At 33.1% G+C, this 144,162-nt stretch overlaps 11 protein-coding genes across 15 annotated transcripts in view; 6 read left to right on the plus strand and 5 right to left on the minus strand.

Annotated features, from left to right (window-relative positions):
- The window catches only part of LOC144566527 (protein NRT1/ PTR FAMILY 4.4-like), a 2,464-nt gene extending 868 nt beyond the window's left edge, over positions 1-1,596 (plus strand). The window contains exons 3-5 of the mRNA XM_078316564.1: positions 1-249; positions 541-671; positions 800-1,596. The exon at positions 1-249 is cut by the window's left edge and continues 195 nt beyond it. Coding sequence (XP_078172690.1) covers positions 1-249; positions 541-671; positions 800-1,589 — 1,170 coding nt within the window. The 3' untranslated portion in view covers positions 1,590-1,596. The remainder of the gene's footprint in view (positions 250-540; positions 672-799) is intronic.
- Positions 1,597-11,283: 9,687 nt separating this feature from the next.
- On the minus strand, positions 11,284-14,428 carry LOC144565969 (protein NRT1/ PTR FAMILY 4.3-like). The gene is made up of 5 exons (XM_078315823.1): positions 14,262-14,428; positions 13,690-13,904; positions 12,734-13,177; positions 12,343-12,464; positions 11,284-12,166 (listed from the first exon to the last, which is right to left on the minus strand). The coding sequence occupies exons 1-5, from the start codon at positions 14,341-14,343 to the stop codon at positions 11,377-11,379; spliced, it is 1,653 nt and encodes a 550-aa protein (XP_078171949.1). The 5' UTR covers positions 14,344-14,428; the 3' UTR covers positions 11,284-11,376.
- An 8,737-nt stretch (positions 14,429-23,165) lies between these two features.
- On the minus strand, positions 23,166-25,161 carry LOC144566644 (protein NRT1/ PTR FAMILY 4.3-like). The gene is made up of 3 exons (XM_078316682.1): positions 24,706-25,161; positions 24,128-24,249; positions 23,166-23,955 (listed from the first exon to the last, which is right to left on the minus strand). The coding sequence occupies exons 1-3, from the start codon at positions 25,159-25,161 to the stop codon at positions 23,166-23,168; spliced, it is 1,368 nt and encodes a 455-aa protein (XP_078172808.1).
- An 11,630-nt stretch (positions 25,162-36,791) lies between these two features.
- On the plus strand, positions 36,792-41,459 carry LOC144566471 (inositol transporter 1-like). Its single transcript, XM_078316496.1, has 7 exons — positions 36,792-37,109; positions 37,712-37,822; positions 38,503-38,573; positions 39,370-39,705; positions 39,855-39,962; positions 40,052-40,237; positions 40,642-41,459. Exons 1-7 carry the CDS (start codon positions 36,875-36,877, stop codon positions 41,320-41,322), a joined length of 1,728 nt encoding a protein of 575 aa, XP_078172622.1. The 5' UTR covers positions 36,792-36,874; the 3' UTR covers positions 41,323-41,459.
- A 1,506-nt stretch (positions 41,460-42,965) lies between these two features.
- LOC144566473 (phosphoglycolate phosphatase 1A, chloroplastic-like) lies at positions 42,966-46,038 on the plus strand. The gene is made up of 11 exons (XM_078316499.1): positions 42,966-43,465; positions 43,558-43,625; positions 43,934-44,026; positions 44,107-44,178; positions 44,544-44,615; positions 44,702-44,761; positions 44,869-44,921; positions 45,069-45,166; positions 45,381-45,480; positions 45,590-45,693; positions 45,821-46,038. The coding sequence occupies exons 1-11, from the start codon at positions 43,222-43,224 to the stop codon at positions 45,925-45,927; spliced, it is 1,071 nt and encodes a 356-aa protein (XP_078172625.1). The 5' UTR covers positions 42,966-43,221; the 3' UTR covers positions 45,928-46,038.
- A 394-nt stretch (positions 46,039-46,432) lies between these two features.
- On the minus strand, positions 46,433-49,419 carry LOC144566472 (uncharacterized). Its single transcript, XM_078316498.1, has 2 exons — positions 49,294-49,419; positions 46,433-48,547 (listed from the first exon to the last, which is right to left on the minus strand). Exon 2 carries the CDS (start codon positions 48,471-48,473, stop codon positions 46,578-46,580), a length of 1,896 nt encoding a protein of 631 aa, XP_078172624.1. The 5' UTR covers positions 48,474-48,547; positions 49,294-49,419; the 3' UTR covers positions 46,433-46,577.
- Positions 49,420-58,236: 8,817 nt separating this feature from the next.
- On the plus strand, positions 58,237-64,267 carry LOC144566474 (CMP-sialic acid transporter 4-like). 2 transcript variants are annotated; one of them, XM_078316501.1, is made up of 16 exons: positions 58,237-58,580; positions 59,541-59,785; positions 60,394-60,510; positions 60,778-60,834; positions 60,941-61,018; positions 61,256-61,300; positions 61,413-61,472; positions 62,018-62,140; positions 62,540-62,617; positions 62,708-62,777; positions 62,884-62,991; positions 63,205-63,338; positions 63,419-63,498; positions 63,625-63,670; positions 63,783-63,856; positions 63,949-64,267. In XM_078316501.1, the coding sequence occupies exons 2-15, from the start codon at positions 59,615-59,617 to the stop codon at positions 63,828-63,830; spliced, it is 1,215 nt and encodes a 404-aa protein (XP_078172627.1). In that variant the 5' UTR covers positions 58,237-58,580; positions 59,541-59,614; the 3' UTR covers positions 63,831-63,856; positions 63,949-64,267. The 2 variants fall into 2 exon arrangements, with proteins under 2 accessions (XP_078172627.1, XP_078172626.1); XM_078316500.1 differs by having other exon boundaries at positions 58,455-58,589; positions 59,549-59,785.
- Positions 64,268-76,630: 12,363 nt separating this feature from the next.
- On the plus strand, positions 76,631-97,666 carry LOC144566475 (ribonuclease 1-like). Of its 4 annotated transcripts, XR_013515199.1 has the most exons (5): positions 76,631-76,805; positions 77,078-77,242; positions 78,681-78,873; positions 79,365-79,734; positions 97,521-97,666. XR_013515199.1 is itself a non-coding variant. In XM_078316502.1 (4 exons), exons 1-4 carry the CDS (start codon positions 76,692-76,694, stop codon positions 79,679-79,681), a joined length of 789 nt encoding a protein of 262 aa, XP_078172628.1. In that variant the 5' UTR covers positions 76,631-76,691; the 3' UTR covers positions 79,682-79,875. The 4 variants fall into 4 exon arrangements, 3 of the variants coding, with proteins under 3 accessions (XP_078172628.1, XP_078172630.1, XP_078172629.1); XM_078316502.1 differs by lacking the exon at positions 97,521-97,666 and having other exon boundaries at positions 79,365-79,875; XM_078316504.1 differs by lacking the exons at positions 77,078-77,242; positions 78,681-78,873; positions 79,365-79,734 and adding exons at positions 95,659-95,823; positions 96,450-96,642 and having other exon boundaries at positions 76,635-76,805; positions 97,194-97,666.
- Positions 97,667-101,735: 4,069 nt separating this feature from the next.
- On the plus strand, positions 101,736-106,165 carry LOC144566476 (ribonuclease 1-like). Its single transcript, XM_078316505.1, has 4 exons — positions 101,736-101,924; positions 102,256-102,423; positions 104,922-105,114; positions 105,647-106,165. Exons 1-4 carry the CDS (start codon positions 101,811-101,813, stop codon positions 105,955-105,957), a joined length of 786 nt encoding a protein of 261 aa, XP_078172631.1. The 5' UTR covers positions 101,736-101,810; the 3' UTR covers positions 105,958-106,165.
- A 557-nt stretch (positions 106,166-106,722) lies between these two features.
- LOC144566646 (putative protein kinase At2g41970) lies at positions 106,723-112,124 on the minus strand. The gene is made up of 6 exons (XM_078316684.1): positions 112,053-112,124; positions 111,407-111,533; positions 110,358-110,634; positions 110,132-110,258; positions 109,879-109,965; positions 106,723-106,827 (listed from the first exon to the last, which is right to left on the minus strand). The coding sequence occupies exons 1-6, from the start codon at positions 112,122-112,124 to the stop codon at positions 106,723-106,725; spliced, it is 795 nt and encodes a 264-aa protein (XP_078172810.1).
- Positions 112,125-121,708: 9,584 nt separating this feature from the next.
- On the minus strand, positions 121,709-123,978 carry LOC144566375 (protein FLOWERING LOCUS T-like). Its single transcript, XM_078316393.1, has 4 exons — positions 123,676-123,978; positions 123,059-123,120; positions 122,887-122,927; positions 121,709-122,380 (listed from the first exon to the last, which is right to left on the minus strand). Exons 1-4 carry the CDS (start codon positions 123,970-123,972, stop codon positions 122,151-122,153), a joined length of 630 nt encoding a protein of 209 aa, XP_078172519.1. The 5' UTR covers positions 123,973-123,978; the 3' UTR covers positions 121,709-122,150.
- Between the last annotated feature and the right edge of the window lie 20,184 nt (positions 123,979-144,162).

Consider the following 144,162-nt stretch of genomic DNA (forward strand, 5'->3'; position numbering starts at 1 on the left):
TTCGATTCTGACGATCCATCAGAGTCAAAGCTCAGAATAAGGTTCTTTGACTTTGCAGCCATGGCAACTTGCTTTGGAGCATTTCTTGGTTTAGTACTCGTGGTATGGGTTCAGATTTTCAAGGGCTGGGATTTGGGACTAGGTGTGTGCGCACTGTTTATTCTGGCCGGGCTGATAGTAGCAGCCGTTGGATTTCCCGTCTACCGCAACAAAAGGCCTTGTGGCAGTCCATTGACTCGTATAGTGCAGGTACCTATTTTGTAATGCATGACATCAATTAGACACATCTAGCATGATATTTCATGTATTTTCTCTTTTGAATTTTAGTTTTTTCTCTCTCTTTGTTTTTTTTTTTTTACTCGTATAGTGCAGGTACCGTAATTTGGATAAAGCGTTCTGTATTGTGTATATATATAATCATATCTTTGTTCTTGAACGAAAACTGTATCCATTTTACAAAATGAAAGTGCTAAATTATTATTGTATATTTTAATAAGCAATTTATGTCAACCTGACAAAAAGTACTGTTTTGAATTTTAGGTTTTCGTGGTGGCGTTGAAAAAGAGAAAAATTCATGTGTCGCCTGAGAATTTAGAAGATCCTCAAATTATTAAGGACTTGAGAGATGATATAACAAGTTTAGAAGTGCTTCCTCGCACAAAAGATCTTAGGTAAATTTTTTATTTTCAAGGACAGTCTTTTACTCAAAATTTTCAAGGACAAAGTAAAATCACTTGTATGTCCTCTTTACTATATATTTTGCTGATATTCACAATTAATCCTAAAAATTTCTTTGCAGGTTTCTCGATAAAGCGTCAATGTACACAGGTGACACTGACGCTTGGTCGTACTGCGACATTTCTCAAGTCGAGGAGGCAAAAATCTTTGTAAAGATGCTCCCAATATTCTTCAGCTCAATTTTTTGTTTCTTGCCTTTTTCCTTCTTCTTCACACTAACTGCACCGGCAGCCTCCACTATGAACACAAAACTAATGGGCGTCAAAATTGCTCCTGCATCACTCTACGCAGTTGCAGTAGTCATTCAATTTGTTGTACTTGTAATTTACAACCGTTTTATTGTACCGATAATGCAAAGGTATACAAGCAACAAATACTACAGTACCACATCACCTTTGGTACGTGCCGGTGTAGGTTTTGTATTTGCCATGCTTGGTACCGGTGTGGCGGCATTAGTAGAGAGGAAAAGGAGGATGGCAGAGGATCCAAAGGATTTATCTTTTATTTGGTCATTACCGCAATTTATTTGTGTCGGTCTCATGGAAATACTTTCATTTGTCGGGCTAATGGAGTTCTTCAGCAATCAATTGCCAGTGCAGTTGAAATCTCTAAGCTCATCAATGGTGTTTTGTATTGTCGGCATGGCTATCTGGCTTGATGGTGCACTTGTCGCCGTCATAGGCAGAGTTACAAGACATGGAGATAAGGATAATGGATGGTTGGATGGCATGGGTTTTGAGTCTACTAGACTTGATCTCTTCTATGCGTTCTCAACTGCTCTTGAATTTCTCTGTTTTTTTATTTTTGTATTTTGTGCAAGGAGATACTTATTAAGGCAAAGGTCTCAGTAACTATAGATTTGATACCGCATAGAGAGTGTATATAATAGGAATAACATGTTTGTATCTGTATTTTTTTGTCGGTATAATTAACCGTCGAGTATTTGGTCAATGGAAGACTTATTGTTTAACAACAAAAAAACAAATAACAAATAAATGCAAACAAGAAAACAATGATGAAAATTGGCCTTAAATTATTTCCTCAAATTTGAGAGGGGTTCGAATTTACGAAAGGCAATTTTGAGGAAATAATTTAAGGCCATTTCCTGTACATAACTCGGGTGAACTGGGTAATCTCAAACCATGCATGATGATAAAAGTGATGCACGTATATTTTCAATTCATACAACAATGATAAAGTTGGCAAACAAGACACTGAAAGAAGTAGAAAGTTCACATATTTACGATACATATGAAGTTATAAACCAATAAGAAAATTAGTTTGCGCACAAAATATGAGAACCAATAAATTAATAGTGATACGGGCTATCTGGGGATAGTGGGCCGTATGCTAAAATGGGCTTAGATTAGGCTTGTCCTGCTTGGAATCGCAGGTCGAGTAGTGGTTGTGCTTGGGAGATCTGAGGACGATCTCTGATCTCGGAAGTCGCAGGGGGCTTCGGAGACTGAGGGAAGATCTCGAAAATGATTTAACTCTAACATGTCTCATTCCCGAGATGATTGTGTGTGTGTAAGCTGTAGCAGCTTCAAGTTCGCCCTTTTCCTGTAGAAGGAAAGTCCTTATATAGTATGACCTACGTACCGCCTTACCCCTACCAGAGTAAGCCAGAACATGGGTTAGTTATAAGGTCATGTGATCGTGGCCACGTATGATCGTGTAATCGTGGCTGTATGGGCAGCGGCGAGATTGATAGCCGACGTGGCTGCCAGTTATAAGCAGTTATTGACTCAAGGGCGACTTTGGACTTTATGTCCTGAGATGTAGGCTATCTTGACCATAGCTGAGCCGGTTTATTATGGGCCTCAATCATGGACTTTGCATTGTGTCCCGGGTTGGCCTCGCAGAACGAGATCCTAATCCCAGCCTTGTTCATGGTCCAGATTGAGGCTATGAGGGCCTTGGGAACACGGGCTTATCAAATAGTTTTCTCTAGAACATATATATTGGTTTTAAGTCCAAGTTCGTTTTCTTCAAGATCCATATAATTGGGGCAATTTGGATTTTATTTTTATCAGCACTCTTTGGATTTAATTATTTTTTCTATCAATATATACAAATTATGTGGATCAACATGAATGTTGTGATAGGATGATAAGCAGTTATCTCTTGATTAGTTTCCACATCACCAATATTCAACTCAGATCGATAACATGATTAAATTAATTACAATGAATTGTGCAGGCTTTGGGTAAGTAATGGCATATATAATAGAAAATTGTTTGGTCAAAGCAATTGATGATAAGCACATAAGATTTTTCTAGGTGATTTTTATTTTATTAGAGTAATTCTAATATACGACAAACTTTAATGTACATATGTTTGATATTCTTAAAAAATAAATTCAAAATTTTAAAATTTAATATGATGTTTTATTATTAATGAAATAGTGAGTGTATTAAATTTAATTTATTTTGATAGTAACTTGGCATTCCATCCAATAATTTTAAATTTATACTGTCCAACTTAAATAATTAATTACACATCTATTATTTTAAGAATCGGCATTTGGTCGATCTAGTGGGTAAATGGCAATATCTTTCATGTGGAAGATCGTGGGTTTGAAGTCCAGTTAGAGAGTTCTTTATAGTTATTAATTGAAATTTAAAAGTATAGACCTCAATCTTTCTGTCTAAAAAAATAAAAAATAAAAAATCTATCCAATTGAGTTCAAATGACAAATCTAAACCGTTGGAACTAATATACTTCACGGGTGATGCATTTGCAATCTTTTATTTATTACAATAGATTATTGAATAGCTAATTAATATAAGGTAAATTAGCGTTTTTAAAGAAAATAATAATATATATAATTTAGGGCCCTTAGATGTTATTTCAAGTAATAATAGATGACGAAAACAAACATGGCGGCCCACAAAAGCCGCATATTGTAATTAAGGGACCAAAAGCATTGTTATTTAAAAAGGCTGCCAGCTAGAGACTATCAATTTAGAAATTGGAGCAAGTCAACTTATATTTGCTATATTTGTTTTTACTAGCTAAGTGTCCGTCCGTTGCAACGGGATTGAAATATTATTTTGATTACTTTCTTTAGATGTGATTAATATTTATTTGATTTTGTCATAATGTATTAATTAATAATGAGAGAAACAAAAATCAATAAATTGTTAATAGATGAAAACACAAACAACCACATCAAACAGGCCACGGAAGATCCGGGAATGTATCCTCTGAGATATCTCAACTTTTGCGTAACTTTTGCGTATCCGGTGAGATATTCCAACTTTTGCGTGACGCGTGTCCGGTGCCTATTCGAGGTGATGTAGAGGGTCAGTATTATGTGTGTTTTGAGATTCGTGCGGAGCGTATTTAAATGGTTGGGATTTTCCATTATGTCACGCTAAGTTTGAGATATCTCAGAGGATACGAATTCGTGGAGAGAAGGAAAACGCGTCGAGTGCGTGGAAAGAAGGGAAAACGCATGGAGAATTAACTGCAATTACTATGCGGCGTTTCATGTAATGGATATGGTTTTAATTAAATTTAGATTTTTACACGCTTGACAACATTAAACAGATGTATAAAATCAGAACTATTTATTAAAGACTGAGATTAAGATCTATTTTGATGAGTGGCTGAGATTTATACAATCAACGGCTCAGATTTTCTCTAGACAAATAGAGGATTGGGTTCTAAAAAAATTAGCATGCTATTTAGTTGGGAGGATATGAAAGTCTTGTACTATATACGTACGTCCTATTTTGTTCCTTCTGGCATGATCTTGGATCTGTTAGTCAATTGATGTTTTGTCGTCATTTGGAAAGTAAAATAATATTGAAATATACAATTAACCAAATCCATGTGGGCTTCCAGGAAAGAGACATGACAAAGTCAACGAGAACTCAGTATCACCAAATGATCTGCAAATTAATTAATGGTGCCAATCTGGCGATATGACTAGTGTATTGTGACTGTAGCGAACTGTGTTTTAATGTATTGTGTTTAAATGTATTTGGAGCAAAATCGTGCCGTTAGATGAACATAATATGTTTAACGGTACGGTCCAATTTAGTACAACTTATTAATTGAACCTGTCGTGCCGGTACTTATACATATTGTGCTTTTTTTTTTTTTTTTTTATATTTAGCTAATTTATTATTTTAAAATGTGTGCTAATCTCCAAAAAAAACTAGAAAAATTTCCAGAAAATCAGAAATAAATTCAATTACATTTATATTAACGTAAGTTTCATTTTTTTAAAGATATATTTTTTTTTTGATGGTTAGTTGGCAAATGCTAAACTAATAAATATATTTATAAAAGAGTTGATTACATATCTAGCACTATACACGGTATTTTGCCCTGTTTTCCTCCCCCTGACCCTCTTCTCTCATTAACTATTTGTCAAAATTTGCTTGTAACATTATACTATAGGTGCTTCCATGCCCTCTATCCCTGACCCCTCTGCTATCTAAGCTCATTTTACAAAATTTAAGAAAGTTGTGTCCAATCATTAACTTCTAGTGATGCGCTCGCAATGACCAAACCAGGTGGTCTTCTCTTGTCTGTAAAAATCCTCTTGTTTCTTTCCCGCCAAATACCCCATGCCCCTGCCGCCCATGCCGTATCCCACGAGCGCTTTGCCTGTCCATGTAGTGAGGATCTGATGCATAGCCAAATATCAGCCAACATCATGTCTCGATGAGGCCTATATTTATAGTATATTTGTTTTGGTATAATTTGAGAAAACATTTGTTAGTAAAGAAATTTAAAATTCTGAAAATGCATGCCTTAAAAAATATAAAATAATTAAATTCAAGTTTTAGTTTTAGTAAATATAATTTTTATTTCACTGTATTTTCTCTTGATGCACGAATTTTATTCACTTTTTCATTTTTTTTCCCATTTAGAAAAAATCTTATTAACTGTTCAAACATCTCTCAAAATTTGCTAACTCGAATTTTTCCCTCCTTTTTAATATCTATGTCTAGACGTGCTATGTCAGAACTTAAACCTGCCGTATCATATCTGTGTTTAGACATGCTATATTTAGCAGTGCAGATTTCAATTATAGAATTTGAATACAACACAGTTAAGAACACATACATATACATCTTGACAGTTGACACAGCACTTTTAACAAGGCATGCCATGTCTTTAGCCGTACATGGTACATATATATCGGCACGTATGCCCGACATGCCGTGGTTTTGCAATACACTAAATGTGACTAGTGTGCGACTCGACATACACACGTGTATTTATATATATATACTCAAACATATTAGTTGAAATTAACACTTTTGTTCCGAGTTTATGATGTTGATCAGTAAGAATATTTGGTAGATTTCCTTTTTAAATAAGTTTATCTCAGCCCTTAAAGTCCAAATTAAGGGCTTTTGTTACGCTGTCAGTTCGTTATTGTATTGTTTTTGTCGCAATCAGGCGCAAAAATGGGAACGCCCTGGAATCTTCGTATATAATAACTTATCATAAGTCAATGTTAAGCCACGGAAGAAACACTGGGATGATTTGGTATTATCACATACTCACGTGGCTGAATGTACATCAGTCGTACATGCCTCATATAATAATACTAATTTTCTGAAAATTGCACTCAGCACTCTACAAATTAATATTGCTAATAAAATATATATATAAGGACAATATTTTATCGTTATCATATAACTGCTATTGTTATTATAATAAACTGAATTGGTTTGGCTCTTCTTTATTTTTCCTAAATGGTGGTTTACTGGTTTATATAACTTCAGAACTAGATAATATATTGTTCTCTTCAACGCTGATTAATTTGAGACGCTTTCATAGTAATTTTGTGCTATTGTGATATTTTAGCCCTTCATTATTGTTCTTTTTAGTTTAGCACTAGTTTGAGAATCAAATATTTTTATGCCTAGCTAGTTGTTTGATAGTTAACCTAGCTTGCACACCAATTCATGTGACTGGCCTAAATCCGTACTCCTATAATCTGAATATTGAATAACTAATTATTTTACTGTTTTTTTTCCGATTAGAGTCCGTTCAAAAGTCTTTTGCATTAAAATTTCCAGCTGTTGGCTCTTTTGTCAACAATTGTCCATGTTCATCGTTAGTTCAAGAAGCATATATTATTTAACTAACATAATTAAGCAATAATACATGTAAGCTTACTTAATTTTCTATTATTATTGGATATTACATGTTAGGTTAATTTGGATGTTTGGGGACCAAATTTTACATTTTTTGGAATTTTTTTACTATTTCTTTAGATTTATTGAAAATCGCTGTTTTCAGCAAATCTGGACCATAAAAAAACAGCGATTTTCAATAAATCTAAAGAAATAGTAAAAAAATTCCAAAAAATATAAAATTTGGTCCCCAAACACATATTAATATGGAGAACAAGATGGACGGTTCGGATCGACCGTTAGAATTTTGAAAAGTCAAAATCCAAGGCGTTGCATGGAGGGGCTCTATGCTATGCATAGCATGCTAGCATATTCCTATATATATATATATATATTGGGTCTTGAAAGCACATCATTAAATTGTAGGAGAAAATGGGGGGAATGGGAGGGTAGGACAAATAACTGTTTAATTTTATACGCTTATAACTAGGTCTGCTAAACGAGCCGGGTCAGCTCATGGGCTTTGAGCTAGGCTCTTGAATGTGCTGAATTGAGCTGGGTTCAATTCGAGTTGAGTCCAAACTCAGCTCGAACTCGAAATATAACATCCTTTTCCTAATCGATCCGATCTGAGCCGGGCCGTCCATTGAGTCGAACCATCGCTTCGTTTCTTTTCCTTCGCTTTCCTTCGCTTCGTCGCTCTCTCGCTCGGTTGCTCTCCAGTTTCCATCTCCTCTCTCACTCCGTAGCTCTCCAATTTCCATCTTCTTGGAAGCACATGGGCAAGGACAAGCCGGAGGTCGTACAACCGTACATTCGTGTACTCACGAGTCACAACTCATCATAACTTCTTTCTTTGACTTCTTCGATACAAAGGAACAGATATATATAAGATTCAGATTTTTTTTATTTAGAAATAAAAATATGCAAATTTTACAAATTACTCTACTTTCCTAAATTTTCAAACAAAATATCCCTTCTCTAAAATAATTAACAAAATATCCTTATGGATCCCCATTTCTCTCTTCTTCTCCCTCTCTCTCCTCCTCCCTCCTATTTACTCTCATAAAATTTTAGCACTTTCTCTCTTATTGAACTTTAATGAGCGCATAATAGACAACAAATATTTTATAAACATGCAACAAATTTTCAATTAAATAATTAATATATATTATCAAATATATGTTTTTTTTAATTAGGCAACAACCAATGCCAATCAAGATAAAAATATATAAATTGCAAATCATAAATTACTATACCAACAAAATAAAAGAATACAAAACATAAAACATGATTATAAATTGTAAATTATAAATTTAACGATTTATGTAACCTTCTATGTCCAATATTGTATGAGTTGTCAAAATTCCTGCAATAAAAAAAATACAAAAGTAATAAAATAAAGTGAACAACCTTACATTAAAAAAAAGTAATCAAGTAGCAGTTTAGGTGGTGACATATCGGGGTCAAAAATAGAAGCCGATATTCTCGCTTCAAATGTTTCTTCCACCGATTCACGATGAGGAGATGTCATTTTTTAAACCTATTCCAAAAAATAAAAACAGAACTAAAAACAGAAATTAAAAAATAGAAATTAAAAAAACAGAAATTAAAAAAACAGAAATTAAAACAGAAATTAAAACAGAAATTAATAAACAGAATTTAAAAAACAGAAATAAAACAGAATTTTAAAAATAGAAATTAAAAAACAGAATTTAAAAAACAGAAATAAAAACAGAATTTTAAAAACAGAAATTAAAAAACAGAATTTAAAAAACAGAAATTGAAAAATATAATTTAAAAAACAGAAATTATAAACAGAAAAATAAATCTAATCTATTTAAAAACAAATCTAACATTTTCAAAAATAAATCTAACCTATTCAAAATAAATCTTACATTCTCAAAAATAAATCTAATCTATTTAAAAATAAATCTAACATTTTCAAAAATAAATCTAACCTATTCAAAATAAATCTAACATGTTTAAAAATAAATCTAACATATTTTTTTAACCTATTAAAAATAAATCCGAATTTGAAAAATAAATTCTAACCTATTCAAAACAAATCTAATTACTTCACATATTCACAAAAATAATTCTAACACATTTTTTAACCTAATAAAAATAAATCCGAATTTGAAAAATAAAATCTAACATATTCAAAACAAATCTAATTACTTCACATATTCACAAAAATAATTCTAACACATTTTTTTAACCTAATAAAAATAAATCCGAATTTGAAAAATAAAATCTAACATATTCAAAACAAATCTAATTACTTCACATATTCAAAAAAATAATTCTAACACATTTTTTTAACCTATTAAAAATAAATCCGAATTTCAAAAATAAAATCTAACATATTCAAAACAAATCTAATTACTTCACATATTCAAAAAAATAAATCTAACATATTTTTTTAACCTATTAAAAATAAATTCGAATTTCAAAAATAAAATCTAACATATTCAAAACAAATATTACTTCACATCTAACAAATCTAACATAAACTAAATAAATCTAACATATTCAATAAATCTAACAAATCTAACATAAAATAAATCTAACAAATCTAATTACTTTACAAATCTAACATAAAACAAAGCTAACAAATCTAATTACTTAACAAATTTAACAAATCTAACAAATCTAATTACTTAACATTCAATAAATCTAACTTAAACTAAATTTACTCTACAAAAATAAATTAATTTAACATGAAATAAATGTAACCAATTTCGCGGATAAATCTTGCGGGAGATGTCGAACTTCGTAATTTCGATACCTTCGTAATTCCGTTTGCGGATTTGTAGAATGAATTAAATTTACAACTATATTTTTTTTAAACAATAAATTTAAAAATTGAGAATAATAAAATTTGAGAATTGAGATTGAGAGAATGAGAGATTGAGAGATTGAGAGATTGAGAGAATGAGAAAATTAGAGTGAATTTTTTGAGAGGAAGAGGGATGTATTTAAAGAAAATATTGGAGGGGGAATAAAATTTGAAATTAAAAAAAAAAGGGATGGGACGGATTGGGCCTGGCCAGTCCGGGTTTGACTTGACCGGTCCGGGCCCTGGTGAGTTGAACTGGGTGGGGGGTGGGAAGGGAAATTTGAAAAAAAATCAAATTAAAAAAAAGAGGGTAAACGGATAGGGTATGGGTACCTCGGGTAAACCGGGATGGGTAAACGGGTAGGGTACGGGTGGCGGGTACAATGGGCTGGTACGAGTATTGGCGGGTACGGGTATGGGCGGGTTTTTTTTTCAAAAAAGGTGGGTCTGGCCCGTCTCATACCCGTACCCATGTACCTGTTTACCTGTTTATATCTGGCCTTGGGTATGAGTACCCCGGGCAGCGGATACGGGCAGACCAAGTTTGAGTAACCCATTACAAATTTTAGCAAACCACTGGTCTAGTAGTTTATGTTTAGCCATTTCTCTCACCCATTGACTTTCTATTATGCAGCAAATAAAAAGTACTGTTTGTACTTTGTAGTGTAAGATAATATAAATCATGAGATCCGACAGATCCACCGAGATATTCATCGTAGATTCCAAATCGATATGTGCATATGCAGTTGATTTCACAAAACCTGTCACACAGGTATGATAATTATTTTCATTTTGATGTGAGAATGTGTGGTTTTTGTGTTTGAGTTGAAATACAGTCACACCGAGAGCTCTCCATGTTTACGATATTGGCACGATTTGATCTATTTTTCAAAAATTCTTCTAAGGTTTTTTTACAAGTAGAACATAGTTTTTATTTCTAAACAAAAAAAATTCAATCAATATATCATCAAATTCTCAAAAATTGAAATCAGCCAAATTTTAATAAAACTTTTTTTTTAACTTGATTTTAGAAAGTACGTAGAAGATGATTTTTTTTTTTAAAAAAAAAATTACAGAGAATGATAATTCTGAAAATTAAAAAAAATTGAACCAAGAAACTATTTGAATATTTTAATTCTGTGTGTTTTCTTTAAATTTTAACCTCTCAATAATAAATTATTTTTTCTTAATAATTTTAGTTTACGATATTAGGTCATTTTATATTTTGAAAAAAAAAATTTCTTGACGGACCACCATAAATAAATTTGAAATGTTGTCGATATTAAGAGTTAGCTTGCTATTCTACTACTTAATTGATTTATTAGATTAGCAGTTGCTTCGAACTTTCAATTAGCAGTTAATCTCGCCATTTCATCAATTAATAAGAGATGGCAAAACCTAGACCGTCCAATTGGCCTCTTGCAATGATGCACGCCTAAAAATTAGCGCACGCAGTTAAAAAGAGTACTAGTATGGCTTTGCTCCTTGATCACTCAAGGCATTCATACTCCACTTCCAAACTAATATTATTATATTCAGAATAAGTATTTACATTATTGCCAAATAATATTGATATATAGGAAGTTAGTCAAGTTACAATTACATCTAATAATTAAATTATGTGCATGCCATTTACAAAAGTTTCAATTATGTTATCAAAAGTATAGTCAGAGGTCATCAAAGAGATCTTCATTGAGACCTCAGCCCCTGCAAGTATTTTCTTGCCCAAAAGGCAAAATTCAACAAACAAACAAATTCAAGAACAGCTAGCATGCCATAAAAAAGATCAAGCCTCGTGGTATCAAATGTCATTCCATCCAACCACCCTCTTCCATCATTTCCGATTCTGGTAACTCTACTTACGACTGCAACAATCGCTCCATCCAACCATATTGATAGACCTACAATGCAGAACACCATAGAAGAGCCTAGAGATCTAATTCTCTCTGGCAGCTGATTGCTGAAGAACTCCATTAACCCGATAAATGATGTAACTTCCATGAGACCAACAAAAATAAATTGCGGTAGCATCCAAAGAAAAGATAAATCTTTAGGATCTGCTGCCATCCTTCTCTTTCTTTCAACCAATGCAGCAACAATCGTGGCAATCATTGCAAATACAAAGCCTACTCCAGCACGTACCAAGTGAGTAGTAACGGTGCTGTACTTGTTACTGGTACATCTTCCTACTAATGGTGTGATTAGACGGTTATATAGTACAAGGACAATCCATTGAATTAATACTGGCACAGCATAGAGGGCTGCCGGCGCTATCCTGACACCGCCAAGATAAGTATTCATAGTAGAAGCTACCGGAGCAGTAAGGGTGAAGAATAGAGCGAAAGGAAAGTAACAAAATACAGCGCTGAAGAGTATCGGTAACATCTTTAGGAAAGATTTAGTCTCCTCCACTTGAGAAATGGTGCAGTAGGACCATGAATTTGTATCACCAGTGTATATCAATGCTTTATCAAGAAATCTAAATGATAAAGATATGTATCTTGTTAAATGTCAACCATTTCGATTTGTGGACTTATCATGAATACATATATATCAGTTGCAAACTTGCAATTTGACATTTCTCTTTTGTGGTTCTACAAATGACAACTCATATATATGTATATATATATAAAATATTATATATATGTTTGTTACCTTAGATCTTTTGTCCCAGAAAGCATTTCTGCATCACTGGCATCTGCTACAGGAATCTCAGGATCTTCGATGTTCTTCTCAGGCATTACAATCTTTCTCTTCTTGAATGCCACCACAATGACCTAAACAAATTAAGATACTACTTTAGTTCATTTCCCAACTACAACTAATTTATCTATGATATATATGCAGCTATTCAAATGGATTTCCTTTGGAGGACTTACTATTATTTTTGGCTTATATAATTGTATTACTAGCTAGTCTATTAATAGTCAAATCATAGGATCATAAACATACACAAAACAAATTAATCAAACAATCACTTAAGGTTCTAATTTTTCTTAGAAAACAAATAAACATACAGAAATTGTACATACTGCTATAAATATACCTGTAAAATTCGAGTCAGCGGACTTCCACCGGGTAATCTATAGCGATAAAAAGGTGTTCCAGTGGCTCCAATAATCAACCCAGACAGAATAAACAATGCACATACACCTAGACCCAGATTCCACCCCTTAAAACTCTGAACCCACACCACAAGTACCAGTCCAACAGTCGCTCCAAAACAAGTTCCGAATGCAGCAAAGTCAAAGAACCTAATTTTTTGCTTCATCTGAGGCGGGTCATTGGTGTCAAACTGGTCACTGCCAAATGCAGGTGTAGAAGAGCGCATGAAGCCTTCACCAAATGCCACCATGAAGAGGCCAAGGTAAAGCAGCAAGGTTTTCCAACCTTGGAGCGACTCACAGTCTGCGTTAGGGTTTTGTTTTGTGTTGCAGTCAGGGGGGTGGAGCGAGGAGTGGTGCGCTTGGAATGCAAGTAATCCATATCCCTGTGCGTACATGTGATGGATATTATTAATTAGAAAAGTAACACTTGACAATCATAAAGTTTAATTTAGTATAAAATCAAGCGGTCAAAATTAGAAGATTTATAAATTAATTTTAATGCATTAATTTTTTGAATGTCTTTTGACCACTTGCTCTATACAAAACTATTTTAAAATTTGTGTATGTAGACGTATCACTCGTAAAGTAGAATTATTTTAACGGTTTGGATTCGTTCTTTGAAGTTAATTAGATATATTTTAGAATTAAGTTCACAAAGATGCTTAGTGAACATAGGAGCACCCTAGTTCTACTCAAAATATGTGTACAACATTTAAATCAGCTAACAGAAATTTTAGCTAGAAATCTCAAGTCTAGTTAATGGAGTAGTTGATGTAAATCGTAGATAAATGTCTCAATTTCAAATGTTTTTTTTTTCCTAGCTAATATTTAGTTTCGTGCACGTGGTACTAGAACAATTTGGATGATATGTCATAAAGATACGTAGAAAGTTTACCAGGATCTCAAATGGACCAAAGAAAAATATCGCTTTGAATCTGCCAATGTAAGAATCTGCGACAAATGCTCCCAAAATGGATAATATCCACGTGGCACCACCAAAATTCGTGCTGAGAATCACGCTGCGTGCGATGGTCATGTTGTGAGTTGAACGAAAAAATCCGACCAGATTGGTGTTTGCTGCATTTATGCTGCTCCTAACTATCACCAACACTGCATCAATGCATATGTAAAATTAATTAATATATTGAAAATGCTTACGTTGTCACTTATCATAATCATATGAAAGTTTACTATAAATGAGAAATATTTACTTTAGTATACATACAAGCAATGGTAATGGTTTGCTTAGTTAGTGATGAGCTTTAAACTTCAAGAAATATTTCGAATATTATTTTTCAACAAAACTTCGTCGTTTTGATTTCAAATTTTATATTAATTTTCTTTTATTCGGAAAAATTGTGGCATCAATTTTTATGTAGCCAAAATACAATCAAAGACAATGCACAACCGATGCACATATATTTTCACTTCCACAAGTTGAAATACAATATCAGTAGGGGTGCTTACAGTAGAGAAATAGAGTTGCTCTGACCCCTCCATGCCTCTTTGGATTTACTTGGTTTCCTCTCCAATCGACCATTGTCTCCATTCTCTCTCTCGGTCTCTCTCACTCTCTTTATTTCAAGATCTCGCGGAAAAATGTATAACAGCTTAATAGCAGTTGCTATGCTTTTTCTCTCTCTATTTTCCTGCGTTTGATTTGAGTAACTTTGCGCCTAATGGGCTTGCTTATATAGAGAGGAGGTGGTGCATAAAAGTCCAAGTTAATTTTTTTTTATAGCTCCCGTATTTGTCGCTTTTGAATCTTCTCACGAAGATGGTGCACTCAGATTGCGTTAACTACGCAATTTTTTATGGATATGCAGAGTAGATCAACATGTGGATGTCGTGATAGGATGATAAGCAGCCCTGTCTAGATTAACTCCATATCACCAATGTTCAACTCAAATTAAATACAGGACTAAATTAATCATGAAAACAGTATTTAATGAACGAAAGAAAAACTAACAGACATTTTTTTGAAGGTTTTGGATAAGAACTGGAATAATAAATAATTGTTTATTTGGTCAAAGCAGTTGATGATTCGATCATCGTAAATTTTTCTAAGTGATGTTTTATATGAATATGCAATTGCGCATGATTTGAATGGCTATTTGAATTTTCCTTTTCTTGACTAATGAAATAGGATTTTGGTTCTTTTGTGACCCAATTTTTTACCTCATGTTTTTAAATATTTGGATTATTTTGGATTATATAAGTCTTCTATCAATTTAGTTTTTCTTTTTCTCAAGATTTAGTTGCATATTAATATATCTGAGTATATTTACCCAATGGGTATCAACAGAACTCCTTATCCAGCAACTTGACCCATACCTCGTTTATTACGGAAATATATATGAGAACTTTCATATCGTTAGCTTATCAGATAAGAAAATGAAAATAAAATATTTCATTAGTTAATCAGGTTAAAATAATTGATAATACAAAATCATTTATGATATTTTTTTTTAATAATGACAACAAAATTGTTTTAAGCAATTGAGTTTCTATTCTATTATTTATTTATTAAGTTGATGATATTTATTGAAAAAAGATTTGTCGTTATAATACTAATTACCAATTAAAAAGATATTTATTCAACATTCATTTACTTTTTAAAGTTTTCTGATTCTTCTACAAATCTCTCATAAAAAATATGGATATTGAATGCCTCTTAAGTATCATATATTCGATGTTCTAGTACTAATTAAATATTGTAGCTAACTTTTTTTTTTTTTTTTACGATGATATAATTGAATGATCTACACTGAAATTTATAGTCAAAATGTTAATTTGTATACATTAGGGTCAACAATGAAAGATGGTGATGTTTTAAGTAATATTTCTGTAATTGTTTGATATACACAACCTAAAGAGGCATGACGAGGACAAACATGGCGGCCCACAAAACCAACCTATATTGTGCTTTTAATTAACGAACAGAAAAAAAACATTATTCAAAGGCTGGAAATCTGTCAATCCGAAATATTGGCTGCGAAATAATAGAGATCGATCACAGAAAGTCAACATATTCGATCTGTATTTATATAAAAAGGATGTATAGTACTATATTCTATATAAGTACGGCCTCTTTTTGTCTTCTGGCATCTTGGATCTGTTGGTCAATTTAATGTTTGCTTCTGTTAGAAAGTATATAATAACGATAAGATACATATACTTATAATAAAATGCATGTGGGGTGCGAGGAAAGTGAGTCGTGAGAAAAAAAGTCAAAACTTAAAACTCTTAAAAAATTGGAGACCTAGAGCTTCCATTAAACACAAATTTTAAAAACTATAATTTGAGGGAAGGAGAGACCCATCAACAAACTGAAGAAATACAGGAGGATCCGGAAAAGGCTTACGTTAGAGCTTCCATCAAATTCAATTCCATATGATATTTAATCGATTCGAGCTCAATCCATCTTGATATATAAATAAAAACTCCAAAAAATATTTTCCAAACTAAATCTGATCTTGAAGTCAAGCTAATGACACGTCCATTTATCATCTTTATATATAGTGGCAAATTAAATCTGACTAGATTGAGAAGACTGTCAAACTGAAATAATTTGAAACCCAGCCTAGCTAGCTATGTGAAGATCATTAATGATTCAAATTCAAGATAATCTGCATCTGACCTAATTAATCTGATTAAAACCTAATTCAATTACCTGATTAATTAATTGCCACCTCTACTTTTTATTTTTTTTAAAGTACAGGACAAACAAGTCACTTGAATGTAGTTAAGCGGTTGATTTATATATAAATTAATAGATGAGACATACAGCCGAAATATGTGGATCTCAGTTGTCAAGGGCTTTTGTTGTCACTTGTTTATACTTTTGTTGTGACGATCAGGACTAGAAAAATACGCCTACTAGAACCTTCTATGATAAGTACGTAGTAAGTCAACGTAAAGCCACGCAAGCAACACTTGGAAGATCTGGTAAAGGCACATGGCTGAATATATATACATGCCGGATATAATAAACACAAAATTGGTACATCAGTAGAAATTGCACTATATATGTTTTAATTTTATTTGCTAATAATAAAAATAAAATTGGTAAACAAAGTACAAATCCATTTCTCTCCAAATCATTTCAGAAAGAAAACATGAAAATATTCTGCTATACCGTGACTATAAGGTTCCACATAATAGTTCGGTCCGAATCGTTTTTCATTGTTGTTATCTTTATGGTTTAATTCAAGTTTCAACCCCGTTTTAAAACTCTTTTGCAGTAAATTTTGTTATTATAAACCCTTCATTTATATCGTCCATTAGATTTGTCCCTAGCACCTTTTTTCAAGCAATCTTTTTTATTTGGATTTTGACCACCCTTCAGCATTTCTACTTATAGAATGCTTATATATTCATTTTTTTGTTGTTTTATTTTTAGCAGATATTTCTCTCCTCTTAATTGTTTAACACAATCTTGAATTTTCCCTTATAAATGTATATATTAATGTGAAAACTATACAGTTATTGTGTAGATTGATGAATCAAAATATATATATGTGCATTATTATAAACACCTGATCGAGCTTGCAAGTATAAACACATTTTATTTTAGCATAAACTTCAGTTATATATGTTAAAATATTCATCTATTTAATATGTATAAGCACATAACTATTTACTATATACACATGTTATGTTTGTCAAACATAAACATCTACTTTTTAGGTTTCACTTGGCGATGGATGGGTGGAGAGGGAGAACAAGTAGACCATACGAGCACGTCCTCTGTAACCCCACCGCGCTTACGGCTCTATCCCCCACTCAAGCCAACTTGCACTTGCCCGCCCTTCCTTCTCACACCTCGCGACAAACTGACAATACTCCTCATAAAATTCTCTCCTTTCCGAGAGGGGAGACTGAGTACTTGACAATAGAAAAGAGAAATGACTCTAAGGAACAACGCTTCTCTTTGAACTCTTTTTTCATTAGTTGTCAAAGTCCAGTGCCTTCTGTCCGATGGCACCTTGCTTCGACCTGAGCTATGCAACAACGAGATCGCCTTTGCTTAGCATAAACGTTCGTTTATGTAGTATAAAAGTATGTATTTTCAATATAAAGACATGCAGGGGCGGACCCAGGATTTTCGTCAGAGGGGTACAAAAAAATATCGAATCGGGTTTAAATAGCTTATCGGATTTAAACACATTAACTAATTGAGTACTCGATAAAAAAAATAATGTTTTGAGTTATAATTAATATTACAAATCATAATTCAAGAAATTTATTTTGATTTGAACACTAAATTTAACCTGAATTACAAATCAAACATCCAGAGGGGAGCAAAAAAAAATTCAGAAAGGAACAAAATCGATCAGTACCAATAGATTATCACTAAAACTCAAAATTCAAGGGGACAGCTACCCCCCCTCCCCTGTGCTACAGTAGGTCCACCCCTGAAGACATGTTTGTTATAATAAATTGTCCTCTTATAACGAATTTATTATATATAAATTCAAAATCTAACGAGTATTCTTACAATCCAACTACTACAGATTTATATTCTCAAGGAGAAAGGGGTTATAGCGGTTTTGTTGTATATTACAAGTCAGCTACGTACGTACACTGCATTATGGTATGTTGAATTAGTTGTACAATGGATTATGTATCCTTTGCAGATTTTGTCACCTCTCTTATTCTGTAAAACCTCTTAAAAGCATTTACAGTTGTATGTATCTTTTTATAATTTGGGTTAAATTAGTCATTTCAAAATTGGCACATTTTTAATTAATTTTTTTTCTGATAAAATAAGTGATAAAAACTGATGCTTAGATAAATATATATTTAATAAAACTAAATGGTTTTAAACTTCTTAGCCATGTCACCTATACTATCAATAATTCAATGTGCTTCGTTGAACTTCATATTTATTTATCGGAGGGTTCATGTTATCTACTTTTCACTCATTTAAAAATATGTTTGATATGTCTAAGGTGTAATAAATATAAATTTCTAAGCCAATATGATAGATTTTAGAGAGTTGAGTTCACAAAAAGATTTGAAGAACTTAAGAACACACTCTACTCATTTTTAAAGTGATACACTCTTTATATTTTATTTTTAAAAATAAAAATTGAAGATTAAGTTACCCAACTATTTAATATTCACAAAAAATTTCTCTAATCTAAATTTCAAACTAGTGACCTTCTATAAAGAAGGCATTGCCTTTCCTACCAGACCAAAAAATAATTCTCTCTTTAAATTTGTGATTATCATGCAAAGATTTTCATGTTGTTAATTAGTTCTATATTTATTATACAGAGTTTGAATATGTTTCGAAGAAAATATTTATTGTTTCAAATTTGTTACATTAATAATTAAAAAATTATATCATTTTAATTCAATATTGTTTCCGAAACTTTTTTTTTTTAAAGCCGACATATAATAGAAGGATATAATAGAAGGAAATAAATCTGCTGCGATCCTACAGGATCGCAGGGTTCCTGCGATTCTAATCTCAGCCGTTTATATTTTTTGAGATTCGTGCATAAAAACTATCTATTTTTAAGATTTCCACACTTTAATAAATGAAGGGTTTGAAATTGAAATCGTAGGACCTGCGATTCTGTACCCATAATATATAGAAAGGTCGAATTTTTTTTTCTTGCGTTAGTTTAATTGGTTTGCAACCCCGAAGAGTTTCTCTTTTTAATATTAAGTTAACATTTATCGTACGGGATAAGTGATTACTGAATTAATTACCACAAAGCGACAAACTAGAATATAAAATAATATCAGAGAAATCATTTTTCCATTTCTCTTAGTAGATTAATGTTCCCCATGTGCGTATATTAATGGAGAACTGGAATATGCTATTTAGGCTCGGACAGTTCCTCTTCTTAAGCTTTGTTTGGTATTATTGATTGTTTTTTTTTAAACATTTTTGTTTTGACAAAGTAGACAAGCTCAAATAACTCAGATTCATTTATAAACTTCGTCGACTTTGGTTGTAAGTAAAATTCCCGTAGGCATTCATACATAAACTTTTCTAAATCTTAAAAGGCTAGGTAAACATCTTTTCACTCATAGAATTAATATATAATGTCTAAGATGTATATATATATAATATATAATTGATGTCGACTTACCCTAAGAAAAAAGATATATAATTTGTCTTAATTATTAAACCAAATATTCTCACACGAATTGTAAGGGAATATTATATTTATTAGATGAATGCGCATATGCACGATTTCTTCCTATAAAATGAGCAAAATTAGAGTGTGATGTGCTCACCAAGAGATGTTGATGAGCACACCTTCAAAAGACTATCAGATTGACTTAGAATTATGAATCAAAACCGTTGGAATCCATGTATTTCGTGAGTAATGCATGTACATGCAAAAATTTTGAAGTTTCGAATTTATTTAGTGTATGATCAAGCGGTCAAAATAATGAACATTTTATAAATTGTTTTGTAAATTGTTTTATGTATTTATTTTTCATCATATTTTTTACCACTTGACCATGTTCTAAATGAATTCAAAACTTTAAAAAAATTGCATGTACATCCATCATTCATGAAGAACATGAATTTCAACGGTTTAAATTCGTAGTTGGAAGTCAATCCGATAGCTTTTTAAAGATGTGTATGTTCACTAACCGCTCTTGATGAGTACATCACACCCTAATTTTTCTCCTATAAAACAATAAATTGTTAGACAAATGTTGAGTAGAATTACGTTAACATTTCTTGTTTAATTTGAGAGTACTAGTTTGCTATCGTTCTTCTTGTTATATAAACTGAATCTTGCATCTTCCTCATGTTTTTTTAGGATCTTGTCGTTCTGGACCGTAAATTATTGATAGACTTGAAATTTTGACCAAAAAAAATCGATATAGATGTACAGACATATATAAAAATTTGATAAATTTGAAAATCATTTAGTAGTATAGTCTATCATTTTTACAAAAATGAAACTTTAATTTTTTTTAACCGCTCTTTCCAAATGAGACCAATCAATCTTCAAATTGCACCAACATAATCCATCATTTCTTTATTTATTTTTATTTGATAATAATTTGATCGGGTATCACGTACGGTTATCAAAAAAGTTTGTTGTTGATATATAATATAACACATCTCTTTAGATATAGATATTTTAAACAAAAAAAGATAAAATTGTAGGTGTTGATTTAGATATAGATCTAAATTTAGGTATAGATTGTACAAATTAATATAATCTAGATCTTAGTATGCACAACTAATAATTTTGATATCTTCATAATATATTTATGTAATTCGTGTAACACGTGCACACTATATATATATATAATCTAAATTCATGTCTACGCCATTCTATATTTTGCATACTAACTTTAATTGAACTAAACATACCCTCGCTGGATTTTTCGAATAGTAAATATATTATGTCTACAGTACTATAAATTGTAGGGGTTAAAGTCCTAAGTCCTACGTCATTGATCTCGAATCACTGGTCTTATATGATCTAAAGTCTATAATACTACCCCTCAATAATATTTTATAGGTTATGATTTTGATACATGAATCACTAACTTTCATGCGCTCTTATCCAAAATCAGTTCTTCAGATACATTCCACTCCTTTAAGTCATTTCTTACTGCTTCCTCCTAAGTTAATATTGGCCGACAACTTCCTCTTTTTGTATTTTTGATACAGGTTATAATTTCAGTGCGCACCGTTATCTTGAGATGTCTCCTTTGAAAATGCTCAAACCATCTCAAGCGATGTTGAACGAGCTTCTCTTCAGTGCTATTCCAAATCTGTCTCCTCAATACAATTGCGAGGATCAATTTTTCCTGTAGAACCAGAGTTATATCCGTTGATTCATTGTCTGGAGGCACACATCCCCACCCACACATTACATACCAGCAAATTAAAACCTCCACTTAGTCTTTATTACAATCTGATTCTTGATTATTCAATTTAGACTTTAAAGACCACGCCAGTAAGCAATTAACTGGGCTGGATTTGGGTTTGTGCCATCTGCAAGCCCATCAGGCTAGCAAATCAAACTCTTATGGCCTGGTTAATTAAATTTGTAATATGTGTTAAAATCAGCTGGTCTGGATATGCAATAGGAAACCAAGGCCCATCCTTGATAGCCGATTTCAGTAAACCCATAACCAGATCTCTGGAGGGCTGGGGAACCCTTTTTTGTAGCGTGTCGCTAAGAAAACTCTCCGAAAAGGGCTCGAGAACCCTTTGCATTAATAATTTTTATAAAAAAAAAAAATTATGGTTTAAACCGTCTATTTTCATTGGTCCCCTTGAGACTTTAAACATTACGATGAAAAGCATATATAGAGTAGAACTAGGGTGTTTCTCACCAAGTCTCATTGTGAATTTAACTTTAAAATTTTGATTTCAAATGACGAATTTGAAATCCATCTAACTTATGAGTGATGCATCTATATGCAAAAAATTAAAACTTTCGAATTAATTTTGTATAGAGTCAAGTGGTCAACAAATATTCAAAAAATGAATGCATTAAAATTAATTTATAAAGTTTCTAATTTTGACCGCTTGACTTTATACTAAATTAATTTGAAAGTTAATTTTTTTTGTATATAGATGCATCACTTATAAAGTAGACGAGTTTCAACAATTCAGATTTATCATTTAAAGTCAATTCGATAGGTTTTAAAGTTGAGTTCACAATGAGGTTTGTTGAACTTAGGAACACACTAATTCTACTTCATATATAGTCTAACAAAACTTAAAACATACCAGTTAGCAATTCTGCAAGCAGTTCCTTCGAACCCTGCTTCTCTAGAGAATATTGTATGTTCTTTTTCCTTCATAATGTCCAACCAATAGACTTGTATTCTTTGTTCTGTGATTTTGCTAACCTTTAATTTGCCAATTTATCCACCATGCCTATAATTTCATTTTTTTCTTGTATCCCATTACAATATGAAATTTGAAGTGAGCAACAAATATTGAGCAAAGGGGCAAAGTCAGACAAGATGATCTACTATCTCAACCAATTTGAAGAGCATAGAATATATGATGAATTTAGTCTCCAGCTTCTCCTAATTACTAGATTGTCTTTAGTAAGAAATCTATTTAGGAGGGCCACACAAAAACTTTTAACCTTAAATTAATGTAGGTTTAAACTTCCATAACACTCTCTGGAAATGAACTCTCTATGCCCTGTATATATAACTATGCTATATGTGCGCTTTTGACGGATAAATTCACATTGGTACTCCACTACTTCCAAACGAATATTAATATACAAAGAATTAAGTATATATTATTGGTAGGATGTTACAAATAAATCTCGTAAAAAATTATGTGCATTTATAAAAGTTGAACTATATCAATTTTCAAAATTATGTTCAGAGGTCATCAAAGAGAGATCTTCATTGAGACCTCTGTCCCTGCAAGTATTTTCTTGCCCAAAAGGCAAAATTTAACAAAGCAACAAATTCAAGCACAGATAGCATGCCATAAAAGAGATCAAGCCTAGTGGTATCAAATGTCATTCCATCCAACCACCCTCTTCCATCATTTCCACTTCTTGTAACTCTACTTACGACTGCAACAATCGCTCCGTCCAGCCATACTGATAGACCTACAATGCAGAACACCATAGAAGAGCTAAGAGATTTAATTCTCTCTGGCAGCTGATTGCTGAAAAACTCCATTAACCCCACAAATGATGTAACTTCCATGAGACCAACAAGAATAAATTGCGGTAGCATCCAAAGAAAAGATAAATCTTTGGGGTCTGTTGCCATCCTCCTCTTTCTTTCAACCAATGCAGCAACAATCGTGGCAATCATTGCAAAAACAAAGCCTACTCCAGCACGTACCAAGTGAATAGTAATGGTGTTGTACTTGTTACTGGTACATCTTCCTACTAATGGTGTGATTAGACGGTTATATAGTACAAGGACAATCCACTGAATTAATACTGGCACAGCATAGAGGGCTGCTGGTGCTATCCTGACACCGCCGAGATGAGTATTCATAGTGGCAGCTACAGGGGCTGTAAGAGTGAAGAATAGAGCGAAAGGAAAGTAACAGAATACAGCGCTAAAGAGTATCGGTAACATCTTTAGGAAAGATTTAGTCTCCTCCACTTGAGAAATGGTGCAGTAGGACCATGCATTTGTGTCACCAGTGTATATCGATGCTTTATCGAGAAATCTGCATGATAAATATATGTATCTTGTCAAATATCAACCATTTCGTTTTGTGGACATAATTACAACAAATACATATATATGAGTTGCAATTTGACATTTCTTTTGTGTTTCTAGAAATGACAACTTAAATGTTAACTCATATACATATTTATAAAGATTATTATTTTTGTTACCTCAGGTCTTTTGTCCGAGAAAGCATTTCTGCATCACTGGCATCTGCTGCAGGAAGCTCAGGATCTTCGATGCTCTTCTCAGGCATTACAATCTTCCTCTTCTTGAATGCCACAATAATGACCTAAACAAATTAAGATAATATTTTAGTTAATTTGCCAACTACAAGTCTACAATTAACGTAGATATGATACTATTTTAGTTAATGCCACAATAGATGCTGCTATTCCAATGGACTTCTTTTGGACTTCTATTATTTTTGGCTTATACAATTGTATTACTAGTCTATTTGTCAAAGCATAGGATCATAAATTACTCTCTTTTAGTCATTAATTAATTAATTCTTACTATATTACCAATACTTTATTATCCACCAGCCGCTAAGTGAGATGAAGTATTGAAGTGTCAAACTCTCAATCAATCTCTAGCTATTATAGCAAACTAAGAACTATCTTATAATTTTATACTCTCCAATTAGTCGTTTTGCACGTATATACTGACATCAAACGATCACATAACATTCTATTTTTTCTTTGAAAACAATCATAAAGAAATTGTGTACATACTGCTATAAAAATACCTGTATAATTCGAGTCAGCGGACTTCCAACGGGTAATCTATAGCGATAAAAAGGAGTTCCGGTGGCTCCAACAATCAATCCAGACAGAATAAACAATGCACATACACCTAGACCCAGATTCCACCCCTTAAAACTCTGAACCCACACCACAAGTACCAGTCCAACAGTTGCTCCAAAACAAGTACCAAAGGCAGCGATGTCAAAAAACCTAATTTTTTGCTTCATCTGAGGTGCATCATTGGTGTCAAACTGGTCGCTGCCAAATGCGGGTGTAGAAGAGCGCATGAAGCCTTCACCAAATGCCACCATGAAGAGGCCGAGGTAAAGCAACGAGGTTTTCCAGCCTTGGAGCGACTCACAGTGTGCGTTAGGGTTTTGTTTTATGTTGCAGTGAGGAGGGTGGAGCGAGGAGTGGTGCACTTGGAATGCAAGTATTCCATATCCCTGTTTGTACATGTGGTGGATATGGTCAATTAGAAAATGAACACAATTGAAAATCATGTACATGATGTATGCTTAAATTAATTTCTCAGTTCATTGAAAGAGATGAAAGTTGTCCTTCCATAATGATGTAAAGTATGTGCACAACATTAATTTAAAGCAGCTAACTGAAGTTTTAGCTGAAACGTCTCAATTTCATGTATGTTTTTTTTCGTAATTATTTAGTTTCGTGCGCGTGGTACCACAACAATTTTGAAGATATTTCATAAAGATATGCAGGAAGATTACCAGGATTTCAAATGGACCAAAGAAAAATATTGCTTTGAATCTGCCAATGTAAGAATCTGCGACAAATGCTCCCAAAATGGATAATATCCACGTGGTACCACCAAAATTCGTGCTGAGAATCACGCTGCGTGCAATGGTCATGTTGTGTGTTGAACGAAAAAATCCGACCAGATTTGTGTTTGCCGCATTAATGCTGCTCCTCACTATCACCAACACTGCATGAATGCATATGTAAAATTAATTAATATATTGAACAAGCTTATGTTGTTACGTTTAATAGGAACCGAATCTCCTGCCTACCTGTTGGCAGGAAAATCTTTTAGTATACAAGCAAGTTTTAAACATCCAAAAAATTTACTATGAGATATTACGCTTAGTATACAAGCAATGGTACATAATGTTGAGCTAGTTAGTCATGAGCTTTAAACTTCCATAAGATTTCGAATATTGATTATTTTTCAACATAACTTTTTATTGAAGAAAAATTTATACATAAATTCGTCATTTTGGTTTACAAAATACAATCAAAGACAATGCAGGCTGCATGTCACAAGAGATGCACGCATATATTTTCACATCCACGAGTTGAAATACAATATCAGTAAATTAATGTGCATATATATATATATATGTACGTAGGGGTGCTTACAGTAGAGAAATAGAGTTGCTCTGACTCCTCCATGCCTCTTTGGATTTACTTGGTTTCCTCTCCAATCGACCATTGTCTCCATATTCTCTCACTCTCTCTTTCTCTATAGATCTCGTGGAATAATATATATGTATATATATAACAATTTGGTAGCGCAGCTCTATGTTTGTCTCGCTTTTCCCAAATGGGCTTGCTTATATAGACAAGAGGTATTGGCGCATATAAGTCAAAGTTAAATTTTTCAAGCTCCGTTTTTGGCGATATTGAATCTTCTCACGAAGATGGTGCACTAAGATTGCGCTCACTATGCAATTTTTTATAGATATGCAGAGTATATCAACATGTGGATATCGTGATAGGATGATAAGCAGCCGTGTCTAGAATAACTCCACATCACCAATATTCAACTCAAATGAAATAACGGGACTAAATTAATTATGAAAACAGTGATCAATAGAAAGAAATTGCTAACAGAAATTTTTTAAAGCTTTGGATAAGAACTGGCATATATAATATATTGTAATTTTTTCCAGGTGATATTTTATATGAATATGCAATTGCGCATGATTTATATGGCTATTTGAATTTGAATTTTCTGACCAAATTTTGGACCTCATGTTTTCAAATTTGGGTTCTTTTGGATCATGCAAGTCTTCCATCCATTAATTTTTCTTTTTCTCAACGATTAATCTAGTTGCAAATATAGTAGTTAGGTCGGAGAGTATATTCACCCAATGGGTATCAACAAATTAAAACTCCTTTGTCCAGTAGGTTGATCCATACCTATTTTATAACGGGAATTAATAAAAGAACTTTCTTTTCATCAGAAAAAAAATGGAAATAAAATATTTCGTTAGTTAATTGGGTTAGAGTAATTGATAGATACAAGATTATTTATGATATTTTTGTAATGAGGAGGGTTTATTCAAATAACTCCATTTCTTGTGTCTCAATCATGCATCGATTTTTAGAATTATAATAACTAAAAATGTAAAGCTTAAATGTCAAAATAAAACTATTATATATGATCAATATCATTTTCTCTATACACACATCAAATATCATGACATTTCAATTTTGTTTTAATTAGTATAAAGAGCTTGCAAATTTACACCGATGTAGATAAATTAATTAAGGACATTAATTTTTCAAATTATTGATTTATATAAAATCAAAATCGACAAGTGACATTTTTTGTGTGAATGTAAAGAAAATAATATGGATCGCATCTAATGGTTTCATTTGGCATATAAATTTTAGAATTTTTGTTATTAGAAAATTGAGAAGTGGAGGCATGGAGGCACAAAAAATAAAGGTATTTGAACCCTCCTCTTTTGTAACAATCATTTAATATATATATATATATATATATAGTTTCTTATAACTGCAAAATTCATTTATTCAAATATCTATTATATTATTTAATTATATAGTCGATGATATTTTTTCAAATTAGTGATATTTATTGAAAATATATGTGGTCCTAATTCTAATTAGAAAAATGATATTTATTCAACATTCATTTATTATATTTTTCAGGTTTAATTGTTTAATGATACTACAGAGCTAGCATAAAAAAAAACATGTATATTGAATGCCTCTCAATTATAAGAATCATATATTAGATGTTCTAGTGCTTATTAACTGTAGCCAAGTGTTTTTATTTTTTCTATTTTGTCGATGATAATTGAATGCTAACTAATTTGGTATACACTGAAATTTTTAGTGCAAATGTGAATTTTTAAACATTAATTAGGGTCAACGATGAGAGATGGTGACATGCTAAAAGTAAGATTTCTGTAATTGTTTGATATACATGCACAACCTAAACTAGACATGATGAGGAAATTAAATATGCATGGCGGCCCACATAAACATTATTTAAATGCTGAGAGGAAATTAAATATTTGATCAATCCGAAACAATGGCTGCAAATTGTTATAGAAGTCAATATATTATTTGTCTTTATATAAAATGGGATGTATAGTACTACTATATATATATATATACGTACGGCATGTTTTGTCTTCTGGCGTGCTATTGAATCTGTTGGTCAATTTAATGTTTGCTTCAGTTAGAATATAACAATCAGATCGATACATATTACATACACTTAATCAAATGCATGCATGTGGGCTGCGAGGAAAGAGAACTCGTATGAAAAAGTCAGAACTTTATCTCTTTGAAACAATTGGAGGCAGTAGAACTTCCATTATTAATGAGATCTAGTTATTAAGGAGAGATTGGCCCCTTCATCAACGGAGGGGATAATTAAGAGGAGGCAAGACTTTAGTCGACGAGAGAGCGTATCAGTTCATCGCCAGAGATCAGAGAGAGGAGAGAGGAGAGAAGGGTGTCGGCGAAGTCAAGAGAGGAAGGGAGAATAAATATTAGACTTATTACAAGAATCTGCTATTGGCAAGTATAAAAGTTTTTAGTGTTTATATTGTTATGGATAATTTTGTCGGTAATAATGATCCTTAAATAGTAATTTTTGTCCGTTCGCTCAAAATTTTAACTGAAACGGTTTAATTAAGTTAGATCAGCAAAAGAAGTAAAGATAAATGAAAACTTAAACAATTCAAAATTGAAGTCTTGAGGTTCAATTTGTAATTTGGGACAATTTCAAATTAAAAAATATACTCAAAAATGGTTAATTCAAAATCCGACCCAACCTGATTAGATTTGAAACCAAATAATATTTTGAAGTCAAACCAATATCTAAGCCGACATGATCCTCAATGCAACACATCCAACCTGATTTATTGCTACATCTATTACAAACGAGTCAGTTGAATGTAATTAAGCTTTCTCAATTAACAAATTCCGATTTTCTTTCGGTAATTAGAAAATATGTGCAGTTGATTTGTGAGGCATACAGCCAAATAAATTGATCTCAGTTCTCAAGGGCTTTTGTAGGTTTGTTGTCACTTGTGTGATATCGATCAGGACTTTAAAAAAAAATCTAGAACCTTCCTGTGATACCTTTTAAGTCAACGTAAAGCCACGCAAGCTACACTTGGTATATGCACATGGCTGAATGAGTGAATGTTCATGCCTAATATAATAAAAAAAAAAATTGGTATATCCGTAGAAATTGCACTATATATAATATATGATTGCTAATATAATTAAAACAAATTAAATTGGTATTACAAAATACTGATCTATTCCTATCCAAATCATTCAGACTCTCAGATAAAATGAGTAATAAAATGAAAATTGATGGTTAGATAATATCTATATACTCCATAAAAGTGGTTGTGTTTCAAACTTTTTTAATCTATGTTAACTTATATTATCAGTTGTTCGATTTGCTTTTTTATTGTTATTTTAATTATGGTATTTTTATAATAATGATAACCATAACTTAAATCAAATTTGCACAAAAAATCAAAGGCTTAACTCAAGTATAAATTAAATGCCATAGTTAATTACTAACATACATCACATAATTAAGATATATAGTCTAATATAGTGGCTAAGAGTTAATTCGGTGCTCAATATATCCATAGAACCTGGGTTCGAATCACAAGCAAAATATTTGGGAATTCAAGTTTTGGGACATATTAGAGACTGTTTCGGCCAATCAATATATTACAATAATCAAATACGTCTTGATATATCTGATATCGATCGGGAGTGTATCGGACGTGTATCAGATACGTATCTGATACGGATACGAAACCATATATAAAGTATCGGGTTAACATATATAGCTAAAATGTAATGAAAATTTTGAAGTGATACACTCTTTTATGATTCCTCTCTAGAAACTTTCATGTAGCTAATTGTGTTTTTTGTTATTATATAGTCTTGTGTTTTGAAAAAAAAAAACTTATTTGTTTTAAATGTTGGAATCTTATTGTTACACATAAACAATTCAATTCTATATGTCACTATTGATCTACCTATGCCAAAATGGTCATCATGCAAAATTCATCAATTCTTAGGGAGCAGACGCAATACCTGACTCCATTAGCGTATTTATGCAAAGCTTCTCTCAAAAGCGGTTGATGAACTTGTAAGACAGCGGCAAGAAAAACTTCGTGCCGATGTAGAGGTTGAAGCGTCGGCGGCCTCCTTAGTGGTAGGATAAAGCCTTCCAAAGCTACAAGACCGCCCTTGTGAGATCGTGTTCACAATTTTTTAATGATCTCACATCTCTATTCTTTAATGGGGAGAAGTAGAGAAGGCTACAGAATTGACTAGATGACGGCTAGAAAATTCTGCAACTTTTCGTATATTCTTGTGCTTTGGGGACCAACCTATTTATAGAGATGTAGAGTCGGCATATTGCCACCCTAACTCTAAACCAATTTTCAGCCACATGCCAACTTAAAAAAACGTGCATAAAAAAATGTGCATCTGCATCAAAATCCGTGCAGCAGCTGAAAATTTGGTTTCCTTAATTGCAAATTTCAGAATCAGTCCATCAATGATTTAATTTTTGCCTAAATTGTTCTACACATTTGTGGACCACATCCTAATGAATATATTGATTGTCTATTTTCTTATTTGATCACTTTAATTGACAATCATATATGACAGTAAACAATGCATAATTAGATTACATATATGCTCAATGTTGGCATTAAATCCAACGAGGTTGGCAATAAATCCAACATTAAATTTATTAATAATTGTTATATTATTTTATAATTTAATATTTCAAACATTTTTTTAGACGAAGTTAAAAGAAATCTCTAATTATATATAATAATGATTGAAATGATCGATACTGATGCTGTGATACATAGGAATAGAAGATTTCTTTTCCCTGGCCTTTGCATTAGTTTAATTGGTTTGTCCCCAGAAAGTTTCTCTATATGCCCTCCTCATATTAATATTACTCCTTGACAGTTACCTTGCACCTCTTAATTACCTACCTTCCACGAAGCACATCTTCATTACCTCATTGATGATAAGTGTGATTACTAAATTATACCACAAAGCGAATTAAATTAACAGGCGACGACAAACTAGAAGAAAAATAAATAATAATAGAAAATAGAGAGAGATCATTTCTATATTTATCTAATTAGTAAATTAATGTTCCCCATGTGCGTATAATGGAGAAGGGGAATATATTCTATTTAGGCTCTGAACATTAATTCCTCTTCTTTCTCTTTTAAGCTTTTTGTTGTGTCAAGGATCGAAGTATGATGAACTTCCTCTTTAGCACAAATCTCGCTGATCAATTGTCTTACGTGTCATCATTTTTCCACCAATTAATTTCAATCTCCGTTGAGAATTCAGTTGTTATACTAGAACAACTCTACAAACAATAATCAAATAATAACTAACAAATAATCAAATAATAACTAACGATATCTTTATTTAACTATGCATGCAAGAATTGAAGTAATCAGGTATTTTACAGCTTACTAATTAGTTATTATATATGTAATTTATGTTGTTTCAGCGCGTGTCTACTGCAAGTATAAAAAAATTAGTATTATTTTGGTAAGAAAAAATTACACATCTGCATTTGTTAAAAATAATAAAAAAGTTGAAGGCTGATCTTAGTCATTCATCATCGATCAAGCAGCCTAGAATCAATCAAGAATAAAATATATGTTCTGTTGTTATTTTTAGAAATATGTATAAAGTATGAATAGTATATACCATAAATAGGAATAGTAACGTTGGTACAGTAACAGGTACATAATATAGCCGTTAGAAGTTGTAGTATAAATATAGAATAGGACTTGTGTAAAAAAAAAGTTTTTCAATAACAAAAAAACAGATCAATATTAATACAAAATATTCATAACTCTCTCTGTCTCATACTTCCGCTAAAATCAACATGGTATCAGAGCCTTGCTTTAAGGCCTCAGAATAGTTCAATCAACAAATTGTTGCGATTGAGATCGTGACACCAACATGGCAGAGGCGATGAACAGCACCATCAAGGTACGATCGTCACGCTTAACCGTCACGCTGCTCAACAATCGTAACTTTCAATCATGGGCCAGAGCTGAGATCTATATGAGAATGTCATGGGCGAAGCAGAAATACCCATATCAGAAAAAGAAAAAAGGAGAGAGATGGCTGCAGCACCGAGACCCGATAACCCAATAACTCAATAACCCAATAAACCACCATAGTACCAGTAAGAACTGGTATTCACGAAATAATCAATACCGCAGAGCCAATATCAGATTCATACCAACAAAAATGCCAAAAAAGGCTATTCATCCCAGCAAAAACCAACGAGCAAATACCAGAAAAAAAAATGAAAAACCCCCTCAAAGATCTGTTTTGATCAGATTAATACCAGAAAACAAACCGAAAATAGCACCAAATCGCATCTGTTCCTATAAGATATCAATAACCAATACCCATACTGGTACCTGTTCTTATCAGGTCCAAGAGGAAAACCCAACAAAATTCCAAGATCTGATTTTATCTGATTTATACCAGAAATTTCAGAAAAAGAACAGTGTTGTTTCAGCCAATACCAGCAAAACCTGGTACAAAAAACCAGAAAAGAAATCCATAAAAAACCAGTGACCAAAAATTTATCAAAATCCCTCCTTTCATATCAAATACCGAAAAAACAGCCATATCAGCAAAAATGAGAAAAGACAGCACCAATAAAAGCCAAAGCCACAAAAATACCACACCAACCTCACACAACCGATAGTGTCGAAGTCTTGAGAAGAGCCGAAAGTTCTAGTTGGCCTCAACTCGAACCTTGATGCGGTGAGGTCACAAATTCTCTCTCAGCCGTATTCTCTATGATTCAATAAGAAGAGTCACGATGCTGCGTTATGAATGGTCCACAAGTCCTCGGAGGCAAGGGACACGAGCAACTTTGCTCCCGTCAAAACCTAGCTCTAAAATTGAAATAAAAAAGTGCATAGATTGCAAAAAAGAAGGGCATATAGTTGACCGGCGTTGGTTCCTCTATTCCCATCTCCGACCAAAGAGAGAGATGGCAGCGGAGAAGGGAGGAGGAAGGTGGAATCGGACCGAAGAAAAGAGGAACGGGGAGAAGAAGAAAGGGAAAAGGTGAATTCTCTCCATTCGGTCAGGAAAATGGAGGTATCCATTTAAGGCTCCTTTAGTGGGTCAAACGGGTCCAGTGAAGGTGATCCAATACGCTTAATGTTCATGAGAATCCCCATGTGGTACTCTAAAACCAATATTTAAATTCATATTGTGTAGCCTTTAAGTTTATGTAAAAAAAAAAAAATGATTCCCCGTTAGACCTAATCTGAATAATAAAGAAATCATATATATAGCTGTGCACCAATCAATAGAAAAATTTAAAAACTTTCCGAATATATTTCTGAAAATGTTCAAAATATTTTTATAGAACCATCTACAACAAATTTGCTTTCTATTAAAAAATTAGTACAATTCGAATTTGATTGCAATGCAAATTTTTCATTAAAAAAAAAAAAAAAACATGTTTTGATAAATTTCAACATTTTAATTATAAAAGTTCAAAACTTACTTTTCGGCATTTTTAAAAGCTTGACTCTTTTCAATTGTATGTTGACATATTGAACGGTATAAAATTGTTTCGCAAATTTCTAAAATTTGAAACATTTCCAAGTTATTATATCTAAGTTCTAATTATTTATTTTTGTAAATCAAAATTTAAAATTAATACTCTCTCAAATTTAATGCATAAATTAATACACAGAGTTTTCTTACAGTGAATTGTTTTTTTTGAAAAAATATGAGAGAAATATAGCACAAGACTTTTGGACATCCTTTCAATAAAATATTTAAAATCTTCTAACTTTCCTATAACAATTGTATTAATTATGTTTGTCAATTTACCAGAAAACCCAATTCAGTGCACAAATTTAATATACATGGACTTGTAAAATTTAATTCATGAATTTTGAAAAAATTATTTTTATCTGGTGACCATAACAATTTAATTCATGGATGTTTATCTAGAGTCGAAAAATCACCAAAACAAAACCCAAAAAAAGGGGTCAGTAATAACCCCAAAAAGGGGTGTTTGGGGTGGCTGGCTCAATAAGATAACTCAAAAATACGGTATCTTTTTTTAATATAATTAAAATTTTCTTACATGATAAATTAATAATTGATAATTGATAGTGGTGACAAAATATTTTTTATAATCTAGACATAACAAAAATGACAAAATCAATAAGTTAACACAGGAATTTAAATTTGGCACCTTGACTTTATATTAATTTAGATACAAAGATCGGGTTACTGCGATTGTTTGAATTTTTAATTGTAGGATTGAAGAAATGCGAAGAACATCAAGGGTGATGCAACCATCTTCAAGACTTAGAGACGATGCAATCCGTTCGTGCATGAAAAATATGCAAGCCAAAATCGAAACTCCACAATATGCGAAGTGAGGAGCAACTTGCCAATATCCACATCAAAGAATTGGACCCGAGTCCATTCAAAAATATCACAAGCAAGCTAGGATTGTACAACATATACATTCCTAGCTTGAGGGGGAGTGTTAAAAATAATAAAAAAGTTGAAGGCTGATCTTAGTCATTCATCATCGATCAAGCAGCCTAGAATCAATCAAGAATAAAATATATGTTCTGTTGTTATTTTTAGAAATATGTATAAAGTATGAATAGTATATACCATAAATAGGAATAGTAACGTTGGTAGAGTAACAGGTACATAATATAGCCGTTAGAAGTTGTAGTATAAATATAGAATAGGACTTGTGTAAAAAAAAAGTTTTTCAATAACAAAAAAACAGATCAATATTAATACAAAATATTCATAACTCTCTCTGTCTCATACTTCCGCTAAAATCAACAGCATTGTTGAATTACTATGAGTCTCTTCAAGTTTGGTGAACTCCTCATAATCCATGTTACCATCTGAATGCATGAAGAAAAACAAAGAGATAAAACAGTGACGTTCTCCAACTAATGAAATATCCGTTGTACCAGCAAAACAACTGGCAAGATCATTTTCTTAAATCGCAAAAAATGTAAAAATGCATAAAGTTAGAACAAATTATAGTCAGGCATATTGAATTTATCTTTTAATGAAATTTCATACCCGGTGTCCTCTGCACTTGAAATGTAGCTCCAGATGCTCAACATCAGTAAACCTATTAAGGAAAGTAGCCATAGCGAGACAAGGGAGAGAGGGGGCAAACTTAAATTGGATTTAAGGGCAGAAGTTCAAAAGACGCGCATAGCGAGGGGGCGATTAGTACAAGAAATCAATTTTGAACAGGCTTGGTTGAAAAAACGAGAACAAAGACTACACAGTTTAAAAGTATAAATCTATGTTTGAAGATTGGTGATAACCATACACGGCCTTTAACTAACTAATTGTGTACAATTATATTCTAGCATACACGGTTTAGTATTATCAAACTGTGTATAAAAGTTAGTGACTTTCGTACACAGTTCGGTACTATTGGACTGTGTGGATATCTGTGAGCTTTTTGCGTAAGCGCCTCCTTCCATTACACCCTTCCATTACACACTGTTAATGTGGAAAATTTTTGTATCCGTGTATGACCGCGTTTTCTGTACTAGTGATAATCTATCATTTCTTTATCTTTTACGGCCTGTTTATTTTGATAATTGTTTGATTGGGTATTGCGGTTAACAAAAAAAATCGTGGTCGATAAAAACTCGTCTATTTAGATATAGATATAAAAAAGGAAGATATGATGTAGGTGTTGATATAGATATAGATCTAATTAATTTAGGTATAGATTTGACAATATTTCTAGATCTTGGTATGCACAACTAATCATTTTGATATCTTCATAATATATTTTCTTTTGTTTAATTCGTGTAACAACATTATATTCTAAATTCATGTTTACACTATTATATATTGTGCATACTAACTTAATTTAATTGAACTCAAAAATACGATCGGTGGTTTTTCATTTTTCGTGATTTAAAGTTGCTTCTTACCTATTAACCCCATTTGATCTACATGAATAATTAAAAAAATCATATTATTTTCCAAACCAAAAACTCAATATTAAATTATCCCGTAGAACCAGACGTATATCCATTACTTACGAGCAAATTATATTACTTCAACTTATTCTTTATTATAATTAATTTGATTCATAAATATTCGCTTTGGACTTTAGAGAGCCCGCCGAAAAATTAATTCAGACAAAATTGGGTTGTGCCATCTCTAAGCCCATCAGGCCCACAAATCAAACTCTGGGCGTAGTTAATTAGTTTTGTAATCTGCGTTATAATTGGATATACAAATAGGAAACTAACCAACCAAGGGTCTAAGGCCCATCTTGAAATTCAACTTGTACAGGCCGATTTTAGTAGACCCATGACCAGATCTCTGGAGGGCTGATAACCCTTTTTTTTGTGGCGGGTCACTGACAGAAAACCAAACTCTCCATGCTGCAGTCTTAACCTACGAGTCCAAGAATCTGTGGTTCTTCACACAGAAAGTTAAAAAGGAATGGACACTCCTAATCGCAAGAAAGGACGAGATGCATCTATCTATAATATGTCGACAAATCCCTGGATTGCAGTTGTAGTTTTGAACAGAGACTCCAGTTATTCGTATCAAAAGTTTAAATAGCGTTTATCAAATAATATGAGTTTTTTGTGTGGATTATCCTAACCGTTCAAATATATTCCGCACGAATCTCAAAGCACAAATAATACTGCCCCCCGGCCCCCTGCGCTGTCCCCGAATATGCACCGGCTATGAGATATCTCAGAGGATACGCACTCAATCCAAAAGTCGTGTGCGAAATCTATTTCTCTTTCTTTTCTTCTCAGTCCCTCCCTCTCTCTCGGAACAGTAGAATTGTAGAAAATGTTGATAAGCAGAGTGATCTCTCACTCACAGTTGCCCCCTTTCACCTATTCATCTTGTCTTTCTTCTTCAGAAACCATAACCTCCTCTTTTCTTACAAGAAACCAAGTAACTTACACAAGGAGTTTGCTCATGCCATCCATTCTGACAGCTCGCTCTGCTGGAAGAAACTTAAACAATCCTGATGGGAATGGGATGTGTGATTCAGCCGAAAATTTCAAATTAGATGGCAGTGGTATGATATATCAGTTAGTTATACTAATTTTATGGTCAGTTTGGCCTTTGTTTGCAAATAAACCTTGTTACATATACGATTCCCATTGTGCATGAGAATTTGTATGGCTTTCTTTAATATTGAAGATGTGGCTGATTGTAATGATTCTTTATTGTAGTATGGTACGTTCGTACCAGTAGGCAATTGATGATAATAAGGAATTGTACCAGATTTTAGTGGGCATTAGCATGAGTCTTCCCTGATAACAAACAATGATGTGCTGATGATGTAGATATGTTTCTCACCTCTCTTACGGCAAAAAATCTTAGCTGATGGCATGTGGCTTGTTATTCAGGAAGGGTTCTCAGGGTTTTGTAATTAGTTGTCTTTCAGCTGTGTAATAATTCTGGTTTAATGTAATCTTTTCTGTTGCTAATAGAAAAAGGGAGCCATGTTGACTGCACATTTTCAAAAAGAAAATTATTGTATGCTTTATTTTGGGTGTTTTGTTTTGGGGGATTGGGTCGGTAAAACAACAATACATAAGAAAATTTTGAAAGAAATTTGGGCTAATTTGAGAAAAAATATGACAATAAACAAGTCGATGATGCTGAGAAGTTCAGGTCTGTTGAAGGCCTCTTCTAAGAGAGAGATGTCTTTCTGGAGCAATAAGTATGTGCTTGGCCTTACAATGACAGCTGGAATTGGTGGACTGCTCTTTGGCTATGATACTGGTACATAGTTACTTTATCTCTTTGTTTTATTCTTTGTTTTTCTTTTTCTTTCTTGGTCTATTTCTCTGTAATTGATTTAATAATATTTAGCTCCCTTTTAAAAATACTGGCCGCAGCTGTATCCTTCTATTTTTTTTCTTGTTTGGTAACTTGTTATTATTATTCAATAATTAAACACAATTTTTTTTTCTTCGGTGATTCATGTATTCTTCTTAGTGTGTTTGGTGCTTAATGGGATTAATCAATTACTTTAGAACCTTCGACATCAAGTTCAAGCCAAAAGCAAAATAGTCAATGTAGTGTACTGGTACAAGGTAGAATAGTATGTCTCAGTCAAGTCTCTTTTAATTCTGCATTTGGACAGAATAATGGTACCTCTTTAGGAAGTTTGGCACGAAGAGTTGTTAAATTTGCTTTAGCAATTATTTTGCTTCAAGATCTTAATTTTTCTTTTCAAATCAGTGCATAAAAGTTCTCCTATAAACTCCTTAGGGCTTTTTTGTTTACTTCTATTAGAAAGCGTTAAGAGTCATTCGTACTTTTTATGTCTCCGATCTCAATGTTTCATATCTTGTGAATAACCGTGGCTAGTACCTCTTATGAAAATTTAATCCATTTGTCCCTCCTAATTTTGCCTAACTAAAAAGAAAAATGAACTGAGTTGGTACCTATTTCATTAGGTGTGATATCAGGAGCGCTTCTATACATTCGAGACGATTTTAAAGCAGTCAATGATAATTCAGTGCTTCAGGTACACAGTATCCTAAACCTCTTCATCTGATTTGCTTTGACTAACTTATGATTTTAAATTACACTGCTTGGGAAATACTAAAATTACTTAACATGAAAAACCCCACAAGAAAAAATTTGAAGCATCCCTTGTGTTATAGTATAACATAAGAAATTTCCTGTATGCCCTTGACAAAATTATTTTCCTTGCACCTTGAACTCAATTTTGTTCAAAATAAGTGTAAAATACCTTCTGTTCTCTGTACATATTCTTTCAAGTATGATTAAAATAACTGGTAATTAAGTTGTGTATAACAAAAGATTATTGGATGAGGATCTGACTTCAAGGATATTTCGTACATTTTCTAAGGCTACCGGATATTACTTAATTTGCAACGGCATATGAGATAGATCTTTATTAGGGTACTAATCAAATTTTTAATATTACTAAGGAATGATATTTTGTATTCCCTGAAAATTTACATAACTGTTAACAAAATTAAAACTGAAATTTTAGACAGATAATTACTACTTAGTCTCATAAAAGGGCAACCCTATCCAAACCTGTAGCCAGGAATGAATTACAACAGCTATATATATTAGTGATTTAATTTCCATACCAGTTAAGAATGTAAGTTTAACCCTAACACATTTTTTTGTGAAAAAGATTATGGAATCGTTTTATACGTACACAGAATTTTTTTTTTTTTTTGGGTCTAACAACACTACCATATCAAAAAAAAAAATAGAACATGAACCTGAAACTGAAACTGAAAATAAATAGATCAATATTATCACCATTTCATCTCATTCTTCAGGAAACGATTGTGAGCATGGCAGTGGTTGGTGCCATCATTGGTGCCGCTGCTGGTGGGTGGATCAATGATGTGCACGGGCGAAAGAAGGCCACACTTCTAGCAGACATAGTTTTCATTATTGGATCGCTTGTCATGTGCATGGCACCGGATCCCTATATTTTGATCTTGGGACGGCTTTTTGTAGGCCTTGGAGTCGGTATTGCATCGGTCACTGCACCGGTTTATATTGCTGAGGCAGCGCCATCAGAGATCAGAGGTGCGTTGGTCGCAACCAACGTATTGATGATTACTGGAGGACAGTTTCTTTCATATCTTGTGAATCTTGCTTTTACTGAGGTAATTTGTGAATTACATACAGTAGGTTCTCAAATTGAATTTTTTTTAGATTTCATATATGGGAATATCCTGGGATCTTCTATCAGAGTTAGGTAAAATTTCTTGATTAATTTTGTGACATGAATCAATGATTATTTGTCATGAGTTAGGTTCCTGGTACATGGCGATGGATGCTTGGAGTGGCAGCCATACCAGCAGTTGTACAGTTTGTTCTCATGATGTTTCTACCCGAGTCACCTCGATGGCTTTACATGAAAGTAATTTCATTGTTTTCTAACAATATTTTGAAATCATCCCTGTTTCTCACTTTCAATTGATTATATGCTTATTTATTTTTTTCTTGTAGAATAAGAAATCAAAGGCAATAACAGTGCTCGAGAAAATATATGACTTAGATCGGCTGCAAGAGGAGATAGACCAGCTTGCGGCTGCTTCCAGGCAAGTTTCCCAGTCTGGCAAATCTGTTAGTTACTTGGATGTATTTAAGTCGAAAGAAATACGGCTTGCATTCTTCACTGGGGCTGGACTTCAGGTATAAGAATTAAATTAAAAACTGAAACAGTTTATTCAGGTGAAAGAATTTAGCATAGCCTGCTATATCTTGGGATCTGTATTCGTATGACTTGTGGTTATAACAGACTACTAAGACTTTGATTTTGATTTTGATTTTGCACATTTCATTTCGGAAATGAACGGCTAGACTCATGAATATGTGAAAACATTTAGTTTGCTTTGTGTTTTTGGTCAATCAAACCCTTTTTTTTTTTTTAAATTTTAGTGAACATACTTCTATGACAGATACTTTCTATTTTAATTATTTCTTGAAATTGTTACTTTTAACAACTAAAATCTCTCCTCTCCAGTAATCATGGAAGTTTCTTGGGACCCAAAAAGGAGGAGAAATGATTATGACTACTTTTTTTATAATTTCTGCAGGCATTTCAGCAATTCACAGGAATAAACACAGTTATGTACTACTGCCCGACCATCGTACAGATGGCTGGTTTTTCCTCTAAGAAGCTCGCTCTTCTCCTCTCACTAATCATCGCTGCCATGAATGCAATTGGCACTGTCATTGGCATCCTTCTCATTGACCGATGCGGCCGCCGTCTCCTGGCCCTCACGTCCCTCTCAGGCGTCTTTGCCTCTCTTCTCATACTCGCATATGCCTTCTACCTCCAATCCTCCAACCTCCATGCACTAACTACAAGTGCAACATTAGGTTCTGGAGCCGGTTGGTTCGCTGTGGCCGGTCTGGCATTGTACATTGCATTCTTCTCTCCGGGAATGGGACCCGTGCCCTGGACAGTCAATTCTGAGATATACCCCGAGGCGTACCGCGGTGCTTGTGGCGGCATGTCAGCAACGGTGAATTGGGTTTCTAATTTTATAGTGACACAGATGTTTCTGTCTGTAGTAGAGTTGGTTGGGACCAGTACAACATTTCTGATTATTTCTGGGATTACAGTGCTGGCCTTCGTGTTTGTTTTGTTTTTCGTGCCAGAGACAAAGGGGCTTACATTTGAGCAGGTCGAAAGGATGTGGAAGGGGCGTGCCTGGGGAAATGGGCTGGCTTCCGGCAGTGGCCGACAGAACATTATAGGAAATGAGACTTGAGCATGATTTAAAAGTCTTCCAATGGATCGAGTACTTGCTGTCGATTTTTGGAAATACTGAACTTTTGCCAGATTTAACTGTTCAAACTTCAAAAGCTGGATTCTTTTGATTCATATACTTAATTAAGAAATTGTAAATACAGTTTTCTACATGTATTCACGTTATTATAAACTGATCTGCGTCTGTTGCCATATTTGACTGCTTTTCAGAAAGTTAATATATAATGGAGGCATTAAGAAATCACAAATTTAGAGGAGCGGTATGAGCCTTCGTCTCTTTATAGGAAGAGATGCAGGTTTAGTTGACAAAAATAACATCTAAGAAATGAGTAGAACTAGGGTTATTCTAAGTTCACTATCCTTCTTTGTGAACTCAACTCTAAAAGTCTAAAACACATCGGGTTAACTGACGAATTTGAACTGTTGAAATTCGTCTACTTACGAGTGATTTATTTATATGCAAAGATTTTAAAATTTTGAATTAATCTTGTACAAAATCAAGTAGTCAACTAACATTCAAAAATGAAAACATTAAAATTAATTTATAGACATTTTAATGTTGATCACTTGATTTTATACTAAATTAATTCAAAATTTATAAATTTTGCATGTAGATAAATCACTCGTAAGATATACAGATTTCAACAGTTTAAATTTGTCGTTTAAAGTCAATATGATAAATTTTAGAGTTGAGTTTACAAAGAAAGTTGGTGAACTTAGAACACTAGTTCTAGGAATGCGTATCCTCTGCATTAACTCAAAAGAGAATCTTTTGAGTTAATGAATTTCAAACAGAGCCAATCCGACTCATGTCTATAACATAGGGATCCTTTAATATTAGTGCAAATCTAATTTACATGAATCTTAAAACAAATTGGATAATCAAGATGTATCAAATCAAAAACTCAAAAGATTCCTAATCTTTTGAGTTAATGCAGAGGATACGAATTCTAGTTCTACTCCTATAGGTCTAACTAACGTTCAGTATTTCCAAAGATATGGACCTACCCAACATGAAAATCCAATAAAGGCCCATGAGCTTTCATGCTCATTATTTGTTATTATTTAAAATGATTATCAACAGTTCTTCCGATAGTGTCGGAAGAAGAGCCTATGAGGAGAAATTCAATGTCTTGTGGGTGCGTCTGAGCAAACCAGAATGTGTACCGGATCATTGAGAATTTTTGGTGTCTATCCTGGCTTTTAAAAATCTTTAACAATAATATCTTAGATCTAACCAACTTGACAATTTTATATTTAATTTATGAATGCACTCATTCGATAGTTTTGACTAAGTTTATACATTTATACAACTACAAAATGCTAAAAAAAAAAAAAAAAAATTTTCAAGTACAAGAAAAGCAGATGTATGGCTCTTAACTTGCTAGTTTTGCGTTCAGTTTGCTTGTAAATTTTTTTTTTAATTAAAAAGCTCCAGTACAACTCAGTATCTTTTAAATTTTATTCATACAACTCAGTCTCCACTTCAGTTTACTTGTATTTTTACTTTAAAAAAATTCAGCATTCTTTAGTTGTTTTGATGTGTATGAATTTAGTATTCTAAGAAAATAAAAGGGTACGTGACCTGCTACACAGACATATCTACGCCTGCCTTAGATAACCCAGAATAGAGAAAAGGGAAATAGGAATCACTGGAGCCACACCTTTGCAACAAATTTCAAGCACAAAGCTACCCAACTACTCTATCCGTCCATTTTCCAATCCATCCATCCACTTTTGTGCACACAAATAGGAAATGAAATAAATAAAAGTAGAAAAAGAGGAAAAAAAAATAGAAAAGATAAAAGAATGCGCAAACGCTTCCTTCATTAACTAAATAAAACATAGAGCTACTTAGAAGCTATTTTTGTTTATTCTCTTCTCTCACCTTGAAAGAAAGATGCTAACCAGCAGAGTGATCTCTCACTCATTCTTCCCTCTCTCCCCTGCTTCCTCTTCTACCTCTTCATCCTGTCTTTCTTCTTTAAAGACTATACTCTCCCCATTTCTTACCAAAACCCAAGTGTCATACACCAGGAATTCACGCATGGCTTCCAGTCTGACAGCCCGGGCTTCGGCAAGGAAATTAGAGAATGCTAATGAGCTGATTGATTCAGTTGAAACATTCATATTTGATTGTGATGGTGCGATTTATCAATAGTTCATGGTATTAATGATCCATTCTGTTTTTGTCATTTTGGCATTTCATCGAACACATACGGTGCAATCTATGTAGGTGTTATATGGAAAGGCGACAAGTTGATTGAGGGGGTACCTGAAACGCTAGACATGCTGAGATCAAAAGTATTGTCTGCTATTTTAAAAAAAAGATTTTTTTTTTTTTTTCTTTATGACATGTTAGATGTATTATTGTTTTTTCAGTAAAGCACACAGATAAAATTTAATAAAAAAAAAATCAAATTATTACCAATGTTTTATAATCACAATTTTCTAGACAGAGAATTACCCAACAAAGAGGCAAATTAAGCTGAACAAAAGGGTACATTTAAAAAAGTCCCAAACTATATCAATATTTAAAAATGTCCAAGAAGTATTTAAGTGTAAATTTTCATTAAGATTCTAATTTCATTATAAACTTCATAACATTTTAGGGAAAGAGACTTGTTTTTGTTACAAACAACTCGACAAAATCAAGGAAACAATATGGAAAGAAATTTGAGACACTCGGCCTAAGTGTTAAAGAGGTATGCTAGTTCTTCACAATTATATTATTCTTCCCTAATGTCTTCCCTGTTGACATAGAATATTTCAATTGATTTGGCAGGAGGAGATATTTGCCTCATCTTTTGCTGCAGCTGCCTATTTGCAGTCCATTGACTTCCCAAAGGACAAAAAGGTAATTTGGAAAATAAAAATCGAAACATGCAACATTGCTGGTTTGCATCTATATTCTATTGCCTTTTGACTCAAAATTGAATATTCAACAATAAATTTGTTGTCAATAAGTCAAAGTAAGCCACCAATATAAATCACTGGAATCTGCAAAGTAAATCCAAAGAGTTGGTAACTTCTTAACTTCGGTACTGCTACGAAATAGCATCTATACCTAGTAATTAGCTTTTTTTTGTTTCAATTTATTTTTTCAAATTTTAGATGACAGTTTTTGGTATCTACTATGGTAGCTAGACCATGGAGAAATTCATTGATTTCTGTCAAAACCAGATACGCTCTGATTCAGAAAAAAATGCTGTATCTTGTTAGGTTTATGTCATAGGTGAAGATGGAATTCTAAAGGAACTGGAGTTGGCTGGATTTCAGTATCTCGGTGGCCCAGTATGTTTCTTAAAGAAAAAATTAAATAAAAGAATGCGCTTACTCTTTGTTAACTGATGTGCTAAGGTTAATTGTTATTTTATTAGACAGATGGTGACAAGAAAATAGAGCTGAAACCAGGTTTTCTGATGGAGCATGATCATAACGTATGGCTTTCTGCTCTTTAGCGATAGATTTCATAAATATTGAGTTCTTTGAAATCATATATTATTTCAAATTTATTACTTTAGGATATTTATATGTGGTATTGCAGGTTGGTGCTGTTGTGGTAGGATTTGACCGTTACTTTAACTACTACAAAATTCAGTAAGCTCTTTACCCTTTGCAATTTTGCATTTCATCTAAATCCATCAAATACTTCTTTAGGCTACATGCATGAGTTTTCATACATGTCATGAGTCATGGCCTTAATTATTGATTAGAAACTTGCAACTCTTTCTTTTCCACATGAAGGTATGGCACATTATGCATACGTGAAAACCCGGGATGTCTTTTCATTGCAACAAACCGAGATGCAGTAACTCATCTTACAGATGCTCAAGAGTGGGCAGGTAGGTTGAAAAACTAGACAATAATAAACTAATAACCTCCTGTTTTAAGAGTAGGCAACATGTGGCGCTTTCTCATTGATTTATGGTTTATACAAGGTTATAGTGTTCATTTTGCCCTTCTGTCTTTTTCCCTTATAGTGTTCATTGTGGACAGTACAAAAAGAGAAAATATGAGGGTTTTCATGAAAAATTTACATTTCATCTTTCATTTCAGGTGGAGGTTCCATGGTTGGTGCACTTCACGGGTCAACCAAAAAAGAACCACTTGTTGTAGGAAAGCCATCAACTTTCATGATGGATTATTTGTCTAATAAGTATGATAATCAAGCTATAATAATTCACTTTAAGAAGTTCTAGTTATATAATAATCTCAATGTTAAGGTAGAAGGTCAGTAATATTCTCCTTTTGTTGTTATTTAACAGATTTGGGATTTCAAAATCTCAAATATGCATGGTTGGGGATCGTCTCGACACTGACATTTTGTTTGGCCAAAATGGTGGCTGCAAGACTCTACTAGTCCTTTCAGGTTTATACATCTATAATTAATTTAACTTAATTCCAGTCTAAATGACTAAATGTAAGTTAATAATTATTTTCACAATGATAATGAACTGATGATATATGACTGAGTCGAGTCTGATTCTATATTACAGGTGTGACCTCTCTAGAAACACTTCAGAGCCCCGACAACTCGATCCAGCCTGATTTCTACACGAGCAAAATTGCAGATTTCCTCTCCCTCAAAGCGGCCACTGTTTGAAAACTGGAAAGATTGTCAGGATTTAAGTTTCAGTCAGGAATATATATAACTATTGCTTGTGGAATTTTGTAACAATAGCAACAATAATTTATTCCTCCATTTCACAGAAAATTTGTGAAGTTTATTAGTACCATTTCACATAAAATAGCTCCACCGATTCATAGAATCAGCAGAGCAAATACATTTCTCTCTCCACCGAAGGAAGGGATCGGTGGAGCTATTTTTTTTATAAAATCCAACTCCTATATTATTGTTTCGTTAATATAATTAAAAAAAATCTCGATTTATTGTTTCGTTAATATAATTAAAAAAAACCTCGATTTGGTGCAGGTTGAATATTTCTGTGTACTTTGTATGTAAAAAGTGAAGTAACAGCTCTCCATAATATGTGCATACATCACTAGCTAGTGTGCATAAAACCAAACAAATATAAATACTCTCTAATGAAAAAAACAAAAACAAAAAAACATTTAGTTACAATTTTTCAGTTACAAATGCTGCATTATTAATTGGAAACAATTCTTTTCTGCATATGACATACTTATATATTCCAAAAAAAAAAAAGATATCAACGCACTGAATTTCTTCTATTTACTACACAGAAGATACTAAAAATAAAATCATAGATGTACAATTTATCTCCTACTGCATCAAGGACCTCGCATTTTCTTCTTCAAATTATACATGAAAGACTGCAAAGCCTCCTGTATCTTGGACCCACCGGTCTGTCGCACTTCCATAGAAGTATTCCGAAGACTCTCCAAGCCACGTCCTAGAGATGCTATACTTGGTACAGCTGGTGCCAACTCAGCAGCACACTCAATACCATCTCCATACACCAAAAGACCCCAACACATACTCATGCTAAACCCAAAGGTGGCCCAAGGCATGATCCTGACAGACCTGGCCCCACGTTTTTGCATTATTTCATAGAAAGAAGTACGCATGGCCAAAAGACTGGTACGCTCGACGGAGGCAATCACTGAGTGCGTCACCACCCGGATTTTTTCAGCTGAGACAGTAAATTTCAACCCAGATAGATTCGACGGGATGAAGGTTTTACTGAGGCCAAGTAGGGTTTTTCTATGCAATTGGGTCAAGCCATGTTTAAGCACCCAAGGGATTTTATAGGAAGAGACTTTGAAAATTGTAGAAGCTTGAAAGGCTTTAGAGAGAGAAGAGGCTCCTAAAATAGCTGTTGCCCCAGCACCGACAGCCACCATGGGCTTATCCGAGAACTTCTTTTTCTCAGTGCTTTCAGTGACATTATCCTCATCATTACCAGTTTCACCTTCATTCATATATTCCGTGAAGCACATGGCAGGTACATCATTCAGTTCTGAAGGTAATGGAGTGTTCCAATGCCTCCGGATGCCACACAACGAACCAGCATCGACTATGGCCACAACTGATCCAAACTTTTTTGCTTGACTTTTGAGTGCCTGGGCAAACAAAACGTGGCATTTTTCATCTGAAGAGAGCTCAGGGAACTCCACTTTGGCAGAGTTGGATGCATCAATTTTGTCAATGGGGCTTCTTGCAGCATCCGTTAATGCAATTCTTAGACCTTCTATAGCAATCCGAAATGTATGAACATCGTGTAGTAGCTCACTGCTGATTGCATACCCCTTCTGTATGCATTCCAGCATTTTTTGCGAAGAAACCAATGCTTTTTGAATTGAAGGTATCTCCGAAAATATGGTGTGTAGATCTGCTAATAAAGGGTATACCACTTGAGCAAAAGGAGGTGCCTCAAAGCTATCTATATGTTCAAGATTGTCTGATTCTTGACCAGAAGTAGCGAAATTCAAACTCAAAGTAGCATTTAAAGATGGAATGAGAGATTTTACCATCTGAGATTGCAATGCATCAGTTAAGCATAATCTCTGAATGTTAGGGTTAACAGCAGAGACAGCCCCTCCTGGTACCAAATAACTTGCTTGCAAGTGCAAACCTGGGTTTTGGCCCAATAGTTCATCTTCAGTAGTACTGCTCGGGCCACTTGCACCAGTACTTTTAGTATCATATGGTGATTCCAACAGTAAAAATACCGAACTTACCTCCTCAGCAGCTTTTTTCGCAGCCAGGAAATGGCCATAAAACCCTATCCCAAAAATCTCTTGCACAATTTGACAGCTGGCAATTTTCTCATACAGATCTTTATTTAGTTTATCTGTAAAACATTTTTGCAGAACACCAAATGAAGAGGTGGGTACAGTGTTATACTCATCTCCATGTAAACATTTCTCTTCAGTTTCTATCTCAGGAACGGCTGATGGATCTATTTGAGCAATTACGGCTTTGGGCTGGACTTCTTTTATCAAGTGGACTGCGTCTATGGCAGACTGCTCTGACAGGTTTTCCACAGCTAGGATGTAGACAACTGCCTGTGAACCAGGTTCATGGAAGGCAAAGACAAACTGCTTTGTTTGATCTGGTATTGAGAGCCGTCGGATTAATTGGTTAGAGATTGTCAGATCATCTTGCTTTCTGAAGAGTGAGAAAGGCCACAAATTTTGGAGAGGGTACAGAAAGGATAGAGCCATGTCAGATACATGAAGGAAGAGGCAGTGTAGAGATGTATTAAGAGAATTAAAGACAAATCAGCATACTTTGAGACCTGCATGAAAGGATGCAAGAGTCGATATCAATTTTAATGAACTCAGACCTCAATTTGAGAAACAGTTTTGATTGTGCATGGTACCAGTACTGGCCAAAATTGCAGTTGGTAGCCTCAATTTGTGAAAACTCAGACCTCAATTTGTAAAAATACAATTCAATTTTTCCGTGTCCAGCTCTCCTACTTGCTCTATTTTCTTGTTGATTTATGGTCTTTATTTAAGTTGGTAGCCTAAAAACTCTGATTACCTGTTTTCAAAAACAACTTAGACACCAAATATAATCACCAATCCTATCAGAAAAAGAGATGGGAACGATCCTAAACCTGAATTTATTACAGAGAATACAATCAACCAAACATCAAGATATTGGGAGCTCATTTAAGGCTTAAACAGCGAGATATGGCAAAAATACAGAACAATTTTACCCAAAGCCAGCATCTCCTTCTAGTTTTCGAAAAGCAAATTGACTGTAAAAATAAATATAAATTTTAATTTCGGTATTTATTTTGAGAATATCAATTAAATCCTCGTCACTTCACAGAAACAAACCCAAAATGTCAACGTAAATGGACACATCGAATGTTTAGCCCCTAATTGAAGAAACTTTTGAAAAGTAAAAACATCAACCACAGTGATTGAACTTTGTTGATGGAATAAGCAATCAAAACGAAAAGAAAGCACTTAATCAGAAGATGGGATTAAACAACAGCAGAACATGTCGATTGTGTACGAGAAGAAGAAGTACCTATTCGTAGCTCAGACAGAGTCGATCGCAGAGAGAGAGACCTCGATCCTTCTATTTATCCTTCACTAGAGAATACTAGTTCAGCGATTCGAGCGATCAAAGCCGGGTCCAGCGAGGACTAAAGACGGGACGAATCCGGAAAGTTTGGGGACGACCAAAGCGGAAGCGTATCCTCTGCGGAGCCAATCCTGCGGAGCTGTGCGGATTCCGCAGGGCGGATATTTTAATCTGGTCCGTTCATTTCGGATCGGATGGACCAGATCTTGCAAATTTTAAGAATATTTTCTTTTCTTTTTCAATTCGGGTAAGATCTGATCTGATCCGTCCGATCCAAAACGAACGGATCAGATTAAAAGTTTCGCACAGCTCCGCAGAGATTGGCTCTGCAGAGGATACGCTTCCCAACCAAAGACGGGTCGGAGCAGGGTGAGCCTTGTTCCTTAAATCCGTTAACAGATCCCTTTAGTACATGGGCTAAATTTTATATTTTAACCTAGCCAGACTAAAGACGGACCACGTTCTGTCCGTCTTTTTCATCAGTCTCGTTTTCAAGTATTCCCGGTCTACAGTTGCCGAGGGGAAGTGAGGAAAAAAACGGAGCTAAGATTGTTTTATGAATTAGAAATTTATAATTTGAGTGAGGCTATGGTTAGAGTAGGAAAAATGACACAGTGAAACCGGTTCCGTTACAGAACTGCACGGTATGCGTGTCAATTACATGTTGTGACTATCTTTTGAAACTTTAGCATGGCACAGCATGTCATGTGAAAGATCCAATCACAACACGATACGACACGTCACGCGAGTCACGTGTAATTAGGACTATTAGACCGAAATTGATTAAATGGTGAATCTTGAATAAACTAACTTAAATTATGATTAAATAAATAGTCATGCGAGTCATGCGAGACACGTTTGGTCACGGCACGTTTGAGCACGGCGTGACTATTTGTGTGCCGTGATCACATCTTGATATTTTAATCACGGCACGATACATGAAAAATTAACTTGGTCACTGTAGCTATCGTGCTACGAAACCGATGCTCGACTCAACATTTTAAGTGTGATTTAAATTTTATTTAGAGTCGCCACCCGTTATACAACAGGAAATACATAATATAATTTATTTACGCATAATAGCTAGGTTTGTGTCTTGGTTATGAAAGTGGAAGGTGTTAGACACCACACTCACCCGATAAATTGGTCTCTACTAATTCTAACTTTCAACAAGTTATTTCAATGATAATATATGTTACAAAATGAGATAAATAAACATAACAATAACAATAAAAAGAAGGAAACAAAATAGAAAGAAAGCAACTTAAAAAAGTGGAAATTAATTGAAAATTTTCAAGTCACGCTGATCTTCATTCTCGTTCTTAGAACGTCGTGATGATCTCTTTGGTGACTTGGATGGATGGTTTTAGAATATTGAGAACTCAGTTAATAGAATAGCACAACATTTTGTCACTCATATTGTTTGGAAGCTCATTACATTAGGGTTTTATGGCAATGTTTGTGGAAAGCATTTTTTTTCCTTGCTGTTTTTTTTTTTTTTTTTTTTTTGTTTGTGGGCTGAATTCTCAATGTTTTTACTCTCTTTTTGTGCTTTGGATGATCTAACCAACTATAAAGATGAAGTGAGGAGGTAGGAAACTATTTATAAGTGAAGTTTGAAGCCTCTTGAAGCTCAAAAACATGCTCAAATTGCTGCTAAATGATATGCCCCACTGCTGAATCTGTTTTGAACAAAGTTAAATATATTTGACTAATGTTAGACAAAAAGTTGTGGAAATGATTGAATTGTAATGATTCTATGGCAGGAACAAAATTCAAATCATGAAATCAGGTGATTAGCATATTTTACTTAATTTATATAACATTTTAACATATCATAATTATGTATATTACCAAGAGAAAGTGGAAACATAAAAGCTGGATTCTTGTTGCTTTATTTCAGAAATTTGTACATTTGTTAGATGAATTTCAAGAGGATAAAAAGCTAAAAAAAATTACTGCAACGATATGACTAGATTATATATTTTTAATATGCATAAATGTGCTAATTATATTGCTCTTAATATCATTTTTTCACTACTGAAATTTGCTACTTGAATTCTTGTCGTTGCTGAATTTTTTTTTTACTGGTTTTTTCTAGATGCTGGAATCTTTTTTATAATTGAAATAAAATCATAAAACATTCTTAATATATGTAAATATAGATGAATAATTTAGGATTTAAAAATTTAGTTCCCAAGTGATGATTATTTTTATATATAAAATAGGTAGTTTGTTTTTGTGTTAAGTGGGATGGTGGAAAATATTGATACTCACTATACCCTTAGATTTAAGATGCATATATTATTTGAGATGCTTGGAATTGCTCCCTTAGCTTGCAGTACGTAGCAGATTCAAGCAAGGCCTACTCACAAAATTAAGTAATATATTTCGACTAGGTTGATTTTTATAAGCTAAATGAACATTTACGACTTGGCAAACCATTCTCATACCATATAACCTCTATTGCATTCTGCTAGTACGTTAGGCTCAAGCATCAAATAATCATTAGCTTCTAGGCAAATAAATGTTCCAATACATATTTATATATGACTTTGATACATTAATTTAATTAAATTTTCTAATATGAAAGCACATAAAAAATAATTCAGGCACAAGTTGTCACTGACTTGAAATGAAATAAGATGCAAAAATTCTACTGACACTTTTTTTTGTGTGTAACAGACTTTCAAATGATTATAAAATGAGAAAAATATTTAAATTTCATAGAGAGATGTAACAAGAGCTAACATTTTGAATATGTATAAATTTATTAATTAAATTGCCTTAGTACATAATTTTCCAGCTAGATCTTGAAACATTAAAAGTTCATATCAGAGATGAATGAGATTGCATTCTTTTATTATAGATAAATGCAAGTAACAAGCTTAAGTCTCCTAAATTTGAAGTATTGAATATAGTTATGGTGATATCATATATGCATATTAGGTGTTGTGAGTTACAACAGTAATCTATTTCATTGTTATAATTTATTAGAAATATTTGATCAACAGCTTTCTTCCTCTGAAAATATTTTTTGGACAGATGAATAGCAAGTTTTACATCCACAAAAGTTAGTAAGTGTGTTCCTCTTCAAGAAAAATTAATTTAATTAATTTCTAAGAACAACATCTTGTGAAATAGGCAAAAATTATGCTGAAATTTTAGCTTATACCTAATCTTTTGACTTGAAATGACATGAAAAACATGAATTCAGCTTAAAATTAAGGAGTGTACAACTTGTTCCTTGGCTGATTTTGCCACTTGCAAATATAATTTGAATATATATTTTATAATCACAACTTGTCATAACTCTTCTGAATTTTTGTAATATCACAATCATGCACAATGCTCATGAGACATAACTCTTCTGGATTTTTGTATATATCACAAAATATGTTTACTAAGTTTGGACTACTAAAAAAAAAGATGTCTCGTACCAAAAATGTTATCTATTACATGCATATTTCCTTATTTAAAAGTTTTAGTTTGGATATGAAAATATATATACGCTTGATCGAAATACTAATTTGTTGCAAAGTAAAGCATGAACTAGATATGTTGTGCATTTTTTTCCTAAATTATCATAGCTTTGGTATGATCAAATTATGTAAATTCTATTCATGGTTTACTCGTATCGGACATATCATAGTTTTATACGCACAAATTAAAATTTGATTCTTAGAAATAATATTTGATATAAATGACAAAGCAAATATATAATGGTGATATGTTTCTTTTTCTTTAACATCAGATGTTTAAAATTTAGTTAGGTAATAAATGATACTAACCAAAAAAATTCAATTGCAAAGTGTACCTCTCTTTGAAGATGCTTAGAAATTACTGATAAGCATAAATTATATACATATTTGATTTAATTTTTATCACAAAATAACACTAAATATCTTGTATTTTGAATATAAAGTGAATATAATATACCTAGGATCAAGTTAATGCGTTTATTTGATTTTAATTTGCAGAAAATGAAGAAAAACAAAGAAAAACGAAGAAAAATGCCCAGTGTGGACGCACGGTTTGCGATACGGCCGCACTAAGTACTTAGATGAATTTCTGAACGCGCACCAATTTTAAAAATATATAATAAACTATTCATCAAAATTCGTGCGGACGCACGGATTTTGATGCGGCCGAAATCTGGACGCATCAGAAAAATTCGAGCACAGTGCAGGTGGCCTGGCCGCACTGTAGCAGTCAGCCAAAAATAAAACCTGAACTTAAAACGGCCATAACTTTTGACTCGTAACTCCGTTTTAGGTTTATGACCACTTTTTGGAAAGCTAGCAAGAAGATCTACAACATGAGAAACTAAAAAAAGAAATTTGGTCCAGTGCGGACGCACTCAGTAGTTAGACGAATTTTCAACATCTCAACATTTCACAGAAAAAAAAAGTCTGAGCCCAGTGCAGACGCACTCACCTCCAGTGCAGCCCGGGGCATCCGCACTGGACCCGCAGAAAGCCAAAAATACACATTTTCAACACGGTTTCTATTTTTGGCGCATCATGGACGCATTTTTAGTTTTTACAGTCAAAATTGGACAAGACATCCTGTGAAACAATCCAAATATAGCACCCAGTCATCTCACAACTATGCCCCTTAATTAGGCATAGTCCTTGGCTATAAATTAAGGAGTTATTTTCGCATTCAAGACACATCAATTCTCATATCTCTATCTTAGTGCATGTCAATTTTCATAAAATATAACGATAAATTCGCTCCTACCTTTTCGTTCTCTCTCTCTTTCTTTTCTCTCCTATCTCTATATAGAACAAGAACCCATCTGCAAATATATATTTTTTTTTAAAACTCTGATAGTAGCGATCAGATTTTTTTTTTTTTTTGCTAGTTATTCATTCACTTCGCTCTAAGCTTCAAAAACGAATTTAATTATGTCTTACTGGATCGTGCAGGAACCTCTCAAAAATTGCTACGATCAGCTAAATCATCTTATTGTCGGTGCCCTTTTCAGTGATTATTCCAGTTCACGTCTTTTTCTAAATTTTTTCTTTTTATAATTTATTGAAAATGTCCATCTATATTATTGACACCCATCATCGAAATAGTCCAAATCTAAAAAATAATTTGCTGACCTATCCTCTATTATTTGATTATGATATTTTCACTATTCCGAATAAGTTAATAACGTCATGTATTAACCTATAAGATAGTACTATGCTGGTATTTTTAACCTTATAATTGTATTTCAAAATAGCCCTATTTTAGGTTTCTAATTCTGACGCTATTTTTTTTGCAGGGAGAATTTCATATATGCTACTAAAATTTCATAAAATTAGATATTTATTATCTAAAATTTTATAATTACGTATTTATCAACCTAAATTCTAATAACTCGCATATTTATTTAATTAATAAAATATGAGATTAATTATGTTTAATACTATATAAAATATAATTAATAATTTAATTAGTCCATTTCCTAATCCCTTCCCCTTGTGTAGAAAATCGACTCCTTTCTTTTGCCGTGACTCTTCTCTTTTTGTGCTAAAATCTCTCATCGTTTCTCCTGCCTCTTTAGAATTGAAACCTTTGCTTATCTCTCCCGCCCTCATTAACGTTCGTGCCTTCCGCTTCTCCAACATCAATCCAATCACTATCGGATATAAGATATGACAAAGGAGAAACAATATTAGAACCTAGAACATAGCTCATGTCGGAGGAAGAAAAGAGTCTTAAATGGAAGCTCAGAGTAGATATGCAGATATATAATAAAGAGAGATGGTACCGAGAATATGTCTAGATAAAAAGAGAGAGTGTACATAGTAAATGTGATTAATTTTAATTACTCTTTAATTTTTGATTCGTTGTAGTTTTCAGAATTTTAAACATTACTAATTTGAATTTTGACATATTTAATATATATTTAAATTATGATGGGTAAATATGTGAGTTATAACAATTTAGAATGATAAGTACTTAATTATGAAATTTAAGATGGTAAATACATAATTTTATAGTGATAAGCCAAAATGATATATGTTGAAACCTAGGGTTTGTTGTGTAAATTAAGCCGAGTTTTGTTGAAATTAGAATTTAATTAGGTTAGAAATGTTTAAAAGTTCAAGTTACTGCCCTAGCTGTGTTTATTTTGTAGGCAATCAAGTGCTTGGAGCTTAACGGAGGAAGACGAGCTATCTGGAGCAAGAAAGCACGAAGTCTGGCGAATTTTCACTTTTATTGCGGGCCGCAATTAATTTCTTGCGGGCCGCAACCAACTAGTCAGAACTGATTTGCAGAACAGAAAATTTGTATTATTATTGCGACCCGCAATGGAGGTTATTGCGGCCCGCAATAAACAGTTCCAGAGCGAGATTTTTGCTATTATTAGTTGTTTTTATTTTCTGAAAAAAGGGATAACTGTTTGAGGGACGAATTTTAGACATTAGAAAGAGAGAAAAAGCACAGGAGAATAGGGAGAAAAAGGAGAGACGAAAGGAGGGAGAAGAAGATAGCGAATTCTTCGAGCGGTTACATTGATTTCTTTCTTTTAGAACTCTTTTACTTGTTATTTCTCTTGTGTGCTTCAGCCATGATTGGCTAAGGTTATTTCTAGGGTTGATTAGGGTTAGACTTGAAACTTATGTCATGGATTAGTTGATTTTATATTATATTTACTTGTTCCTTGGTATGATCTTTTCTTTATATTATTTGATTGTGATAACTTAATCGAAATTGCATGAAACCCTAGGATTCGGTATTTACAATTGAGAAATTGAGTATTTAGTCCTGACCATAAAGAATAGGGTATTTGATAGGCTAAGTACCGAGAGGCGACGCTTATCTTATACGGGCTTAACCCGATAGGTTAGAAAATTGTACCAAGTACCGAGAGGTGACGAATAACTTTCTATACCAATTGGGACAGTTAAGAACTTAATATACTTTGGATTAGTGTAATCAAGTACCGAGAGGTGACATTTATGCTAATTTAAAGACGGTATTAACATAGAGATATCACTTTATACCGATAACATTAGACTGCCTTCATAATTATAAGAACAACCTTAATAAATCAATTAATTGTGACATTAATGGATAGGAACCCTAAGAGACCCTGATTTCTCATTCTTGCTTAAAAACCACATTTAGACCTAGAATTTAGTTAATTCAATTTGATCAGCAACAAACCAAACCATCATAAAAACAAACAAATTCCTTTTATTTCCTTTTACTAAATTAAATTAGTAGGTTAGGTTTAATATTCCGAATTGTCCCTGTGGAGACGATCCCTAAGTACTACTTGACAAGGTTGTACACTTGCAACCAAATTGAGGGTAAAATTAGGATTTATTACTTGTGTAGTAAAATTCACATCATATAGTTTTTTGAGGAGGGTTTAAATGCCTCCATGTTTTTGTGCCTCCATCTCTTTCCATCATTTTCAAAGTTCAAACAGTCGATCCGAACCGCTCAACCTAACCTCCATACTAAAATATGTTTGGAGACCAAATTTTATATTTTTAGGAATTTTTTTACTATTTTTTTAGATAGGTACAAAAATACTGTTTTTAGATGGTTCAGATTTACTGATTTTGTACCTATCTAAAAAATAGTAAAAAAATTCCTAAAAATATAAAATTTGGTCTCCAAACATATTTTAGTATGGAGGTTAGGTTGAGCGGTTTGGATCGACTGTTTGAACTTTGAAAATGATAGAGAGAGATGGAGGCACAAAAACATGGAGGCATTTGAACCCTCCTCTAGTTTTTTAATAGTATAAATTGTCCCTTTTGTTTTAAACCAACTTTTTTGATAACATTTATGATTGTAAGATCACCAAAAACAAGCGAATAATATTCAAATATGTCCTACTCATGAATTTATTTGTGCAAAAAATCAAACTGATACATCGAATACTATGCATAAATTCTTCTAAAATGTATTTACAGTGTGTTATGTGTCTGTTGATGTTTTTACTTAGATCAACAAAACAGACAGATAACATCAAATATATAATTTCTACATATTCATAAACTTATTTTGTGCAAATATCAGACATATGCATCAAATATTACGCATATAATTCTTCTTAAATATTCTCTATATAATTTTATTTACATGCACGCAAAGTGCAAACCGAGATCAATGCATCAGACGGATATGCCGTCATCATCTATACCAATATTTGTTTTTTTTGAAGAAGTATACCAATATTTGTTGAAATTATATTATTATATTGCTAAGATATATACATGAAATGTTATATAAAAAAGTATGCTAAAATGTTTTTACAGTGGTGTTAATAAAATCAGGGTGAATATTTTGACAGAGCAGTTTTTAATCCATACAACGCACAAATTATATGTTATTTTGACTTCATTATTGGTAAGCTACATGAATAAAAAACTGCTCTGTCAAAATCTTCACCTATAAAATCACCACAGGTGCTAAGAGAAGTTCAATAATTGAATTCAGAATTTTCCCAAACAAAAATAACCGGACTTCTCTATTCTGTGGGACCGATTTGCAGTATTCACCACATTTTTGTCTACACTATTTAGTACCCAGAATATTCGCTCTCTATTCTACCCCTCAAGCGTATCCTCTGAGATATCTCATATTTTGCGAGACCGACGTGGCAGGTGATTATTCGGGGATAGCGCAAGGGGCCAGTATTACTTGAGCTTTGAGATTCGTGTAGGACGTATTTGAACAGTTTAGATTTGCCTTAAAGTCACGCAAAATATGAGATATCTCAGACTAAGAGGATGTAAATTCCTGAAGGCCTCAAGTGCTAAATTTTTTGGGATCCTATGATTTCGTCAGGGATGTTGCGAATCGAACTGAAGGATCCTTTTAGCTGTATAACTGGCTAACTGCTTCTACGATGAACCCACTACAGGAAGAGCCATAAAATTCTCTCCGAGAATTGAAACCTTTCTTCCCCCTCTCTTTGAGTTAATTTTTATCAAACAAATATAACATAACCTCCCACCTTCCTCTCGCCCCACCCGCCTCTCTCTGTCTCTTCTCTCTCGCCTAGCGTTCGAATCCTGATTTCTGGGAATCCCTTTGACCCAGCGAGCCGACAGCTTAAGTCGTAGGAGTGAAGGGATAGGTCCATTGATCTTGTTGCCATCGAGCTCTAGTTCTGTTACTAGATATCGAATTGTGCTGATTGGCTTGTGATAGATCTAGTTTGGAAGGACTGGGTTTGGATCGAAAGATCTCGCCCGTTTACTCTGTCAGAGGTAAGATCTGTTTCCTGTATCAATCTTCTTACGAGATCTGATTTCATCATTCTTTTGCATAGATACTGTAAGGTAACCATGGATCTGATCAATTAAGAAGCTTTGTTGCAACTAGTTTGTTATTAAGGTGGCCAAATCCATCTTCTTTTTTTTTTTTCTAGATAGTTGAGGTTGATACTGAATTGCACGATGAGCAATTCTCCAATTGAGGAACTCTCGGTAAATATTTATATGTTCATTGGACTTGCTTGATGTTTTGAATTAATCGAGAATTTAAATGAACCATACAATATGTAGTTCCATTTCTTGACGATGGGAATGTAAATGTTATCTTCAGGTCAATTGTAATTTGCATGTTAAGAAATTTGAGCCTATTATATCTACATGGAGAAATTGATAAAAAGAATCAAATGCAAGATGACAGGGTGAACTATTATATGATTCTCTCTATGGCACTTCGTCATATTTAGATGCTATAAATCATCTATTTTGAATAAGTGTTTTCTTCTGACAAGTGCATGCAAAAATCAGCATTAACTTAATCAAATAAATCTTCTTTCTTCAATGCTACCTGCAATCTCTTGATATACTATTTACTATTGTGTTTTCTGCACGGTTAAATATCTATAGTAAATATAGCAGCCCCAAGCGGTTATATTATGTGTTTCATTTGTGTAGTAGTTAGTTAAGATTTCTGTGCATCTTTGTGTTTCATGCGGATTGAAATTCCTAATGTGGGATGCTTTTTTTTTTTTAAATCTGTAATGTCAAATAAACTCAGTACATAGATCATGTATGTGGAATACTTTACAACTGAAATGCATTTGAAAGCAAAAAATGACAATTATGTGATGAATTATGTATACTTGTTCTCTTGACTGAAAGAAGATATCAGTATAAGCTTTTTCTGGTTGATACTATATGCAAAACTATAATCGTATTAAAAATTTGTATTTTCAGGGCAAAAGAGTTATACCCTGATGATATAGTTGCATACTTGCTTGACATTGAAATTTGTAAAAGAAAAAACAAAGATGATGCAAAGAAACGGGATGCTAGAGTGTAGTAATTGCCATAAATTACTGGCACAGAGTCCTAGGACAATATCGAGGGCTTATGATAAGCATAGAAGCAAGGTTTCCTCAAAAACACGAGCTTTGAAAATTCTTTTGGTTGTAGGCGACTGTATCTTGGTCGGTCTTCAGGTAAGAAGGTGTTTCATTTTGTGTTGATTTTTTTTATGATTTTTGTTTTATTAAATGTCAATTTGATTATAGAGGTTGATATAAATAAGAAGTCTGTTGTTGATTTTTTATTTCATGCTAGACTATTAGCTTGGTATTTGATATCTGAAAAGAAAATTCAAAATGAAGTCCTTTCAGTGTTTTAACTTAACAGGATTATTCAATCCTTTTTGTGCAACAAGCTAGTTTATATTCTTGATGAGATTCTGTTGAAATGAAGGGGTCTTGGTTTAGAAATATCTTATGTGATAACAAGAGCAAAGTCAAGTTTAAGAATAACTATCAATGTTATGATTTTTAAATTCAAAGTCAAGCTCCTACACTTTAATGGAAATAAGTGGACTTTGGTTGTCCTTGAGAACTGATAGTCATATTTGGTATTCCAGACCAGGGCATTCACAATTGCAATTTAAACTTGTAGGGCCTTTTGTGTTGAAATCTCTTCTTTGTTTATGTTTATCAATTGGATGCTTTAGGTTTGCAAAAATGTAATTTTTATGCATAATTTGTAACATAGGTTTTGTTACTATTGAATTAAACTTTGCCTCTTCCTTTATCCTCTCTTGCAGCCCATTTTGGTGTATATGTCAAAGGTGGATGGGAAATTTCAATTTAGTCCCATCAGTGTTAACTTTCTGACAGAGGTCACGAAAGTCATTTTTGCGATAATTATGCTAATTTTCCAGGTTTGCTTTTATTTAAAAGCTGATCTTTTTAAATAGATGCTGCCAACTTGATGAAACTTTTTGTGAGCATAATACTTTTAATTGGCTATTTGGCATGAAATATACATTTGAAAGAAGCAAAACAAAAGAAAAACCAAAATTAGATTTTTTTTTTTTTGTTGAATTTAATTTGAGGGGTGGGGTCGTACTGAGAGCACAAAGGTATCAATTAATTAATTAATTTTTTTATTTCTGTATTAATTTGAGGATACTTGTGTAATTTGACAGGCTAGGCATCAAAAAGTCGGAGAGAAACCTCTTCTTTCTGTTTCTACATTTGTACAGGTATTATCTTACTTGCTAATCAAATAAAATATTGAGTTAAATAAAAAATGAATTTAGCTTCCATATATTGCATGATCATTTAATAGAATTTCTTTTATTGTGGCAGGCAGCTAGAAATAATGTTCTTCTTGCTGTTCCCGCTCTATTGTATGCAATCAACAACTACCTTAAGTTCATTATGCAGGTTCTGTTCTTGTATAGGTCAAACATTGTTTTTGTTTTGGCATATTATTATATATATGGATTAGAATCTCTTGATAACAGATCTAAATTGACAAGGTTGGCAGTTTCTATAATATTATATTTAACCTCAGTATCAGCTGTCATTTGTGTGCACAAATTAAAGGATAGAGATTAGTCAACTGATTTTATCCTGTTATTCTGCAATTCAAGTAACTTATGTTGGATTCCTTTGTTGCAGTTATATTTCAATCCCGCTACTGTTAAAATGCTAAGCAACCTGAAGGTATAAGCGAGCCCCTGAACACTTGTTGTTCTTCTTTTTTCCTACCTTTTTCATTGTAATGTATGCTTTTGTATTTTCATTGTAATGTATGTTTTTGTAATTCCTTTTGCAGGTTTTGGTGATTGCAGTTCTCCTAAAGTTTATAATGAGACGAAGGTTTTCTGTAATCCAGGCAAGTTTCTACCAGATGCTGTTTTTTCTTTAATCAAATTGGATATTTATTTCAAGAAAATCTGAACAATATTGATATTTGGTAATATTCTAATCGAATGATTGGTTCTGAGAGTTCCAAAATAAATTATTAAACATTGTCTAATTGTCTAATAAAGAGAACTTGCATGATATTACTGTGAGGAATGAATAAAGCAAGTTCTACACCACTTTAAAAGCTCCAAAATCATGTGCTACCGTGCTAGCTGGGAAATATCATCGGTGTGCCTGCAGTTAGCAACTGCGTCACATATAATTCCTTCTCAAATTTCTTTGATGGATGCCATAACCAAGCAATTTCCATCCATATATGCGAGTATGAAAGGTTGTGTGTGTGTGGGGGGGGGGGGGGGGGGGGGGGGGGTTCAAGATTTTGATTATTGCTTTGAAGAAGTTGGGAATGTTCATGAAAAATTCAATTATTGCAAGATACTTTGAGATTTTGCATGATTGCTTGTGTCTTATGTTAATTATTGCTCTCATTTTTCTTGCTTCTAATATGTACAGTGGGAGGCTCTGGCTTTGTTGCTTATTGGTATAAGTGTGAATCATCTACGCTCCATTCCTGTAGGGTCTGACGCCTTTGGTCTCCCAGTTACTACCATTGCATATATCTACACCTTAGTTTTTGTAAGTAATTCATGCAAATAATATTGATTATTTACTATAATTGCACCTTTTTACTGTTATTTGTAACTGACACCCAACTTTTTTCTGAGGTATATCTAATTAGGTTTAGTAAGTTTCAGTTGGTATTTGATTGAATATTGAAATTGTTCCAGATATAGCAAGGTCTTTTGCCACTATTTTTATATAACCAGAGGTAACTGTTAAGATCAGTTTAGTTATGACAATTCAGTGATATTTGCAATAAAAAAATGTTGAGTATTAATTGGACACAAGAAATGTTGTGCATTTTTTTTGCTTTAGGGTGCAATACTAGATGTAATAGCAAAATGCACTTTTTTTTTATTATTTCAACTTACCTAAGTCAATGGCTACCTTACTTTATGCTTGATAAATCTTTAGGTAACAGTGCCATCAATGGCATCAGTTTTCAATGAGTATGCTCTGAAAAGCCAATTTGAGACGAGCATCTATCTTCAGGTTGTTGTTTTACAATTATAGAATTCTCTCTCTCTCTCTCTCTCTCTTTACCATCGTCTGATTTTTTTTTTCCTGAAACCATATTTTTAGAATTTGTTTTTGTATGGATATGGTGCCATCTTCAATTTAATCGGCATTCTTGGAACTGTCATTTTCCAAGGTATGTACTGATTTTTATATAAAATTATTTAACTTTTGCAGTTTTTTATCTTATGCTAATTTTTACATTATTTTAGAGGTATGACATGTTAGTTATATACTTGTAGGTCCTGGCAATTTTGATATACTAAAGGGTCATTCAAGGGCAACACTGTTTCTCATATGTAACAATGCTGCACAGGGAATTCTTTCTTCCTTTTTCTTCAAATATGCAGGTATTACCACACTGACCTTTTTCTTTAACCAAAATAAGCCTCTATTGCTTTAAGTAAATTTCCCACGGCACTTCTCTTGACAAATATATTGCACCCAAGTATTTCAGGGAGAAAAACTGAAGAGATTGTTTTTTTTTTTGTTGATTGTGATTTGTGAGGGGTTCATTTCATGCAAAAGTTTAATTTTCTTTTCTTTTCTGTTTAAACTTGCAGATACAATCTTGAAGAAGTATTCTTCAACAGTTGCAACGATATTTACAGGCTTGGCATCTGCTGCCTTATTGGGACATGCTTTGACCATGAACTTTCTACTTGGTGTCTCTATTGTTTTTATCTCTATGCATCAGGTATAAAACTTGTGCGCCTTTGAACTGTGTTGCCATCACTTGTTTTCTTTAATTGCTAACATATTTTTCTTTTGTTTTAGTTCTTTTCCCCAATAGCCAAAGTCAAGGATGATAAGCCGGAGGCTGGATCAGTAGAATTTGTGGAGGCCCAAAATCATAGGTACATTTTGATTTCATTTATTATTTTCTTGTTCTGTTGCTTGGTTTCAGATTTCTTAATTCTCCTTTTGAATTTGTTAGAGTCGTATCAAGGTTGATGTATAATGCTCTCCGTTTTCTTTTCCAGGTCATCAGAATCTTTTGTAAATATGGCTGCCGGGGCAGCTGATGATGTATTATTCTCTCATCATATATTATTTTATGAAGATGAAATTTCCTATTATTATAGCATTTTGTATTGGTTTATTATGATAATGACACTTATATTTAATATTTGTCTTTCAGAATACTCACCGGGTTAATGATGAGAGAACACCACTGCTGCCTACCTAATTTAATTATTTGTTCTTTAGGCATGGGTAATTTATTGCAGCACCATATAAATCTAAATCTAATTGGATTGGTTCTTTATTTCGTTGTTTACTTATACTCTCTCTTTATTGAATTTCAGGTATGGATTTTCTGCGAAAATTCTTTTTACCATTAAGCATGCTACAGAGAGGAGCCAATTTCTTCTAGTTATACAGTTTCTAAAAATAAACTTCTTTGAGTCAAAATAGAGAAGTATTGACAAAGTTTTTGTGGATTACTATAGCAATATTAGAGGAAATATTATATTCTTTTGAGAGAGCTGTTACCTATATACATGAGCAAGGCCAGGATAGTGTTTTGCTCATAGCACTGAATTGATTAGTGGGTGGTCTATTCTTTTGTATTGGTATTTTTGTAGAACACTATTTTGTTTCATTTTAAAATGCGTTTCTGTTTTATTCAATGTGTGCAAAAAATGGCATGCTTTTGGTAAGAAATGGTCAGCTCATGCTAAATAAATGTATTGGTGTTGTATTGGTGTACCTTTTCTTTTATTCTGTTAAGCTATATCTAATATTTCTCATCTTTAGAAGACTCAAAGGCAATCTAAATACCTGAACGAGGGTTGAATCCTACATATATTAAACCCTGATGCAATACATTATGTAAATTGTTTGTCACCGAGATAGGAAAAAATGTTTTTAATACTTTAGAATCCGATATTGTATATTTAAAGCGTTTGATCAACAGTATGTTTTTTGTCCACATTTATCTTTGCCCGGTAAATGATTTTTGTTTTATCATTTGAAATTTTGTAATTGATAATTATTATTTATTCATCGAAATTCCTTAATTGTATGTTTTTGTGTAGATTTCATAATATTTTTGTTGCTAATAATTATATATTTTCAATTAATAGATAGACTAATTATTAATAACAGATCAATGATGGAAAAAGGATGGACGCCTTCCTTTGAACAATATTGAAATCGAGTACAAATAGTTTGATTTTTCGAAATAAGATTGTCGAAAATGATCTCGACTGAAATGAATAAAGTTGGAGTTAAACAATTCAGAATAAGTTATTTTATATTTGATTGGCACTGACATTTTGAAATTAGCTATAATAGCTTGTTATTCTCTATTCTAACAAAGAGTTAGACTATTTTAAAAGTAAAAGTTTGACTTTGGAATAGACTATTTTTTCTAACAACCATCCAAACATAGATGTTTTACATTTGAAACATAAAGTGAGAGTGAGAGTTATGGTTTATATATATATGAGGAGGGTTCAAATGCCTCCATGTTTTTGTGCCTCCATTATGCCTCCATCTCTCTCCATCATTTTCAAAGTTCAAACAGTCGATTCAAACCGCTCAACCTAACCTCCATACTAAAATATGTTTGGAAACCAAATTTTATATTTTTAGGAATTTTTTTACTATTTTTTTAGATAGGTACAAAATCAGTAAATCTGAACCATCTAAAAACAATATTTTTGTACCTATCTAAAAAAATAGTAAAAAAATTCCTAAAAATATAAAATTTGGTCTCCAAAAATATTTTAGTATGGAGGTTAGGTTGAACGGTTCGGATCAACTGTTTGAACTTTGAAAATGATGGAGAAAGATGGAGGCATTTGAACCCTCCTCTCTCTCTCTCTCTCTCTCTCTCTCTATATATATATATATAGAGGTAGGCTGTTACGTTATGAAATTTTTACAATTAAATTCGAATGATTTAAAAGAAAGAATCGATAAATCATGTTAATAAAATGGAAGTTTAAACCTTAATTAAGGTTCCCCTAAATAAGTAAGTTAATTGTGAATTGAAACCGCGTCGAAATTTCGAGATTTCGGAATTTTATAGCCCCAGTGCGGATTAGGTTGACCGCAGTGCGGGTGGAAGCCATCCGCAGTGGCTCAGGCTTTTTCTGGAATTTTGCCAAAAAAAATGACTAAGTAGTGAGTGCGGATGAGGGATCCGCAGTGCGGATGAGTTTAGCCGCACTCATGAATTTCTGTATTGCATTGAATTTTCCTGAAATCGGCTAAGTAGTGAGTGCGGATGAGGGTGAACCGCAGTGCGGATCAGGTTCATCCGCAGTAGGCTCGGACTTTTCCTGGATTCGGCTGACAACCGACTAAGTCTCGAGTGCGGATTAGGTAACCCGCAGTGCGGATTGGCTAATCCGCATTCAGGGTAATTTTAACCCTAAAACCCAAATTAAACCTTCTCTCTCTCTCACTTCACCATTTTCCCCATTTTCAAGTGAATTTCGGTTAAGAGAGAAGGAAAAGATCCCGTGAGTTTCCGTTTCGTTCAGACTCCCGATTGTTGCGAGAAATCGAGTCTGGAACCGAGAAAGCAGCCGAGAATCTCTCCGAACCCTTCTAATTGGTATTTCTTTCTCTCCTTGTTACTTTCGAAACCTCGAATTTTCTCGATTTCTCGGATTCTCGTTTTAAACCCGAGATTTTTGTTCGAATTGCTCAAGGACTAGTTCCTCTACACTTCTTACTAGTTTGTTTGTCAATCTTTTTCCCGATTTCTCCCGATTTATGAAATCTGATTTCTAGGGTTTCGTGCCAAAATTGAAAGTTGGCATAATCGTGATTTGATTTGCTTAACCCGACCAATTAGACTTGTAATCGGTAGGGTTGCCTCCTGATCGTAAATTTTTAGAACATTTAACGGCCGATTTGAGGTTTTGACCAAATTAGGGTTAACCAAACGGTAAATTGAAATGAACCGAGAACCAAAGTAGTGAACCGGTGATTGATGGTCACCAAATGGAGAGTTGTATGGTCCCGAGGACCTAGATGAATTTTGTGTGGTTTTAGATGATGTTGGTAAGAAATAATGAACCGAACGAATTGATACCAAAAACATAGAAATTGAATAGGGAAGGTATAAGCCCTAGCACCACTCGATTAAACTCCTCGATCCTGAACCAATGTTAAACCTAGTATACGTATAATATAGGTGTAGGCTCGGTCGAGCAAGAACTTGCGAGACCATACGAGACGTCCGATCCTTAGCTTAAGCGGTACGCTCGTCAAACCGGTGCGGGATTCTTGGACTTGTTTGATACTTTATTTTCAGGAATTAAACTGTGTTTTCGTTTGTCATGTTGAATATCATTGATTGCATCACTGAATTGCGTAGAGCATTTGCATAGCCCAATCAAATTAAACTCGAATTGATCTGAATTGAATGATTTGCATACTGGTATGGTTATAGGTTATGTCGATCTATTGTGATCTGATTTTGATTTAAAGTCACCACGAGTGGAATTGATATGTGTGTGAATGGATTTACGAAGTTAAGCACTTGGATCCAATGAATTTGCCAAGTCGGGCTGTATGCTGACTTGGATTCCCAGGATCCTAAATGGCCTTAGGTGAACGGCCCTCGATATTCCCAGTACCGGTTGGGACGAGGGAGGGTGATTATGTTATGAGATGTGTGATTGGAAATCGTGGTTGACTTGTGTAACGTCTATGGCTCGGTAGCATTTTCCTACGTGTTAATGCATTTGAACGGTCGATTGAATATGACGAATATTGGAAACGATTCTAAAGTGGATTTTCTTTACATGATTTGAACCAGACCTTAATAAACTGTTAAGCCAAGCGGTTGCAGATGGGTGTCAGATAAAGGGTCCAGCGGTTGGCCATCTGTAGGTGTCAGTAACCCTACAGATGTGGGTTTGATAAAGGTTCAGCTCGAAAGAACATCTGTAATTGCTACAAGCCCTACTGAACTGAGTTAGGAATCGAGTTAAGCCAAAATATATGTTGTGTTTGAGATTCATCTTGGAAATTCCGTAAACTGTGTTTCAGGTTGATTAACTGTTGTCAAGTAGTGGCATTCTGTTATTTATGTTTTCTTATATAACTGTTTGCATTGTTGTTGTTTGGGTTTCATTATTGAATATAGAGTTTGATTGCAAGTCCAATAATTCAAATGTGGCAAATTCGCACTGAGAATTTATTCTCACCCCCACCTTCCCCGTTATTTTACAGGTATTGGTGCGACTGATTCCGGAGAGGCACGAGAGTAGTAGGCCTTAGTAGCTTACCAGTATATGACCCTAGATATCTTTTGTTGTATAGATTTAGGGTAGGCCTCGTGGTTGGTATCCGGATGAGATACTTTTGTTGTATTATATGCTGACCAGACTGTGTACTCTGATATATATATATTAGAAACTTGTTTGAATTGCTTGTTGTTTGGTTTGAAATGTGAGTAGCCTTGTAAGCATACACGGCGTTGTATGCTTACGGCGGGGGACTGTTACGACCCGTGGCCGCGGGGTGTGACATAGGCTAATATACAATCGATTGTTCCTGAGGTTCCGTACAACCAAGTCATTTTTTAATTTTTAAAGTCCAAATGATCGATCCAAACCGTTCATCTTGTTCTCCATATTAATATGTGCTTGGAGACCAAATTTTACGTTTTTCTGAATTTTTTTACTATTTATTAAGCCACTTTGAAAACCGCTGATCCAACGGTGGCTTAACAAAACAGTAAAACCAGAAGCCACCGTTGGATCAGCGATTTTCAAAGTGGCTTAATAAATAGTAAAAAAATTCAGAAAAATATAAAATTTGGTCTCCAAGCATATATTAATATGGAGAACAAGATGAACGGTTTGGATCGATCATTTGGACTTTAAAAATTGGAAAATGACTTGGTTGTACGAGACCTCAGGAACAATCGATTGTATATTAGCCTACCTCTATATATATATATATATATATATATATATATAACAAACATAGATGTTAACGTGAAAACTTATTAATAGTTATAGTCCATTGTGCACACTACAATCCGCTCAAGCCAAAGGTCATCGATATTATTTTTTAGTTTGTTTAATTTAACAAATTAAAATAATTACATGTGTTTTAGATAATTTTTTATATATGATTTCAATTACATGTATAAAATTAGAAGAATTTTATTTTTGATACTGACAAGATATTAAAGTATTATCAATTTTTTTCTAAGTTAGTGATTTTAGATGTTTATTAACAATTTCATTGAGTCATCCACTTGAAAATAGAATTCTCTCCAGAAGAATCAGGTTTCGAATGCTTCTAGCAAGATTCGTTCTTGAATTTCATTGACTCATCCACTTGCAATGTGTTCGTTCTCCCAATGAATTGACCTTCTAACCAGTGTTGTAAAAAACGATCATTAAGACTTGATTAATCAGCTGATTAGTCATTGACAGCAACCAAATTGTTACCAATTTTTCAACTAATTAGCTAATTATTTCTGATTATTCTTAATTAATTACTTAACGGTACTTTATATGTCCGACGAACGCTGCTTCTTACTGCGCCAATAAGTTATGATGTGTTTGCAGTACAAATATTTTGTTTACAACCCAAAATTTTATTTAAATATCGTTTGCACCCTCATTACCTGACAAACTAGCTCGATCAACACTCTGTGCTACTTGTTATCCGTAAGTTCCGGTGTATGAAATGGATTTGTCTACAGTGCTATGGGTTGCATAGAGGGCTACGATGCTACAGCTCAATATTTGAGTTTTCAAAATTCTAATGGTCAATTCAAACCGTTAATCTTGTTGTCGATATTAATATATATTTGGAGACCAAATTTTACATTTTTTGGAATTTTTTTACTATTTTTTTAGATTTATTGAATATTGCTGTATTTTATGATCCAAATTTGTCTGAAAAATAACGATTTTCAATAAATTTAAAAAAATAGTAAATTGACAAACACATATTAATATGGAAAACAAGATGAACGATTCGGATCGATCGTTAGAATTTTAAAAACTCAAATATTAAACCGTAGCACCGTAACCCTCTATGCAACCCATAGCAGCGTAGCCAAATATTACTTGAGGAGCTGATTTATATATCAAAATTATGTGGCTGAACTAGGGGTGGCAACGAACCGAACCGAACCGAACTTACCTTAGGTTTGAGTTTGGTTTGAATTAATTTCGAACCGAACCTGGTTTGATTCGTTTTGAACCGAACCCATTTCGAATCGAATTAATTGCGAATTACACATTTTTCGAATCGAACCCGAATCGAATCACGAACTAAATTATTTTTTAGCAGTCCTAATTATACCGGTAGTTTATACATTCATTTTTTCTCGCGAGACAATTCACATGGCTTCCTTTTAACGGTATGAACTATGAAATGAGTGTTTTTAAGTTGAAAAATTGTTCATGAAAAAATACATCAGAGACGGCTTTCCTGGTATAAACTATGAGAGACGACCGAAGAGAGAGGAGAGACAGTCATCTAGGCCGGAGAGAGGAGTGACAGTCGGAGAGACAGCCAGTCGCCGAGAGCGTCGCCTAGATTTTAGAGCTAGAGAGAGAGTGAGTTAGGGAGAGGTGGAGAGAGAACTAGGTTATTGAGATTTGAGAGCGAGGGAGTGTCGGCTAAGTTAAATTATGACTCTCTATCTTGGATTTTAATTTCATCAGGTAAATGGACGGCCGATGTTATTATGAGATTCGAACCATAAAAATAATCGAACCCATTTCGATCGAATCATGCTAAGTTTGGGTTTGGTTTGAATTAATTCCGAACCGAACCTGATTTGATTCATTTCAATTCGAACCCATTTCGAATCGAGTTAAACTCAAATCAAACCCGAATCAAACCCGAATCGAATCACCAACCTCGAATTTTTTTGCCGGCCCTAGGCTGAACGCAGGAGGAGGCAGGACCAGGCATAGATGCTAGTAATATATTATTTTGCGACCGTCTCAATCAATATAGTACAATTATTGTCACAGAATTAATAAGATATCTTCTGTTATCTCCACCTGTCCTCTCTTTCTATCTTACACTTCAAACATGTTGGGCACGTGAGGTTTTCTTTTTGGGGGCAATTTCACGTAAACCCTTCAAAATTTAAAATTCCGTACTTTTCATCCAAAGTTCATAGGATTATATTTACTCTTCTATATTTCAAGAACTCACAAATAAATCTATTTTGTTGTTTGAAATCTAGATAAAAGAAATCATTTGTTGTAATAAGAGAGATATTAAATAGTTGAGTGGCTTGACCTTCAATTTTTACTAAAAAAAACAATATATTTTGTAATTTTTTCTATTAAAACTCGTTTTATTTATAAAATACCTATTTACTGTTTATTAAAAAAAAATAAAAAAATATGCAATATCTTTAAAAAAATGTCAATCTTCTAATTGGTCGAATTATGAAAAAAAAAATAGTTCATTTCTCTACTTTTGATGTATACACACTAATATTTAGGTATACACTTGTGTACGTGACAATAATAAAGAAATGAATCATTTGCTTTCGAAAACTGACTAACTCAATGACTAGTATTTTTTTTTTTTAAACATGCTACATATTTTATATTTTTAATAAAGAGTCAAATGAACACTATACATATTTAAAACGAGTTTAATAGAAAAAACAATAAAATTGATAAATTTGTGTGTTTTAAAATTTAAAAGGATAAATATAATATCATGAATATTAGGAGAATACGTAATATTGAAGTTTTTGTATTTATGAGTTCTTTAATTTTGTTTTTGTTTTTGCATTTATGTTCTCATGTGATTATTGGATATGTAGTCACTTATATAGTTATCGTCAAAAATTCCGATTTTTTTATTTATATTCAAAAATTAAATCAAATTACAAATAATAACCGAAGCACTGTTGAATTTCGAAAACTACCCAATCCGGTTATCCAATAACCGGATTTGGGATAAATGTCCGGTTATCCAATAACCGAACTCAACAAATATAACCGGTTATTCACTAACCGGAAAAGTTATGTTTTTTTTTTTTAAAAAAAAAAAAAAAAACAGAAATTTCGAATTTTTTTTATTTTTTATATTAAAATATTAGAAATGTTGAATATATTTCTTTGAAAATAGATGAAATACAATATAATTTGATTTATTAGAAAGACTGCAACAAATAACCCGGATCAATATTTTTCAGGCCGGATTTTTCGCGGCTGTAAGAAAAATTAATATATTTCTTTATGTGCTATTGGAAAAAAATAAAAATGCTCAGATTCTGAGTTATTGATCCCGGTCCAAAAGTCACTTCTAGGTAATCTAAAAAATATTGTGATCCATCTAGTACATTTAATTAATAAAAAGTTGTTTCTATTTTAAAAAAAAATAAAAACTTTAATTTATTTAATAATTGTTTTTCAAAAAGAATTTTCAAAATAGAAACAACTTTTTATTAATTAAATTTACTAGATGGATCACAATATTTTCTAGATTACCTAGAAGTGACTTTTGAACCGGGATCAATAACTCAGAATCTGAGTATTTTTATTTTTTTCCAATAGCACATAAAGAAATATATTAATTTTTCTTACAGCCGCGAAAAATCCGGCCTGAAAAATATTGATCCGGGTTATTTGTTGCAGTCTTTCTAATAAATCAAATTATATTGTATTTCATCTATTTTCAAAGAAATATATTCAACATTTCTAATATTTTAATATAAAAAATAAAAAAAATTCGAAATTTCTGTTTTTTAAAAAAAAAAAACACATAACTTTCCGGTTAGTGAATAACCGGTTATATTTGTTGAGTTCGGTTATTGGATAACCGGACATTTATCCCAAATCCGGTTATTGGATAACCGGATTGGGTAGTTTTCGAAACTCAACAGTGCTTCGGTTATTATTTGTAATTTGATTTAATTTTTGGATATAAATAAAAAAATCGGTCAAAAATTGCTTTTAAGTCATAAAATCGGTTCTCTATTAAAAGAGTATCTTGATTTTAAATTCAATCGTTGCAATATGTTTTTTTCTTATGATGTGTCGAAACAAAATTAAAGAACTATTTTCACTCAATAAATGTATGTGCTTGAAATTTATTTTCTTCACTATAGTTTTCCAATATCTCAAATTTGTGCTATAAACGGAAGTCTAACTCTAACGCATCACTAAATTTACTATAGATTAAGGTGTTTAGTTTCAACGTCTTAGAAAAAAAAAATAAGAATAATTATATGAATTCTCCCACTTCCATCCCTCTATCTCTTAAACAGATTTTAGAGGTGTATTTTTTTTTTTTCAATATCATCCATATTTCTCACGATCTATAAGGAATTTTGCAAATATGAAACTACGGACGTATTCTACGCAATTTTATCTTTCAAATGAGATCCATGATGACATACTTTCGGACTCATCGTCACACAAGTATTTATACCTCATCGTGCAAGTATTTATACCTATACTTTAAGTATTTATCCCCAATCGTAAACCCCGCATCTTCGCATCAACCTTCCCCAATCGTTCCTGCGTCAACCTTTCTCTAACAAAAATAGTTGACCACATAGGTATAAGTACTTCAGTGCATAGTATAAATACTTGTAATACTTGATATTAATACTTTTAAATGTCAGCAGTATCATATGTGAAAAAAACTAGGTATAAATACTTAGATGACGAGATATAAATATTTTTGTGACGATGAGGTCGAAAGTATGTCATCATGGATCTTATTTGAAAGATAAAATTGCATACAAGACGTTCGTGGTTTTAGATTCGCAAAATTTATAGATTATAAGAAATGTGAACGAGATTGAACAAATAAAATTGGAGGATAATGAGGGATGAGAGTAGAAGGATAATTATGAGGGCCCAAAAAATAAACATAACACAACTTTCCACCTTACAACATTTAAATATTAAACAAAATTAATTGTAACAATTATACTTTTCAGCTATCCGATTTGTTGAACTTCAAATAAAGTTTGTAATAATTGTTAACTTGAATTATGTAATTTTTTTTTCAATGAAAGATAAACTGAATATATATAGTACAACGTGATTTTATGATAACACTAACACAACATATTTTTGTTCATTTAAAGATGGTAACTAATTAAACTTTATGATATAAAATATTTTGAAGTAGGGATTTATTCTATGTTTAAAACTATGAAATATTGAATTATGATAACTTGTGGTAGCATAAATTTTTAAAGTTTTAATTCTTAATCAATTAAAAGATAAGATTGGAATCCTTCATGAAGTCTAAAACGAAATATAGAGATATAATTTCCGAGGTGATGCATGATTGAAAAGGAAATGTAAGTCTTAATCAATTATTTATTTATTTTTTCTTTTTTTATTATTCTCCAACTTTTTTTCTCTAATACGCTCTTATGTAAGAGGTTATGGTTTCGAAATTCATAAAATGGAGAAATCATATGTATTAATATACAAGAGTTTGAAATATGTTAGATGGCTTGACCGTCAACCCATATTTAAAAAAAAAAAACACTTTAGTTTGTAGGTTTCAATAACAATATCTGTAAAATTTAAAAATACCTATAAATTTTTGTAAGAATAAATTATCTATATAAAAAATATTTAGCTGTATGTTAAAATGTGATTAAATATCACGTGATCTATTCTATTCTATTATTATTTTTTTAATCTGTTTCGTAGTTCATCAGACCCATAATTATTGCTACCGCTACCTGTACCAATTAAGAAAGAAATAATCAGCAATATGATTTCAACGTAAAGATACGAGATCAAGGAATATTTATTAATCAGAGTGGTGCGCGGGGCGGGGGGCGCACCTATGCATTTGACTTTTTACATTTTTCTTATTGAAATAACAAATCATATAATACATAATAAATTTCTCGATATGAAACAACAAATATTATAATAATATAGAAATATAATGTAGGGTCTGATTAATTAGTATGATATTAGTGTCATTTCAGTTTATATAGAAATATAATGTAGAGTCTGATTAGTATGATATTAATGTCATTTTAGTCTATATAACACCAACGGTAAAAACTATCAAATCGGCTTTAAACAATGATTTCTGATTGATCTACTTTATTAGTTGTGTATTTACATACAAAATGTGAGAGATTTTAAGTTAATTTAATGTGTTTATTTTTCAATATTTTTAACCATTTGACATGATAATAAAACATGTGAAAAAAATAACTTTTTTGTATGCAAAAATATCACTCATAAAGTAAACCGGATTTAACGGTTTGAATGAATCGTTTGAAGTCTATCAAATAAGTTTGAGAGTTGGTGTTATATAACACCAATGTCATATATATTAACCAAACTCTATAATACATAATAAGCTACTCAATTAGTATATTTGAACCGTGACTACTTTAATAATTCGTAAACACAAAACATAATATATACAATTATTGTGAATTTGTCAGACAATTTTTCTTCTGCTCTCGATCTCTGTGTCATTTAATGTGACCAAAGTTAAATCCGAACTAATAACTCGGTTTCAAAGTTTAAATTCAAATCACTAACTCGATACTTTCTAGATCATTGAATATCTCACTTAATATATATTTTTATATTATTTAATAATAATTTCTTAAGATAGACAATTCTCCTCTATCTCTCTCTCTCTCTCACACACACAGAGTTCAAAGTTCAAGGATATTGGACACGTAAGTTCCTTGATAAGAAGAGACTTTAGATCTCTGTTCTAATGTAATCAGAGTTGCTCTACATCATTAATCAGTTCTCTATTAAAAATTAAGATATTGATTTCAAGTATAATATATAGTTGCAATTTTTACTGTTTCTTTTTATGGATTTTTTGAAACAAAATTAAAGACATGTTACCTAGCTAACATGTTATTTTTGGTTAAAGAGAAATACATTATGTAAAGGAATATGTCACGTGACACTTGAGTCAAATCACATGATAGACATGCATAACATAATGTACTGTGACAGATCTGATAACCACTATAACTAATTTTCTTTGCTATTTCAAATATGTTATTGGACACTTGAGTTCTTTCAAAAAAAAGAAACTTTAGATCTATGTTCTCATGTGATTATTGGAGATGTACTCATTTGTGTAGTTCTACATGCATTAAGAGTTACTTTTAAGTAGGATCGAGCCAGATCCCGGTTTTTTGTAGGAACCATGTATATATTAGTACTATATAGACACGGTTTCGTAATTGTATACAATGAATCGATTTTTCATACATAATGTGTGCAAACATGGTCACGCATACATAGTTGCATTTTATGTGTTAGTGATAATATAACATATGTATATCTTAATTTTCACATTAGAGATGGTCACTAATCAAACTTTATGATGGACAATGCAGTTACAGTTTTTTTTTGTTCACTGATTTTATTTTGAAGTAGGGAATTTTTTTTTTTTTTTTTTTTTAAAGGTTGAAGTAGGGAATTATTCTATGAATTAATATTTCAACTCTAAAACTAAGAAAAAAATGAATTATGATAGCTTGTGATGCTGCCAATTCTTCAACGTCTTTAACTCCTATCAATATAAAGATATGATCGAAAATCCTTGATGAAGTCTTAAACGAGATATAAAAATATAATTCTCATGTTATTTTTGTCCACCATTACTTCTCCCTTTTATTATTATTCGTTTTTCTCCAACTTTCATTTTTCTCTTGCAAACTGGAAATAATTTGTAGGTTTCAATGATAAGATCCGTAAATTTAATTTTTTTTTTAGAATAATTATAGATTAAATAATAATAAATTCACTCTATCAAAAATATTTATCTGTACATGAAAATTCAATCTGTTATTGTGACCACTACTTGTTATTGATATCATGATAGAAATAACAATTTCAACGTGGAATGATATGAGAGCAAGAGAATCTATTGATAGGGGCGACCTCGATCCGTAATAGTAGAGTAGGAAGTTTCCAGGGTAATGGAATATCAATTATCAAACAAATATACAATTTTTTATTTGACAACATGATTCCTGAAGCTCTATTTAAAGTGGGGATTCAGCTCTGCTTCTATTTGGGGGAAAAAGTAATTGAAAAGAAAAAGAAAAAGAAACAAAATGGCAACACTGAAGCCTTCTCTTCTCCTCTGCATGCTTGCCTTCCTTTGCATTTCTCCTTTCGTTCCTGCTCAAGGCGCGGCTGAATCGGACTTCTTCTATTTAAACCTTCTGGTACATTTATAACTTCTACATTTGATCTAAGATACAAAGCTAAACTTGTAACAATAGACTAACACTATATATCATCTATCGCTTTTCCTTTTCTTTGTTTTCTTCCTTTTTTTTTACGAACACACTTGCGAGGTTAATTAATTAATCCAACAAACCTGACATTCTGTTCAAATCTCTACTATAACCATTGAAGTTGGCAACATTTTTTCGTAGTATCTTTTACAATCGATACATTAAGCATTAAGGACCGTTCTATAAATTAATGTGTGCAGTGGCCGGGGTCATACTGCGGTTCGGCTAGATGTAAAACATGCTGCATGCCAACAACAGACAAACCGGCACTGGACTTCTTCGTGGAGTCGATGGAGACGTACGACAGTTACTCTGGCAATGCTGTCACCAACTGCAACTCCACTTGCAGTTTCTATGTCAATCAGGTAATTTTTGTACCAATTTTTTCTTTGGTAAATGCTTGGACCCCAAAAAAAAAAATCAACTAGCTTCAGTACAGTATACCTTTGGATATGGTGTTTTTTTCAGAATGGGATCAGCTGCTCTTCAATTTCCTGCTATTTTGTGCTCTTCTGTCTATCTCTCCTCTTTTTCTCTCTCCTCCTCTTTGAAGTGAAAGATAGAGAGTAAAAAGGATAGCAGGTTCCTGCTTTTCCTTTGAGAAAAGCAGCGGATGCTGATCCGTTTTTTTCAGTGTCTAGTACACCTTCAGTTATTAGACCTTTTGGTTCAATGTGCTTTTATTATGTATGAGGAGATCACCTAACAAAATTTTATTTTAAGAACATTTAATAAGGTTTACTTTATTATCCAACATTACAAGCATGATATAAATTATCCACATATTATGTCTATAAAATATGATAAAAATTGATTTATGTTATCATATATCAAGTGATTTGAAATTTCAACAATATGGAATAAACGATCTTTGGTGCATCCTCAAACAATTCTTGAATGGTATGAAATTAGATGGTTAGACTACCTACATATATGTCCAACAAGGCAACAACTTATCTATAAATTTACTTACTAATTTTTAATTTATTTGAATTATTATGAAAATATATTGTCAATAATATTGTTTAAATAACTTTTGTCAAGTGATCCTTTCTCGTTATAATGTCAATTGTCATCGTAATTTTTTGTGCCTTTTTTCTGAGAAATATATTTAACATTTATTGAATCCTTTTGTGATCTTCTGACACTACAACAAAGCAGACACTTTTTGCGAAAAAAAAAATATTTTTATGACGGTCGTCCGTCGCAAAAAGAAAAAACTGAACAATGAAAGTAGTCCATCGCAAAAAGTAACTTTTTTATCCTCGCGAAAAGTGTTTCATTCTTGTTGTGTGAAATTATGAAATTGTTTCCCTGGACCCTTGCTCTCGCTTTGCTATTTGTCTTTTTCTCTGAAATATGTCCGTACTTGCTTATGAGAAAGGGGAAGGTCATGCCTTCAGATGTCATTAAAAGAGACACTAGCGGTGTCAGTTTTTTTATTTATTTATTTATAAACTTACAATAAATAACATCCTGGTAGGTCAGGAGATATTGTAATTATCAACATTTAAGATTTAGGATAGAAAAATTATTCTTTAGATATAAACGGTAGGTTAGAATAAGACAAATTAAAGAAATAAATTGGTCCCATTTTTATCACATTGTATTTAAAACTTGCAACACCAAATCGTTTTGACATATTTAATGCTGCATTTACATCTCTCAGTACCATATCTAACCAATGTGTCGCAATTTATTTTTTAACAGCTCAAAACTCCGATAGATTTTTTTTAACCTTAATTGAGAATTGCTTAACTTGATAACATTTTACACTAACACTGAGAATTTGAAAATGTGCAGCTCAGAAATTTCATAACAGATATGTTCTCATACTGGCCTGATGTAGACTGCCCCAGTAACAATGGAGTAAACAAGTGGAAATCTACATTCTGTAAATATGGCACCTGTTCTAGCCTTACTCAGGCCAACTACTTCCAGCAGGCCCTCAAACTTCGAAAGGATCTCGACATCCTGAGCTACCTTGGCACCAAAGGTTGCTAAGTTTTTCTTTAGTGCTCTGACTTAGGGACAAAACTAGACTTTCAAACTATATATGATGGTAAAACACACATTGCATATAAAATTTTCTTGCTTACTATGAGAGTCAATTTTATAGTTCTCAAAATATTTTATTTAAACTATATTGAAAATCATGTATTAACACATGAATTTTAAAAATTATGGAAAATATATATAAAGAGAAAAAAAGGAATAAAAAAACCAGAAATGAAGTTTGGAAATCAGCTTAAATTATAAATTATAAGGTCAGTAATAAACAATGAGTCCAATAATTTTTCAAATTAAAAATTGTTAACGGACACAAGTATATCTAATTAACCTTATATATATATGAAACACCACAAGTAATTAAACACAAAAAAGAAAAAAAAATTAAACCCCTTATATGAGCTTAGGCCCAAATCCTACATCTAACATTACTTATTTAATTTTTTTTTCTCTACTTTTTGTTGTGTTATTACAAAGGTATTGTACCATCAAGGACTACCAATTATGAACTGGAGGACATTGAGTCGGCATTACGTGCCAAGTTATCATTCTCGTTTGTGATCGAGTGCAACCGCAAGAGGTCGCAGTCCAAATGGCCGTCCAAACTGTTGAGGATAAAAATCTGCATATCGAGCGATGGTAAGACCATCATCAGTTGTCCGATCAGCAAGGAAACGAACTGCGGTTCCCAGGTCAAGTTCCCACCGTTCACTTATGGCATGCTTGGGCATGGTGATGCTATAGATAAGAGTAACCCTATTAAGATGCCTTTTGAGATAGATCAGGTTATCTAGCTAATTAATTAAGGAGTTTAATAATGGCATGAACCAAGAAGTTAATATAAGGAGTTTAATAATGGTTAGGTTGTGTTTTTGCTATGGTAGTATTTTTAAATGCTTCTGTTTTCTTTTCATGGCATGGAGCCACTGAGCTATGGAACTTGTCTTTTGTATCTTATTTAATTTGAATAAGAGCAGTACGCTATCTAGTTGAGTGGATGTTTTTTTGTGTGATGCTGGAGTTTTTATTTATTTGAGCTGCACTGAGGCAAAAAATGACTTGTTTCATTGACTTACTTTTGCAACAAGTCTGAAAAAGTCATTTACATGAGACTACTGCAAATGTATCGTCGATAATACCTTCGACACACTAGCTTTTTCATGAGCTTATTCTTGCAAAAAGCTCGCATGCAAATACTATTAAAGTTGGCCCCGCCTGGAGTATTTGTGTCACACCCCGCGGCCACGGGTCGTAACAGTCCCCCGCCGTAAGCATACAACGCCGTGTATGCTTACAAGGCTACTCACATTTCAAACCAAACAACAAGCAATTCAAACAAGTTTCTAATATATATATCAGAGTACACAGTCTGGTCAGCATATAATACAACAAAAGTATCTCATCCGGATACCAACCACGAGGCCTACCCTAAATCTATACAACAAAAGATATCTAGGGTCATATACTGGTAAGCTACTAAGGCCTACTACTCTCGTGCCTCTCCGGAATCAGTCGCACCAATACCTGTAAAATAACGGGGAAGGTGGGGGTGAGAATAAATTCTCAGTGCGAATTTGCCACATTTGAATTATTGGACTTGCAATCAAACTCTATATCCAATAATGAAACCCAAACAACAACAATGCAAACAGTTATATAAGAAAACATAAATAACAGAATCCCACTACTCGACAACAGTTAATCAACCTGAAACACAGTTTACGGAATTTCCAAGATGAATCTCAAACACAACATATATTTTGGCTTAACTCGATTCCTAACTCAGTTCAGTAGGGCTTGTAGCAATTACAGATGTTCTTTCGAGCTGAACCTTTATCAAACCCACATCTGTAGGGTTACTGACACCTACAGATGGCCAACCGCTGGACCCTTTATCTGACACCCATCTGCAACCGCTTGGCTTAACAGTTTATTAAGGTCTGGTTCAAATCATGTAAAGAAAATCCACTTTAGAATCGTTTCCAATATTCGTCATATTCAATCGACCGTTCAAATGCATTAACACGTAGGAAAATGCTACGGAGCCATAGACGTTACACAAGTCAACCACGATTTCCAATCACACATCTCATAACATAATCACCCTCCCTCGTCCCAACCGGTACTGGGAATATCGAGGGCCGTTCACCTAAGGCCATTTAGGATCCTGGGAATCCAAGTCAGCATACAGCCCGACTTGGCAAATTCATTGGATCCAAGTGCTTAACTTCGTAAATCCATTCACATACATATCAAATCAAATCAAATCAATCGTGGTGACTTTCAATCAAATCAGATCATAATAGATCGACACAACCTACAACCATACTAGCATGCAAAATCACTCAAGTCATATCAATTCGAGTTTAATTTGATTGGGATATGCAAATGCTTTACACAATTCAGATGCAATCAATGATATTCAACATGACAAACGAATACACAGTTTAATTCCTGAAAATAAAGTATCAAACAAGTCCAAGAATCCCGCACCTTATTATGACGAGCGTACCGCTTAGCTTAAGGATCGGACGTCTCGTATTGTCTAGCAAGTTCTTGCTCGACCGAGCCTACACCTATATTATACGTTTACTTGGTTTAATTCGGGTTCAGTGGTCCATACGTTTACTTAGGGTTTGTACAGTCCTAAATCAATTCTTATGTTTTGGTATCGATTCTTTTCGGTTCTTTCTTTCTTACCAAAATCTCACATAACGGTACACAATTCCATCTAGGCCCTCTAGCCTTATACTATTTCACTTTGGTAACCATCAATCACCGTTTCACTACTTTGGTTCTCGGATCAATTCGATTCACCGTTTGGTTAACCCTAATTTGGTCAAAACCTCAAATCAGCCGTTAAATATTCTAAAAATTCACGATCAGGAGGCAACCCTACCGATTACAAGTCTAATTGGTCGGGTTAAACAAATCAAATCACGATTATGCCAACTTTCAATTTTGGCACGAAACCCTAGAAATCAGATTTCATAAATCGGGAGAAATCGGGAAAAAGATTGACAAACAAACTAGTAAGAAGTGTAGAGGAACTAGTCCTTGAGCAATTCGAACAAAAATCTCGGGTTTAAAACGAGAATCCGAGAAATCGAGAAAATTCGAGGTTTCGAAAGTAACAAGGAGAGAAAGAAATACCAATTAGAAGGGTTCGGAGAGATCCTCGGCTGCTTTCTCGGTTCCAGACTCGATTTCTCGCAACAATCGGGAGTCTGAACGAAACGGAAACTCACGGGATCTTTTCCTTCTCTCTTAACCGAAATTCACTTGAAAATGGGGAAAATGGTGAAGTGAGAGAGAGAGAAGGTTTAATTTGGGTTTTAGGGTTAAAATTACCCTGAATGCGGATTAGCCAATCCGCACTGCGGGTTACCTAATCTGCACTCGAGACTTAGTCGGTTGTCAGCCGAATCCAGGAAAAGTTCGAGCCTACTGCGGATGAACCTGATCCGCACTACGGTTCACCCTCATCCGCACTCACTACTTAGCCGATTTCAGAAAAATTCAGTGCAATACAGAAATTCATGAGTGCGGCTAAACTCATCCGCACTGCGGATCCCTCACCCGCACTCACTACTTAGTCATTTTTTTTTTGCAAAATTCCAGAAAAAGCCTGAGCCACTGCGGATGGCTTCCACCCGCACTGCGGTCAACCTAATCTGCACTGGGGCTATAAAATTCCGAAATCTCGAAATTTCGACGCGGTTTCAATTCACAATTAACTTACTTATTTAGGGGAACCTTAATTAAGGTTTAAACTTCCATTTTATTAACATGATTTATCGATTCTTTCTTTTAAATCATTCGAATTTAATTGTAAAAATTTCATAACGTAACATTTCTCCCCCCCTTAAAATAGAGTTCAGTCCTCTGAACTAAATTGCGTACCTTGGTCGTTGAATAGTTCCGGGTACTTCTCACGAATGGTTTCCTCATGTTCCCACGTTGCTTCCTTAGTCGAATGGCGTCTCCATTTGACCAGGACAAGCTTAATCGTTTTGCTCCGAAGTTGCTGTTCTTTTCGGTCCAATATCTGCATTGGCTCTTCTTGATAGGACAAGTCACCTTGGACATGCAGGTCCGAGTGATCAATGCAATGAGATGGATCTCGTACGTATCGGCGCAATTGTGACACATGAAACACCGGATGAACCCGGTCCAATGCTGGTGGCAATGCAAGCTCATATGCCACCGGTCCCATTCGCCTCAAAATCTGAAACGGTCCAATATATCTAGGACTTAACTTGCCTGATACGCCAAATCGGTGTACACCCCTGACGGGTGAAACTCGAAGCCACACGTGATCCCCTTCTTGAAACTCCAACGGTCTTCTATGCACATCCGCATATTTCTTTTGTCGCTCTTGGGCCGACTTAAGCCGACTCAAAACGACTTTCGTCGTTTCAGCAATCTCTTCTAACATCTGAGGCCCGGTAGGTGAATACGTACCTGCGGGTCCCCACCACAGCGGTGTGCGACACTGCTGTCCTGTAAGTGCCTCTTGTGGTGACATTCCGATACTCGAATGGTAGCTATTGTTGTACGCAAACTCTACCAAGTACAAGTGGTTGATCCAAGATTCTCGGAAACTTAAAGCACAGGATCGAAGCATGTCCTCCAATGTTTGGATTGTTCGTTCGGATTGACCGTCGGTTTGCGGATGATGGGCTGTACTGAATCTCAGTTTCGTGCCCATGGCTTCTTGAAAGCTTCCCCAAAAGTGAGACGTAAATCGAGTGTCTCGGTCAGAGACAATGTGCCGTGAACATCCATGGTATTTAAATTGGTATTGCAAGAACAGGTCAGCCAACTCTCTTCCGGATGTCTCGATCCGGAGTGGAATGAAGTGTGCAATCTTCGTCAGCCGATCCACTATCACCCATATGGCATCATATCGTCCAACGGTTCTCGGAAATCCAGTCACGAAGTCCATAGTGATAGACTCGAATTTCCGCATGGGTATCTCCAAAGGTCTTAGCAGTCCCGCCCTCTTTCGTCTATCCGCTTTGACTTGCTGACAGATCTGACATTTCTCAACATAGCCTTGTACGTTCCTTTTCATCTTTGGCCACCAGAAATATCGCTTTAGATCTTGATACATCTTGACTTCACCAGGGTGAATGGTATACCCCGAGTCATGTGCTTCTGACAGAATCAGATTCTTCAGTTCTGAGTCATTCGGAACGCATATGCGGTTATGGAACCGCAGAATACCATCTTCGTGGAGTTGAAATGGCGAGTCTGCCTTTGACTCGAAATGTTGTCGGAATTTCTGGCACTTTGGGTCCTCTTGTTGTGCTGCTCGAATCTGCTCGTGTAACTCTGGTCGAACCTCGACCGCAGCCAAGATAATCGAGGCAACTGTAGCTGTACCTGCACTATTGCTCGCTCCAATCAATCGAGATGAGGTTTCCAATGCAAACTCACGGGATGCACCCACGTGCAGATTCATTCTTCTCATTTCTTCGAGGAGGTGTGTCTCGCTGGTGATAATCGATGCCAAATTGATCTGACTCTTCCTGCTTAGCGCATCTGCTACCACGTTTGCCTTTCCGGCATGATACTGGATATCCAGATCGTAGTCCTTCATCAGCTCCAACCATCTCCTCTGCCTCAAATTCAACTCCCTTTGAGTGAAGATATACTTCAAGCTTTGGTGATCCGTGAAGATACGGCACTTCACTCCATACAGGTAATGCCGCCAAATCTTTAAAGCGAAGATCACTGCAGCTAGCTCCAGATCATGGGTCGGATAATTCTGTTCGTGTGATCGTAACTGCCGAGAAGCATATGCTATAACATGGTCCTTCTGCATCAATACACATCCCAAACCAGATCCGGATGCGTCGGTGTAGACGGTATACTCCTCGTCGGTGATGGGCATGGCAAGAACCGGTGCAGTTACCAACCGACTCTTCAACTCCTCAAAACTTTGATCTTGAGTGGCACCCCACTCGAACTTCACACCTTTATGCAAAAGCTTCGTAAGGGGAGCAGCTAACTGTGAGAATCCAAGTACGAACCTTCTATAATATCCGGCTAGCCCCAGAAAACTGCGAATCTCCGTAACTGTTTCTGGCCTCTTCCAATCGGTCACCGCCCGAATCTTTTCTGAATCCACGGCCAACCCTTCACCTGATATCACGTGCCCAAGGAAGGCCACTTTCTCAAGCCAGAACTCACACTTCGAAAACTTTGCGAATAGTTGATGATCCCTCAATCTCTGTAACACTATCCGCAGATGTACCTCATGCTCCTCACGTGACCTTGAATATATCAGGATGTCATCGATGAACACCACCACAGTTGAATCCAATAGGTCGTGAAACACTCGCTGCATCATGTCCATAAATGCAGCCGGAGCGTTCGTTAGCCCGAACGGCATCACCATATATTCGTAATGCCCATAGCGCGTTCGGAAGACTGTCTTTTCCACATCAGTCGGACGTATTCTCAGCTGGTGGTACCCTGTTCTCAAGTCTATCTTGGAGTAGATCGAAGATCCTTGCAGCTGATCAAACAAGTCATCGATTCGGGGTAACGGGTATCTATTCTTGACGGTCACCTTGTTCAATTCACGGTAGTCGATACATAACCGCAAGGTACCATCCTTCTTCTTCACAAACAGCACCGGAGCACCCCATGGAGATGTGCTCGGTCTAATAAACCCGCTTTCCAGCATCTCTTCTAATTGGGTCTTGAGTTCCTTCAATTCTGCAGGAGCCATACGATACGGACTCTTTGAAATTGGTGCCGTACCTGGTACCACTTCTATGCCAAACTCCACTTCTCGTTCCGGTGGTAATCCGACTATTTCTTCCGGAAACACATCCACGAACTCCGACACCACTGGAATCGTATTCATCTCAGGAACTTCCGTATCAGTGTACACTATTGCTGCCAGATATGCAGTGCACCCTGAATCGATCAGGTGCCTAACTTCCACAGCCGAGATGCACGGTATCAACCCTCCAACCTTCCTACAGTTCAGCATGCACGACATACCACCTTTTGCGGTCACAAAACAAATCCTGCGGTGCGGACAGTCGATCGTTGCGGCATGTCTTGTTAACCAATCCATCCCCAATAGAACGTCGTAACCCGTGATCTCCATAACCAACAGGTCTATCTCGAGATCCCTTCCATCAACTCTGACTTTTCGGTTTCGGCATATGGTTATTTTTCGGTCAGTCGAACCGAAAGGGGTTTGGACACTCAAGACTTGGTTATTGGTTTCAGTTGACCAGTTATACTTTTCTACCCAAGCCTTCGATACAATGGAATGGCTACACCCAGTATCTATCAAACAATAGGCACTCTCATCCGAGATAGAAAGTATACCTGTCATCACATCAGCTCGAGAATCAGATGGTTGCGAGCCTTCACCTTCCTCCAGAGCCCTCGTTGCGTCATATGCAACATCTGCTATGCCGAGTGCGTGGGCAGCCACTCGACCTCCAATCCTGCCTCCGCTGGTCTGTGACGCACCTCGACCACGGAATGGTGGTCTACCAGATCCACGTCCCATGGGCCCTCTGCCACCGCCGTTCCTCTGGAACCCTAGTGCCGCATTCGGGCACTCTCTTGCCCAATGCTCCATGCTGCCGCAGGTGTAACACGCTTGGTTGCGGCGTCTGCAATCGATCTCAGAGTGTGCTTGGTTGCATGAACGGCACCACACAGAAACGAAGCCCGGCCGGAGTACCGGTGCTGCTATCTGCCTCGGAGGGGGTCTAGGTGCCATAAACTGTCTCGGGGGTGGTCTAGCTGTCGACGGTCCTCCCCTTGACCTAAACCGTCGGTTTTGGTCCTCCCTCTGCTTGACATTCCTCTCTGTCATCTCCGACCTCCTTCTCTTGCTGTGCAACTCCACTTGCTCAGCGTGATCCATCATGGCCTGCAACTCAGTAGCCATAGGGGTATCCACAATCATCGATATCCCTCCATCCAGTCCATCCAGGTACTGCCTATGGTATCTCACCATATCAGTCTGCACATCAATCGCGTACCTGGACAAGGCAAGGAACTCATTGTTATACTCCGCCACTGCTCGCCCACTCTGCTTTAAGTCTAGGAACTTCCTCCGCAGCGCCTCTCGCTGGATGTTACTCAAAAACCGTCGAGTGAACTGCAGTTCAAACCACTCCCACGGAATCTTGGCCTCCTCCCCGACATAACTACGTCGGGCTCCATCCCACCAGAACCTCGCACCCTCCTCTAACTGCTGCTCTGCCAGCTCCACCATATCTTGTTCTGGTGCTCTACATAGAACTAGCTTCGCACTCACGCTCGCGAGCCATTCTTCAGCAGCAGCATACTCACCAGTGCCATTAAACCGAGGTGGATTAAGGCGCATAAAGGAGTCGTATAACCTCCTAAAATCTTCCGGACCTCCTCGGGGAGCCTCCGGTGCCACCTCACGTCTTTCTGCTTGGCGACCTCTCTCGTAAGCCGCGATCAACCTATCGTCTAGATCTCGGTCCCGGTTCTGCGCACCTCCAGGTCCAAGATCAACTCTCTGGACCTCAGGCCCTGCAGATCCGGCCTCGCTCGCATGAATGATCGGTTCGTTCAGTGGGTTCCTGGTTCTAGGTCGTCCCCTACCTCGACGTCCTTCCATAATTCTTAAATAAGAAGAAAATAGTCATTAGATTTGCATATACTTATCTCATAGAACGAACAAGTCGTTAGCCGTGACGACCCGAAGTATAACATACCCCACTCACGTATCCTATCAGTCTGGTTAGGGTTTAAACCTTGAGCTCTGATACCACCGAAGAGAGCTGTCACACCCCGCGGCCACGGGTCGTAACAGTCCCCCGCCGTAAGCATACAACGCCGTGTATGCTTACAAGGCTACTCACATTTCAAACCAAACAACAAGCAATTCAAACAAGTTTCTAATATATATATCAGAGTACACAGTCTGGTCAGCATATAATACAACAAAAGTATCTCATCCGGATACCAACCACGAGGCCTACCCTAAATCTATACAACAAAAGATATCTAGGGTCATATACTGGTAAGCTACTAAGGCCTACTACTCTCGTGCCTCTCCGGAATCAGTCGCACCAATACCTGTAAAATAACGGGGAAGGTGGGGGTGAGAATAAATTCTCAGTGCGAATTTGCCACATTTGAATTATTGGACTTGCAATCAAACTCTATATCCAATAATGAAACCCAAACAACAACAATGCAAACAGTTATATAAGAAAACATAAATAACAGAATGCCACTACTCGACAACAGTTAATCAACCTGAAACACAGTTTACGGAATTTCCAAGATGAATCTCAAACACAACATATATTTTGGCTTAACTCGATTCCTAACTCAGTTCAGTAGGGCTTGTAGCAATTACAGATGTTCTTTCGAGCTGAACCTTTATCAAACCCACATCTGTAGGGTTACTGACACCTACAGATGGCCAACCGCTGGACCCTTTATCTGACACCCATCTGCAACCGCTTGGCTTAACAGTTTATTAAGGTCTGGTTCAAATCATGTAAAGAAAATCCACTTTAGAATCGTTTCCAATATTCGTCATATTCAATCGACCGTTCAAATGCATTAACACGTAGGAAAATGCTACCGAGCCATAGACGTTACACAAGTCAACCACGATTTCCAATCACACATCTCATAACATAATCACCCTCCCTCGTCCCAACCGGTACTGGGAATATCGAGGGCCGTTCACCTAAGGCCATTTAGGATCCTGGGAATCCAAGTCAGCATACAGCCCGACTTGGCAAATTCATTGGATCCAAGTGCTTAACTTCGTAAATCCATTCACATACATATCAAATCAAATCAAATCAATCGTGGTGACTTTCAATCAAATCAGATCATAATAGATCGACTCAACCTACAACCATACCAGCATGCAAAATCACTCAAGTCATATCAATTCGAGTTTAATTTGATTGGGATATGCAAATGCTTTACACAATTCAGATGCAATCAATGATATTCAACATGACAAACGAATACACAGTTTAATTCCTGAAAATAAAGTATCAAACAAGTCCAAGAATCCCGCACCTTATTATGACGAGCGTACCGCTTAGCTTAAGGATCAGACGTCTCGTATTGTCTAGCAAGTTCTTGCTCGACCGAGCCTACACCTATATTATACGTTTACTTGGTTTAATTCGGGTTCAGTGGTCCATACGTTTACTTAGGGTTTGTACAGTCCTAAATCAATTCTTATGTTTTGGTATCGATTCTTTTCGGTTCTTTCTTTCTTACCAAAATCTCACATAACGGTACACAATTCCATCTAGGCCCTCTAGCCTTATACTATTTCACTTTGGTAACCATCAATCACCGTTTCACTACTTTGGTTCTCGGATCAATTCGATTCACCGTTTGGTTAACCCTAATTTGGTCAAAACCTCAAATCAGCCGTTAAATATTCTAAAAATTCACGATCAGGAGGCAACCCTACCGATTACAAGTCTAATTGGTCGGGTTAAACAAATCAAATCACGATTATGCCAACTTTCAATTTTGGCACGAAACCCTAGAAATCAGATTTCATAAATCGGGAGAAATCGGGAAAAAGATTGACAAACAAACTAGTAAGAAGTGTAGAGGAACTAGTCCTTGAGCAATTCGAACAAAAATCTCGGGTTTAAAACGAGAATCCGAGAAATCGAGAAAATTCGAGGTTTCGAAAGTAACAAGGAGAGAAAGAAATACCAATTAGAAGGGTTCGGAGAGATCCTCGGCTGCTTTCTCGGTTCCAGACTCGATTTCTCGCAACAATCGGGAGTCTGAACGAAACGAAAACTCACGGGATCTTTTCCTTCTCTCTTAACCGAAATTCACTTGAAAATGGGGAAAATGGTGAAGTGAGAGAGAGAGAAGGTTTAATTTGGGTTTTAGGGTTAAAATTACCCTGAATGCGGATTAGCCAATCCGCACTGCGGGTTACCTAATCCGCACTCAAGACTTAGTCGGTTGTCAGCCGAATCCAGGAAAAGTCCGAGCCTACTGCGGATGAACCTGATCCGCACTGCGGTTCACCCTCATCCGCACTCACTACTTAGCCGATTTCAGGAAAATTCAGTGCAATACAGAAATTCATGAGTGCGGCTAAACTCATCCGCACTGCGGATCCCTCACCCGCACTCACTACTTAGTCATTTTTTTTTTTGCAAAATTCCAGAAAAAGCCTGAGCCACTGCGGATGGCTTCCACCCGCACTGCGGTCAACCTAATCCGCACTGGGGCTATAAAATTCCGAAATCTCGAAATTTCGACGCGGTTTCAATTCACAATTAACTTACTTATTTAGGGGAACCTTAATTAAGGTTTAAACTTCCATTTTATTAACATGATTTATCGATTCTTTCTTTTAAATCATTCGAATTTAATTGTAAAAATTTCATAACGTAACAATTTGCAAGGAGAACAAATATGGGTCCCATCTTACTATTTGTAAGAGTAGCGAATGTAGGCCCCATTAGTTTATTTTCATGTGTTAAATATTAGCAATGGAAGATGATTTTTGTTTTTCTATGGGTGATTATTTTCATAAATATCATTTATATTTTTTTGCATGGGTTGTTCATAATATTTGCGTGGATGTATCAAGGAAAATAATAACCATAAATGACAATGCTCTATTTTATTGCCCTCCCAATAAATTGGATAGCGTACAGTATGGTTAGCATCCGTTTAGAATAGAGACAATTTGGAGATAAATTAGCTGACAGACGGAAATAAATCTGCTGCGATCAAAAAATTCCTGCAATCCCTGCGATTCCAAATCCGTTCATTCATTTGTTTAGAGATTTGCATATAAAAAAAATTGCTCATTGAAATTTGTGCATTGTAGAATGTGAAAGGAGGAATTGGAGAGATTTTTGGATCGCAGCAGATTTATTTCCGCTGACAGACTAGCTTGATCAACACTGCCTGTGCTACTGCGCTCCGTAAATTCCGGTGTATGAAATTAATAAACTAACTCTTAGGAACTGATTTTAAATCTCAAAATTATGTGGCTGAACGTGGGACTAGCTAGGACCTTGATACTCGTAAAGATATAATGATATATTATTTTGCTACTATCTCAATAAATTTCATCTGTACTCTTTCTTGTGTCCTTTCTCTCTCTCTAGATCTATTTTATACTTTCAAATATTGGGCACGTGAGGTTTTTTTTAGGCAATTTCATGTATATCTTTGAAAAACTTTAAAATTAAGTATTTTCCACTAAGTTCATAATAATAAATTTATCTTTCTAAATTTGAAAAACTCACAAATTTATCTATTTTATTGTCTTTTCTATTAAAACACTTTTTAAATTTATAAAATACCAATTTACTCTTTATTAAAAAAATAAAAAAAATCTAGTCTCTTTAAACTAACGAGATAGAGAAATATAATTCACATGGTATTTTTCTCCACCATTACTTCTGCCTTTTATTATATTATTCGTTTTTCTCTTGCAAACTAAAACCTTAATTAATTGTAGGTTTCAATATAATATCCGTAAATTTTATTTTTGTAGAATATTAATAGATTTTATAATAATAAATTCCCTCTGTCAAAAATATTTAGCTCTACATGAAAATCTGTCTATTCAATTCTATTAAATCTTCATCTGCTTTTTTTGTTCCGATCATACCGCTACTATAACTATTAAGGGTGCGTTTGGATCACCCAAGAATAGAATTAACCTTGAATTAGCTCTACTATTCTCAAATCTTGGTGATTCAAATGCAAATTAGCAAATTGGGTTAGCTCAAAAGTGACTACTATTTTTTTTTTTTTTTTTTTTTTTTTTTATTTTTTTTATTTTTATTTTTGGGTTTGAAAGCCCGTAGGCAATTGCATTGATCCGATGATTTACAAAGTAGCTATTACATATGATTATTTTGTTTAAATTGAAAAGCATTAAAACCTATACATTGAGCTACTTGTACAATCATCTAATTTGCTATGTCTAGAAATAAAAGATACGTGAAGTCAGAGAATGCGGATTGGTATATTCGCGCCCGAATAACAAGTAGGTGGGCCTTCCGATTTTCTTCTCTGATAATGTAGACACAGCAGTAATTTCTTCGAGTTGCATAATCGAACCCTTCCTTGAGGCCGAAACGTCTTCTTCTTTTCGAATTCGACGCTGCCTAGAGGGATTCACAGCCGAGAGGCACTGAATCAAACCGGAACGGGACAGTCACCGCTCAGAGAGGAGAAAGAAGAGGGCACTGAATCAAACCGAACCAGGACAGTCACCAGTCAGCCGAGATGGCACTGAATCAAACCGGAACCGGGAACTGAATCAACCGGACCAGGACAGTCACCACTCACTCAGAGAGAAAGAAGAAGAAAGAAAGAAGGAGACAACTCTTTGTGTTCTCGTCATCGGCAACAATAAAAAACACATACCTTATTCTTATTCATATATAGATATAGTAGATACTACGGGTGGAATGAATTCACAAACCCTCAGTCAAACTCGAAGAGTCGAGACGAACAGAAAAGATACCAAGCGACGAAACCCTTAAACGAAGCCATCCGTTCAATTGAGACGAAGCAAGATAGACCGGGCTGACAAGGGGGGACAGGTGGAGAGGCGCGATGGAGCAGCCGGTCACAAAACGACTCTCAAACCAGCTCTATCTTCGTCTTCACCTTTGATCAATTTTTTTTCTGTGCGGAGTTCCCTAGGGTCTTCGGAGTTCCCTAGGCGAGAAGTGACTACTATTCTACTAACCCATAGAAATGGTGGGTTAGCAAGAATAGAGCTAGTGAGGTTAATGATATTAATAAAATATTTTATTCTCTCAATTAGAGTTAATTTACATATTAAATTATTATAAATATTAAATGTAATATAATATGAATTTAAATTATAAATTAGTAGTAAATAAATATAATATCAAATTAGATTAATATTAAATAAAATGTTAGATTAAATATCATATTGTAGTCATTTAATTATTAAATGTAATATAATATTAGTTTAAATACTAAATTAATATAATATTATTTAAATATTTAATGTAATATTAGATTAGATTAGTATTAAATAAAATATTAGTTTAAATATTAAATGTAATATAATATTAATTTAAATATTAGATTAGTATTAAATAAATATAATATCAAATTAGATTAATATTAAATAAAATGTTAGATTAAATGTAATATAGTATAAGTTTAAAATTTTAATGTAATATATTATTAGTGTATATGTTAAATGTTGAATGTAAAATAATATTAGTTTAAATATTATATTATTACTAAATAAATATAATATCATATTAAATTAGATCAATATTAAATATAATATAATATTACTTTAAACATTAAATTAGTATTAAATAAAATATAAAATAAAATATTATATGATATTAGTTTAAATATTAAATGTAATATAATATTACTTTAAATATTATATTAGTATTAAATAAAATATTACTTTAAATATTAAATTTAATATAATATTAGTGTAATTATTATTTTATTTATTTCTTCTGTCACTATTCAAAATATACAATCCAAATAATATTTTTATTAATCTGAATAGTTCAAAATTAACTCTATTTTTAAACTACTCAGATTAGCAGATTAGCACTGTTTTCAATCACTAACTTAAAAATAGTTATTTTTGCATTAATTTTTGCACGCTCCAAACGTATCCTAAGATTATCAATAAAAAAATAAGCAACAAGTTTAACGTGTAATGATACGAGTATACGACTGCAAGTCTGCAACTCATGAGCAACAGAGCAAGTCGAGAGAATCTTAATTAATTAGAGTGGTGGGGGACCTACACAAATTACTTTTTATATATTATTATCTTATTGACACTTGAGCCCTTGACAGCTTCCTCGATATATATATGAGATAATCAAATAACATATCACAGAAAAATATATAGCAAGTTCTCAGTAACAGTTCGATTCATCTCCAGTAATAGGAGAGTAGGAAGTTTAATTTCCAGGGTAATGGGAGTATAAAGAGCGTCTTTTTTTTTTCTTTCTTTTTTCTAAAGTGTTTTGGGTCACAGTTTCATGGACACCGTCCAAAAAATCTTAATTAATTACTTCAAGTCGAGAAGAAGGTTATTTATAATAATACTTTTAGAGTGTGGTATTATGCTTAATTGCTCAGTGCATATTGGTCTGCATTATAAATTGGTATATTTATTTTTGAGTTCAACATGATCTCTATATGAAAATATATTTGTAGATTAAACATTTTTTTAAAATTTTTATTATTTTTTATATAGATAGAAAATTACTTGATAAAAAAAATTCTAGTCTATTCAAAAGTAGTTATTTTCTATTTATATTAAAAATAGCAAAAAAATATAAAATTTGATATACAAGTATAATTTTATATGAAAATCACATTAAACAGTTCATATCAACTATATAAATATAAAATAAAAAAATATTGACATGTAATACAGACTAATCTATGCTCAGTACTATGGCCTCACTCATACTTTACATATAATTAATTTATTATAAAATTTCACGGCATAAAACGAGTATTTATCGAAGCATAATTAATGAAATTAGCAATATATAGTTTCATAATTTGAGTTCTACAATAATGATAAATGATATATAGCAGCGGATCGAGCCATTGGTAGAGTGAGGAAATATATGGTCAAAGACATATTGTCAAAAGTGTTGTAGATATTTTCAGATTTCATGTATTAGAATATTTATTCGGGAGTATCGTATGAATTATTTAATTTGAACCACAACTTGCGCGCTATCACCAATGAAAGTCAACATAAATTTTCCCATTACCCAACTTATTAAATGGAACAAATAACCATATATTGGTTCTTAAATAAATAATTTTTGTACACTTAAAAACAATTATGATGAATTGAAGGACTTGATTATTTCCTTTAACTGCCATTACATGTATACAAAATTTGAAATCTAAAGTTATATTTATAAATTTTTTTGAAGAACTTCAATGTTCTATACACTTAACTACTCCTATTTCCTAAATTATAGAAGGCAGACTAGTTGTCATTTTAAGCAAAATCATTCAGGAATTATCACCTCTGATAAACAAACCAAGAAGAAATTTTAAAAGTTAAATTGCTTAAGAGTTGTCTGAATATCAAACAAATATACAGTTTTTCATCCTCATTTGATTTCAGGAGCTGACTAATATCGATCCATAATTTAAATCGACAAAACCATAAATGCAACACGTCATACATCCAGAAAAAAAAAAAAAAAAAACTTAATCCACCCCAAACTGCTCCCATCATATCCTGACTGATATTGCTCTATTTAAAGTGGGGTACCGGGAGTTCTACTCTGCTTCTATTTGGAGAAACAAGCAATTCCAAAGAAAAAGAAAAACAGATAAAATGACAACAATGAAGCCTTCTGTTCTCGTCTGCATCCTTGCTTTACTTTGCATTTCTCCTTTCGTTCCTGCTCAAGGCGCGGCTGAATCGGACTTCTTTTATTTGAATCTTCTGGTACATTTATAACTTCTACATTTGATCTAAGATGCTAAGCTAATTAAACTTGTATCAAATAGACTGACAGTACTATAATCAATTGCTTTTTTTTTTTTTTCATTTCTTTTTACAAACACACTTGCCAGGTTAATTGATCCAATAAATTAACTTGACATTAATTTGTTTAAATCTCCACTATAACATCCTTTGAAGTTGGCAACAAATTTTCGTAGTATCTATCTTTGACAATACATTAAGCAATAAACGAGCTCTCTATAAATAACCGTGCAGTGGCCGGGGTCATACTGCAGATCTGTTTATTGGAAAACATGCTGCATGCCAACAACAGGCGAACCAGCACTGGACTTCTTTGTGGAATCGATGGAGACGTACGACAGCTACTCTGGCAATGCCGTCACCAACTGCAACTCCACTTGCAGTTTCTACGTCAATCAGGTAATATTTTTGTACCATTTTTTCTCTGGTAAATGCTTTAACCACAAAAGAAATATTACCTAGCTTCAGTGCAGTATACCTCTAGTTTTTGTAGGGTTTTGTAACCAGTACCCGCCTACCCGGTATACTGTGGTTTTAGTATATGAAATCGGTGGGTTTACCCACTTTATTAAAAAAATATATATATGATATATTAAAATATGATGAGATTTGATGTATGTTTTAGCATATATATGTCAATGATTTAAAATTTCAACGTACTTAAATTGCATAAAATTTTAACATACATGTAAATTTATTTTCTAACTTTTAATTTATTTAAATTTTTATGAAAATATATTGCCGACAATATTGTTAAAATAACCTTTGTCAAGCGTCCCTCACTGTATGTATATGTCCGGTAATATATAAAATTGCTTCCCCTCCTGTTACTTTGCTATTTGCTTATTTCTCTGAAATATGTCCGTACTTGCTCATATAAATGATAATGTAACGGACGCCAGAGAAAGTACTCTGTTTAATTATATCACTAGACTAAAGACTGGTTCTAATTTTTTTTAACCTTGAGAAGCTTAACTTGTAATATTTATACACTAACACTGGGAAATTTGAAAATGCATGTGCAGCTCAGGAATTTCATAACAGATATGTACTCATACTGGCCTGAAGTGAAATGCCCAAGCAACAATGGAGTAACCAAGTGGAAATCTACATTCTGTACATATGGCACCTGTTCTAGCCTTACTCAGGCCAACTACTTCCAGCAGGCCCTCAAATTGCGAAAGGATCTCGACCTCCTGAGCTACCTTGCCACCAAAGGTTACTAAGTTCTTTTTTTTTAACACTTTAATTCAGAGGCAATGAGGATAAAACACACAATGACAATGAGGATTAATCATATGAAACATTCATGTTGAGTATAAGAATCAATTTTATAGTATCCAAAATATTTTACTTTTAACTATATAGAAAATTATGTATAAGTACGTGAATTTTAAAAATTAATATGGGTCAATTGACCCAGGGAGGGTAGATCTGTCTTCTTTTCTATTCCAACCAAATGCAAAGTACTACAGAAAATATATATTGAAAAAAAGGAAAAGAAAACAGAAATTAAATTTGGAAATCAGCTGAAATTATAAGGTGATCAGTCCTAAACAATGTGGCCCAATAAATTTTTGTTTTTGTTAAACCTTCAAAATAAAACGTGTTAACGGTCTACACAAATATATCTAATTAACCTCATATATATAATATAACACCACAGGTAATCACAAAAAGTAAGCCCCTAATATGAGCTTAATTATGCCCAAATCCCACATCTAATATTTCTTAATTTTTTCTTTGTTTTTTTTTGTTGTGCTACAAAGGTATTGTACCATCAAATACTGCCAAGTATGAACTGGAGGATGTTGAGTCAGCGTTACGTGCCAAGCTATCATTCTCTTTTGTGATTGAGTGCAACCGCATGATGCCACGCTCCGATGGGTCCCAACTGTTGAGGATAAAAATCTGCATATCGAGCGATGGTAAGACCATCATCAGCTGTCCAATTAGCAAGGAAACCAACTGTGGTTCTCAGGTCAAGTTCCCACCGTTCACTTATGACTTGCTACAGGATGATGCTACAGATAAGACTAACCCTATTAAGATGCCTTTTGAGATAGATCAGGTTATCTAGCAAATTAATTTAGGAGTTTAATAATGGTAATTAGGCTGTGTTTTGCTTTGGTAGTACATTAGTGCTGTTTTTTTTCATGTCATGCATGGAGCCATGGAGCTATGGAACTTGTCTTTTGTACCTTATTTAGAATAAAAGCACTACGCTTGTTAGTTGAGTGGATGTTTTCTTGTGTGATCCTGGCATGGAATTGTTATTTTTTGACCTGGTATATTGAAATATATGTGAGCTATTAAAAATGTCAAGGAAAAATCATAAAATAAAAATGAACCAATGACACAAAATGCATAGTACAATTGGTCTTCATTTACAACTGTGAAGATTACAACTTGTAATGAAGAACATAATTCAATTGACATAAGCGATCAAGAGAATAGGATAGTTGTAAGAAATCAGTTCGAACACAAATGAAAATAAATAATAAGTACAAGCATAAGAATAGACAAGAGTGCGCAAATTGTAGACATGATCTAAATGTGCCACACATATCTAAGATTATGAATCTAGCAACTTTTCAGATGCAAAATCGAACTAATAAAATTCAAGCACTTGTTGAAATCAAAGGGGAAAGATCTTGGCATATTCGGTCATTGTTGGTCGGTACCAGTGTTCAAATTGAATACATTTCACAGCAATTTCTGCCATCTGAAGTCAAAAGAAGAGAAAAACAGAGAGCATCAGAAACTTAGAAGTTAGAAGGGTCTAACTGACAAAAAAAAATAGGGAAATTTCCGGTGTACCCATGTAAAGATTCAAAATAGCAAATATACCAGTAAATACACCATACTATGCAATACTCCATAAAAACTTCATTTTCTTTCTTTAATCCTCTTATAATTATTTAACATTTTTAATTATTTTTAAAATCATATTGACCAGTTTGCCCCTTTAATTGGGTCACTCTCTCCCTCGTAAAAGAAAGAAGAAAAAAAAAAGTAACAACAAAAGAAAAACAGAGAAACAACTAAAAACGGAAAAGAAAAGTGAACAGAAGATAAAATAAAAGAAAGAAAAACATAAACTCCCTCGCTAACAGATACGATTGAATCGATGGCTCTGTGTGCTTCCTCTCTTTCTCAGTTGTGTTGTGCGACAATGAGTATCACAGTCTCTCGGTGTTATACTCTCTCTTTCACTGGATTAAGTCTTGGTCCTATGAAGAAAATGTGGTAAGCAAACTCTAATATTGTTGTGCATTTAAAACTAAAAGAAACTTTGTTCAATGGTTAAAATAATAATTGGATTTGCTTGATGTCTCTTTTTCTCACTTGTTTCGTTAGCACTGTATCAGTGTTATATTGTTAGGATATTGTTTTGACCCTGGTACCGATCGGTACAAAAGGTCTTACCCATGTTTTGATTCCAGGGACTGATTTGTTAAAGACAAATAGGTCTTACCCAGATCTTACCCATGTTTTGATCGGTACAAATAGGTCTTACCCATGTTTTGTAAAAGGCAGGCCTGGGTTGATTGATGGCGTATGCATGGCAAGTTGGATGGTATATGTTCGTATTACTATATTAGAAATTGTAAAGCTAGGAAATCAAACATTATCAAATATTATGGTTTAAAAGATTTAGATCCAAACCATTTATTTTGATAAGATTAATAGAGTTCTGATTTATTTATGTAATTTATGTTGTTCAATTAGATACTGTTATTGAGCATTTGCATTCGTCATTATATAATGAATTGTTAGTTTCTCGCGAGGAGATTTCAATATGAATATGGATTTTCTTCGTATCCAATAATCTGAATGACGATCAGCACTGAGAAATAATTTATTATTTCTCTCCCGTTTTCTCTTGTGGGTTTACAAATTTGTTAGACGAAGACAGAAAAATTAATACTTCTGGGGTTATAATTTACAGCAGAGCCATCTAAAATATGGGATTTGGAATTATTTTATCTGACATGATGTATAGAATATTTCTCTAGCATCAATCACTATAAATGATCAGATAATTCTTATAAATGAATTAAAATGTGGCAAAACTAATGGATGATATTGACAATGCATACAAAAAATCTGTCTTTTGTTACGTAAATTGAATAGAAAATATACGCAGTTGATTATGACACCTCTGTATCAGGGGTGTGGCAATTACAGTTAAAGGGTACTAGTTTTCTAAGTGTAAAATCATTGCTTTCAATTCTAATGTAAAATTATTATATATATAAATTATTATTTTAGTTTTAATAGATATATGAAGAGAAGAACTAGGATGTTTTTTAAGCTTACAGAGGAACTTAATGAGTTTATTAATTGTGTATGTTCGTTGGAGTCTATCTTTGAATGCACGTCTTGTTCCTTTACACATAGCCGACCCTGCTGCTCGGCAACAAGGGCGACCACTCCGGGCCTCAAGATCCAAGGGGCCTAAAAAAAAAATTTGTATATATATATATTAAAAAAAATTTGTATATTAAAAATAACTAAAATATAAAAGACTCAAATTTTTTCTATAAATAGATATGATCTATTGGCATATCAATAAAAAATTAAACCAGCTAATCGCTTTCATAAGTATTTTAACACTATATGCTTACAAGTCATTTTTGCGTTTTAAAAGTCCAAATAGTTGATTCAAACCGTTCAACATGATATCCATATTAAAACGTGTATGGAGATCAAATTTTACATTGTTTTGAATTTTTTTTTTTTACTGTTTTTTAAGGTAGGTAAAAAATCATTGTCTTTTATGGTTTAAAATTTTCTGAATCAATGGATTTTTTATCTATTTTAAAAAATAGTAAAAAAATTCAAAAAAAATGTAAAATTTGGTCTCCAAGCATGTTTTAATTTGGATATCATATTTAACAGTTCGGATCAACTATTTGAACTTTGAAAATGCAAAAATGACTTAATAGACATAGTGTTGAAGTACTTGTGGAAGTGTATTAGCCGATCTCATAAAAAATTTGTATATATAAAGGGCTCAAATTTTTCTCCCGCCCCGGACCCCAAAATCTTCAGGACCGTCCTGCCTTTACACACTGTCTATTTGAGAATTTCTCGAAACCGTATATAATGTGTCTTGTTTGATTAGTGTTTTTATAGTAGTGACCATATATCCCTTTTATTATTATTTGTTTTTCTCTTACAAACTGAAACCATAGTTCGTAGGTATTTCAATGATAAATCCGTAAATTTTGAATTTTTTGAGAATAATTACAGATTTTATAATAATATATTCCCTTTGCCAAAAATATTTACCTATACATGAATATTAAATCTTCCGAACTTTTTATTTATAACATTTAAAAAAAAACACTTCTATAATGAAAGATTATATATTTATCCGAACCGCTAAGTCAATATTCAATCAATTTATGGGGGAGGGGAGGGAGGAGGCACAGATTGGCTTAGAGGTCCCTCAAAACTGTAATATATTCAATATTACAGTGTATTTTTTGGGTTTTTGGGGGACTGCCAAGCCAATTTGCGCCTCCCATAAATGGGTCGCAGATGGACTTAACGGCTCGGGAAAACGTGGAATTCTCCTGTTTTGGAGGTGTTTTGATTTATTTTTTCTTTTATGATATTAATAAAATTTTCGGTTAAATCTGATATCATATCTATTCTAGTATATTAAATTTTTATCTGTTTTTTTGTTCCGAGCGGACCCATAGTTATTGCGACCGCTACTTAATTAGGGAGCAGAGTTGGAAATAAATAAGCAGCAATTTCAACGTGCCATAATATTAGAGGAACAGAATCTTAAATAATTGGAGTGGTGCATGGGGCCGACCTACGCAATTTACTTTTTACATTTTGTCATATTGACACTTGACAAGCTCCACACGATATGAAATAACAAATCATAAAATTATATATAACGAGTATTATTCTTAGTAATAGTTCGATCCATCTCCAGTAACAATAGAGCTGGAAGTGTCTGGTGTATTTGAAGTATCAATGGAAGAAGCCAACATATATATGCGCCAAGAGGTATTCTTGTCGATATCGATGTTCTTACCATTGGCCGATATGCAGATTCGCCGAGTCCCAACATATGACCTGGCCGGAGGACATTGAGTCGGCATTACGTGCCAACGAGAAACATAACCATAAACGTACCATCGCTCGATATTTGATTTGAGGATCTGAATGATATCGATCTAAAATTTAAAACATAACCATAAACGTACGTAACAGTCATACGTACATTAATAAAAAAAAAACATTTAATGTACACTAACTACTCCCTTTATATCCCCATGGTATTGCTCTATATAAAGTAGCGGTGCTTCTCTGCTTCTATTTGTGGAAGTAACAATTTAAAAGAAAAAGAAAGAGAGAAAATGGCACCACTGAAGCCTTCTCTTCTCCTCTGCATGCTTGCCTGCCTTTGCATTTCTCCTTTCGTTCCTGCTCAAGGCGCGGTTGAGTCGGACTTCTTTTATTTAAACCTTGTGGTACATTTATAACTTCTACATTTGATCTAAGTTACTAAGCTAAACTTGTAACAAATTAACAATAGACTAACACTATCTTCAATAGCTTTTGCTTGAGTATATATATAGTCTTCTTCTTCTTCTTGTTCCTTTAATTTTTTATTTTGAGAACACACTTGTGGGGTCAATCCTACAAACTTGACATTTTGTTCAATTTTCCACTATAACCTTAGAAGTTGCAGAGTAATTCAATAAATTAGCGCACACACAAACCACAATTTCTCTCTGTTCACAGTTAATATGAATTAATACATTAAGCATTAAGGAGCTCTTATAATAAACATGAGTGCAGTGGCCCGGGTCATACTGCAATACCGGCTTAATATGGAAAAAATGCTGCATGCCGACAACAGCCGAGCCGGCAGTGGACTTCTTCGTGGAGTCGATGGAGACATACGACAGCTACACCGGCAATGTCGTCACCGACTGCAACAAAACTTGCACTTTCTACGTCAATCAGGTAATTTTTGTACCAAATTTTTCTCTGGTAGATGCTTTTGGACTAAAAAAAAAAATATCACTTAGCTTCAGTACACTATAACTTATTTTGGATATGGTGTGTTTTACAATCTAGTACACCTTTCATGTATTAGACCTTCTAAATTAATGTGCTATCATGTTTGAGGGAGGGGTCGAGGGGATCATAGGGGTGCAAACGGATCGGATAATATCTGATCGTGTCTTCCGTATCTGAAAATTAAATACAGATATCCGATATCCGAATATCCATACGGATACAGATACATATATGGTTTGAATTTAAATTATCTATATCCGAATAGATAGATTGATATATACCATATAATTTAATATATATTATGAAAATATATATATATATATATATATATATATATATATATATATATAGAGAGAGAGAGAGAGATGGGCTATGGTGCATTGCAATGCATGGACCCTCTTATGCATTGCACTATAAATCATGGATTTAAAGTTCAAACGACCAATCCGAACCGTTCATCTTGTTCTTCATATTAATATGTGCTTGGGGACCAAATTTAAAATTTTTTGAAATTTTTTTACTATTTATTAAGCAATTTTGCAAGTCGCTGATCTGATGGTCCAGAAAATTTTACTGTTTTTTACTGTTTACAGCAAAACAGCAATTTTAAAAAATGCTTAATAAATAGTAAAAAAATTCCAAAAAATATAAAATTTGGTCTCCAAGCACATTTCAATATGGATTAAACATCTAACGGTTCGGATCGGTCGTTTGGACTTTAAATCCGTGATTATAGTGCAATGCATAAGGGGGTTCATGCATTGCAATGCACCATAGCCCATCTCTCTCTCTCTCTCTCTCTCTCTCTCTCTCTATATATATATATATATAGAGTAAGGCTTGGGTGCTATGGATAGCATAGCGGCCTACGGTGCTACGGCTTGATATTCGAGTTTTTAAAATCCTAACGGTCGATCTGAACCGTTCATCTTATTCTCCATATTAATAAGTGTTTGGAGACCAAATTTTACATTTTTTGGAAATTTTTTACTATATTTTTAGATAGGTAGAAAATGAAATATCTGAATGGTGAAGAATTTTTTAGATCGAGTGATTTTCTACCTAGCTAAAAAAATAGTAAAAAATTTTCAAAAAAAATGTAAAATTTGGTCTCCAAACACATATTAATATGGAGAATAAGATGAACGGTTCGGATCGACCGTTAGGATTTTAAAAACTCAAATATTGAGCCATAGCACCGTAGGCCTCTATGCTATCCATAGCACCCAAGACTTACTCTATATATATATATCTACGGATATCCGATATCTGATCCGTACATATTCGTCAAATATCCAATCAGTACATATCCGTCAAATATCCAATCCGTATCCATATCCATATTGGAAAAATAAAAACAGATACGGATATGGTTTTACCACTATCTGATCCGCATTCGATTTAAACCGTTCAACATGATGAATATATTAAAATGTGCTTGCAGATCAAATTTTATATTTTATGATATGTTTTTTTATTATTTATTAAGTATTTTACAAAATTGTTATTTTCAGACCATTGAATTTTTGTACTCATCTTAATAAATAGTAAAAAAAATAAAAAAAAATGTAAAATTTGACCTACAAGTACATTTTAACATATCTGTTATGTTAAACGGTTTGGATCGACTGTTTGGATTTTGAAAATATAGGATGTAATCTGGTGTCACTAAAAAGTGGTATAAGTGGATCCCTTAGAAAGTGCTCAGTTTAATTTAATATAAGTAATCTCTCCATATTTGCTAGAGACATGGTCTATTTCTTGTTTTAGTTGAGTGATGGAGAAGCCTGCTGAAAGTCTGAAACTCGAACTCAAGATCTCTTAAATTATCCAGTAGATTAATTATATCACTTGATATATTAATTCGGTTCTGCTAGCTAGGTACATGGTTGGTGCTAATTTATAAATATGTATTGGGGTCATCAAAAGTAGGTGCAGGATAGAAAATCATTCTTCTGATATAAACAGTAGGTTAGAAGACGAGAAATAAATTAGTCCCGTTTTCTTATCACATTGTAGGTTCAGGCTTGAAATGAAATTATCCACATTTCATATATAGGACAGAAAAATCATTCTTTTGATATAATTGGTGGGTCAGAAGACAAGAAATAAATTGGTCCCATTCTTATCATAATATTAATTGTATTTAAAACTTGCAACATCAAATCATTTAACAATATTTAATGCTGCATTTACATCATGAGTACTATATCTAGTTGTATATATGTGTGTGGTCCAACTTCAATTTAATTTCTAACAACTCAAAACTGTGACAGATTATTTTTTTTTTTTTAACTTTAATATCTAAGTCGCCTTTAGGTAATTATGTGAACCAAAAGTTTCATATCAGCCAGAGCTACCAATATATATTATAAGCATTCTACTTGAGAAGCTTAACTTGTAACATTTTCCACTAACACTGGGAAATTGAAAATGTGCAGCTCCGGCCTTTCATAGAAGATATGTACTCATACTGGCCTGATGTGACATGCCCAAGCAACAATGGAGTAACCAAGTGGAAATCTACATTCTGTAAATATGGCCCCTGTTCTAACCTTACTCAGGCTGAGTACTTCAAGCAGGCCCTTACTCTTCGAGAGAATCTCAACATCCGGATCTTACTTGCCACCAAAGGTTACTAAGTTTCTCTTTAGCACACTAATTCAAGGGCAGAGCTAGACTTTCAAACTATGAGAATAAAACACATATCGAGGGATAATTATATAAAATTTTTATGCTGAGTATGAGAGTTAATTTTATTTTAAACTATATAGAAATCATATATAAATATAAGTATATGAATTTTGAAAATGAATATGGGTCAATTGATCCATAGAGTATAGATCCGTCCATACTTTGACTGGTATGTCTTCCTTTCTATTCCAACCAAATGAAAAGTACTATAGAAAATATATATTTACAAAAAAAAAAGAACAAAAACAGAAATAAATTTTGATCAAATCAGCTGAAATTATAATTAAGGTCAGTCCTAAACAATGAGACCCTATATTTTTATTTTGTTAAATCTTCAAATTAAATATTTTGTTAATGGTCTAACACAAGTAATAAAAAAAAAACAAACCCCTAGTATGAGCTTAATTAGGCCAAAATCCTACATCTAACATTTCTTATTTATTTTTCTGTGCTTTTTTGTTGTTCTACAAAGGTATTGTTCCATCAAACACTGCCATGTATTATCTGGAGGACATTGAGTCGACATTACGTGCCAAGTTATCATTCTCGTTTGTGGTCGAGTGCAACAAAAACGGGCTGTTTTTCGCTCAGTCCCAACTGTTGAGGATAAAAATCTGCATATCGGCCAATGGTAAGAACATCATCAGCTGTCCAATCGACAAGCAAACCAACTGTGATTCCAAGGTCAAGTTCCCGCTGTTCACTTATGACATGCTAGGCCATGATGCTATAGATGAGAGTAACCCTATTAAGATGCCTTTTGACAGAGATCAGGTTATCTAGCTAGCTAATTAATTAAGGAGTTTATAATGGTATGAACCTAAAACTTTATTAAGAAGTTTAATAATGGTTTGGTTGTGTTTTGCTATGCTAGTACTTTTAATTAAGTGCTTGTGTGTTTATTCATGGCATGGAGAAGCCATGGAGCTATGGAACTTGTCTTCTGGTACCATATTTTGAATAAGAGCACTACGCTTGTTTGTTGAGTGGATATTTTCTTGTGTGATGCTAGAATTGTTACTTTTTCTTTTTCTGGTTTATTGAAACATATTTGAGCTATTTAAAATGTCAAGGAGAAATCAAATGAAAAAACACTGGTATATATTGACAACAATGTATTTGACCTTAAAATAAATTGAGTAAATATTACAATAAGTTTGTTGTCAATATACGCGCATATACATATGATTACTTGAAAACAACATAAATCAATGTACATATGCGATCAAGAGAATAGAATAGTTCTAAGAAAGTTTGAACTGCAATGAAAAAAAATAATAAGAACAGGCATAATTGACCTTCAAAAAAAATACAAGCATAAGAATAAACAAGAGTGCTCAAATTATAGACATGATCTAAATGTGCCACACACACTAAATGTAGGGATAGGGATAGCTTGAGAAGTTTTATAATTAATACCCTGGAAATAAACTTTTTTTTTTTTTATCAATTTGTTGATTGCGATAGGCCACCAACCTTACAAAAATAAAAAACGTGCCACACATCTAATTAAGAATATGAATCTAGCAACATTTGAACTAACAAAATTCAAGCACTTGTTGCAAGCAAAGGGGAAAGATCTTGAACAATTTCTGTCATTGTTGGTCTGTACCAGGGTTCGAATTGAACGCATTGCACCGCAATTTCTGCCATCTGATCAAGTCAAAAGAAAAGGAAAACAGAGGGGGTCATAAACTTATGAATGGTATAATTGAGAAAAGAAAAAAATAATTATTCCAACACATAAATAAATAAAAAAGGTTGAATCAGGATGGATTTATGTAGATTATTTTAAACCCTTTGATTAGTACATCAGTATGAGATTCCTCACATTTGTGTAGATTTTAAATTGTTTGATTAGAGATATATACTCGCAAATTGTTACCGTGCATTGAAATTTAATGAGAACTTCACGGGACCAGCAATCTTACATGCACAATTGTCAATTTCTTTAAAAATATGCACGTATACCCTTCTTCTTTTAGCATTCAGGTACCTAAAATATAGCCGGTAATACACGGGGCAGTTTATAATATAATATTTATATGAAGAGAAGAATTAGGATTTTCTTATGCTAACTAAGAGACTTGATGAGTTTAATCTATTGATTTGGTTTTAAGCAGTGAATTTAAACCATTGAAACTGATCTATTTCATAAGTGATACGTTTAAAATATAATATTTATAAACTTTTGAATAAATTTAGTATAAACTCAGCCGTAAAAAAAACTGATAAAAAATAAATACATCGAAAATTAACTTATAAATTTTTATTTTTTACTGTTTAACTTTATACCGGCCATTTTTATTAATATCCCTAAAAACAAAGAAAATTTTAAAAATGCCCATGTCCCCAAATTTTTATCAAATATGCCCTGACCGCCTGGACCCAGGGCGGCCCAAAACACACAGTGAGGCGCCCGTGGCTGGGGCGCCCCATGGTAACTAGCGGAGCGCCCGTGGCTGGGGCGCCCCATGGCCTTTGCCTTTTTTTTTTTTTTTATTTATTTTTTTTTTTTTTAGAGATGTTAGTATTTTGATTTGAATAATTTTGTGAAAAAAAAGTTTTCTTATTTAGAGTGTATGTCAAAAAGTAAAATATTTGATATATTTACGAAGTGATGTCGTAAATTTTTATAACTTTGATTTTTTTTATTTTTATTTTTTTTGGTGAACTTTGATTTTATTTGTCAGTTGGATATCACAAGTCTAAATATAACACTAATAAGGACTTGGCTTTTATTATGGTTTTTATAATATATGTATAATATACACATACACATACACATACACATACACACACACACACATATACATATACATATACACACACATATACACATACATATACATATACTAATAAGGACTTGGCCTTTATTATGGTTTTTATAATATATGTATAATATACACATATACATATACTAGTATTTTGATTTAAATAATTTTGTGAAGAAAAAGTTTTCTTGTTTAGAGTGTATGCCAAAAAATAAAACTTTTGGATATATTTATGAAGTGATGTGATGCACGAATGATCAAGAAATTGGAAAAAGTAATGGAAAGATAGATTTGGTTCTGAGATCACACATTAAAAACTCAATTCTTTGATAAAACTGAATACATTAAAAACTAACTTCTGCCAAAAGACATGACTTCTATTTAAATACAAACCCTAAAAACATAAAATACATAAAAAAAAAAACATAAAAGACCCTGAAAACTCTAAAATTATAAAGAAAGGTCCAAAAGTCCATGAAGGAAGGCTCGGATCGCGAATCTGAGCCCGAAAATGGGTGAAACGAATCTATAGATTGGTTTCTGATCCAGTTTTGGGCTGTAGAGTTCCTGCCAAAATTTTAGCCTGATCCGACGGACGGATCAAAAGTTACGCCCCTTTTCGTGAAGCATGCGCAGGACCATATTGCATCATGATGTCGTAAATTCATATAATATGCAATAAATTTTTTTGGCAGGACCATATTGCATCCGACGGACTAAAATAGTATGTGTATATATGTAGCTTTGTATATGTATATGTATATATGTATGTGTATGTGTATATGTGTGTGTATATGTATATGTATATGTGTGTGTATGTGTATGTGTATGTGTATATGTATATGTATGTGTATGTGTATGTGTATATGTATGTATATGTGTATGTGTATGTGTATGTGTATGTGTATGTGTATGTGTATGTGTATGTGTATGTGTATGTGTATATTGAGGAGGGTTCAAATGCCTCCATGTTTTTGTGCCTCCATCTCTCTCCATCATTTTCAAAGTTCAAACAGTCGATCCGAACCGTTCAATCTAACCTCCATACTAAAATATGTTTGGAGACCAAATTTTATATTTTTAGGAATTTTTTTACTATTTTTTTAGATAGGTAAAAAAATACTGTTTTTAGATGGTTCAGATTTACTGATTTTGTACCTATCTAAGAAAATAGTAAAAAAATTCCTAAAAATATAAAATTTGGTCTCCAAACATATTTTAGTATGAAGGTTAGATTGAACGGTTCGGATCGACTGTTTGAACTTTGAAAATGATGGAGAGAGATGGAGGCACAAAAACATGGAGGCATTTGAACCCTCCTCATGTATATTATACATATATTATAAAAACCATAATAAAAGCCAAGTCCTTATTAGTGTTATATTTAGACTTGTGATATCCAACTGACAAAAAAAAATCAAAGTTCACCAAAAAAAATAAAAATAAAAAAAATCAAAGTTATAAAAATTTACGACATCACTTCGTAAATATATCAAATATTTTACTTTTTGGCATACACTCTAAATAAGAAAACTTTTTTTTCACAAAATTATTCAAATCAAAATACTAACATCTCTGAAAAAAAAAAAAAAAAAAAAAAAAAAGGCAAAGGCCATGGGGCGCCCCAGCCACGGGCGCTCCGCTAGTTACCATGGGGCGCCCCAGCCACGGGCGCCTCACTGTGTGTTTTGGGCCGCCCTGGGCCCAGGCGGTCAGGGCATATTTGATAAAAATTTGGGGACAGGGGCGTTTTTAAAATTTTCTTTGTTTTTAGGGATATTAATAAAAATGGCCGACTTTATACTAATAATAGATGGTGAAATAAATGCTCATGTGAATAATCGAATAGTTTCCCTTTCCCGGCAGGTGCTTCCTGCTTCCCAGTTGAGTAGTTCAAATAATAAATGAGAGATAAATGAGATCGACATACCTTAACAACTTCAGCTAACGGATAATCATTATTAAGCTTTGGATCTATGCATTCCTGTACCTTATTCTCACCTAGCAGTTTTGTTCCCTGTATATCCAACAATTTTTACAAATTAATAACTAGTTGCCATTTCTTTTTCTTTTTTCTTTGCATTTCCAATAACACTTTGTCAACATCTTTTTCTTTAAACACCAGTGTAATGTTTCAAATTTAAGAGAATATAAACAAATATTTAGCAAGTTAAAGCACAAACCCAACAAATTAAGCTCTGTTTCGGCACACTATAATCAATCGGCATCTTTCCTGTTAAGAGCTCCAAAAGAACAACACCAGAACTGTACACATCACTTTTCTTAGTCATTAACCCAGTCATAATTTGCCTACAACAAAATGTTATCGTAATATAAGAATAATTAAGGACTATTTTGTAAATTTCTCAAAAAAAATGAAAGCAATGGCAAGTAAAAAGTCGTAATTACTCGGGGGCGTAATAACCAGAAGTCCCAAGAACATGTGCAGAGTGGGGCCGTAAAAGATCTGTTTCAGAGGCGTTGTTGAAAACTTCTATGTCCCCAATTTTTGCAGTATAGCCCTCGAATAAGAGTATATTGCTCGTTCTCATATTCTTATGTACAACTGCAGGTTGAATTTTGTTGTGGAGATATTCCAAGCCCTTTGCTGCTTCTATTGCAATTTTTGTGCGCTGCTTCCACGTCAGCACCAGCCTCGGCTCTGTTTCCATTTCTCCTTTCTTTCCTAATGAGAGATAAATTTTGATTCCCACTTTAGAATTTAGAGAGATACATACTGAAACATACATGTTTTACCTTAAAATTTTAGAATATATTTTTTTTAAATTCATTCTGTACAGGTTAGCTCTTTTTTTCCAGCAAAAAAATAAATCCATACTATACAAAAAAAGTTGTGGTGCGAATAGAGTCAATTTACGGTATCTGTAACATTTTACTTTAAATTATATAGAAAATTATACATAAATATACAAAAATTTGGAAAAAAAAAATGATGATCAATTGACCCTCATTCAATCTACATAAATCTGTCTCTAATCCTGATGTATGTATGTTGTTTCTTTAAAGATCCTGATGTACGTATATTGTTTCTTTAAAGGAAATAGATAGATTGCTAATTTTTTAAAATTTATGTAGGGGCAGAGCTATGCATAAGATACATGGGTCAATTGACCTCCGTTATTTTTTATATTTTTTATATTGACATGTGTTTTTCTATATAGTTTACAGCAAAATGCTTTGAATACTATAAAATTGACCTCCTTTTGTAGTATAAAAGTTTATATAATTGACTACATTCACGTTTGATTTCTATAGTCTGAAGGTCTGACTCCGCCCATGAATATATGTATCTACTAATTGAAAAAGGCGCAAGAAGTTTCTAATGTACATTGTTAGTTCAGAAAAAATACATTAAATGATAATCAGACAAAGTGACAAGTAACTCTACATTTTTTTTTTTCTATATGACTTGAGCAATCTTAAAAATAATGCTTTACCGTGCAAAACATCATATAAGGTACCAAGTGGAGCAAACTCGTACGCCAATAAATGCACATCTCCTTTCGTATAATAGCCCAATAACTCAATAACATTTGCATGCTTTAGTCTTGATGCAATTATAAGCTGGAGAGGACAAAGAATTTAATTAACTTAACACAAAATCAGAAAATTAAAAAAACCACAACCTGTGCATGAAGGAGAAAATTGGCCAAAAATAATTTTAAAAAAAGGGAAAAAATTTTACCTTCTCGAAAAAATCAGAATATATAAGTATTTTTGCTGACGATTGGTGCTTCTTTATTGCAACGATAGTATCATTTTCTAAGATTGCATGGTAAACGTTGCTGTTTCCGCCTATGCCGATGATTTTGTTTGATGCGAAATTATTAGTTTGAGCTATCAGCTCATTTATAGGTAGTTCTGGTACTGTAATTTGAGGTAATTTATCTTCAACTGCATATATATGTAGCAGAAATTAATTAATTTAGTCATTCACAATTTTATTTTATCCAATTGGATTTTCTTTTTACAAAAGATAACTATAATTCTTTGGCATACATTAGTTAATTCTTTCATAGTAGTTATTTGTTTTGTTTGCTAATATATTTACAATACAAGCTCATGTTGTTGAAATCGAATCACCTGCTTTCCTGTGGGCAGAAAATTCCTGCTCTTAAAGTCACTACCGGATGGGGCCGGAGTGAGTTTTGACATTTAAATATTGAATATAGTTTTGTTTTAAATCCAATCCGGTCCCACCGGTTGTGACTTTAGGAGCATGAATTTTCTTCCACAGGGAACATGAGATTTGGTTCCCATATTAATTGTTCACTTCCATTTATCAAATGAGAAACGCAAAAAGAAATTTCTCGTTCAAGGAAAATAATGTACAGAAAAAAGTAAAATAGTTTCAATGAAGATATTAATTATTACGTACCATTTGCACCACATTTGAAAAACCAAAATAAAGGACGTCCCTATTGAGAAGTGAGAACACAAGCGCAAATTGTTAGAATTCTGATACCAAAAAAAAAAAAAAAAAAAAAAAACACATTGTTTTATAATTGTTAAAATTTCATTTGACAATATAGAATCCTACAATGTCAATTTCATAATAATTCAGGAGAAAAATATATCTAATCGACTAATATTTGTATAGTATGACCTTTTATTTGGTTGGTTGTATCTTTTTTAAATTATACCCAAGATCTACCAAGTGGGTAGAATAGCTTTTTTACTTCTATTTTTTTTTTATATATTTAGTCAAATGAAAAATAAAAGGAGAAGGACAAATAATTTACCTTGGGATTATTCATGAAGTAAAATTGAAGAATCTGAAAATACTAAGAATTAAATTCTAGTAGACAAACCGCATATATATATAGCTAATTTGCTGCCAGCAGCATTTCTGTCTTGTGATGTTCAAATAACAAATCCAAACCGTTAGATGTTTAATCTATATTATAATCTACTTGGAGACCAAATTTTACATTTTTTGGAAATTTTTTTACTATATATTAAGCTAGTTTGAAAACTGCTGATTTCAATGCTGCAGAAATTTACTGAAATCAGCGGTTTTCAAACCAGCTTAATATATAGTAAAAAAATTCCAAAAAATGTAAAATTTGGTCTCCAAGTATATTATAATATAGATTAAACATCTAACGGTTTGGATTTGTTGTTTGGACATCACACGGCTAAATATAGCCCCGGCAGCACCTCTGCTGAAATGCTGCCAGCAGCAATTTAGACAGACCCTATATATATATATATATATATATATATATATATATACTAGTATCATACCCGTGCGTTGCAACGGGACATATTATAAGAAACAAATATATCAATGAAAATAATAATTATTTAAAAATTAAAACACATGTTAATAGAAAATTTATATAATTATGTATTTTTAATTAACTTTAATTGTGATCTCTGATAACAATTTGATGATGTGATGATTCTTTATTTTTAAGTACAAATGACATCAAATAATAGCTCGATTCAAATCTAATATCAAATATCATACAACAATTCAATATCAACATATAATATGATATCAAAAAACATAAATAAAAAGTGTTATTGTTTGTATGTCTGGGACACACATATTACAAGAGAAATATATATTCACACACATGTTCCAATTTATATTTTTATTTGATTCCAATTTATATTCTTCTTCTTCTTTGTTTCCAATTTAGAATACATACACACACACACACACTGATATATTATATATTGGAAATATATTCTAAATTGCTCACACCAATATGTATAGAAACAAAGAAAGAGAAATAAGAAAATAAAAAAAAATTGATTTCTATTGTGATCCGTATAGAAACGATGAAGAAGTAAGGAAACAAAAAAATAAGAAAATGAAAGGTGAAGTCTTCTCAATTGAAGAAGAAAAATATGGAAACATACATAAAATTCAGAATTTGTTTAATTTTAATTGTAATGTATCGTGTGGGAGCACATGTGGTGGGTATGTTTTTAACTAAATTTAGACTTCTATACATAAAATATATGCATTTAATCAAAAGAAGACAAATTATGTAATTGAAGGGTTGAGATCAAATTCAAAGTTTCATCTTTCAATCGTAGCTGTTGGTGGATCGGACACCCAACATGCTTAATAATATAATAGAGATATATATGATATGAGACGGTTTTGTTTGTTACTTTTGTTGCTTTGAAGCAAACAACTAACTTCTAGAAAATGCTTAGGATTTGGGAGAAAAGTTTCAATTTTTTAAATTTGCAAAAAGGAACAGAGAATGAAGACCACCTTGATAAGTTGAAATATAGAAGAGTTGTGTTACTAGAAGCTTCTGTATTGGGTCTGACAAAAAATTCCAAAACCCAAAACCAGACCCGATAATATTGTGGGCCATTAGTGTTCCTTGCTATCTCCAGGATTTGACATTGCTTTAGTTATTATTTAATTTTAAAAGTACTAGAGAAATTGTTGGTCCTTTAGTAATGGATATATATGGATCGGGTTGGAATCTTTTGCAATTTGCAGCCTTGCGGGTATGATCTTATTTGGTCAGGTATGATCTTATTCAGTGACGAAACTATACGGTTACGGTATGTGTGTTGGTTACATGCCGTGACTTGTGTGTTCTATATTATGACTACTCACATGTTGTTACCATCTTTGAAAAAATTAACACGACACGTCACTTGGAATATCTAGTCACATTACGGCATAGCACGTAGTCACGTGTAATTACTAATTAGGACCATTCGATCTTGATTAAATGGTAAATCTTAAATAAAGTAACTTAAATTATGCTAATATGGTCACATGTGTCACGTTTGGATACGGCGTGACCATTCGCGTGTCGTGACCATCCCTTGACATTTTAGTTACGGTACGATACGACACGTGAAAAATTAACTTGATCACGGTACGACACGGCACGAAACTAAAGTCACAGCACGGTAGGACATGTATTTTCCACACTAGATACAGATGCTTGATCCGTAGGATAAATTGAAATTCTGGAGTTGTTACTACCCGGTTCAAGCAACTGGAGCTGCTTCTCCAACAACACTATTTCTTTATTTCAAGGAAATAAAATAAAAGACTAAATTTTTTTTTTAATTATGCAGTCAGACCTTGTGTCATTTTCTTGATAAGTTGAACCTATTTGAAGGAAACTTAGCTAGTTGCCTATTATTTATTTATATAATTTTTTAATGTCATTTGCATATGAGGAAAATTGTTTTGGTTGGGTGATTGGAATTTGTAGAGGTATAGTAATGGTATCTTCTTATCTTCTTCTTCTTTTTTTCTGGGGAAATTAAGATTGCTCATACTTGTGCCCTGCGCGAATTATTAAATAATGAAAAAGGTAAAATAAAAAATATATATTGCTTGTATTGTATTGTAAACATATTAGCGAACAAAACAATATATTGCTTGTTTGCAAAGTACCATAACAGATTCTAATGTTTACAATGATCTAATTAACAGATTCTAAGTTTGGAGAAAAAAAAAGATATTTGCGGGAAGATTATTATTTTTATTTGAGTGAGTTTATGGTACTTTGCAAGCAGAGGATCTGCACGTACAGCCGTACTATTGATTCATGTATATATTTTCGAACTTCAAAAAATTAATCTAAAAGCTCACCTTGATATCTACGTTTGGAAACTGGATTTTAGTTTTTTTTTTAATATTTTTACTATTTTTTAGGATGTGTTGAAAATCATTATTTTCCAGCCCCACCAACAGTCAGAATTTTCAGATATCTGCTGCTGCGAAAAAAAATGAAAAATCCTGACTCAAGATGTAGAGTGGGAAAACGTGCCGTGCCGTAACTAATACGTCATGACTTTGGTCTCATGCTGTACTGTAATCATAATTTAAGTTAGTTTATTCAAGATTTACCATTTAATTAATATCTAATGGTTCTAATTACACGTGACTACGTGCCGTACCATGACGTGTCGTGCTGTGCCAAAGTTTCAAAACATGATCACGGTACGCGAATGATCATGGCACGGAATACGTGAATCACGACACATAACTAACACGTGTGCTGTACCGTTCCGTGCTATAACCGTACCGTTCCATGACGGAACCGGCTCCGCCGTACCATTTTTCCCAGTCAAGCAAGATGTATTACAGAAAAGGAACATGGGTATAGATGGGATGTCGGATGTGCCAGCAGGCGTTGTGTCTGATATTTTATGTGCCCTGATGCTGTCCATGTATGGTGTGAAATTTTAGTCTTTTGTTTGATGCAAAACCGGTAGGTATGCATTTAAATTAGGGGTGCAAACGGATCAGATATTATCCGATTATTTCCAAATTCATATCCGAAAATTTGATACGGATATCCGATATGGATACTGATACGGATATGGTTTTAAATTACAATTATCCGTATTCAAATAGTAGATATATACTATATAGTTTAATATATATTATTAAAAAAAATTATGTTATTTACTATTATAAAAAGCAGATATCCGTATCTATATTTGGTTAATATCTAATTCGTATGTGTATCCGTCTAATATCCGATCCGTACCCAATCCGTTTGCACCCTTAATTTAAATTAAAAAGTTTCAATTATAACTAGTTCAAATAGTAAACTAAGCAAATCTGTAAACAAACAACCTTTTTAGGACATAAAAAAGACTGCAACTAAAATAGCAGGGCTATTGCTTTGTTCAGCCAGTATATCCTTGTCCGAATTCTAATTTCAACCAAGATACTTGAACTTATCCCGATTGATCTCCTAATTTAACATAGCTTGTTCTGCTATTTTTGCTGGTACTGCTCCTGAACATGCTGCCCCTGCAGTACGTGCTCAATTTGCCATTCTACTTGGCTATAGAGTAATGGTACCGGCCTCAACAGTTGAAGATGTGTAGCTGGAATCTAAAAAAGGGGCAAAGATACAAGGAATGGAGTTTGCTTTTCTTATGTGCTTGCTGGTATATATGGAAGAGGCGAAACGAAAAAAAAATTCTGGGGACGAATTACTCAGTCGCGTGTACTGGCGGATAAGATCATAGAAGAAAGCAGATTGTGGTTAAAATTCTGCAATACATGCACGAGAAGGCTCATGGGACACAATTTGAGACCTGACCCTGATTAGGAGATAGAAATTGCGGATCCGGATAGTTGTCAGTAAGCGGGTCTAACTGCTAATGGGTCTGGGTACAAAACTGGTACGGGGGTCTTACAGATAATATTACAAAAAATATAAAATTTAATCTTACGGATCCATTACTAAACTGGTACTAAATTTGACTCTATACAAAATTAATTTAAAACTTTAAAATTTTCGCATGTAGACGCATTACTTGTGAGGTAAAAGAATTTCAATATTTTGAATTTGTTATTTGAAATCAATTTGATAAATTTTAGAGTTGAGTTCACAAAGAAACTTGGTGAACTTAGAAACAACCTAATTCTACTCTTCATATGAAGATTATGTTGAACTTTTGAATTGACTTTTTGAACTTTGAAAATAAATATATAAATTTTATGGATTGATGTATTCTTTGCAAAGTATACAAGTTGGAGAACGATATTTGATTGTGTATTTGAAGATGCCCATCACCATTGTACATTGTATGAATTTATAGATGATTTAATGATTTGCCTAGCTAGAACTAATTCCAATTTTCTTGCTCTATGTATATATAACAAGATGGCAATTGTTCTACATTAAAAAAAAAAAAGGATTTCATTAATCCAATGAATAACACTAGTTAAGTAATTATGTACCAAACATTTTATTATAACTTAAAGAAAAATAATAATTAATACATAATGAGGCGAAAGTAAAAAGAGGCTATACACCAAAATATATGAGCCACCAAAATCAAAGTTGATGTTTATTCTATATGTAACAAACACCGGTGCGTCTTCTAAAAGATAGGACCGAAAAATTAAATTGGGCCTCCTCCAATTATTTCCAAACTTTAGGCCTAGCAATGTAACTAATCGAGCCCAATATGTAAAGCCTTATAAAACAAGTACACGTTTGATAAGCCCAATTCAGCATTTGCTTCATACGTTCGAAGCACCAAAAGTTCATAGTGCTTCATATTTATAACTGGTTATTTTGGAACAATGCTCTTGTTAATTTTTACGGTCTTTGTGGTGGAGATGCTATGCAAGAAGGTGCTTGATGAAATGCATGATAAGTTTTCTGATCACGGTAGATTAATTGGGCTTATTACATCTTCCAATTTGACATATAGCTTCTCGCTTTGTTCCTACTTTTCGTTGTAGCTGCTCGTATCATGTCGGCCGCAATTCCAATTTTGTAGGAAACTAATTTCATGACCAATATAGCTAGCTAATGGCCTCAAAAGGAACAGAAACTAAATATCAAAGGGGTCGTTCGGTAACAAAGGATTAAGAGTTTAAGGAGCGCTAAGGAACCGATGTTTGATAGTCTTAATCCGTGAGTGAATGCTAAGAAGGCTAAAAGAAAGGGTAGAGATGCTTTAAGATCCGGACAGAGAATTAAGATTCAAATAAAAGAAAGCTAAAGGAGATGTTCTTAATCCGTGCTAAGGAATCGGTGTTCGGTAAGATTAAGTGACTAAGGAAGCTAAAGAAAGCGGATTAAGTCTTAAGGAGACTTAATACCTTGCCAGTTCTAGTTATATGAATGCAAAGATTAAAAAATGCGACATGATAGCACTGCAAGAGCATCAGCAGAAGAGAGACTATTTCGTATACTAATACTATAACCAACACATGGACGCCAGTTTGGAAGCAAGAAATTCATAGATCCTCGAGCAAACAATAATGGAGCACTGATACTTGATGGGATGTGCATGTAAGCACATCCAAGGTTGACATGCATGCATGTGTTACCAATGTTGAAGCATGTAAAAGCAACATGCATGAACCTGCTCGATGAAAAGCCTGCTAACAAAATGCACACTTGTGACTCATTGGTTGACATGGCTTTGACTAAGTGCTAGAAAATTTTAGAGAAATTTTTTTTTTATGCCACTCCAAAATATGAAATTTAGAAATTTGCCACCCAAAAACTTTAAATTAGCTAATTATCACTCCAAAATCATTATATTTAGCAAATTGTCATAATTGTACATATAATTCAAATATTTCATTAAAATTTGCTTAAAAGTATTATATAATAAAACGTATTTTGATATTTTCAAAATTATCCTTCAATTGGACCCCTTAAATCCAACTGGTCTCTCCAGTCTCCTCTTAGATCCTTCTCCGTCGAGCGATACCCTTCAATTTCACAGCGATACCTCTCTCGTTTCTCTCTTCACAGCGATGCACTATCTCTCTCTCTCTCTTCCTTTTTCTCCGACACCATACTAGATCCTCTTCTTTTTTTTCTCTGATCAAGTTTCCGTGCTCCTTGCCCTCAATCTCTCTTCACAGCGACGGCACAATCGAATTTTATTATACTTTCTCAAGGGATTTCGTTAAAATTTCTCGCTCTCTTTGTCTTGGGCTCTTGGATTGTTAAATATGCTTTTGTTGTGAGATCGAAGAAAGGAAGCATCATCACTGTCACACACCCCTAATAAAACCTCAGAGACGCCAACAGACAAAACTTGTTTCTTAATCTTTTTTATATACAACAAGCATTGCTATTATGGTTTTGTCGAAAATATCATTGTTCATGTTTCTGGGAGAGTTAATTTTGGAAACAATCCTCTATGCAAGGTTCAGAAATTACAAACTCTGATATTATTGGTCAATTAATATTTTATACCAGCTGATACATACCAGTACAGGGATTAGTGACAAATTTGAAAAAAGCTCAAAGGTTCAACCCCATTCTTGTTATTTTTCCTTTACATTCTCAGTTTCATTGTTAAGGAAATAAGACCAACAGAAGGTCACAAGGGCTGTTCAGTGGGATCAAGGTTGGTTGGAGAGTAGTTGATAGAGAAGCCGCGAGAAGAGAGCTCCGAGTCAGGCAGGGACAAAGATGAAGTGGGGGTATTTTGGTCACTATTGAAATTTGTTGAATTTTCAGAAAAAATTTAATCAAATATCTTAATTATATGTATAATTATGGCAATTTTCTAAATATAATGATTTTGGAGTGGCAATTAGCTAATTTAAGATTTTGGAGTGGCAAATTTCTAAATTTCATGTTTTGGAGTGCCATAAAAAAAAATTTCCCCGAGATTTTAACAAAGTTTCTTTTAGTTGTATGTACACACACATATCTGATGAAGTCACACCCTCGATGCCTACGGCATGCATATATCACGTTTTGATTGCTACTTAAAATTAAGAGTATTAAATCACTTACTCCAAGCTAAGTTGGCTAAAGTTATTAATTCTTAATTATTTAGTTGGAACTTGTTCCTTAATTATAGCTTTAATTATTGGCTAATAAGGAGAGAAAAATAAAAAAAACTTAATTATAGCTTAATTCTTTGACAAAGGATTTTATAAACGGAGTAGGTTAATTTGTCTAGAGGGGTGAATTAACTTACTCTAGACGAATGAATTTACTCTGTCATAACTCAGATCTTAATTTACTTTACTTTTTCTGTTTTATTTCTTGTTTGACAGCTTATGTGGAGAGTTAAACCCTTACTTCACGTCTTACTCCACAATCTAACATGATCATATGTATTTGTGCATACCTATATACTTGTTAAATGCCGATGAGATTTGATGTTTTTTTTTTCATCTCATCAAATGTGATTAGCACTAGGACCCTAAAAGATCGATCAATGTCTGGTAATTAAAAGGCTCTATTTAATACATCTTAATGAGTATGGAGCACATTTAAATTGGGTAAAATGTAACCTTATATCATGTATTTACCGAATTCATATCCTCCGAGGTATCTCAAACTTCGATCAGTTGATCTGTGAATCTGAACAGTTTAGATTATTAAAACACAAATCTTAAAGCAGTTGCTCATTTACTATTGATATTGCCTGGTGAATTTCGAATATGCCACGTATTGAATAAAAACCCAGGATAAATTAAAAAATTGAGTTATCAGAGGATACTCACTGGCATATAGGTGTTATTTAAAATGATAAAAATTAATCAAGGAAAATATATATGGAGCCTGAACAATATGGTACATATTGAGGAGCAAACCTACACAATTTCAGTTAAGTAGTTACTTATATATTTATTATTTTTAATATCACATGATATTATTTTGGGATGTGTTTTTGTTTCTTTCATCTTAAGAATGAAAACACAATTCAATTGAAGGTATTATGAAGTTTCAGTGAGAAATGGAACTGCAAAAGAGGATCTGCAAAGTGGAAATTCTGATATACAAAATTAGATATGGAACATGTTGGTCTTTTTTTCTTTTTTGGAATATACCGCTTAAATTTGTCTTCTTGTATTATTTTTCTCTTTCTTTCTTTCTGTAATAAGATTCTTAGCTTTTGTGAAATAAAAATTTGGTTTGGTTTTTGGCAGCATCAAATACTCATGGGGTATAATATTTTGAACGATTTGATGGAACTGCAATTTTATTTTATATCTGTGATTTTCTCATAACTTTTCTTTAATTAGGTTAATGAGTTGTAATAAGTTGGTATAACCGTTAGTACTGATCAGTATAAAATGTTGTTTATTTACTATTATAAGTATGCTGTATGAAATCCGATGCGTTCTTACATAACAGATAGTACTCAATTCACTGAAATATCATAAGATTATGGTAATTTGTTCATACTAAGGATTACATTGCCTTTCCTCACACCAACCAAAAAAAAATTGTAAGAAAAAAACGAAAAACCAAAAAGAAAGGGTAATTAATCAACAACTTGTGACATTGACATCGATCGATCATGGCCAGTTAAAATAGTTACTGTTACATAGAAATTATTTGAAATACCAGATATAAAATTAAAACTAAAAGCCTTATAATAACTGACGACTTTTGGCATCTCAAGTTAAATGCTGGTACACAAGTTATATTTGAGGTTGCATACATCCCACATAAAGCACATAGACACCCTTGAATAAAAGAAAGGAAGGAAAAGAAACTAAGGCATTTTGCCTTTTGATTTAAAGAAATGGAAGAGAGACAGAAAAGAAACATTCTATATATGATCCCTTCATTCCCTTGTTACATCGGATGCTGACCCAGGAAGAATTCATATTACACTTATACAGATATGTAATCATATTTATCCTTATCCCAGAATCCAGTTAGTCATCCTTAGACCTTGGACAATTATTAATATTTATTGTAGAATTTGGCACCGTGTCTGTCATCTAATGTACCTCCTGCCCCCGCAACCGTTCTCCCTCTGGCAGTTGAAGAAAACGGCTGCAACGGGCTGACCTAGCTTGTATAGCTCAGAAAAGTCCCTTGTGTTGAAATTTTGTCTCCAACCAGGTGCGTAAATAGTCTGCCTGACGGTCTGGCGAAACAACACAAAGACAAAACGGTGTATCCCAGCTGTTGGTTTTGGGCATTCATAGCTCACAACTTCGTTCCCTAATTCATGTCAGTGAAAAAAATAATATTGTTGAGTATATATAAGGTTGATCGTCTGTGCTGTATAAGTAGGAACTTTACTTTTAACAAATAAAAATAAATAAACAAACTACGAGAGAGAGTTAGACGTTGTACACAAGAGGATAGTTCGATTGTCTTGTGACAAAAGAAATATTAAAAGTTTTATGGGCTTGTGAGCCAAAAAATAAGCAATATCATTTTACTCAGTAAGCTGTGTGATTAATCTTTGTATGCTTAATTTTTATTATATGGGACTTTTCAAAAAAAATATATTATATGAGACTTCAATTTTCTTTGTTTGTAATCAAGGCTTTTAAAGCTAGATCCTCTAATTAACTTGGTGCTTTAACTGGTGATCACTTTCTATTAGGAATTGATGCATGGTTGGAGTACATATTATTTTTTTTAATAAGATATGAAGACGCTTTGTTGATACGGAAATTAAAATGAGCGGCAGTGAGGAGGCTTGAGGATATTCTTCTCACCATAGCTAGCATTTGCTGTTTCTGGAATATCTGTGACCAACCTATATCATCCAAATGAGAGGAGAAAAGTTAGTAGGGTTTCTATTATTCTCTTTAATCAAAAGTTTGGAGGGAATATATATAGGAGATTGAAAATTTGAATACAATGTAGCATCTTAATATAAGAAATTACCAGTGGAGGTATTCTCGTTTAGTCGGGTTGCTTGGGCTTGGCGAGTCCGGGTCCACCATTACCTATTTACCACAGTATCAGATAAGCTATTTTTTTTTACATGACTACACGAGATTAGGCTTCGGTCTTCTGAACACATGCAAAAATAAACTTTTATAATTTTCTTGTTTAGCATAACCAAACCAAAAACCCAAGATTAGTTACCGCAATCAAGGCACTTGCTCATTTATTAATAAAGAACCTTTATAGAGAAACAAAAATAAGGCCTCAAGCAACAAATCTCTCAAATTAATGAAAAAGTCTTTATAGGTGCTCCTGGTTATCCCTTGTATTTTGCACGCTGCCTTCATTTCATTTTCAACTTTTCCTTTTATTATCACAAATTTTTTCCTGATCATCCTCTCATATCAAACAAAACACGTTAAGGAGCCCCAATTAGGTGCAACTCTATGACGTGCTAATCATTTAGTACCATATCTCAGCGTTAAAATGTCATGCATTGATAGATTTGTACGTAATGCAAATATCTAGCTAGCTATGATACATCTCATGCATTGCTCATGACGCAGCATAAATACCATCAAATTAGCAAAGTATCCAAGGAAATGGATACTTACAAGAGTATACAGATTCCTTGAATCGCGACCTCCAATCTCAATGTGAGGCTCGCTCGCTACTTGAGACGGCTTGAGCTCTGACCCATTAGTCAGATCCCTGCCATTGTATATAACCCTAAGTGATGCAGCCTTGGTGAAGGGATCCAATACATCACCTACAACTTGACCAACTACAAGTGGGTCCCTTGACATTTTCAGGAGTAGGGAGAGAAGAGAGAGAGCTAGGGCTTTGTGAGTATATGTGCTGTTGAATTGATGGATATACAAGGCTATAGGTAAGTTGCTATTTATATGCATCACAATGGGTTAGAGCTCTCTTGGTTTCTCTCTTAAGAGGGGTATTAGAATCGAACTTTAGGTAATATATTATTATTAACTGTTGCTATCACTTAAAATGTATATCTCACGGGGTACGTAGTGGTCAATGGGTGGTGAATAAAATCTAACTGTGACATGCTGACTTATTCTCTAAATCTCTTGTTTCTCTTTAAAAGATTATGATAGTCGTTACATTCATAGGTAAAAAAGACAACTACCTTTTTGACTCACTTGAAGAAAGAGAGGCAGAGGGGGAGGGGGGTGTGAGATTTAGATATGAGGAGTCGGATTCTTTCTTTCAAAAAAGATAAGAAAAGAGAGGAGTCTGATGCTAATTGTGCAAGCAAGAATAATAGAAGGTATAGTTGTTCACGTGGACTACAAAAGATGGGACTGTACTATTGTGGGCTTGTAGGGACTTGAATCCTATCATGCCTATCTTCTATTCTCCTTCCTTTTTCCATATATCTCTCTGCTTTTTCTCTCTATCTTTTTTTTTTTTTTTTTTTTTAACAAAGTGTCATGACTTATGATATGAGTGCGTATCCTCTGAGATATCTCATATTTTGTGTGACCAACGTGTCCGGTGCCTATTCGGGGCTGACGTAGGGGCCAGTATAATTTAAGCTTTGAGATTCGCGCAGAACGTATTACAACGGTTGAGATTTTCCAAAAAGTCACGCAAATATGAGATATCTCAGAGGATCCGAATTCAGGTTTTGAGGCGATAAGAGCTCAAAAGTGCGGCTAGCTGCAGCCTGCAGCCTGCAGCCAGGTGCTTTAAAAGAAAAGGCTTGCTAACCATCATTTATGATATTATGGTTAAGGTGATAATGACTACGGTACGGATGAAGAAATTTTTATATTTATTTAAAATTAATTTTATTTATAGCTTATTTTAATTCACTCAACATTAATATTCTTGTGCCTTACCATGCAAACTCGTGAAGGTTAACGCATAACGGATAATTATCAAATAAATAAATTTATATAAACAAAAAAATATCACAAACAAATATATGTATTTTTAAGCACATCATGTACATAATATCATGAAATATAAAAATTATATAAATATTGATTCCATTATTTTAAAAAAAATAACAGATTACTAATTCAATAAAACTATATAAAATATTTTATAAGTCAATCTTGTCATAAATTGCTAATTAAATACAAATATATAAAATATTGTATAAATCAATCTCATTATGATAATAAATATTAGACAGTTAAATAGAACGAACAAAACGTATCATTTATATATGATTTTATATTTATCAGAAACTTTATAGGGTAACGGGTATAATTAATAGCTTTCACCCGGCCCGTACCTTATCCAATAAATAACATTAATATATTTTCTTGCATGTACTCTTATATATGTGATAAGCTAATGAAATAAAATTCTTTTTTTTAAGGGTTAGCGGCTAACAGATGAAGTAAACTTCTTATATATTGATACCCACTGTACCAAATACGATATGAGCACGATAAATATATAGGCATATAGAAAGGGGAAACAAGTATATGGGTTAATTTCATTGACATCCATAAAATTTGTGCTGTGGTTGCCTACCAATTAATGGGGTATCACTCTTGAATTATATTAACAGATGACAATATTGTCCATGGAGAATGGGGCGATAACAATGTTAGTTAGGAAAAAATCTTGGGACTTCGGCTGGATATCGAAAGGTCGACAGTTCGAGTCCTACTCGCCACTTCGTAACCTCTGCAAAGTTTTCTTTTTAAAAAAAAAAAAAAAGACAACTAAAGTTAATCGAAGCAGATATACGGAGCGGATAGTGGTAAAATTATATATATTCATATTCCTTTTTAATTTTTCGGATATGAATACAAATATAAAAATATTATTAAAAAATACTAAAGTTCATAATATGTATCTAATTATAATTGTAATGGTGAATAACATAATTTTTCATTGTAAATATTAAACTATATGGTATATATTTATTATTCGGATATGAAATAATTAGAATGTAAAACTATATATGTATCTATATCCACACGAATATTCAGATAACGAATATTCACATCTAAATTTTCCAATATAGATCGGATATTATTCTTACCGTTTTCACCCCCTTCAAATCATCAATGAAATCTTTTTATTTTGGCCTAAATCACCAATAAAAAAAAAACCATGGAAAATACTTAGAACTGTGTCAAAGATCTCGGAGTTTTGGGTTTAATTTCTTTGTTCAAAGCCAACATCACTCTTAAGTATGCAGTTGTGCAAATGGATCGGATACAAATGGGATAGTGTAAAATCATTTTTATATTCATTTTTATTTTTCGGATACAGATATGGATCGGATATAAAACGGATACAGATCGGATATCCATTGTTAATACCATTATTTATCAAAAATATATATAAATATTATTAGAAAATACCCAAATTCATAAATTTTTATTTAATATTTATATATTATTTGAATACAGATAATTAAAATTTAAAATTATATTTATATTTGTTGCATTCACTAGTGGAAAATATGGAATCAGGATCGGTTATATACGCATATTAGTATCGGAATACAACCGATCCTGATGAAGGCGATACTGATACTACACTAATCTGGATCGGTTAAATAACCGATCCTGATAGTACTATCAGGATCGGTTGTTTGTAAGCAACTGATCCTGATAGTTACTATCAGGATCAGTTGTTTACAAACAACTGATCCTGATGTTATATTGGATCTAAAAAAAATAAAAAATTATTTGGCCAGCTTCCATATATATTTGCTAGCCAACATAATTTTTTTTTTTATTTACCATTAATTTATTGGAGCTCAAAACCAATGAACTATATCCAAGTTTGTTGATTCCCGATTGTCCCAGTACCCTATTTTTGGCTACGTAAATATTAGTCCATACTTGAGAAATTACCATGACTAATTTGTAATAAAAAAGTAACTAAAAAAGGTGAAAATAAATCTATCAATAATAGAACCAGCAGTGAATAATTTTACCAGCTCAACTTGTTGCTAGCCCGCTACGTACCAATTTGGTTGGGAGGAGAAGTCGTATTGGTAGAAAAATGAGGAAAGTAGGCGAAGAAAAGGAGGGGAATAAATAAGAAGCGCAAGAAGGAAATAAATAAGCTATTGGAAAAAAAAAAAGGAGGATTATAAAATACAAACCTGGTAAAATTACCTTTTTTTGACATGATCGAGACAGAGATCACTAAGTTGAGAGGCGCCGGAGACAGAGAGAGAGAGACGTCGGAGGAGTTGAGAGGCGGGTTTGATTTTCGTTAAGTTGAAAATGAAAGGCGCGGAATGAAAATAAGAACCCTAGGAAGTTATCAGGATCGGTTGTTTCGAAAAAACCGATCCTGATAGTATAACTATCAGGATCGGTTGTTTGTAAAGAACCGATTCTGATAGTATCAAGATCAGTTGTTTACAAACAACCGATCCTTATAGTATAACTATCATGATCAGTTGTTTGTAAAAACCGATCCTAATAGTTTATTTATTAGGAAGAAACAAAACAATTATTAGTTTCAATTTAATTTCGAATTTAGTATATATATTTTTCTTAAAATAATTTGAACAAAATAGAAAAAATTGTGTATGCACTTATACGCACAAAAAATTGTTGAATTAAAACAGTTATTTGTTATTGTCTTTGATTTTCTATTTATTATTTGCTTTTCTAATGTTCAATCTTATAATATGTCACCGTTATAATGCACAGGCAAAATCTTTTATAAGAAGATAGTGTATTAGATATCATCTTGTGTGTATATATATATATATATATATATAGAGTTAGGCTGGGGTGCTATGGATAGCATAGTGGCCTCTATGCTACGGCTCAATATTTGAGTTTTCAAAATCCAAACGGTCGATCCGAACCGTTCATCTTATTCTCCATATTAATATCTGATTGGAGACCAAATTTTACATTTTTCTGAATTTTTTTACTATTTATTAAGTATTTTACAAAATTGTTGATCCAATGGTGGCTGCACAAAACAGTAAAACCGTTGGATTAGCGATTTTCAAAGTGGCTTAATAAATAGTAAAAAAATTCAGAAAATTATAAAATTTGGTCTCCAAGCAGATATTAATATGGAGAATAAGATGAACGGTTCGGATCAACCGTTTGGATTTTGAAAACTCGAATATTGAGCCGTAGCATAGAGGCCACTATGCTATCCATAGCACCCCAGCCTAACTCTATATATATATAGATCAAAATAGTTTATTTGTTTTATTCCAATAAACAAACCGAATATGAAATTATTATACTAACACAATTAGTGAGTTTAGGCAATTTCTATTTGAAGTAATCAACTACAAAAGTATATATACATCATATTCCGATTTTGAAATCAGATCTTGATTACTGGATGAAAGGCAAAAGTTGAAACAAATTATATGATTGCAATTGAATAGATACAAAAAAAGAGAATAATTACGGATTTTAATATCTTTAAAGAACTAAATTTTCAGATTTTAATTAAGTAATACTTATTCATAAATTTATAGAATTTATAACGAAATTGATTCTACCAACAAGATCTAACTTATGATCTCCTAATATATTTAATTTATTCAACAAATTAAATAATAGAATGTTTAATTAGCTTGATGCATTAATTTTTAACACAAAAGAGAGGAATTTGAATAACCCTTCGGTGGTTGTGAAAAGAAAAAGAGTGAATTATGAGAGATGTGGCAGAGATGTGCGTGGAAGGGTTACTAATTTTAAATGGGGTTACGGGGGCATTAATTGGAAAAACAAGGAAAAATGAAATTGCTCCTATTGAAAGGAATAATATAAATTTGCAAATTTCATTTTCTTAATGCTTTGAATTAATTAGAGGCTTCTCATTTGAACCGTCCGATGATTTTTTTTGGTAACATACAATTTTAGAATTGATTGAAACATCTTAAAAAAATGGCTATCATTAGAAGCAATATAAAGGGAATAAAATAAATTTGGCCAAATCTGTAATTTAAGAACCAAACAAAAATTATAATTTTATTATTTCATTCTTATAATTTTTTTTTATTAACCGTTGTGTTAATTCAGAAACATTTTTTTATTAAAACAAACTTATATAGTAATACTCAATATTATAAATAAAAATAATTTAAAAATAGAATAATATTGACATAATTTTTTTTCTTGGATCGATGTAACGGAATGTTACAGTATGTTAGAAATTTTGTTGGAGTTTTGATATTTCCCCAAATGATTTCCACTGGCACTTTTATATGCCATCCTAGTTGTAATACGTTTGATATATAAACCATAATTTTTGTACCCTCTGGACATCTAATATATAAATTATTTTTAGAGATGGAGAAGTTGTAAATGATGTGGGTGATTTGGATGATACAGATGATAATGATATTGTGATTAGATGGATCCGTCGTGAAATTACAACTCTAGATAGAATTGCTAACGCATACTCTCTTGTTATTGAGAGAATAATATATATTGGTTGAGAAATATTAATTTAGAATTCAAAGAGAATTTAATTCAACAAAAAAAAATTGTGTCTCCAATATATATTCCATGATAAAAGTTCTTTGATAGTAGCAACCGAAGATTCCGGAATAGATTAATCTATCAAATTGTTGTTGCTGAATTTTAATTCTCATCATACATATGTACTTTATATTCCATACAATTATTTTTGCAATGTCTTTTGATAAAAAATATGTGTAATGTACATGATTAAATATAATTATTTATTGCAAATGGTGCAAAAATAATGTATGTATTAATATTTGGATATGAAGTTTATGGATAAATCATAGAATGTTTCTTTCTTAAATTTTCAAATTATTAACAGTAATATTTTTTTCTTAAGTTTATGGATACTATCAAGATCAGTTGTTCGTAAACAACCGATCTTGATACTATCAGGATCAGTTATTTGTAAAGAACCGATCCTGATACTATAACTATCAGGATCAAATGTTTGTAAAAACCGATCCTGATAGTATCTGAATCGGTTCTAACAAATAACCGATCCTAATAGTTTATTTATTATGATCGGTTGTTTGTAAAAACCGATCTAGATAGTTATTAGGATCAGTTGTTTCATATAACTGATCCAGATAGGCCGATCATGATTCTAGTTTTTCCACTAGTGATTACGAATATTCAAATATCGAATATACGTATTTAATGTTTAGATAAGGATCCAAATACGGATGAATATTATTAATTATCCAATCCGTTGGCACCCCTTCTGTACGTACATCTCCTTGACATATATAAGAATGCGAGAGTATTCACGAGAGTAAAAAGTGACTATCCACGAGAGTATACCAACAAAAATGTATTTTTTCTATTAGCGACGGTAGCATTCGCGTACACCGACAGTATCCCTCAATTAAGACGTACTTTTTCCGATGCATCAAAATTCACGCACACAAGTTAAAAAAATTATGCGATCGTCGGAATGAGATCGACTTAGACGTCTATCGATTGCTACCGAGCGAGCAAAATCTTTTTAACTTACTTTATAAAGATCCTGCACACTATTAAAAAGAAAAGGGGTCTTTGCATAACTGGACACATGCACTTCATTCATCAATTACATTATCAATATATTCGTAAGGGATTCACATTTATTGGCTACATGCTAAGTTATCTTAATATATGTGGTTGTTTTTAATTTGTAAGAACTTTATGCGATTGCAAACTAATCACAAAAAAGCCTTAACCTTTTAGTAGTTCTTCTGAATAATTATATTTTTATCTTTCAAATAATAAGCACGTTTATGACGGCACTTTTCGCGAGAAAAAAAGCGCATTTATGACAGGATTCCGTTGCAAAAAGTATCGTCGCGAATAAAAAAAAAGCACGTTTATAACGGTACTCTGTCACAAAAAATCACTTAATTTTTATCCTACCTGTCTTTTGTAGTACGTGGATCTATATATAGCGGATTTATCACCGCTTTACACAAAATGAGAAAGGCACATCAAAAGAATTCAGAAATTTATTTAATACTTAACTAGTCTAGCTGTAAAATTACAATTAGTCCTTTATATGAGATCTATACTGCCTTTATTAATGCGACACATAATAATTAAGAAAGGCACATCAAAAGACGGCCAAAGTTTTCTAGATAGCGTATGACACTTGTGTGATTCCTTCAGATAAGATACCCATGAAAAGAGATTATATGAATTTCGGCCAAGTGTGTGGACTGTGGTAATACAGTATTTATACTTGCATCTTTAATTACCTACTGATCTAGATTTACATGGAAATCTATACACTCCTTATTACAAGGAAAGTTGTTTAATTATGATGATGGAATAATATGGCATACAATATTGGCACAATCCCTTGCTTGATACTTTTGTAATTTTTCTTTTTTTGTTAATCGATCAAATATCAATATGCCTCGTGGCACTCAAGTGTGTGTTGTAGCCAGTGTTGTAAAAAATGTCTGTTTAGGTCGATTAATTAGCTGATTTGTCGTTAGCAGCGACCAAATCGTCATGGAATTTTCAAGAAATCGACCGATTATTTCTAATTATAGCCGATTATTCCCGATATTCTCGATTAATTGCTTGGCAATATCCTGTCCGTCCGATAACTGTATACCGTTATTTACAACACTGGTTGTACCCAGCACTGAAAAACAAATCACAAACTTTCATTTATTTATTTATTTTTAATTCAATCAGTAAACAGTAGATAATGTTTGTTATGAGTTATGATTAGTAAATTGAACATAAATATTGTCTGAGATGAAAGGAAAGTAGCACAATTGGTTAGGAAAAAGTTTTAGGATTGTTGTATCTAAAGGTCGAGAATTTGATTCCCTCTCACGACTTCACAGCTTCTGCGAAGGTTTTTAAAATATTGTGTGAGATTCCGTACATAGATTTAATTGGGAAGAAAATTAAAAGTTGTACGTTTCTGTAGAATTATTCTAATTCTTTGGTAATGTGATATACTCGAATTAGTGCACCTTCCCTTCTCTAGTCGTACAATTTTCTTCCTTGCCGACAACAAAGACTTCCTTTTACAACAAAGCCTTCCTTTTATGAGAGCAATTTTACTGGACCAAGATTCCTCGAAGGATCCAACCACCCCATGCCATTAACAGACTGATGATTGCTTGGAAAGCTGCATGCGTGTAGAGATAGCCATCTAGAAGTAATTTTTTTTATAGTCATCGATCAGTCGCTGTACTAATTAGATCATAACTCTGTCAGTACAACCGTACGAACATGGTTTCGCATTCAAAATCTCATCTGAAAAAAAAAGCATTCAAAATCAGTCCTGATTTTTACCGAACATTAAGTTTTACCAGGGATCCAATATCTCATTTTTTTCATATCACATCATATTTCATATTTTATATTTTCATTTTCAAAGTTCAAACTGTTGATCCGAACTGCTCAATATGATATTTATACTAAAATATATATGGAAATAAAATTTTATAATTTTTGAAAAAAAAATTACTATTTTTTAAGATATGTACAAAAGCATTGTTTTTGGACCGTTCAAAAAACAGTGATTTTCTACCCATCTTAAAAAATAATAAAAAATATCCAAAAACTATAAAATTTCATCCCCGGTCCAACCATATTTTAGTATTGATATCATGTTGAATTGTTCGGATAGACAATTTAGACTTTGAAAATGAAGATATAAAATATGAGGTGTGTTGAGGTATAAAAGGCATGAGGCATTGGAACCCTTGTTTTATTTATTTAATAAATATAAATTTATATGTATCATTCAAAAAATATTAGCCTGTAATAATAATAATAATAATAATAATAATAATAATAATAATAATAGTAACAATAGTAATAATAATAATAATAGTAATTAACAATAATAATAGTAAGTAACAATAATAACAACAACAATAACAACAACAATAACAATAATAATAATAATAACAACAATAACAACAACAATATTAAATGGAGTGAGATGCGTCTTGTACAAATTAATCCACGCTATTATTTTGTAGAGAGATTCTTGAGATGTGTATTAGCACGGACATCAAACACAGACAATAAATGGACGAGATCTGCATCGGAATAAGTTTCTTACATGTAAGGGAATACAAATTTAACAATAATAACAAAAAAAATTAAGTTGCAATTAGTATAGCTCATGGATTGTCAATTAATTATGAGTACACTTTCGAGAGACGAGAAAAGCTCTTATTAGGGAAAGAATTTTTTTTTTTTTTTTGCCCGTTGAGAGGGGCTTATTTTAGAAAGTGATCAGTTCTCTCTAGAATCCGTACGTATCACCTCAGGTACCTAAGATGCAAGCTATAAATTTGGAACGTTCTTTTAACATGGCACGAATCATAAAGCAAATCCCTAGAGTCTCAATATGCTCCGGATTGAGTTTAGACTAGTCAAGATTAATCTGGGTTGTACGTTATATTCAATTGTACCTCAGGTACCTGAGGGGATACAGACTCTCTCTATGCTGAGGGAAGCTCTTTTTAGGAGCAAATCAAAACCATAGTGACAACTTAATAGTTCGGAAAAGGTTCAGCATAGTCAAAAATTCGTGATTCGGGTATAATTCAGGTATAATTCAGAAATAATTCATTTTTGTAAACACCAAATCAATATAATTCGGATATAATTCGGGAATGATTCGGAATTATTTTTAAATTTTATAATACTAAATAGAAAGAATTTAAAAAAAAGTTCAGAATACAACACACAAAATTATACAGATCCATCAACATTAGAACACAAATCATGGGGTAAAGATGTAAATTTACCATCTCTTTGAAAACATAAAAGGCTGGAACTATGATATTTGATTCTCTGTTTCACATTTGCTACAAAGCTCTCTGACATGGGATCTTACATTTCTAATTCTCGCTGGACCCACCTGTCAAAAACTTGACACTGAAATTTTACAATAGAACTTTGTAACACAAGAAGTTGGGCACAGCAAAACAAAAAACAGCCAATGCACGCGACTCTAGGCTCAAATTTACCCTGCTTTGCCGCGTGACAGAGCAGCAAATTTGGCCGAGTTATACACGTTTAATTCGAAAAATTCGTTAAATACGCGATTGATACGGGAATTGAACGTTTAATTCGCAAATAACTGTATTATTCGCGGATTGATACGCTGATGTGCCAAAAACGTTTAATTCGCGAATTAAACGCGAACAGTGTTACTATGATCAAAACTGATATGTTTTATATTATGACGTCTATCGATGTATTAATGGAAGTTGTTATTTTCATAGTACGATTTGAATTATTCAGCGTAAAGAGACATTTTAATTTTTCTTAATATCAGTTTTATTCTTCTTAGATATTACAAATTCATAGTTTTTTGCTTCTAAGTAAATCTTGCTATGATTAGAAAATTTAATAGACCGAGTATTCAATATATATATATATATATAGAGAGAGAGAGAGAGAGAGATAGACGAATATACAATCGATTGCACCACGCCTCTCGTGCAACCAAGTGGTTTTTCGATTTTTAAAGTCCAAATGATTGATCCGAACCGTTAGATGTGTTCTCCATATTAAAATCTGCTTGGAGACCAAATTTTACATTTTTTTGAATTTTTTTACTATATATTAAGCCACTTTGAAAATCGCTGATCCAACAGTAGCTTCTGATTTTTACTGTTTGGCAAGCCACCGTTGGATCAGCGATTTTCAAAGTGGCTTAATAAATAGTAAAAAAATTCCAAAAAATATAAAATTTGGTCTCCAAGCAGATTTTAATATGGAGAACACATCTAACGGTTCGGATCAATCATTTGGACTTTAAAAATCGGAAAACCACTTGGTTGCACGAGAGGCGTGGTGCAATCGATTGTATATTAGCCTATCTCTCTCTCTATATATATATATATATATATATATATGAGGAGGGTTCAAATGCACCCAAATTTTTGTGCACCCAAATGCATTCTATTTTTCAAATTCTTTTTTTCCGTTTTCAAAGTCCGAATAGTCAATCCGAACCGTTAGTTGCGATCTATATATTAAGATGTCCTTGGAGACCAAATTTTACATTTTTTTGAAATTTTTTTACTATTTATTAAGCCACTTTGAAAATCTCTGATTTTACATTTTCTGGACCATTGGATCAGTGATTTTCAAAGTGACTTAATAAATAGTAAAAAAATTCCAAAAAATGTAAAATTTGGTCTCCAAGCACATCTTAATATATATATCGCATCTAACGGTTCGGATCGACTATTTGGACTTTGAAAACGGAGAAAAATGATAGGGTGCATTTGGGTGCACAACAATTTGGGTGCATTTGAACCCTCCTCTATATATATATATATATATATATATATATATATATATATATATATATATATATATACAGAGAGTTAGGCTGGGGTGCTATGGATAGTTCGAGTTTTCAAAATCCAAACGGTCGATCCGAACCGTTCATCTTATTCTGCATATTAATATCTGCTTGGAGACCAAATTTTACATTTTTCTGAATTTTTTTACTATTTATTAAGTATTTTACAAAATTGTTGATCCAACAGTGGCTGCACAAAACAGTAAAACCGTTGGATTAGCGATTTTCAAAGTGGCTTAATAAATAGTAAAAAAACTCAGAAAATTATAAAATTTGGTCTCCAAGCAGATATTAATATGGAGAATAAGATGAACGGTTCGGATCGACCGTTTGGATTTTGAAAACTCGAATATTGAGCCGTAGCATAGAGGCCACTATGCTATCCATAACACCCCAGCCCAACTCTATATATATATATATATATATATATAGAGAGAGAGAGAGAGAGAGATAGGCTAATATGCTTTCGGTAGCACTTCGGCCGAAGTGCTACCGGTCCAATTTTCGATTTTTAAAATTCAAACAGTCGATCCAAACCGGTCATCCTATTCTCCATATTAATATCTGCTTGGAGACCAAATTTTACATTTTTCTGAATTTTTTTACTATTTATTAAGTACTTTACAAAATTGTTGATCCAACGGTGGCTGCACAAAACAGTAAAACCGTTGGATTAGCGATTTTCAAAGTGGCTTAATAAATAGTAAAAAAATTCAGAAAAATGTAAAATTTGGTCTCCAAACAGATATTAATATGGAGAATAAGATGAACGGTTTGGATCGACCGTTTGAATTTTAAAAATAAAAAATTGGACCGGTAGCACTTCGGCCGAAGTGCTACCGAAAGCATATTAGCCTATCTATATATATATATATATATATATATATATATATATATATATATATATATATATATTGAACATTCAACGGTTTGGATTGACTTTTTGGATTTTGAAAATCAAAAAATCGAGTCATTTATTCTGGAGGCTAGGAAAAAACATTTTCAGCTTAGCCAATCTCTATATATATATATATATATACAGAGAGAGAGAGAGAGAGAGAGAGAGAGAGAGAGTAAGGCTACACTACTTCGCGAATTAAACGGGCTGTTTTAATTCGTGCTCATATCTCTAGTTTCAAAGTCTAAATAGCCGATTCAAACCGTTAGATGTTTAATATATATTAAAATGTGCTTGGAGACCAAATTTTACATTTTTTGGAATTTGTTTACTATTTATTAAGATGGTTTGAAAATCGTTGTTTTTTAATGGTGCAGAATTTTAATAAAAACAACGATTTTCAAACTATCTTAATAAATAGTAAAACAATTCCAAAAAATATAAAATTTGGTCTCCAAGCACATTTTAATATATATTAAACATCTAACGGTTTGAATCGGCTATTTAGACTTTGAAACTAGAGATATGAGCACGAATTAAAACAGCCCGTTTAATTCGCGAAGTAGCGTAGCCTTACTCTATATATATATATATATATATATATATATATATATATATATATATATATATATATATATATATATATATATATATATATATATATATATATATATATATATATATATATATATATATATATATATATATATATATATATATATATATATATATATATATATATATATATATATATATATATATATATATATATATATAGGTAGGCTAATAAACAATCGATTGTTTCTAGCCTCCCGTGCAACCAAGTCGTTTTCGAATTTTTAAAGTCCAAATAATCGATCCAAACCGTTAGATGTGATCTCCATATTAAAATGTTCTAGGAGACCAAATTTTACATTTTTTGGAATTTTTCTATTATTTATTAAGCCACTTTGAAAATCGCTGATCCAACGGTAGCTTCTAATTTTACTGTTTGGTTAAGCCACCGTTGGATCAGCGATTTTCAAAGTGGCTTAATAAATAGTAAAAAAATTCCAAAAAATGTAAAATTTGGTCTCCTAGCACATTTTAATATGGAGATCACATCTAACGGTTTGGATCGATCATTTGGACTTTAAAAATCAAAAAATTACTTGGTTGCACGGGAGGCTAGGAACAATCAATTGTTTATTAGCCTACCTCTATATAGAGAGAGAGAGAGAGAGAGAGAGAGAGAGAGAGATGGGCTATGGTGCATTGCAATGCATGGAGGGGTTTGTGCATTGGACCATAAATCTATAATTCAAAATTCAAATGGCTGATCCAAACCGTTCATCTTGTTCTCCATATTAATATGTGCTTGGAGACCAAATTTTACATTTTTCTGAATTTTTTTACTATTTATTAAGTATTTTACAAAATTGTTGATCCAACGGTGGCTTAACAAAACAGTAAAATCAGCAGCCACCGTTGGATCAACAATTTTGTAAAATACTTAATAAATAGTAAAAAAATTCAGAAAAATATAAAATTTGGTATCCAAGCACATATTAATATGGAGAACAAGATGAACGATTTGGATCGGCCATTTGGATTTTGAATTTTAGATTTATGGTCCAATGCACAAACCCCTCCATGCATTGCAATGCACCATAGCCCATCTCTATATATATATATATTGGCTGTGGCTAATTTACTGCCGCCTTTTTATTTTGTAATGTCCAAACAACAAATCCAAACCGTTAGATGTTTAATCTATATTATAATCTACTTGAAGACCAAATTTTAAATTTTTTTGGAATTTTTTTACTATTTATTAACCTGGTTTGAAAACCGCTGATTTCAATGCTGCAGAAATTTACTGAAAACAGCGGTTTTCAAACTAGCTTAATAAATAGTAAAAAAATGTAAAATTTGGTCTCCATGTAGATTATAATATAGATTAAACATCTAACGGTTTCGATTTGTTGTTTGGACATCACAAAATTAAAAAAAGGCGGCAGCACCTCCGGCTATATATATATATATATATGAGATGGGCTACGGTGAGTTGCGAAGTAAACCGACTATTTTACTTCACGCTCATATTTTGCAATTCTAAAGTTCAAAATGTCGATCCGACCCGTTCATCTTGTTCTCCATATTAAAATGTTCTTGGAGACCAAATTTTACATTTTTTTTGGAATTTTTTTACTATTTATTAGGCAATTTTGAAAGTCACTAATCTGATGGTCCAGAAAATTTTACTGTTTTTACTGTTCACAGCAAAACAGCAATTTTAAAAAATGGTTAATAAATAGTAAAAAAATTCCAAAAAATATAAATTTTGGTCTCCAAGCACATTTCAATATGGATTAAACATCTAACGGTTCGGTTCGGTCGTTTGGACTTTCAAAATAAAAATATGGCGTGAAGTAGAAACGTGTTTTACTTCGCAACTCACCGTAGCCCATTATATATATATATATATATATATATATATATATAGAGAGAGAGAGAGAGAGAGAGAGAGGCAGTCTACGGTGAGTTGCGAAGTAAAACGCGTTTCTACTTCACGCTGTATTTTTATTTTGAAAGTCCAAATTACCGATCGGAACCGTTAGATATTTAATCCATATTGAAATGTGCTTGGAGACCAAATTTTACATTTTTTGGAATTTTTTTACTATTTATTAAGCATTTTTAAAAATTATTGTTTTGCTGTGAACAGTAAAAAATAGTAAAATTTTCTGGACCATCAGATTAGCGACTTTCAAAATTGCTTAATAAATAGTAAAAAAATTCCAAAAAATGTAAATTTTGGTCTCCAAGCACATTTCAATATGAAGAACAAGATGAATGGTTCAGATTGACGTTTTGAACTTTAAAATCGCAAAATATGAGCGTGAAGTAAAATAGTCGCTTTACTTCGCAACTCACCGTAGCCTAGCTCTATATATATATAGCAAGGCTTGGGTGCTATGGATAGCATAGAGGCCTACGGTGCTACGGCTCAATATTCGAGTTTTTAAAATCCTAGAGGTCGATCTGAACCGTTCATCTTGTTCTCCATATTAATATGTGTTTGGAGACCAAATTTTACATTTTTTGGAAATTTGTTACTATTTTTTTAGATAGGTAGAAAATCACTAGATCTAAAAAATTTTGCACCATTCAGATATTTGATTTTCTACCTATCTAAAAAAATAGTAAAAAATTTTCAAAAAATGTAAAATTTGGTCTCCAAACACTTATTAATATGGAGAACAAGATGAACGGTTCGGATCGACCATTAGGATTTTAAAAACTCAAATATTAAGCCGTAGCACCCTAGGTCTCTGTGCTATCCATAGCACCCAAGCCTTACTATATATATATATATATAGGAGGGATCAAGTTACAACAATTTTTGAGTTACAACAATTTTTGAGTTACAACAAGTTACAACAACCATTTTCTACATTTTCAAAGCCCAAATCGTCGATCCAAACCGTTAGATGTGATCTCCACAATAAAATGTGCTTCCAGACCAAATTTTACATTTTTTGGAATTTTTTTACTATTTATTAAGATGGGTACAAAATTCAATGGTCTGAATTTGACTAGTTTTTGTACACATCTTAATAAATAGTAAAAAAATTCCAAAAAATATAAAATTTGGTCTCCAAGCACATTTTATTATAGAGATTACATCTAACGGTTTGGATCGACAATTTGAACTTTGAAAATGTAGAAAATGGTTGTTGTAACTCAAAAATTGTTGTAACTTGATCCCTCCTCATATATATATAGAGTATAGCTAAATTGCTACCGGTAGCACTTCGACCGAAGTGCTTACAGGGTCATATTTTAGTATTTTATATTCTAACATTAAATCCAAACCGTTAGATGTTCAATCTATATTAAAATTTGCTTGGAGACCAAATTTTACATTTTTGGGAATTTTTTTACTATTTATTAAGCTGTTTTGAAAACCGTTGTTTTCAATGCTTCAGAAATTTAATAAAAACAGCGGTTTTCAAACTAGCTTAATAAATAGTAAAAAAATTTCAAAAAATGTAAAATTTGGTCTCCAAGCACATTGTAATATAGATTGAACATCTAACGGTTTGGATTTGTTGTTTGAACATTAAATACGCTAATATGACCCCGTCAACACTTCGTCGAAGTGCTGCCAGTAACAAATTAGTCGGTCCCTATATATATATATATATATATATATATATATATGAGTAGAACTAGGGTGTTCTTAAGTTCACCAACCCCTTTGTGAACTCAAATCTAAAACCCATCGAATCCATTACAAATGACGAATCCGAACCATTGAAACCCGCCTACCTTACGAGTGATGTATCTACGTGTGAAAATTTTAAACATTCGAATTAATCGAGTACACTATCAAGCGATAAAAATTAGAAGGTTAATAAATTAATTTTAATACATTCCTTTTTTGAACTTTTTTTTTACCACTAGACTCTATCCAAGATTAATTTCAAAATTAAAAAATTTTACATGTAAACACATCACTCGTAAGGTAGACGGGTTTCAACGGTTCACATTCGTCGTTTGAGGCTAGTTCGATGGATTTTATACTTGAGTTCACCAAAAAGTTTGATGAACTTAAGAACACCCTAGTTCTACTATATGTATGGCTGTGGCTAATTTGCTGCCGGCAGCATTTCTGCCGGCGGTGCTGTCGCCTTTTTTTTATTTTGTGATGTCCAAACAACAAATACAAACCGTTAGATGTTTAATCTATACTATAATCTACTTGGAGACCAAATTTTATATTTTTTCGAATTTTTTTACTATTTATTAAGCTGGTTTGAAAACCGCTGATTTCAATATTGCAGAAATTTACTGAAATCAGCAGTTTTCAAACCAGCTTAACAAATAATAAAAAATTCCAAAAAATGTAAAATTTGGTCTCCAAGTAGATTATAATATAGATTAAACATCTAACGGTTTGGATTTGTTGTTTGGACATCACAAAAATAAAAAAGGGCGGCAGCACCTCTGGCTAAAATACTGCCGGCAGCAAATTAGCCGGACCCTATATATGTGTATACACACACACACACACACACACACACTCTATATATATATATATATATATATATAGTGTGGCTAATTTGCTACCGGAAGCACTTCGGCCGAGGTGTTTCCGAGGTTATATTTTAGTGTGTGATGATCAAACAACAAATCTAAACCGTTAGATGTTCAATCTATTATAAAATCTGCTTGGAGACCAAATTTTACATTTTTTGGAATTTTTTTACTATTTATTAAGATGGTTTGAAATCGCTGTTTTTTAATGGTGCAGAATTTTAATAAAAACAACGATTTTCAAACCATCTTAATAAATAGTAAAAAAATTCCAAAAAATGTAAAATTTGGTCTCCAAGCAGATTTTATAATAGATTGAACATCTAACGGTTTAGATTTGTTGTTTGATCATCACACACTAAAATATAACCCCGAAAGCACCTCGGCCGAAGTGCTTCCGGTAGAAAATTAGCCACACTATATATATATATATATATATATATATATAGAGAGAGAGAGAGAGAGAGAGAGAGAGAGAGATATAGGCTAATCAACAATCGATTCTTCCTAGCCTCCAGTGTAACCAAGTCGTTTTCCAATTTTTAAAGACCAAATGATCGATCCAAACCGTTAGATGTGTTTTTCATATTAAAATGAGCTAGGAGACCAAATTTTATATTTTTTGGAATTGTTTTACTATTTATTAAGCCACTTTGAAAATCGCTGATCCAACGGTAGCTTCTGATTTTACTGTTTGGTTAAGCTACCGTTGGATCAGCAATTTTCAAATTGGCTTAATAAATAGTAAAAAATTTCCAAAAAATGTAAAATTTGGTCTCCTAGCACATTTTAATATGGAGATCACATCTAACGGTTTGGATCGATCATTTGGACTTTAAAAATTAAAAAATGACTTGATTGCACTGAAAACTAGAAACAATCGATTGTTTATTAGCCTATCTGTGTGTGTGTGTGTGTGTGTGTGTGTGTGTGTGTGTGTGTAAGTAAAATTGATTATATTTAACAGAGTGGTCTTGTATGTTTGAAAATATAAAATTAATCGTTCCAGGAAATATAGTTGATATATAAGGTCGTCTTATTTTTCGTAAGATATGCATTTCACTACCAAGAAATTTTATCCTCCTTTATTTACATTCTATATGGTCATGATTATGTGTGCAGGAAGAATCACATATTAACTTTATCTACCAAAAGGAACAAGTTAGCATCAAAAAATTTATTCTTTATAAGAATAGATAAATATATATGTGAAGTCGCACATATTAGAAAAGATTAATAGATAATGTATTCTCAAATAAAAATAAAGTTCCCAAGTCAACATCAATGTAATCACATAATTTTACATATCGGTGCTTAAGTTTAAATAAAAATATACATAGATTTCCATCCAACGCAATATATATTTCATTCTTCAATATCATCTTCATATATTTGCACGGAAGACAATAAACTCATTTTTAGATATTAGTTCATCAATCAGATTAATTAGTTTATCATTATACAAATTTTAATTATAAACTCATTTTTAGATATATTTTCATATAATTCTAGGACTTGAAAATCACAGAATTTAAATATCATCTTCATGTATTTAAAGGACTTGAAAATCACATAATTTTTCTATATTTTAAATTCAATTTCATATCTCCATTCTTATATTAAGTACGTAGAAGTCCTAATCTGTCAATGGCTTTGATTAAAAGTTAAATTATCATATTGAAATTCAGTCTTTCGATCAAATTTTTTGATTCTATGCATCTTTTTTATATTTGTTTATTTGTAGAAGTCTAAATTTAAAGAGATACATACTCCCACATGCAAATTGTATCATCATTCTAATTGGTCATGATTTCTTTCTATATTTTTAATGTCATTTAAGTAATTTTTAATGTCTTCATTTCTTTCTATTTTTATATCATTTAATAAGAACAATTATTTGTCATTTGATATGTTAATTTGTATGATATTTTTTTATGAAAATATGTCGAATAGTTCAAAAATAATATATGTCATTTAAAGAATGTTATTTACGGGTAGATGTTATTTAAGAAATATTATTGGTCATTTAGAGTAATTTAATTTTATATAAATATATCATTTTGTATGAAATTAAATTTTCTCTTATAATATATTTCCGTTGCAATGTGCAAGCACGATACCATTTCTTGTTAACAAAGAAACACCTAAATAAATTATAAAACCAGATGGAAGTTTAAAGTAAGAAAGGTAATGTAAAATAAATTTTAAGAAGGACAAAACTGATACATACTGAACATATAACACCAAAAGAAAGTCATAGATTCAAATAAATGTGGATTTTCAAATTCGAGAAAAAATAAATGTTTTTATTATTTATATAAGAAAAATTAATTTTAATATGTTTCCCAGTTCATTAATAGTGATATCCAACTTCTAATTAAGTTAGCTAGCATCGATCAACTCTTAACTATAAATGCTATACATGCATAATATATACACTTATTTTCAAGATTCTAAATAACTAACTATAGATGCGCTATGACTTTTTCGGACTTCAAAATTAAGCTATAACGTTATTAACTATTTTCTTTTATAATGATTCTAAATAGTTAGCAATGGTTGCGCTATAGCTTTTTCGGATATTAAAAGCTATAGCACTATAATCACTATTTAGAACCTTGCTTTTATTTGTGATGTAGATCATATCAAATCTACGAATTATGTGCGGAATTAATTACTAGCAATTACTTGGCCCATCCACTTATTTCTTAATAATACCAAAAAAAAATTATAAGATGTCAAGATTAAAGATTTTCCTTTTCATCTTTCTTAGATTGCATTTCGATGTCACTTAATTTTTTAAAATAAATCTAACTTTGAGGTTCAAAGTTTA

The sequence above is a fragment of the Carex rostrata genome, chromosome 15 (assembly GCF_964058835.1).
Source record: "Carex rostrata chromosome 15, lpCarRost1.2, whole genome shotgun sequence".
In the NCBI taxonomy this organism is placed as follows: Eukaryota; Viridiplantae; Streptophyta; class Magnoliopsida; order Poales; family Cyperaceae; genus Carex; species Carex rostrata.

What these genes read in the sequence shown, in the direction of transcription:
- LOC144565969 (XM_078315823.1), bottom strand. Translation starts at nt 14,343, where the DNA reads ATGGAGACAATGGTCGATTGGAGAGGAAACCAAGTAAATCCAAAGAGG. An exon ending in TTGGTCCATTTGAGATCCTG is followed by an intron (nt 13,178 to 13,689) that starts GTAAACTTTCTA and finishes ATGTACGCACAG; the next exon opens with GGATATGGATTACTTGCATT. An exon ending in CGCTGACTCGAATTTTACAG is followed by an intron (nt 12,465 to 12,733) that starts GTATATTTATAG and finishes TAATTTGTTTAG; the next exon opens with GTCATTGTGGTGGCATTCAA.
- LOC144566644 (XM_078316682.1), bottom strand. Translation starts at nt 25,161, where the DNA reads ATGTACAAACAGGGATATGGAATACTTGCATTCCAAGTGCACCACTCC. An exon ending in CGCTGACTCGAATTATACAG is followed by an intron (nt 24,250 to 24,705) that starts GTATTTTTATAG and finishes TAATTTGTTTAG; the next exon opens with GTCATTATTGTGGCATTCAA. An exon ending in TCTCGGACAAAAGACCTGAG is followed by an intron (nt 23,956 to 24,127) that starts GTAACAAAAATA and finishes TTTATCATGCAG; the next exon opens with ATTTCTCGATAAAGCATCGA.
- LOC144566471 (XM_078316496.1), top strand. Translation starts at nt 36,875, where the DNA reads ATGTTGATAAGCAGAGTGATCTCTCACTCACAGTTGCCCCCTTTCACC. An exon ending in TTTCAAATTAGATGGCAGTG is followed by an intron (nt 37,110 to 37,711) that starts GTATGATATATC and finishes TGAGAAGTTCAG; the next exon opens with GTCTGTTGAAGGCCTCTTCT. An exon ending in CTCGATGGCTTTACATGAAA is followed by an intron (nt 39,963 to 40,051) that starts GTAATTTCATTG and finishes TTTTTCTTGTAG; the next exon opens with AATAAGAAATCAAAGGCAAT.
- LOC144566473 (XM_078316499.1), top strand. Translation starts at nt 43,222, where the DNA reads ATGCTAACCAGCAGAGTGATCTCTCACTCATTCTTCCCTCTCTCCCCT. An exon ending in ATTCATATTTGATTGTGATG is followed by an intron (nt 43,466 to 43,557) that starts GTGCGATTTATC and finishes CAATCTATGTAG; the next exon opens with GTGTTATATGGAAAGGCGAC. An exon ending in TTTAACTACTACAAAATTCA is followed by an intron (nt 44,922 to 45,068) that starts GTAAGCTCTTTA and finishes TTCCACATGAAG; the next exon opens with GTATGGCACATTATGCATAC.
- LOC144566472 (XM_078316498.1), bottom strand. Translation starts at nt 48,473, where the DNA reads ATGGCTCTATCCTTTCTGTACCCTCTCCAAAATTTGTGGCCTTTCTCA.
- LOC144566474 (XM_078316501.1), top strand. Translation starts at nt 59,615, where the DNA reads ATGATGCAAAGAAACGGGATGCTAGAGTGTAGTAATTGCCATAAATTA. An exon ending in GAAGGTTTTCTGTAATCCAG is followed by an intron (nt 61,473 to 62,017) that starts GCAAGTTTCTAC and finishes TAATATGTACAG; the next exon opens with TGGGAGGCTCTGGCTTTGTT. An exon ending in ATATCTACACCTTAGTTTTT is followed by an intron (nt 62,141 to 62,539) that starts GTAAGTAATTCA and finishes ATAAATCTTTAG; the next exon opens with GTAACAGTGCCATCAATGGC.
- LOC144566475 (XM_078316502.1), top strand. Translation starts at nt 76,692, where the DNA reads ATGGCAACACTGAAGCCTTCTCTTCTCCTCTGCATGCTTGCCTTCCTT. An exon ending in TCTTCTATTTAAACCTTCTG is followed by an intron (nt 76,806 to 77,077) that starts GTACATTTATAA and finishes TAATGTGTGCAG; the next exon opens with TGGCCGGGGTCATACTGCGG. An exon ending in GCAGTTTCTATGTCAATCAG is followed by an intron (nt 77,243 to 78,680) that starts GTAATTTTTGTA and finishes GAAAATGTGCAG; the next exon opens with CTCAGAAATTTCATAACAGA.
- LOC144566476 (XM_078316505.1), top strand. Translation starts at nt 101,811, where the DNA reads ATGGCACCACTGAAGCCTTCTCTTCTCCTCTGCATGCTTGCCTGCCTT. An exon ending in TCTTTTATTTAAACCTTGTG is followed by an intron (nt 101,925 to 102,255) that starts GTACATTTATAA and finishes ACATGAGTGCAG; the next exon opens with TGGCCCGGGTCATACTGCAA. An exon ending in GATCTTACTTGCCACCAAAG is followed by an intron (nt 105,115 to 105,646) that starts GTTACTAAGTTT and finishes TGTTCTACAAAG; the next exon opens with GTATTGTTCCATCAAACACT.
- LOC144566646 (XM_078316684.1), bottom strand. Translation starts at nt 112,124, where the DNA reads ATGTCAAAACTCACTCCGGCCCCATCCGGTAGTGACTTTAAGAGCAGG. An exon ending in CTTATATGATGTTTTGCACG is followed by an intron (nt 110,635 to 111,406) that starts GTAAAGCATTAT and finishes ATCTCTCATTAG; the next exon opens with GAAAGAAAGGAGAAATGGAA. An exon ending in CGTTAGCTGAAGTTGTTAAG is followed by an intron (nt 106,828 to 109,878) that starts GTATGTCGATCT and finishes TGACTTGATCAG; the next exon opens with ATGGCAGAAATTGCGGTGCA.
- LOC144566375 (XM_078316393.1), bottom strand. Translation starts at nt 123,972, where the DNA reads ATGCATATAAATAGCAACTTACCTATAGCCTTGTATATCCATCAATTC. An exon ending in AAACGAGAATACCTCCACTG is followed by an intron (nt 122,928 to 123,058) that starts GTAATTTCTTAT and finishes TGGATGATATAG; the next exon opens with GTTGGTCACAGATATTCCAG. An exon ending in AACAGCAAATGCTAGCTATG is followed by an intron (nt 122,381 to 122,886) that starts GTGAGAAGAATA and finishes GACATGAATTAG; the next exon opens with GGAACGAAGTTGTGAGCTAT.